Source organism: Rhinopithecus roxellana, chromosome 8, assembly GCF_007565055.1.
Source record: "Rhinopithecus roxellana isolate Shanxi Qingling chromosome 8, ASM756505v1, whole genome shotgun sequence".
Lineage (NCBI taxonomy): Eukaryota > Metazoa > Chordata > Mammalia > Primates > Cercopithecidae > Rhinopithecus > Rhinopithecus roxellana.
Genome location: NC_044556.1, coordinates 75,574,907 through 75,719,085, shown reverse-complemented (window position 1 = coordinate 75,719,085; position 144,179 = coordinate 75,574,907). Strand labels below are relative to the sequence as shown.

General features: G+C 37.9%; 1 protein-coding gene across 9 annotated transcripts; it reads left to right on the top strand.

Moving 5' to 3' along the window:
• Positions 1 to 81,867: 81,867 nt before the first annotated feature.
• Positions 81,868 to 127,550, top strand: CD55 (CD55 molecule (Cromer blood group)). 9 transcript variants are annotated; one of them, XM_030935940.1, is made up of 12 exons: positions 81,868 to 82,362; positions 82,882 to 83,067; positions 84,835 to 85,026; positions 85,906 to 86,005; positions 87,034 to 87,119; positions 91,510 to 91,698; positions 96,806 to 96,934; positions 97,581 to 97,661; positions 99,667 to 99,687; positions 100,652 to 100,769; positions 111,070 to 111,164; positions 118,528 to 119,478. In XM_030935940.1, the coding sequence occupies exons 1-12, from the start codon at positions 82,263 to 82,265 to the stop codon at positions 118,590 to 118,592; spliced, it is 1,362 nt and encodes a 453-aa protein (XP_030791800.1). In that variant the 5' UTR covers positions 81,868 to 82,262; the 3' UTR covers positions 118,593 to 119,478. The 9 variants fall into 9 exon arrangements, with proteins under 9 accessions (XP_030791800.1, XP_030791801.1, XP_030791802.1 ...); XM_030935941.1 differs by lacking the exons at positions 111,070 to 111,164; positions 118,528 to 119,478 and adding an exon at positions 127,526 to 127,550; XM_030935942.1 differs by lacking the exons at positions 100,652 to 100,769; positions 111,070 to 111,164 and adding an exon at positions 115,095 to 115,159.
• Positions 127,551 to 144,179: the final 16,629 nt, after the last annotated feature.

Genomic DNA, 144,179 nt, shown 5'->3' with positions numbered 1-144,179 from the left:
CCCTCTCCGTCACTTCCTCCCCTTCTCCCCTCTGCCCTCTGTCTCTCTCACTATCCAAGGTTGCAATTTGCTTCCCTGGATTACACACTGACACTATGAAAATATTAGTGAATTCCTCACTCAGCACTGTAGTGTGGTGTGAATGCAAGAAAGGATATGCTCTGACTGGAGCAGCTAAAATCTGCAGGTTTGCAGATTGTTCATCTCCAGCTTCTCAATGCAATGGGAATCCAAGCTCCCCAGCCAAAATAGTGCTGAGCAGCTAACCACTATAGAGTGGCTCAGAAGTGACTTTGAGGGAAGCGTTCCTCCCAGCCAGAGGCAGTTGCGATGGGTCAGTGCTTGAGTCTGAGTGAGGTGGGTCATGGTTCAATTTCAAATATCCAAGAAATAGCACCATTACTCCCCAGTTTATATGTAGCCCAAAACCTTTCATGAGATAGTTGACCTATGGGGTTGACCCCCACTGTTGGTCAAATGACTGTTATGACAGAATAAGTAAAATATTTCTTAAAAGGTCATTTACATTATTTTACTCAGAACAATTCCAGAAGCTAAGTCATCATCGCTGCTTTTATTTTACACAGGGGAAAACCGAGGCAAGAAGAGAAGTCCTGTTGTATAGAAAAACAGAGCTCAGAATCTGGAATTAGATGCCCTGGGTTCACACTTTGGCTCTGTGTCTTAAAAGGTGCTGTGTGATTCAGCTTCTCCATGCCTCAGTTTCCTTATCTCCACAGCAAATATGCCTATACAGGGTTGCTGAAGGCTTACATGAAATAATGCATGTAATGTGCTTGACATGTAGGCTGATATCTAGCAAGTGTTCGATAAATATCGGCTAGTAAATACCAACTACCACTCAACTAGTGGTAATGCTGGTTGACGTGATGGGGTGGTGGTAGCAGTGGTATCAAGAGTAGTTGAGAAAGAAAAGGTAGAATTCAGCAAGATTTCTTATCCCTTTTATTATTTATCAGTGTCCAAATGTGTTTTCTCTGAGATTCACAGGATGCTAAGGTAATGTGTTTTGACTACAGCTCTGTACCTAAAACCAGAAATATTAAATGCAAAGCTGTCTGTGGAGAAGAATCAGTATATCAGCCTTGAAATTGTCATCACCCAATATGACCCTGGCTATTGGATGTTTGGCTCCCAGAGTGTTTTTACTCAAAGAACAAATCTTGAAGTCTGGATATGTCCAAGTGCAAGAGGATGAATAATATGCATTCAATGAATTTTATATATGATACCTCAAAATAAATGATAGGAAAATAGGATGGTTCATAAAATGGGAAAAGTAGTAATATCTCCTAAAGGATGGTCTCAGTTATTGGGTTTAATTTATTAGGTGTTTACAGGTACTGGCTCTTTCTACCTTGAAGCATTGTGATAAATCTGTGGTGGTAGCAAAATTTATTGTGTTTGTTTTATAGGAGGTCAGCAGAGTCTTACTAACCAGTTGACCTGGCCCTGGGCCTCGGTATTTCTCTATTATCTGATGTGTTTTTCTGGTGAATAGTAGAACTGGATCCCCCTGCAGCTTAAGCTTCCTTTTTGCTTGTGCTGATACTGATTATTGCCTAAGAACAGATATGGATTCAGCTCTCAGGGAAATATTTTGCTAGGATCCAAAGTATTTTTCTGGAGTTTCCTGACCATCCATTCTGGGGTCATTCCTCACCTTCTAATCCTCCTGTCACACGCCTTCCTGAAAGGCTTTGATTTCTCCTTCTCCTTCCCTTTCTCTTCTCTTTCCCTTCCCTTTCCCTTCCTTTCCTTTCCTTTTCCTCTTTCAGAAAGTCTCTGAAGGCTGTGACATAGTCACGGCAGGCAAAACCCTCTTACATCATCTCCCAAGTCGCAGGGTCTCAACAGTGGCCCTAGAGTTACATAAACTGTCTCTACAGATTGAAAAGCTGAAGCAAGAGAGAGACAAGGAGAAAACCATTTAAATATACTGTACCTCTATTCCCAAGAAGATGGAGAAAAGATTTGCTTCTTTATACAATTCTTGAGAGAAAACCTCAGTTTATCAATTCCACTTAAATATCATTATTTATGGTAATAAATAACTTTGGCAAAACTTGCTAATATACATGTGGCCTTAGAATGTGAAATTATTAATTTATATCAGTATAATTCAGCTGAAGATTTTACTTTTCTGAATTTGGCAGGCTAACTGAAATAAATAATTTCCTAATAAAATCAGTTTGTCCTAATTTTCATATGAGTGTCTTTGTCATATAATGTCAGTGCTCTATACAAGTTCACTCCCTAAAGTTTTTCTTTTCCATTTTATTATATCTTAGTGGTTGTGAAGGGTGATGAGTTACATAACAGTGTTCGTGTGATTCTCTCTCTTTCTAGACATCAGTGCAGAGTTTAGTAAATCATATTCCTTAGTTCATAAGAGGTGATTATCCTTGGTCAAGGTAAAAGCCCTTCTCTGCTTTTTTCCCTTATCTCTTGACTGCCATTCCGCATTTTCCTCTCTCCACCCCCATACGTACCTACCCTAATGTGTGTGATACATGTCGTTTAGTGTGCACACAGATTGTTAATGTGTATATGCTTTTCACCTTGCTTGCTCCCAAGTACTACATAGTATTCTAATACATGAATCCTCCATATTTTGTTATCCATCCCCCTTGTGATGAACACCTAGGTTGTCTCCAGTTTCCCTTTACTATAAATGACTTTGTGATGAGTATCCCTGTATATGTCTCTTTATAAAACTGCTTGAGGTTTTCTGTTGTATATACACCCTAGAAAGTAGATGCAGTATCAATTTATTTTGCTGTGTAGAAGAGTTATTTTGTCTCCATTCTCACACATATAGGATTACTTACCTTACTAATTTTTAATATTCTGATTTCTTATCATCATTTTAATATCTGTAAAATCTGTAGTGATGCCACTTTTCTCCTTTTCTCATTCCTAAGATTAATAATTCACATTTCTCTCTTTTTTCTTCCTACTCTGTCTACAGGTTTTATAAATATTTTTTGATTTCTCAAAGAATTACTTTTTGTTTTATTGATTTGCTCTACCGTTTTTCTTTGCTATTTAATTGCTTTCTGCACGGATCTTTATTTCTTCTGATTACTTTGGGTTTAATTGGCTCTTGTTTCTAGTTTCTTAAGATGGAAACCAAGGTAATTGAATTAGGCCTTTGTTTCCTTTCCAATAAAGCACTTTACTGCCATAAATTTCTCTCTGAGAACTGCCATGTGGCATTCCACAAACTTTAATATGTTGTACTTTCAATTTCATTCACTTCAAAATACATTCCAAATTCCTTTTCAATAAAAAAATCGTTGTTTTATGTTATGGTATTTTGGGATTGTTTTGCAGCAATGCCAAACAAAACTTCCTTCTATTTTGCTTGCAATTTGACAGGCTAAGGTAGAGAAAGGACTGTAATGGTACCCAAATTATCAGCCCAGGGAGTCTTGCAGGGCTCATTATATGAGAAACAGGTTCAACTTACAAAGAACCGATCTAGACTTTGACATGTGAAATAGTTAACTTTTTGTTGTTTTGTTGAGGTGAAAGTAAGTGTGGCCTTTGTGGTAGAACGTAAGAAAAGTTGACAGAAATCTTCTAGGAAGAGATGAAGGCAGGATAGCCACCTAATACATCCTTTCTAGGGACTGGGAGTCAGACACATGGGCATAGACCCAAACTCAGAACTTGAGTGAGGATAGAAAGGAGTGTGAGATTCTGGATATTAGCCCTTTGTCAGATGAGTAGAATGCAAAAATTTTCTCCCATTCTGTAGGTTGCCTGTTCACTCTGATGGTAGTTTCTTTTGCTGTGCAGAAGCTCTTTAGTTTAATTAGATCCCATTTGTCAATTTTGGCTTTTGCTGCCGTTGCTTTTGGTGTTTTAGACATGAAGTCCTTGCCCATGCCTATGTCCTGAATGGTGCTACCTAGGTTTCCTTCTAGGGTTTTTATGGTATTAGGTTTAACATTTAAGTCTCTAATCCAACTTGAATTAATCTTCGTATAAGGAGTAAGGAAAGGATCCAGTTTCAGCTTTCTACTTATGGCTAGCCAATTTTCCCAGCACCATTTATTAAATAGGGAATCCTTTCTCCATTTCTTGTTTCTCTCAGGTTTGTCAAAGATCAGATGGCTGTAGATGTGTGGTATTATTTCTGAGGACTCTGTTCTGTTCCATTGGTCTATAGCTCTGTTTTGGTACCAGTACCATGCTGTTTTGGTTACTGTAGCCTTGTAGTATAGTTTGAAGTCAGGTAGCGTGACGCCTCCAGCTTTGTTCTTTTGACTTAGGCTTGTCTTGGCAATGCGGGCTCTTTTTTGGTTCCATATGAACTTTAAAGCAGTTTTTTCCAATTCTGTGAAGAAACTCATTGGTAGCTTGATGGGGATGGCATTGAATCTATAAATAACCTTGGGCAGTATGGCCATTTTCACGATATTGATTCTTCCTATCCATGAGCATGGTATGTTGTTCCATTTGTTTGTGTCCTCTTTGATTTCACTGAGCAGTGGTTTGTAGTTCTCCTTGAAGAGGTCCTTTACATCCCTTGTAAGTTGGATTCCTAGGTATTTGATTCTCTTTGAAGCAATTGTGAATGGAAGTTCATTCATGATTTGGCTCTCTGTTTGTCTGTTACTGGTGTATAAGAATGCTTGTGATTTTTGCACATTAATTTTGTATCCTGAGACTTTGCTGAAGTTGCTTATCAGCTTAAGGAGATTTGGGGCTGAGACAATGGGGTTTTCTAAATATACAATCATGTCATCTGCAAACAGGGACAATTTGACTTCTTCTTTTCCTAACTGAATACCCTTGATTTCTTTCTCTTGCCTGATTGCCCTAGCCAGAACTTCCAACACTATGTTGAATAGGAGTGGTGAGAGAGAGCATCCCTGTCTTGTGCCAGTTTTCAAAGGGAATTTTTCCAGTTTTTGCCCATTCAGTATGATATTAGCTAGAACTCAAACGAATATACAAGAAAAAAAAAACAACCCCATCAAAAAGTGGGCAAAGGATATGAACAGACATTTCTCAAAAGAAGACATTCATACAGCCAACAGACACATGAAAAAATGCTCATCATCACTCACCATCAGAGGAATGCAAATCAAAACCACAATGAGATACCACCTCACACCAGTTAGAATGGCAATCATTAAAAAGTCAGGAAACAACAGGTGTTGGAGAGGATGTGGAGAAATAGGAACAGTTTTACACTGTTGGTGGGATTGTAAACTAGTTCAACCATTATGGAAAAGAGTATGGCAATTCCTCAAGGATCTAGAACTAGATGTACCATATGACCCAGCCATCCCACTACTGGGTATATACGCAAAGGATTATAAATCATGCTGCTCTAAAGACACATGCACACGTATGTTTATTGCGGCACTATTCACAATAGCAAAGACTTGGAATCAACCCAAATGTCCATCTGTGACAGACTGGATTAAGAAAATGTGGCACATATACACCATGGAATATTATGCAGCCATAAAAAAGGATGAGTTTGCGTCCTTTGTAGGGACATGGATGCAGCTGGAAACCATCATTCTTAGCAAACTATCACAAGAACAGAAAACCAAACACCGCATTTTCTCACTCATAGGTGGGAACTGAACAATGACATCACTTGGACTCGGGAAGGGGAACATCACACACCGGGGCCTATCATGGGGAGGGGGGAGGGGGGAGGGATTGCATTGGGAGTTATACCTGATATAAATGATGAATTGATGGGTGCTGATGAGTTGATGGGTGCAGCACACCAACATGGCACAAGTATACATATGTAACAAACCTGCACGTTATGTACATGTACCCTAGAACTTAAAGCATAATAAAAAAAAAAAAAAAAAAAAAAAAGAAAGGAGTGTGAGAGAGGCTTGTTTTCCTAATGCTGCTACAGATCCTCTGATGTTAAGGAGCTTCTCTCTTATATGAGTCAGGAGGGGTTCCAAAGGTTAGAAGGAGGACTTACTCCACAGTTGTAATGAATCAGACAAAACAAGGAAGCAGAAAACAAGACAGGTATCTGGGACTTTGCATGCAATGCCCCAGAAAACTGGTTCACAGTGGGGGCAATATAGCAAATGAGGGTATTTTTCAAAAGAACTTTTATAGTTGCCTTATTCCAGTTTCTCTGAAAGCCATTTGTATAATAGATATGTTGGGGTAAAAAATCCTTTTTCAGAAGAAGGTAGCAATGGATAGAGAAATTTTTTCTCAGGAAAAGTCAATCACAGAAGATGTGGACAGCAAGGGTCGTACAAGGCTCATATACCTGCTGAGCCCTGGGGGAGGAAATGAATGAGGGACCTCACAGGATGCCTTCAGCAGCTGCACAGCACATGATACGGTCCTACCCTCTGTGTGCATTAGTTGGGAGGAACTAAGTTCGTTGTCATGGCAAACAATCCCCAAATCTCAGTGGCTTTAAAAATAAAGCTTTATTGGCCGGGCGCGGTGGCTCAGGCCTGTAATCCTAGCACTTTGGGAGGCCAAGGCAGGCAGATCACAAGGTCAAGAGATCGAGACCATCCTGGCTAACACGATGAAACCCCATCTCTACTAAAAATACAAAAAATTAGCTGGGTGTGGTGGCGGGCACCTGTAGTCCCAGCTGCTCGGTTGGCTGAGGTAGGAGAATGGCATGAGCCCCAGAGGTGGAGTTTGCAGTGAGCCGATATCGCGCTACTGCACTCCAGCCTGGGTGACAGAGCCAGACTCTGTCTCAAAAAATAAAAATAAAAAAATAAATTAAATAAAAATAAATAAATAAATAAAGCTTTATTTCCTGTTAACACTACATGTTATCTTGGGTTCCTGGGGAGCCGGGTTGAGATATGCCCTGGGACCCACAGAGCCTCTGCTTCATGGGGAAGGAGTATGACAATCCCATGGCTCTTCATAACTTTACATTTTACTGCCAAAAGCAAATCACTTTAAGGGAGCTATAAAGGGAAGAGGGAAGAGTAACCCTATCACATGCCTCAAAGGAGAAGAAACAGAATCATTGAGGAACCACACTAATGACTAACACACTGCAACTACAGAGATTTCCAGCAAAACCTACATAATCACATCTTCTCATTACTTTTGGATTTCTTGTGATTAGCAATCAAGGACAGTTTCTCAGCTAATCAGCACAGGGAGAAGAGCCTATTGTAACAGACAATAAAGGAACATATAAGACACAGATATAGGAACATAGACAGGGGGAGTCAAAAGGATGTTAGAACAGGGGATGCAGCTGAGAGGTCATGGCCAAGTTGATTTGTAATAGCAACAAACTTAAGACAACCCAAACATTTACCAATAGGGGACTGGTTTAAATACGATATGCTTGCAAACACTGGAATTTACTAATCCACCAAGTGTTCATAGAGAACCTACTCTGTGCCAGGCACTAAGCATAGTGCTGTGAACAATAAAAAGTCACTAAATGAAATGCAGTCAAAAAGAGTGAGGTATATTTGCATGTACTGATGTGGGAAGATATTTAAAATGTATAAAATGAAAAATGCTTGTTTCAGAACAGCATGTATCATATGATCCCATTTGTGTAAGAAATTCTTACATATCTAAGTATACTATTTACATAATCTCATAGTGATTATCTCTGGGGTATGTATTTGAAGAATGGTTAGGAAGGCCAAGAATTTATTTGTCACTTTATAATCTTGTGTTCTATTTGTAACCTGAGCATGTTTATACATATAACATAGATGATATATAATGTAATAATAGTAATTTTAATGTTTATCTTTGGAATAATAGAAAACAGTAGTATAATTTGAATAATTTTTTAAAAATAACAATGATACATTTGGCTGCTAAAGAAAGAAAGGACGGAGTATGCAGTAGCTAGAGCAGGACATCAGGTTAAGGGATAAGTTGACTACAATAGACAGGACAGGCGGGATGGGGAGACTGGGATGTGAGAGTAAGTAATGTATGTTTTTCCTGACAAAGCCATAGAGGATGAGATTTGGGGCTGAGTTGGGAGAAAATAACCTCAGATTGGATGATGAGTATCTCGATTTTACAGGAGGGGGAAAAAGGAAAGAATGGGTATAGGGGCTGTCTGGCTATATAACAGGCATCCTTTATAATGGCTTCTGTTTCCCACTGAGCTAGAAATAAAAGCACTTCCTCAGAGAGAGGAAAAAAGTAGGAAATGCTGCATTTCAAGAAAGGTAGACAAGGATTGAAAATGTAGTAAATACAAAAATAATCTTACTAAATAAATTTAAAATTTTCAGAGAGTCAGAGTTGAGGACCCTGATGAAGTTGGTAACCACAAATTTATAGTGGTACCAATCTGCTTAATTTTTTGGGTATTTTTCTAGAGTCCTGCTAATGTGAAACAGCAGATTCCTGATTCATTTAAGGCTGAGATTTTATTAGGTGAGTATAATGAAGAGTCATAAGGGGCAAAGAAGTTTAAAATATTGATAAATGGCTAAAATGGTGCCTCATTGCCCCTCAGTTGGGAAGGGAAGTAAAGAAATGAAAAGAAGAGAGGTTGGTGGATGGTGATGTTGAAGAAAAAGTGTTTGATGGCAGGGGACTGTCAAGAAGGAACAAACTTGAAAGACGAAAGGTGTGGTCACAGAGTGTGGTATATGAATATTATGTTCTTCAGCTGGAACAGCCCTGGGTAATGACAAAGTACAGGATGACCACTGGAGAGGTGCTAAGTGAGCAGGAGGATGTCATTGGAGATGCAGGGCTCAAGGAACTGAAAGGCCAGGCCCTGGCTGGGGTCATGTCCTGACCACATGTCTACCAGTTAGGAAGCCAGGTCAAGAAGCAGGAATGAAGACCCAGTGATGACAGGGAAGGGCAGGAATATTTGTCAAGGCATAATTCAGGTGTTTCTGAGTCCCCTGGCCATACTGTTATTTATTGCCATCCAAATCCCTGTGTAATATCTAATAATGAGATTTCTGGCCCTCTGGAATCAGAACTCATTGCCTTAGCTTCTGCCTCCTGGGATCTAAAATTCCATCACTGGCCTGAATGATCAGTGTTCCAGGTCCCCTAAAGGAGAGGGCTCAGAGAATTTGCTGTATATCTCTGTTTCCTTCGTCATGCCATTTGCTAGGTCTAGTTTATGGCCACTGTCTACCCACTGTCCCTGAAAAATATGGTCCCAAGAGAGGATCAAGCTTACTGCCTCCAGGAGGTAGCGGCCCTTGAAGGCTAATTTGCAGAGGTTCTGCAAGAGATATTTTCTCTCTCACACAGGCTCTGCTTTTCACAACCCTCCCAACCCTCTTTGTTGTCTTCTACCCCCCAGGACCGGCCCTATTCCAAACTGCAGAATTTGTATGAGAGTAATCTAAAGTAATTGTAACTCTTATTATGAAATTTCTATCATTTATGAGTAATATGAGTTCTTGAGATAATTGGAAGACATGGTATTTGTCCCGACCTGCAGGACAGTCGAACGGGCCCTGGAAGGGGGAGTGGGAATGGAGGAGACAAGAAAACACAAGAAATGGAGACAAGACAAACAGCCTGATCAAGTCTCGTTTATTGAGTGTAGGGTCATGCCTTATATAGGCTGGCAGGGGAAGAGGTTGGGCCAGGGCGGTGATGGGGGGCCGGGTCTTCTCAAATTACAATCGCGCATGCGCCGTGGGTTTGTACTTTTCCCGGGCGCGGGATCGCGCCTGCGCCCTGGGCTGCATATCTTCCTGGGCGGGAAAATGTTTGAGCGCGCGCGGGAAAGGTTGGCGCGCGCGGGAACAGTTTTGGCGCGCGCGGGAGAAACTTAGGCGCAGGCGGGAAAAGCTTTGGGCGTGCGCGGGAAGGGTTTGTAAATAAAGAACCCGGGAATGTGCCCTCTTGTCTCCACTTTGCGGAGATCAAGCAACAGAGGTCAGCTAATTCCGGGCCTCATGGCTCCGGACAGGTCCCCCTTTTTTATATATAATTATGGCTAGAAGATTGTCCCTCGGGAACTGCGCCTGTCTTAGGTTGGAGTAATGCATCTCATCACTGGTACCCGTCATGGGATTAGGCAGTAGCTTATGACAGCCCTCCTGTCTTAGGTTAGTGAGAGATGATACTCTCTTACCCGTCATTGGCTGTCCAGTTCAGCGCATAGGGAAGGTGGTCATAATGGGTTTGAGTATGAACCACCGCGATCTTCTTGTTCTAGGCGATGATAATGGACCTGTATAGGCTTCGCTTGGATAGCCTTGACTTGTTGCTTAATGAATGTCATGAGCTTATTGAAAACCAAAGGTCCTATAGAGAGTAAGAGCAACAGGCAAAGCAGGGGGCCCAGGAATGGCATAAGATAGGGAAGGAGTCCATGGAACCCAGTCCAAAACGGGTTATCGGTTATTTCTTTTCGTCGTTTTTCTAGGTCTTAGCTAGCTCTCCCTTACAATCCCTAGCGAAGTGTCCCATTTTTCTGCACTTGAAGCACCCCTTGCTATTTTTATTTTTACTAGCGAGGAAGTCTTTTACGGTTTGTCCACTAAAGGCAGCAGCCATAGCCAAACCCTGTTGATATGAGGGCCCTATGTCTGAACAGAGGCGGATGTAACCTGTTAAGTCTGTTTTCTTTCTATAAGGTCTGATTGCTGCCTGACAAGCCGGGTTAGCGTTTTCGTAAGCTAGCTGTTTTACATAATCCACCCCTGCCTCGGCATTTCCAAATATTCTGCTGGCCGTGGTTAAAAGTCTATGTACAAAGTCTGCAAAAGGCTCATCAGGTCCTTGTTTGACCCCCGTGAGCGAGGCTCCTGGATCCCCCTTAACAGGAAGTTTTCTCCAGGCTTTGGTAGCCGCTGCTTGGATTTGAGAAAACAGTCCAGGATCGTACTGCATCTGAGCATCGGTTTCTGTGTAATTACCCGAGCCAGTTAGCATATCAAAATCCCAACCATTTCCGGCTTGTTGGTTTCTCTTGGCCGTATCTCTACAATTTTCATAAAATTCTGACTTCCAAATCAGATGGTCGCCTCCGGAAAGAACTGCTCTAACTAAGGTATTCCAATCTATGGGAGTGAGCCAATTTTTGGCCACAGATTCAACTATGGCCAGGGTATACGGGGCAGTAGCTCCGTATTGCGAGACAGCAGTTTTTAGTTCTTTTATTACAGTAAATTCAAACCCATTGTGGTGTCTCCAGGCTCGACCCTGCGCATCTGTAGTTTCCGTTACTGGAAAAACATCTCGAGGAGAGGAATCCTCCCTATCCCTACTACCAAGCGACCTTCCTTTTGGGACATACTGTCCGGGTCTCTGAGGGTGAGAGGGTTTCTCTATTCCTTTAGGGTATTGAACGCTCTCATTTCCTGTCCTTAATTTCTGCAATCTAGTGATTAAAGACTGATGTAGTTCTTCGAGCTTTATTTGCTCTTCAAGTTGTGCAATCTTTTCTCTAAGCTCCTCTTTTGGGTCTATTACTGCCATAACTGCGGGGGCAGAAGCCTTATTATAGGGAGGGGGATAAGTAAGAGTTTGTGGCCAGTCAGAATTATAATATTTTGCTGCCCCTTCCTCCAAATTATCCCAGTTTACTTCTGAAGGGTTAAGGTTGTTTTTACTTTTGCTTTCATTAGTTGTAGGTAAAACTGGGTATTTTTTGAACTTTTCCTTATTTGATGTTTCTATATTTGTCATTGAGGGGACCCCAGCCTCTTCCTCGTCGCTTTGTAGTGATATAAGGTCTATTTCTTTATTAGGTATGGGTTTTTCGAGGTCGGTTTGGGAGCTGCCTCTTAATATTTCCTCAGTCTGAGTAACCACCGCCATTACCTCAGGATCTTTTTCTTTTTCCTTTTTATCTATTATATCTCTGATTAGATTCCAATAAGAAAAAGCTGTCACCGGAACCTTTTCTGGTCCAAAAGTACTATAGTAATCTTGAAAACAGTCTCCCACTCTACGCCACCTCTTTATGTCAATGGTCCCTTCTTGTGGAAACCAAGGGCAGGTTTCTTTTACAAAATCAAAAAACTTAAACAAATCATTACTTTTAACCTTTACTCCTCGTGTTTTTAAAGCCTCTTTTAATTGCCCTACATAAATTTGATGCTGGCTTAATTCTTGTCCCATAATCAGACACTATTACTCACCTCTGGTTCCAACGCGGCAGGCTCCCACGACGTCCGGAGGAATTTCTTTCCACTTTCACTTTCGGCCGACTTTAGTGCCTTCTTCCTCACTTTTTCCCCCGTGTCCAGGTCCCTGTTCGGGCGCCAGGTGTCCCGACCTGCAGGACAGTCGAACGGGCCCTGGAAGGGGGAGTGGGAATGGAGGAGACAAGAAAACACAAGAAATGGAGACAAGACAAACAGCCTGATCAAGTCTCGTTTATTGAGTGTAGGGTCATGCCTTATATAGGCTGGCAGGGGAAGAGGTTGGGCCAGGGCGGTGATGGGGGGCCGGGTCTTCTCAAATTACAATCGCGCATGCGCCGTGGGTTTGTACTTTTCCCGGGCGCGGGATCGCGCCTGCGCCCTGGGCTGCATATCTTCCTGGGCGGGAAAATGTTTGCGCGCGCGCGGGAAAGGTTGGCGCGCGCGCTTGGCGCGAGCGGGAGAAACTTAGGCGCAGGCGGGAAAAGCTTTGGGCGTGCGCGGGAAGGGTTTGTAAATAAAGAACCCGGGAATGTGCCCTCTTGTCTCCGCTTTGCGGAGATCAAGCAACAGAGGTCAGCTAATTCCGGGCCTCATGGCTCCGGACAGGTATTTCTATTATCCCACCTTCCATGGAAAGTGGAAGACATACATGGGCATCAGAAGGAAACCTAACATTCCACACCCAAACACAGGATGGTTCTGAACTCTACTGGGGGCATGTCTAACTTACACATCTTGGCTAAATCTATCCTTTTTTATTTCTACTAAAGTGGAGAGAATTTTGGTAGCCTGAGATCTGACTGCTTACCCAGAACTTGTCTAGAGATAATCCAAGCAGTTAGGGTACACTTCTAAGATGTTGAACAAGGCCTGTGAGTCTCTGGCAATGTGTCTATAACTGACATCCTTCAATTCACTTGTGACCCATGTACCTAGATCAGGAATGCATGCCCAACCTTGCTCATGTGTCCCAGGTAAACAAATCATTGTTATAAAGTCACTCTAGGTTTTATAGCAGAGCAACTCTCCTTCCAGCCCAATAATACCATTTTAAAGGTATAGATACCAAAAATGTACTAATAGCCATAGTTTGACCTAATTTGCTATTTAGCTTCATCATGTGGAAAGTCAAATAGCTGAATGCCACCTGCATTATTTCATTTAAATTTTTTTTTAATTTTTAATTTTTGTGGGTACGTAGTAGGTGTATGTATTTATGGGTTACATGGGATATTCTGATATAGGCATACAGCGAGTAATAATTGCGTCAGGGTAAATGGGATATTCATCACCACAAGCATTTATCCTTTGTGTTACAAACAATCCAATTACACTCTTTTAATTATTTTTAAAATGTATGATTAAATTATTTTTGACTATAGTCACCTTGTTGTGCTAGAAAATACTAGGTCTTATTCATTCTTTGTAACAATTTTTTTGTACCCATAAAGCATCCCCATTTCCCACTCCCACCCCCACTACCCTTCCCAGGCTCTGGTAACCATCCTTCTACTCTCTATCTCCATGAGTTCAATTGTTTTAATTTTTAGCTCCCAGAAATAAGTGAGAACATGAAACATTTATATTTCTGTGTCTGTCTTATTTCACTTAATATAGTGACCTTCAGTTCCATCCATGTTGCTGTGCAAATAACAGGATCTCATTCTTTGAAGAGACTGATTTCTTTTCTTTTGGGTATGTGCCCAGCAGGGTGTTGCTGGATGGTATGGTAGCTCTATTTTTAGATTTCTGAGGAACCTCCAAGCTGTTCTTCAAGTGGTTGTGCTAATTTACATTCTCATCAAGAGCGTACGAGGGTTTCCTTTTCTCCACATCCTAGCCAGCATTTGTTATTGGCTGATTTTCAGATAAAAGCCATTTTAGTTGGGATGAGATGATATTTCATTGTGGTTTTGATTTGCATTTCTCTGATAATGATATTAAGCACTTTTTCATATACTGTTTGCCATTTGTAGGTCTTCTTTCAAGAAATGTCTATTTAGATCTTTTGCCCTTAGGTCAGATTATTTCATTTTTTCCTATAGAGTTGTTTGAGCTCCTTATAGATTCTGCTTACTGATACCTTGTCAGATGGGTAATTTGCAAATATTTTCTCCCATTCTGTGGGTTGTCTCTTCACTTTGTTGATTGTCTCCTCTGCTGTACAAAAACTTTTTAATGTAATGTGATCCCATTTGTCCATTTTGCTTTGGTTGCCTGCACTTCTGGGGTATTACTCAAGAAATCTTTGCCCACTCCAATGTCCTGAAGTTTTTGGAGTGTTTTCTTCTAGTAGTTTAACAGTTTGAAGTCTTAGATTTAAGTTTTTAATCCATTTTGATTTGATTTTTTTAATATGGTGAGAGACAGGGGTCTAGTATTGTTCTTCTGCAAGTAGATATCGAGTTGCCCAGCACCATTTTTTAAGACTGGTTTTTCCCTAATGTATATTCTTGGCACCTTTATTAAAAGTGAGTTCACTGTAGATGTATAGATTTATTTCATAGTTCTTGATTCTATTCCATTGGTCCATGTGTCTACTTTTATGCCACCACCATGCATTTTTGGTTACTATAGCTCTGCAGTATAATTTGAAGTCAGGTAATGTGATGCCTGCTGTTTTGTTCTTTTTGCTCAAGATGGCTTTGACTCTTCTGGGTCTTTTGTGGTTCTATATAAACTTTATGATTTTTTTCTAATTCTGTTAAGAATGTCATTGGTATTTTGATAGAGATTGCATTGAATCTGTCAATTTCTTTGGGTAGTGTAGACATTTAAACAATATTGATTTTTCTAATCCATAAACATGGAATATCTTTCCAATTTTCGATGTCTTCTTCCATTTCTTTCATCAATGTTTTATAGTTTTCATTGTAGAGATCTTTTACTTCTTTGGTTCAGTTTATTTATTTTTTATTTTTTATTTTTTGAGACGGAGTCTCACTCTGCCACCCAGGCTGGAGTGCTGTGGCCGGATCTCAGCTCACTGCAAGCTCCGCCTCCTGGGTTTAAGCCATTCTCCTGCCTCAGCCTCCCGAGTTGCTGGGACTACAGGCGCCTGTCACCGCGCCCGGCTAGTTTTTTGTATTCTTTAGTAGAGACGGGGTTTCACCTGTGTTAGCCAGGATGGTCTCGATCTCCTGACCTCGTGATCCGCCCGTCTCGGCCTCCCAAAGTGCTGGGATTACAGGCTTGAGCCACCGCGCCCGGCCTGGTTCAGTTTAATTCCTAGGTATTTATTTGCAGCTATTGTAAATTAGATTACTTTCTTGATATCTTTTTCAGAATGTTTGCTGTTGGCATATAAAAATGCTACTGATTTTTGTATGTTGATTTTGTATCCTACAACTTTACTGACTTTGTTTATCAGTTCTAATGGTTTTTTTGGTGGAGGCTTTAGATTTTACCAAATATAAGATCATATCATCTGCAAACAACAATAAATTGACTCCTTCTTTTCCAATTTGAATCCCCTTTATTTATTTCTCTCGTCTGATTGCTCTGGCTGGGACTTCCAGTACTATGATGAATTACAGTGGTGAAAGTGGGCATCCTTCTCTTGTTCCAGATCTTAGAGGAAAGGCTTTCAGTTTTTCCCCTTTTAGTATGGTACTAGCTATGTGTCATATGTCAGCTTTCACTGCATTGGAGTATATTGTTTCTACACCCAGTTTTTTGAGGGTTTTTATCAAGAAGTGATGTTGAATTTTATCAGCATCAATTGAAATGTTCATATGGTTTTTATTCTTTATTCTGTTGATATGATTTATCACATTGATTGATTTCCATATGTTGAACCATTCTTGCATCCCTGAATAAATTTCAGTGGTCATGATGAATATATTTTTTAATGTGTTGTTGGACTCAGTTTGCTTATATTTTGTTGAGGATTTTTGCATCAATGTTCAGCAGAGATATTGGCCTGTAGTTTTCTTTTTTTGATGCATCCTTATCTGGTTTTGGAATCAGGGTAATACTGGGCTCAGAGAATAAGTGTAGAAGTATTGCCTTCTCCTCTATTTTTTGGAATGGTTTGAAAGTAGAATTAGTATTAGCTCTTTGTATTAGTCCATTCTCACGCTGTTAATAAAGACATATCTGAAACTGGGTAATTTATAAAGGAAAGAGGTTTAGTTGACTCACAGTTCAGAATAGCCAGGAAGGCCTCAAGAAACTTACAATTATGGCAGAAGGGGAAGCAAACATATCCTTCTTCACATGGTGGCAGGAAGGAGAAGTGCTGAGCAAAGGGCTAAAAGCCCCTTATAAAACTATCATATCTCTTAACAACTCACTCACTATCATGAGGACAGCATGGAGGAGCTGCCCCCGTGATTAAATTACCTCCCACTGGGTCCCTCCCACTACATGTGAGAATTATAGGAACTACAATTCAAGGGGGGATTTGGGTGGGTACACAGCCAAACCATATTATTCTGCCTCTGTCCCCTCCCAAGTCTCATGTCCTCACATTTCAAAACACAATCATGCTTTTCCAACAGTCCCCCAAAGTCTTAGCTCATTCCATCATTAACCCAAAAGTCCAAGTCCAAAGTCTCATCTGAGACAATGCAAGTCTCTTCCAACTATGAGCCTGTAAAATCGAAAGTAAGTTAGTTACTTCCTTGATACAATGGGGTACAGGCATTGGATAAATACATCCATTTCAAATAGAAAAAATTGGCCAAAACCAAGGGGTTGTAGGTCCCATGCAAGTCTGAAATCTAATAGGGCAGTCATTAAACCTTAAAGTTCCAAAATGACCTCCTTTAGCTCTATATCTCACATTCAGGTCGTGCTGATGCAAGAGATGTGCTCCCACGGCCTTGGGCAGCTCTGCCCCTGTGGCTTTGCAGGGTGCAGCCCCCCTCCTGGTTGCTTTCATGGGCTGGTGCTGAGTGTCTGTGGCTTTTCCAGGCACATGACACAATCTGTCAGTGGATCTACTGTTCTGGGGTCTGGAGAACAATGGCCCTCTTCTGACAGCTCTACTACGCAATGCCCCACTGGGGACTCTGTGTGGGGTTCCAACCACACATTTCCCTTCCACAGTGCTCTAGTAGAGGTTTTCCATGAGTGCTTTGCCCCGTAGCAAACTTCTGCCTGGACATCCAGGTAGGTGTTTCCATACCTCCTCTGAAATCTAGGTGAAGGTTCCCGAACCTCAATTCTTGACTTCTGTGCACCCACAGGCTCAATAACCATGTGGAATTTGCCAAGGCTTGGGGCTTGCCTACCCTCTGGAACAATGGCCCAAGCTATACATTGGCCCCTTTCAGCCACAGCTGGAGCTGAAGAAGTTTGGATGCAGTTCTCCACGTCCCAAGGCTGCACAGATCAGAGGGGCTCTGCGCCCAGCCCAGAAAACCATTTTTCCCTCTCTGTGAAGGTCTCTGACATGCCCTGGAGACATTTCTACCATTGTCTTGGTGGTTAACATTTGGATCCTCATTACTTAAGCAAATGTCTGCAGCTGGCTTGAATATCTCCCCAGAAAATGTTTTGTTTTTGCTTTTGTTTTTGTTGTCCTATTGCATTGTCAGGCTGCAAATTTTCCAAACTTTTATGCTCTACTTCCTCTTGAATGTCTTGCTGCTTAGAAATTTCTTCTGTCAGATATGCTAAATCATCACTCTCAAGTTCAAAGTTCCACAGATACTTAGGGCAGTGGCAAAATGCTGCCAGTCTGTTTGCTAACACATAACAAGAGACACCTTTGCTCTAGTTCCCAACAAGTTCCTCATCTCCATCTGAGACTACCTCAGCCTAGACTTCATTGTCCACATCATTATCAGCATTTTGGGCAAAGTCATTCAACAAGTCTCTAGGAAGTTCCAAACTTTCCCACATCTTCCTGTCTTCTTGGAAGCCTCTTGGAAGTTCCGAACTTTCCCACATTTTCCTGTCTTTTTTCTGAGCCTTCCAAATTGTACGAACATCTGCCTGTTACACAGTTCCAAAGTTGCTTCCACATTTTTGGGTATCTTCATAGGAGAAACCCACTATCTGTGGTACCAATTTACTGTATTAGTTCATTCTCACACTGTTAATAAAGACATATCCAAGAATGGGTAATTTATAAAGAAAAGAGTTTTAATTGACTCACAGGTTAGCATGGGTGGGGAGGCCTCAGGAAACTTACAATCATGGCAGAAGGGGATGCAAATATGCTCTTCTTTACGTGGCAGCAGGAAAGAGAACTGCTGAGCAAAGAGGGGAAATCCCCTTATAAAATCATCAGATCTTGTGAGAACTCACTATCAAGAGAACAGCGTGGGGGAACTGCCCCCATCATTAAATTACCTCTTGCTGTGTCCCTCCCATGACATGTGGGGATTATGGGAACTACTATTGAAGATGAGATTTGGGTGGGGGTGGGGACACTTATTGTTATAAACTTTCCTCTTAATACCACTTTTGCTGAATTCTATGTTTTTGTTTTGCAATCTATTTTGCCTGATATGAGTATAGCTACTCTTGCTCTTTTTTGGTTTCCATCAACATAGAACATCTTTTTCCATGCCCTTATTTTCAGTCTATATATGTCCTTTTAGGTGAAATGGGTTTCTTGTATGCAACAGATCGTTGAATCCTGTTTTTTTCATCCATTCTGTTACTCTATGTCTTTTTACTGGAGAGTTTAGTCCATTTACATTCAATGGTACTATTGATAAGTAAAGACTTACTTCTGCCTTTTAAAAACTTTATTTTCTGGTTGTTTTGTGGACTTCTCTTTCTTTTTTCCTTCTTTTCTGTCTTCCTTTTAGTGAAGGTGATTTTCTCTGGTGGTATGATTTAATTTCCTGCTTTTTTTGGTGCATACTTTGTATTTTTTTATTACAGGTTGCCATGAGGCTTGCAAATACTATCTTATATCCCATTATGTTAAGTTGATAACATCTTAACACTGTTTGCATAAATAAACAAGCACAAAGAAAACTAATAGAAACTCTATTTTTTAACTTTGTGCTCTGCTTTTTAACTTTGTATTGTTTCTATTTATATCTTATTGTACTATGTATAGAAAAGTTGTAGTTATTATTTTTGATTGGTTCATCTTTTAGTCTTTCTACTTAAGATAAAACTTGTTTACATACCACAGTTACAGTGTTATCATACTGTGTTTTTCTGTGTACTTACTACTACCAGTGAGTTTTGTGCTTTCAGATGATTTCTTACTATTCATAATGTCCCTTTCTTTCTGGATGAAGTGTTCCCTCTAGGATTTCTTAAAGGACAGGCCTGGTGTTGATAAAAATCCCTCAGCTTTTGTTTCTCTGGGAAAGTCTTTACATCTCTTCATGTTTGAAGGATATTTTTGCCAGATATACTATTCTAGGGTAAAAGTTGTTTTCCTTCAGCACTTTAAATATGTTATACCACTCTATTCTGGCCTGTAAGGTTTTCACTGAAAAGTCTGCTGCCAGACATATTGGAGCTCCATTGCATATCATTTGTTTCTTTTCTCTTGCAGCTTTTAGGTTGCTTTCTTTATCCTTGACCTTTGGGAGTTTAATTATTAAATGCCTTCAGATAGTCTTCTTGATGCCTTGAGATAGTCTTCTTTGAGTTAAATCTACTTGGTGTTCTATAACTTTCCTGTACTTTGATATTAATATGTTTCTCTAGGCTTGAAAACTTCTCTATTCTTATCCCTTTGAATAAATGTCCCACCCTTATCTCCTTCTACCTCTTAAAGCCAATAGCTCTCAGATTTGCCCTTTTGAAGCTATTTTCTAGATCTTGTAGGTGTGCTTTGTTTTCTTCTTTTTTTATTCTTCTCTGACTGTGTATTTTCAAGTAGGCTGTCCACAAGCTCACTAATTCTTTCTTCTGCTTGATCTATTCTTCCATTAAAAGATTCTGATGCATTCTTCATTGTCAATTGCATTTTTCAACTCCAGAATTTCTTCCTAATTCTTTTTAATTGTTTTAATATCTTGTTTAAATTTATCTAACAGAATTCTGAATTCCTTCTTTGTGTTATCTGTAATTTCTTTGGGATTCCTCAAAACAGGTATTTTGAAAACTTTTTCTGAAAGGTCACATATCTCTGTTTCTCCAGAATCAGTCCCCAGTGTCTTACTTAGTTCATTTTGTAAAACCTTGTTTTTCTGGATGGTCTGGATGCTTGTGGATGTTTGTCCATTTCTGGGAATTGAAGAGTTAGGCTTTTATTGAAGTCTTTGCATTCTGGACTTGTTTGTGCCTGTCCTTGAGAAGGCTTTCCAGATATTCAAAAGGACTTGGGTGGTGTAATCTAAGCCATGTCTGCATTAGGGGTGACCCCAAATCCATTAATGCTATAGTTATTGCAGACTCAAAGGTACCACCTTGGTGGTCTTGGATAAGATCTGGAAGAGTCTCTGCATCATCTCTTTTATTATTTTCTCCCAAACAAACAGGGCCTCTCTCTTTCCATGCTGAGCTGTCTGGAGCTGGGATTGGGGTGACACAAGCACCTCTGTGGCCACCATTGCTACTGTGCTGGGTCAGGCCTGAAGCCATCACAGCACTAGGTCTCGCCCAAAGCTCACTGTAATGACTACCTTTCTACTGCCTATGTTTGGTGAAGGCTCTAGGGCTCTACACTCAGCAGGTGATGAATCCAGTCAGGCTTGTGTCCTTCTCTTCAGGGAAGCAAGTTTTCCATGCCCTTAGTAGGTATAGAGATGGCGTCTAGGAGTCAGGGACTGGAGTTGAAAACGTTAGGAATCTACTTGGTATTCTATTGTCCTGCAGCTGAGCTGGCAGTCAAACCACAAGACACAGTCTTTCCCATTCTTCCCTCCCCTTTCCATAGGCAGAGGAGCTTCATTCCATGGCCACCACTACCACAGGCCCACAGTGAGTCCTGCCAGGCTACCACCAATGTTCACTTGTAGTGAATGCCGCCAGGCCTGGGACTCACTCAGTCAGGGAAGTGGGCTCCCCTCTGGTGCAGGGAATGTCCAGAAATGCCATCCAAGAGCCAAGGCCTGGAAATAGGGACCCCCAAGAGCCTGCTTGATGATTTAACCCCTGTGGTTGAGCTGGTAAGTAACGCACAAAACAAAGTCCCCTTTACTTTTCCTTCTGCTTTTCTCCAGCAGAAGGAGTCTCTCCTTAGCCACAACAGCTGGGAATGTGCTGGGTCTCTCTTGAAACCAGCATGTCTCAGAGTCTCACCCAAGGCCCTGAGTGTACTACCTGGGTCTCACTACTGGTTATTCAGGGCCCAAGACTCTTTAGTCAGCAGGTGAGAAATCCTGCTGGAACTGGGTCCTTCCCTTCAAGGCAGCAGTTTCCCTTCTGGCCCAGGGTATGTATGTTTAGAAATGTCATCCAGGAGCTAGAGCCTCTAGTGGGGGCTTCACAATTCTGACTGGTACCCTGTCTTACTGTGTCTGAGCTGGTATCCAAGATGCAAGACAAAGTCCTTATTACTCTTTCCCTTCTTCTCCTCAAGCGAAAGCAAGAGGTCTCTTTTGGGGCCACAAAAAAAGAGGTCTCTTTTTGGGGAGGGGTGGCACGAGCCCTGACTGCCCTGGCTAATGTCTCAGTAGGTCACATGCCCCCTAATTCCACTGGCTCTGAGCCCAGCTCAGAACTAGGACTTGCCTTGGAGTTGCAGTCCTTGTGGCCCAGACTGCATTTCAAGTTTATTTAGGCCTCAAAGCATTTTAGCCTGCGGTGGCAAAGCTTACTGGAACTCAAGTTCCAACTACTGGAATGGGCGATTCCCATCTGGTGAGGGCCCCTCAAACTGCTTCCTCTATAGGTGGGCATCTGCTGAGTTCAGCCTGATTTTGCTTTATGCTGTGACAGGGGAGCACTGAGGTCAATGCAAAGTCTCACAATTGCTGCATTCTCCCTCTCCCAAGCACACCGATTCTCTCTGCCCCATGTGGCTACTGCCAGGGGATAGGGGTGGTGGTGTCAGCAATTCAAGACTGTCTTTCCTATCCTCTTTGGTGCCTCTGTCAGCAATAGGAAGTTAAAACCAGGTACTGTGAGTGCTCACCTAGTTTTTGGTTCTCGCGAAGGTGCTTTTTTTGTGTAGATAATGTTAAATTTGGTGTTTCTGTAGGAGGACAATCAGTGGAGATGTCTATTCAACTGTCTTGCTCCTCCCCTCTTTCCAGATCTAATTTTTAATTTTTTATTGCTATACAGTAGTTGTACACATTTGGAGGTGCATGTAATATTTTGACGCCTGTATAAAATGTGTAATTATTCAATCATTGTAATTGGGATATCTATCACCTTAAACATTTATCTTTGTGTTGAAAACATTACAGTCCTCTTCTAGCTGTTTTGAAATATACTATAAATTATTGCTAACTATCAAATACCAGAAATTACTCCTTCTGTCAATTGTATTTCTGTATCGCTTAACCAACTTCTGTTCATCAATCTCCCCCTACTTCTCTTGTAGGGGGAGATGTAATTTCTGACATTCCTGACTGTCATATCTAATCACTTCTAATCAGAATAACAATGACATTAAAAATGTCATTTAGGCCAGGCACAGTGGCTCACGCCTGTAATCCCAGCCATTTTGGGAGGCTGAGGCGGGCGGATCACCTGTGATCAGGAGTTTAAGACCAGCCTGGACAACAGTGGTGAAACCCTGTCTCTACTAAAAGTACAAAAATTAGTTGGGCATAGTGGCGAGTGCCTGTAATCCCAGCTACTCAGGAGGCTGAGGCAGGAGAATTGCTTGAACCCAAGAGGTGGAAGGTTGCAATGAGCTGAGATCACTCCACTGCACTCCAGCCTGGGCAATAAGAGAGAGACTCCGTCAAAAAAAAAAAAAAAAACAGCCGTTCAGATTTAGAGTTACTAGTGAACCTTTTCAAAGAACATAAGTATATATTCTAGATGTGGCACAGAGTGAGAAGTCTCCTTATGTTCTTTATATTAAGATTCTGTCAGTTGATGAATAAATATACGATATTTGCATTACTATAAATATATCCTATATGTACACTACTATGATTAATGATGACTGTTAAAGCTATTTATTATATGTGCAAGAAACATTTTTTAATATTTAAATAAATAGGAAAATGGTTTCAGTTAATATATCAATAGTGCATTATTTAGAGAACATTATGAAAAAACCTAATTTTTCTGCCAGCAAACATCTAATAAAATTAAATAATTGTACATGTCAACATACAAATACCGGTAGCATTTCTATACAACAATATCAAACTAGCTGAAAAAGAAGTCAAGAAACCATTTACAATTGCAACAAAAAAATTAAATGTCAAACATTTACACCAAGATTCTTATATGTTTATATATTTAAGGGGTACAACATGGTGCTTGGATGTACATATACACAGTGAAATAACTACTACAGTTAAACAAATGTAAATATTCATCACTTTCCTTAGTTATCTATGTGTGCTAAGAGCACCTAAAATCTATTCTGTTAGCAAATTTTCAGTATACAATAAAATATTATTAACCATAGTCTTCATGCTGTATTTTAGACCTCTAGACTTATCATCCAATTTAACTGCAAATTTGTACCCTTTGACATACTTCTATCTCCTCCGCCTCCTTACCTCTGGTAATCACTGTTCTACACTCTGTTTTTATTTAAAACTCCTAGAAGAAAATATAGAAAGAGCTCTTTGATATTGGTCTTGAAAATGACTTTTGGCTATCACCGCAAAAGCACAGTGACAAAAGCAAAAATAAACGAGTAGGATTACATCAAACTAAAAAGCTTCTGCATAGCGAAAGAAATAACAAAATGAAAAGGCAGCCTGCAGACAGCGAGAAAATGTTTGCAAACCATATATCTGACAAAGGATTAATATCCAAACATATAAGGGACTCACACACCTCAATAGCAAAAAACCCTAAATAATTCAATTTAAAAATGAGCAAAGGAATGAAGTAGATAGTTTTCCAAAGAGGGAATATGAATGGCCAACAGGTATATGAAAAGGTACTTAGTATCACTAGTCTTCAGAGAACTGCAAGTCAAAACCACAATGAGATTATCACTTCACCCCTGTTAGGATGGCCATTATCAAAAAGTCAAGGAATAAGTGTTGGAGAGAATGTGGAGAAAAGAGAACTCTTAGACACTATTGGTGTGAATGTAAATTGGTAAAGACATTATAAAAAACAATATGGATTTTCCTCAAAAAATTGAAACTGGAACTACTATATGACCAGGCAATCCCTATGCTGGGTATATGTACCCAAAGGAAAGGAAATCAGCACTTTGTAGAAATATCAGTGCTTCCATGTTCACTGCAGCATTATTTATGATAGACAAGAAATGGAATCAACTTATGTGCCCATTAATGGATGAATGGATAAAGTAAATGTGATATATATACACAATGGATTATTATTCAGGCTTAAAAAAGAGGGAAGTCCTGCCATTTGTAACAACACGGAGAACCTGGTGGACATTATGCTAACTGAAATAAGGCAAGAAAAGAAAGACAAATACTGCATGATCTTACTTATATGTGGCATCTAAAAAAGTCAAGATTCCCATGTAAAAGTCCTCTTCAATGCTCTCCACATCTGCGTTGACTGAAAATGTATCAAGTTGATCCTGAAATAACTCCTTCACTGCTTCCCAATATGCAGGCAATAAAAATTAGGTATCAAGTCACCCACAGTGTTTTTTCTATATCATCTTTATCCTCTCACCCACAACACACCCATTTTATAAAGTACTGTCTTCATCCTTGATACCACACCAAACCAATGAACTAAACACTGCCAAAAACCTCAACTTCTTGTAAATATGTGATAGATCTTTCTAGAAGATCTTTGGAGTATTTTCTAAAAGGTCAAAGAATGGGATACGATGCATGTTCCTTCAGTCCTAAGACCCTGAAGAGAAGGGACCAAGTCAGAAAGCTCATGGGCTCACCTGCAGATACATGTGCATATGCAAAATGCCTAACTCTGGTGAGTCCAAAATAGTCTACTCAATGGCTTCTGTTCATGCAGCACCCTGAGCCACAGGCTAAAACCAGGGTGAGGCAAGTGAGGTACTCACCTTGAGCATAAAATGTTAGGGGGACATCAACAACTCGGTAACCAACATAAATAATATTTTAGTGTAATATTTTGAAAAATCAAAATTATTGACCCTCAAGGTCAATTGATGAAACTAATAAATAGAATTAGTTATAATAAACATGAATTAATAACAAATTAAGTAACCAATTTATGTGGATTAATGGATCTATATTGTAAATTGCAGGTTGTAGGATAGGAAAGGAGGATTGAAAGGAAACATACACACAAACACACACACACACACACACACACACACACACACACACACAAGGATTTCAAGCCTGCCTGAAAATGACATCATTATCAAGAGAATGGGCATCCAATTTGGGAGTAAATTGACAGTTTAGTTCTAGATCTATAAAGAAAAATAAAAGCAGCACTTAGAGAGTTTTATATCGAAAGGAAGAAGAAAAACAGGATGTAATATGAGGGGTCACCAAGTACTAGCAAAATTGATTTCAGGTTATAGAGTGTTTTAAAGTCAAGGGAAGGCAGTTAGTGATGATAGGTTATAATGGAGGGATGAAACACCCAAAGGAAGCCAAAGAGAAAGGAAGTAAGAGAGGTATTGTCACATAGTTATAGACATAGAAATAATGGGAGGAAGAAATATGGGTGGGGTTGCACTGAATGCATTCCACTTCTGTCAAGTAGGAGGGTAATCATCCAAGGGTGGATGCAGTGAGAAGGGCAGGGTCATAGCTTGAGTACAGCAAGAAATTATGACCCAGCCCTGTGGAATAAACAGGGGAATCATAAAAAATGCATAAGCTTTTTGGAATAAACAGAGGACTCCTGAAAAAATGCATAAGTCTTGGAAAGTAGATGAACTGCAAGAAAAAAAAGATGAAGAAAAAAACAGGGGATTTATATCACAATCCCACCACCACCAAATGGACAAATATGTTTTATTTTTGTGGTCTGGGCTCTATAAAAGTTGTTTTCCTTCTACTCCTTCTTTCTCCCCTCTTCCACTGTTTCCAATCCGTTTTTAGAAGGTACTGTATGATAGCAATCAGAACAGAGGACAGAATATGCCAAGCGTTTGTGGGTGACTTTCCCTGTTGCTGTTTTCTGTGGCCCTGCTTTCCTATTTTAGACATTGACCACCACCCGTCAGTGCTGATTTCCTTCTGGGTGGCCACTGCTGACCTGGTGCATTTTGTTACAATGCTGCTCTGGTTATGATTCCCACAGTTCCCATCTTGTTCTATGCAACTGCTTATCATAAGTCCTTCTCTGAGATCCCGAGTTCTCTCCACTCCGAATGAATAAACATTTATTTCCCCACGAAGTATCACATCTTTTATGTCCAATTTAGATAATCCAACCTCTAAGCAATCATATCTCTTTTGATCCATAAAAAGGAGCCTTACTTTTTAAAAAGATCTGGTCCCTTCTGTCTATGACCAAATTCCCCAAGACAGTGAAGTCTGAGTGAGGGATATTTGAATTAAACCACTCTGTCATACAACCTGAGCTTTCCTCATGCCTGTGAGCAATGTTAAGGGTAGCCTTCATCCTTTTATGTAGGTTATAAATGTAGGCATCCAGGTGCCTCATGAAGTCAAGACTCCCTCCTCTCTAGCTTGAATTCACATTCGACCATCCTTTGGCCAACTTATTCTCTCTCTCTCTTTTCTTTTCTTTTTAACTTTTATTTTAAGTTTAGGGGCACAAGTGCAGGTTTACTGTATAGGTAAACTTGTGTCATGGAGGTTTGTTGTACAGATTATTTTGTCACCCAGGTACTAAGCCTAGTACCAGTAGTTATTTTTTTCTGCTCCTCTCCCTCCTCCCAACTTCCACCCTGAAGTAAAACCCAGTGTCTGTTGTTCCCCTCTTTGTGTCAATGTGTTCTCACATTTCACTCCCAATTATAAGTGAGAACATGTAGGATTTCATTTCTGTTCCTGTGTTAGTTTGCTCACATAATGGCCTACAGCTCCACCCATGTTCCTGCAAAAGACATGATCTTGTTCTTTTCATGGCTGCATAGTATTTCATGGTACATATACCACATTTTCTTTTTCCAATCTGTCACTGATGGGCATTTAGGTTGATTCCATGTCTTTGCTACTGTGAATAGTGCTGCAATGAACATTCACATGCATGTGTCTTTATGGTATTGATAGTATGGTTTATATTCCTTTGGGCGTATACCCAGTAATGGGATTGCTGGGTCAAATAGTAGTTCTGTTTTTAGCTGTTTGAGGAATCACCATACTGCTTTCCACAATGGTTGAAATAATTTACATTTCCACCAACAGTGTATAAGCATTCCCTTTTCTCCACAATCTTGCCAGCATCTGTTATTTTTTGATGTTTTAATAATGACCATTCTGACTGGTGTGAGATGGTATCTCATTGTGGTTTTGATTTGCATTTCTCCAATAATCAGTGATATTGAGCTTTTTTTATATGCTTGGGCAAATTTATTCTGAGTTTCCATTGATCTCTATTGGCATTTACCTCAAGGGACTAAATGGTCTGTCTTGGTACCCCAAATTTCCTGCAAAATAGGTCAACCAGATCCCACTACAACTCCTGATGCAAAAAAATACTTTAAGCAACAACCAAAGTCTAATGGGAAAATGAATGTTAATTAGATATATTAAGGCATGCTAATTGCTATAACAAATAAGCCCTTAAATTTCAATAGTGTAATACAATAGAGGTTTCTTTCTTCCTGTTGGAAAGTCCAAAATCGTTGTTCTTGGTCAGATCTCCTCTAGATAGTGACTGGGGACTCAGACTCCTACTCTTTTGTCTCCACCATTTTTAGCATGTGCTAAAAGTCACCATATTTATCTATACCAAAGAAAAGGAAAGAGAGAGTATAAGTAGACCTCTTATTAACCACCTCTTTCTGGAAGTAACACACCTCAACTATGTTCACATTCCCTTGCCTTTAAAGCTGTTGGAGCAGCTGCTTCATGGCTAATTCCGCTTTCTAAGGAACAGAATTGCAAATCTTTGGTAGGCAGTTAGTCATCTCTGCCACACACCAAGTGAGTGGGATTTCCACGATTCTAGATCTTTCTTTGGGACTACTATTGCTGGGCCCAACTGTGGAGTAAGTAGACATAGATATGACATGAAGGGTGACGCTGAGTTAGAAAATGGGAGGGCAGGAATGGCAGAGGGTGGGTAGAATTGCCTCTTTGACATCTCCACTTGGGAACTCTCACAGGCATCTCCAATTTAACATGTTCCCAAAGGAGCCCTTTGCCTACTCTGTCTGCCATGCCTGGCCTGTAGCTACCAACTTTCTCTTCTCCCCATCATGACCTTGTTAGTAAATATCACTATCAGCTACCCAGGGCCTGGGTGGGAATCCCAGGGATCACCCTTTCTTTATTTCCCTCTTTTGGATTTTCGATTTAATCTATTCTCAAATTCTGTGGATTTTACTTCCTTCTACACTATATTTAAAATACATCTGGTTCTTCCTATCTCTTCTGTTATTGCTCTAGTCTAAGCTGCCATTATCTCTAATTCATAATATCTGCAACAGCTTCCTAATGGTTCTCCCTGCTTCTACTCTCGTGCCCTTTAATTCATTTTCTACAAAAGGAACCAAGAGATCTTTTTTAAATGTAAATTTAATCACATTAACCTGCTCCTTAATCTCTTAATAACTTTCCATTGCACCTAGAACAAATTTTAAATACCATAACATGGGCTACAAGATTTTTCTAGGATCAGAATCCTATCTGACCCTCCAACTTCATCCAGGACCACTTTTGGTTTTTGCGAGGTGGGGTAGTCGGTGTGGGTATTCATCCCCTCGAGCATTTATCATTTCTTTTTGTTACAAACATTCCAATTATAATTAGTTATTTAAAAACATACAATGAATTGTTATTGATTGTAGTCATCCTGTAGTGCTATCAAATACTAGATCTTATTCATTCTGTCTAACTATATTTTTGTACCCATTAACTGTCCCCACTTCCCTTCCCCTCCCCACTATCCTTCCCAGTCTCTGGTAACAAGCATTCTACCATCTATCTCCATGAGTTCAATTGCTTTAATTTTTAGCTCCTACAAATAAGTGAGTACATGTGAAGTTTGTCTTTCCGTGCCTGGCTTATTTGAGTTAACATAATGACCTCCAGTTCCATCCATGTTGTTACAAATAACAGGATCTCATTCTTTTTGTGGTTGAATACTACTCCATTGTGTATATGTACCACATTTTCTTTATCCATTTGTCTATTGATGGACACTTAAGTTGTTTGCAAATCTTCGTCATTGTGAATAGTGCTGCAATAGAAATAGAGGTGCAGATATCTCTTCAATATACCATTTCCTTTCTTTTGGGCATATACTTATCAATGGGATTGCTGGATCATATAGTAGTTCCAGTTTTAGTTTCTTAAGAAATCTCCAAACTGTTCTCCATAGTGCCTGTACTGATTTATTTTCCCACCAACAGTGTAGACAAGGGTTCCCTCTTCTCCACATCCTCACCAGCATTTGTTATTGCCTGTCTTTTGGATAAAATCCATTTTAACTCAAATGAGACCACACCTTATTGTAGTTTTGATTTGCATTTATCTGATGATCAATGATATTGAGCAACTTTTCATATAACTGTTTGCCACCAGCATGTCTTCTTTTGAGAAATGTTTAGTCAGATCCTTTACTCACTTCTTATTTTAATTTATTTTTTAAAATAATTTTTATTGTTAATTTTGGGTACATAGTAGGTACATAAACTTATGGGGTACATGAGATATTTTGATATGGGCATACGATGCATAATACTCACATAATGGAAAATGGGGTATCCATCTCCTCAAGCATGTATCCTTTCTATTACAAACAACCCAATTATTACTCTTTTAGATATGTTTACATGTACAGTTATTGACTACAGTTACTCTTTTGTGCTACAAATACTAGGTCTTATTCATTCATTCTTTTTTTGTTTTTTGTACTCATTAACCACTCCCCACCTCCCCCTCAACCTCTAGTCTCCAATGCCATTCTCAGCCTCTGGTAACCATCCTTCTACTCACTATCTCCATGGGTTCAATTTTGATTTTTAGTTTCCCAAATAAGTGAGAATATGTGATGTTTGTCTTTCTGTGCCTGGCTTATTTCACTTAACATAAAGACCTCCAGCTCTATCCATGTTGTTGCAAATGACTGAATCTCATTGTCTTTATGGCTGAATAGTACTCCATTGTGCAAAAGTACCACATTTTCTTTATCTATTCATCTGTTGAGGTTCCCTTATGTTGTTTCCAAATCTTGACTGTTGTGAACAGAGCTGCAGCAAATGTGGGAGTGCAGATATTTCTTTGACAGACTGATTTCCTTTCTTGTAGGTACATACCCAGGAGTAGGATTGTTGGATGGTATGGTGGTTCTATTTTTAGATTTTTGAGGAACCTCTAAACTGTTCTCCATAGTGGTTGTACCAATTTACATTCCCATCAACAGTGAATGAGGGTTCCCACTTCTCCACATCCTTGTCAGCATTTGTTATTGCTTGTTTTTTGAATAAAAACCATTTTATTAACTGGGATGAGATGACATCTCAATGTAGTTTTGATTTTCATTTCTCTGTTCAATGATGTAGAGCGCCTTTTCATATACCTGTTTGCCATTTGTATATCTTCTTTTAAGAGATGATTATTCAGATCTTTTGTTCATTTTTAATCAAATTATTAGATTTTTTTCTTCTAGAGTTGTTTGAGTTCCTTATATATTCTGTTTATTAATTCTTTGTCAGATGGGTAGTTTGCAAATATTTTCTCCCATTCTGTGGGCTATCTTTTCACTTTGTTGATTGTCTTCTTTGCTGTGCAAAAGCTTTTTAACCTAATGTGATCCCATTTGTCCATTTTGCTTTGGTTGCCTGTGCTTCTGGGGTATTACTCAAGAAATCTTTGCCCACTCCAATGTCCTGAAGAGTTTTTCCAACATTTTCTTCTAGTAGTTTCATAGTTTGAAGTTTTAGATTTAAATTTTTAATCGATTTTGATTTGATTTTTTAATATGGTGAGAGATAGGGGTCTAGCTTCATTCTTCTGCAAGTGGATATCCAGTTGCCCCACACCGTTTTTTAAGACTGTTCTCTAATGTATATTCTTGGCACTTTTATTGAAAGTGAGTTCACTGTAGGTGTATAGATTTATTTCCTAGTTCTTGATTCTATTCCATTGGTCTATGTGTCTGTTTTTATGCCACCACCATGCTGTTTTGGTTACTATAGCTCTGTAGCATAATTTGAAGTCAGGTAATGTGATGCCTGCTGTTTTGTTCTTTTTGCTCAGGGTGGCTTTGGCTCTTCTGGGTCTTTTACAGTTCCATATAAATTTTAGGATTATTTTTTCTATTTCTGTGGACAATGTTGTTGGTATTTTGATAGAGACTTCATTGAATCTGTCGATTTCTTTGGGTAGTATGGAAATTCTGAACAATATTGATTCTTTTAATCCATAAACTTGGAATATCTTCCCATTTTTTGGTGTGTTCTTCAATTTCTTGCATCAATGTTTTGTAGTTTTCATTGTAGAGATATTCTACTTCCTTGGTTCAGTATATTCCTAGGTATTTTATTTTATTTGTAGCTATTGTAAATGAGACTACTTTCTTGATTTCTTCTTCAGAATGTTCATTGTTGGCATATAAAAATGATTTTTTGTATGTTGAGTTTGTATCCTGAAACTTTACTGAATTTGTTTATCAGTTCTAATAGTTTTTTGGTGGAGTAGTTAGTATTTTCCAAAGATTAGATCACACCATCTGCAAACAATAATAATTTGACATCTTCCTTTCCAAGGAAAGAAAAGGCTTTTTATGGATTCCCTTTATTTCCTTCTGTTGTCTGATTGCTCTAGCTAGGATTTCCAGTACTATGTTGAATTACAGTGATGAAAGTGGGCATCCTTGCCTTGTTCAAGATCTTAGAGGAAAGGCTCTCAGTTTTTCCCCATTTAGTACGATACTAGCTGTGGATCTGTCGTATATGGCTTTTATTGTGTTGGAGTATGTTGCTTCTCTACCCAGTTTTATTTTTTAAGTTTTCGTCATGAAATGATGTTAATTTTATCAAATGCTTTTTCAGCATCAGTTGAAATGATTTTATGTTTCTTGTCCTTCATTCTGTTGATGTGATGTAACACACATTGATTTGCATATGTTGAACCATTCTTGCATCCCTGGGATAAATTCCACTTAGTCATGGTGAATGATCTTTTTAATTGTTGTTGAATTCAGTTTGGTCATATTTTGTTGAGGATTTTTGTATCAGTATTCTGATATCAGAGATATTGGCCTGCAGTTTTCTTGTTTTGGATGTGTCCTTGTCTGGTTTTGGTATCAGAGTAATAATATCGACTTCATAGAATGAGTTTGAAAGTATTCCCTCCTCTATTTTTCAGAATGGTTTCAATAGAATTGGTATTATTAGCTCTTCTTTAAATGTTTGGCAAAATTCGGCAGTGAAGTCGTTGTGTCCTGGGCTTTACTTTGCTGGGAGACTTTTTTATGGCTTTGATATTGTTACTTGTTATGGATCTATTCTGATTTTGAATTTCTTCATGGTTCAATCTTGGTAAGTTGTATGTATCTACAAATTTATCCATTTCTTCTAGGTTTTCTAATTTTTTGACATATAGTTGTTCATGTATCTAATAACCTTTGAATTTCTGTACTATGAGTTGTAATGTCTCCTTTTTCATCTCTGATATGTTTTTATTTGGGTCTTCTCTCTTTTCCTCTTAGTCTGACTAAAGGTTTGTTGAGTTTCCTTATCTTTTCAAATAACTAACTTCTCATTTCATTGATATTTTTTATTTCAATTTCATTTATTTCTGCTCTGATCTTTATTACTTATTTTCTTCTACTAACTTTGAGTTTGGTTTGTTCTTCCTTTTTTAGTTATTTAAGATGCATTATTAGGTTGTTTACTTGAAGTTTTCTTCTTTTTTATGTAGGTACTTATTGCTATAAACATTCCTCTTAATACTGCTTTTGCTGCAGCCCAGAGGTTTTGGTATGTTGTATTTCTATTTTCATTTGTTTCAAAAAATTTTTAAATTTCCTTCTTAATTTCTTCTTTGACTCACTGGTCATTTTGGAGCATACTGTTTAATTTCCAAATGTTGATATTGTTTTCAAAGTTCCTCTTGTTTTTTATTTCTAGTTTTATTCCATGTGGTCAGAGAAGATACTTGATATGATTTCAATTTTTTTGAATTTTTTAAGACTTGTTTTGTGGTCTAACATATAATCTATCCTTGAGAATATTCCATGTGCTGAGGAGAAGAATGTGTATTCTTTAGCCATTGGATGAAATATTCTGTAAATATCTATTAGGTTGATTTGATCTATAGTGAAGATTTGGTCTAGTATTTCTTTGTTGATTTCTATCTGAATGATCTGTCCAATGCTGAAAGTGGGGTGTTGAAGTCTCCAGCTATCATTGTATTGGAGTCTATTTCTCTCTATAGCTTTAATAATATTTGCTTTATGTATCTATGTGCTCCAGTGTTATATTCTCTTGCTGAATCGACTCCTCTATCAATATATAATGACCTTGTCTCTTTTCATGGCGTTTGCCATGAAACCTATTTTATCTGATATAACTATAGCTACTCCTGCTCTTTTTTAGTTTTCTTTTACACTGAATATCTTTTTCCATCCTTTTATTTTCAGTCTACTTGTCATCATAGCTGAAGTGTATTTCTTGTAGGCAGCAGGTGGTTGAGACTTGTTTTTTATTTCCATTCAGCCACTTTATGTCTTTTGCTTGCAGAGTTTAGTCCATTTACATTCAATGTTATTATGGATAAGTAATGACCTCTATTTAAGAAAAAATTTGTTTTTTCTGTGGTCTTCTTTTCCTTCCTTCCTGTCTTCCTTTTTGTGAAAGTGATCTCTGGTGGTAGGTTTTAATTTCTTGCTTTGTATTTTTTGTGCCCCTATTGTAGGTTTTTTGATTTGAGGTTACCAAAGGCTTTCAAATAACATCTTCTAACCAATTATTTTAAAGTAACAAGAACTTAACATTGACTGCAAAAAACTAATAAGTGAAGAGAAAACTAATAAAAATTCTACACTTTAACTTCATTTCCTTACCCCCACTTTTTAACTTTGTGCTGTTTCTATTTATATCTTACTATACCTACATCTCAAAAAGTTATTGTAGTTATTATTTTTGATAGATATATCTTTTAGTCTTCCTACTCAAGATATGAGTAGTTTATATACAACTGTAGTGTTATCATATTCTGTATTTGTCTGTTACTATTTCCAGTGGGTTTTGTACCTTCAGATTATTTCGTATTATTTGTTTACCTCCTTTTCTTTCAGATTGAAAAGTGTCCTTTAGCATTTCTTGCAGGACAGATTTGCTGGTGTTGAGGAAATCCTTCAACTTTTGTTTGTCTGGGAATGTATTTCTTCTTCAGGTTTGAAGTATATTTTCCCTGGATATACTATTCTAGCATAAAAGTTATTTTCCTTCAGCACTTTTGATGTGTCATGCCACTCTCTCCTGGCCTTTAAAGTTTCCACTGAAAAGTCTACTGCCAGACATACTGGGCTACTTTATATGTGATTGGTTTCTTTTCTTTTGCTACTTTTAGAATCCTTCATCCTTGACCTTTGGGAATTTGATTATTAAATGTCATGAGGTAGTGTTTTTTGCATTAAATCTGCTTGGTGTTCTGTAACTTCTTGAGTATTGATATGTTTCTCTAGATTTGGAAAGTTGTTATTATTTCTTTGAATATAAACTTTCTACCCTGATCTCTCTCTGTACCTTCGCTTTAAGTCCAGTTACTTTTAGATTTGCCCTTCTGAGGCTACTGCCTAGATCTTGTAGGCATGCTTCATTCTTTTTCTTTCTTTCTTTCTTTTTATTGTTTTTGACAGTCTTGCTTTGTCAACCAGGCTGGAGTGCAGTGGCGCGATCTTGGCTCACTGCAACCTCTGCCTCCCAGGTTCAAGAGATTCTCCTGCCTCAGCCTCCCAAGTAGCTGAGACTACAGGCATTTGCCACCACACCTGGCTAATTTTTTTTTTTTTTTTTGTATTTTCAGTAAAGATGGGGTTTTACCATCTTAGCCAGGGTGGTCTCAATCTCCTGACCTCGTGATTCACCTGCCTCAGCCTCCCAAAGTGCTGGGATTACAGGTGTGAGCCACCATGCCTAGCCACTCTTTTTTTTTTTTTTTTAATCTCCTCTGACAGTGTATTTTCAAATAGCTTATCTTCAAGCTCAGTAATTCTTTTTTTCTGTTTGATGAATTCTGCTGTTAAGAGACTGATGCATTCTTCAATATCTCAACTGAATTTTTCAGCTCCAGAATTTCTACTTATTAAAAAACTATTTCAGTCTGGGCATGGTGGCTAATGCCTGTAATACCAGCCCTTTGGGAGACCAAGGCGGTGGATCACTTGAGGTCGGGAGTTCGAGATCAGCCTGACCAATATGGTGAAACCCCATCTCTACTAAAAATACAAAATTAGCTAGGCATGATGGGGTGCACCTGTAATCCCAGCTACTCAGGAGGCTGAAACAAGAGAATTGCCTGAACCCAGGAGGCAGAGTTTGCAGTGAGCCAAGATCGTGCCATTGCACTCCAGCCTGGGCAACAAGAGCTAAACTCCATCTCGAAACAAACAAACAAACAAACAAAAAAACTATATTATTCTTTTCATTAAATGTATCCAATAAGATTCAGAATTCCTTCTCTGTTTTCTTGAATTTTATTGGGCATCCTTAAAATAGCTATGTAGAATTCTGTCTGAAAAGTCACATATCTCTTTGACTCTGAAATTGACCCCAGGTGCCTTATTTAGTTCCTTTGGTGAGGTTATGTTTGCCTCGATGGTATTGATGCTTGTGGATGTTTGTTGATGTCTGGGCATCCAATAGTTAGGTATTTATTCTAATCTTTGCAGTGTTGGCATGTTTGTACCCATCCGTCCCTCTTGACAAGGCTTTCCAAGCATTCAAAGAGATTTGAGTGTTGCAATTTAAGTCTTTAGTCACTGCAGCCATATCTGCATTATGGGGGACCCCAAACCCAGTAATGCTGCAACTCTTGCAGACTTCTAGAGTACTGCCTCAATCACCTTGGGTAAGATCCAGGATAATTACTTGAATTACCAGGTAGAGTCTCTTGTTCATTTCCCTCACTTTCCCCCAAACAAACAAAAGTTTCTTTCTCTTTGTGCTGAGCTGCCTGGAGTTAGGGGAGGGGCGATGCAAGCACCCCTGTAGCTACCAACACTGGGACTGTACTAGGTCAGACCTGAATTCAGCACACTACTGGGTCTTCCTCAAGGCCTGTGGTGACTATTGCCTGACTACCATTGATGTTTATTGAAGGCCCAAGGACCTTTAGTAAGCAGGTGGTGAATCCAGCCAGGCTTATATCATTCCCTTCAGAGTGGCAGGTTCCTTTCTGGCACAGAAAGGGTCTAGAAATGCTGTCTAGGACCTATAGGACCTGGAGTCAGGAGCTTTAGGAATTTACTTGGTGCTTTATTTTTGCTGTGACTGAGCTGTTACCCAAGTTACAAGGCAAAATCCTTTTTACTCTTCTCTCTCCTTTCCTCAAGCAGAAAGAGTCTCTGCCCATGGCCACCACAGCTGAGAAGGCACTGGGTCACATGGTACTGGGTCTTGCCCAAGGCTCTTAGTAAATACTGCTTGGCTATCCCTGATGTTAATTCAAGGGCTAGGGCTCTTTTGTCAGCAAGTGATGAATTCTGCAAAGACTGGGTCCTTCCCTTCAAGGAAGCAGGTTCCCTTCTGCCCCAGACTGTCTCTAGAAATGTCATCCAGGAGCTAGATCCTGGAATGGGGGCTTCAGGGCTCTGCCTGGTGCTTTATTTTACTGTAGCTGAGCTGGTATCCCAGGCATAAGACAGTCTTCTTTACTTTTCTGGAGCTGTGAGTTGCACTGCCTGAGGTTGGAGGTGGGTGACACAGCATTCCCTTGGCCACCCCAACTGGTGTCTCACTAGGTTACATATACCCTGGGTCCATTGGCTCCAAGCCCATTACAGCACCAGGACTTGACCAGGAATTGCAGTCTTTTTTGCCTAGACTGCCTTTCAAATTTATTTGGAGCCCATAGCCCTTTAGCTCACAGTGATGAGACTTGCCAGAACTCAAGGTCTGCCACTGGGATGGAAGAGTCCCCCTGGCTAGGGCTTGTCTAAATGCTCCCTCCATGAGCGCCAGGTGAATTTCACCCTGTGTTGCCTTCTGCTGTAACAGGGCAGCTCTGAGTTTTAATGCAAAATCCCACAGTTACTGTGCTCTCCCTCCTCCACACACCATGTGGCTGTTGCCTGAGGCAGAGGATGAAGGAGGAGTGGTGTAGACAACCTGAGAGTGTTTGTCCCATACACGTGGCCAACAAGCATATGAAAAAAATGTTCAGCATCACCAATCATTAGAGAAATGAAAATCGAAACCACAAGGAGATGTCATCTCACACAAATCAGAATGGCTATCATTAAAAAGTCAAAAAATAACAGATGCTGGTGAGATTGTGGAGAAAATGGAATACTTATACACTGATAGTGGGAATGTAAATTAGTTCAGCCACTGTGGAAAGCAGCTTGGCAATTTCTCAAAGAACTTAAACCATTCAAATCCAGGAATCCCATTATTGGGTATATATACAAAGGAATATAAATCAATCTACCATAAAGACATATGCACACGTATGTTCATCACAGCACTATTCACAATAGCAAAGACATGGAATCAGTCTCAATGTCCATCAGTGGTAGACTGGATAAAGAAAATGTTATATACCATTGAATACTATGTAGCTGCAAAGAAGAACAAGATCATGTCCTTTGCAGCAACATGGATGGCACTGGAGGGCATTGTCTTAAACAAACTAATACAGGAACAGAAAGCCAAATACCACATGTTGGTCATTTTCTGTGAGCTAAACACTGACTACACATAGACACAAAGAAGGGAACAATAAATCCTGGGGTCTACTTGAGGGTGGAGGGTGGGAAGAGAGCAAGGATTGACAAACTGTCTATTGGATACTATCCTTATTACCTGGATAGTGAAATAATCTGTACACTAAACCCCTGTGACATGCTATTTACTGATATAACAACCTGTACATGTACTCCTGAAACTAGAAGTTAAAAAACAAAAAACAAAAAACTGCCTTTCCTTCCTCTTCAATGCCCCTTTCCTTGATAGAATGTTAAAACTTGTTGCTGAGATTACTCATCTGATTTTTGGTTTTCATGAAGGTGCTTTCTTGTGTGGATAGTTGTTCATTTTGGTGTTCCTGTGGAGGGGGAAGATCATTGGAGGGTCCTATTCAGCTATCTTGCTGTGCTTCCTCTCAGAACCACTTTCTTGCTTGCTCCTGCCACACTGTCCTTTCCTGTTCTCAAAATTGCCCAGCACCTTCCTGTCTCAGGCACTGTGGACATGCGATTGCTCCTGTTTTGTACTCACTTTCTTCTCTCACCTGATTAATTCCTACCCATCCCTCACACCTTAGCTTCAATGGCACTTCCTCAGAGGGCACTTCCGTGATGCCCCTAATCAAATTTGGTTCGTCATTATTCTCTCTCAGTATTCTTCAGAGAGCTTCATTTGTAATTTATTTTGTAATTACATATTTATTTGTACATTTGCTTGTTTATGTGGCTCTTCTGTTAGATTGTGAATTTCATGAAGGCAGACATCCTGTCTGGTTTCTTTCTGAGCCATATCCCAGCACTTAGCACAATGCATAGTACTTGAAAGGAGTGCCTGAGACATATTTGTTCAAAGAATAAATGTATGTATGGATTATAGGAAACGATTGAAAAAAAAACCTGAACTCTGTTACATTGTGAATTGTGTAACTATAATGGATTGAGTGAAAAAATATTGACTGAGACATCAGAGATCCTGTTGACAGTCAAAAGTTGGTTCAGTGGTTATGGCAAAATGGTACCAGGTCAGTAAAGAAAGAAACAAGCGAGGGGATGGTTCAATAGGGAGATGTGGGGACAGAGTGTTGGGGCTCTGCGATGAGCAGGGTGAGGTGGACATGCTGGTGGGAAGTGCAGAGCAAATGAAGATTGGTGAGCTGAGAAACGGGAATTGGGACAAAAAGCTGTCAAAGAGGTCAACACAGTGGATACAAATAGTCTTGGCATTTTGAATGCTCTCCCATTCCATCCCGTGGATTCTACTTTGAATCCATGTTTATGAAGTCTGTGGAGTCAGTAAGTCATAAGACCATATCCTGCTTTTCTCAGGCTTCAGAGACCAAACATGAAAAATAACACCTTTCTTTTCAGCCCAGTTGTCACTATTTTTAAAAGAGGAGGAAGTTCTTACCATAATTCAACAGTTTCTTTTTCCTACTCATTAGTTTTCTAATATTCGTCATGCAGTTAGAATGACTGAATTTATAATGACAAATATGCCTGCCCTCAATAAAAGTCATGAGGATCACAAATTTACATTCTGGAAATAAGTAAATGTAGGGATCAAGGGTTAGAAATATTTTGAATAAAAATAGATTGATGGGTGGAAAGGTACAGCAATATAAATTTCTCTTCCACTGTAAAACATGTGGGTGTGGAAGGTGGAGATTTCGCAGGAAAGACAGTGACGCAAGAAGCATCAAGATAGCTGGGTTTCTGTTTTGTCTGTAAGATAAGAGCAAAGGCAAACCTGTCCAACGAGGCCAGGTGTAGGCATGGACAGGGTAGGCTTAGAGTCACTCAGATTATTTTGAAGAGAAAACAAGCGTGATGGTTTTGATTGGTCTGTTTCCAGTTTTGTTTTTTCAGGTAGTAGGAGTAGATAGCAGACATGAAGGAAACTGAAGGCTTAAGGAGCAGGCTGGGAACAAAATTCAGCAGGAAGGCAGGGAAGAAGCAGCTAGGGCAATTCCTGTAACTTAAGGGAGTTTGCCCTGAGCAGCATGGAAATGAAGAGTTGATTCATGTAGCCTTGGTTTATTGCAATTAGACACTCCCAAGTTTTAATAGATATTCAACAGCTAGGCAATAAATGCATTCTAGAACTGTTTCCTTTTCCAATGAAGAGAAACTACTTTGAATCCACGTTTATGAAGTCTGTGGAGTCCATAGGTCATAAGACCACATCCTGCTTTTCTCAGGCTTTAGAGACCAAACATGAGAAATAATACCTTTCTTTTCAGCCCACTTATTACAATTTTTAAAAGAAGGGAAATTCTTACCACAATTCAACAGGTTCTTTTCCTTCTCATTAGCTTTCCAATATTCATCATGCAGTTACAATGAATGAAGTTAGAATGACAAATATGCGTGCTCTCAATCATGACCAAAATATCAAATGCTCTATTTTGGTAATTTGAGCTTGTGCATTGCAAGCCCAGTTTCTCCTGACTCCACAGGTCTTCTCCTTGCGAAGACTCATCCAACCTTAACAGATAAACCCAGGGTTCTGTGTAGCCTTGGGCAAGTTGATCTTATAAGAATAGGGACTTTAGTGGCTGAAATCTTATACAAATAAGTCAGTAATAGTCATTTTATATAAAAATTATAGTGATAAAAATGGTCATCAAGCCTCTTTGCTTCAATAAGCACTCCAATGACGTAAACCCACTGATGAGCTCCTGGGAAAGGAAAAACTATGTAGTTCTCAGTGTTAATTTGGGGGAGAGGATGGCTCATCCTGATTTTTGCAGGGCAAGGTACAAGTCTTGAACAGCCCCCATCTCCTCACTCACTCTCACTATATGGACACAGGAATGTTATGTTTATTAATCATTTATGGTATTTTATATTATTGAACCTCTACAGGATGAAGGCATCTTCTGGTGTGTGGGATTGAGGAAATTTCACCTAAAGATTGGGGCCATTTATGGCATCAGTCATTTGGCTAAAATATGTATTTATATGCCAGAACACTGAAGGAAGCTCTGCTCCTGCTGATTGGGGAGAAGAAGAGGAAGGCCCTGATGGTTGTGGAAACGAGCCTCTCTTGATCTTCACGACAATGTAGCCAAGACGTCTAGAAGGAGGTTTTTTTTTTTTTTTTTTTTTTTTTTTTATTATACTTTAAGTTCTAGGGTACATGTACATAACGTGCAGGTTTGTTACATATGTATACTTGTGCCATGTTGGTGTGCTGCACCCATCAACTCGTCAGCACCCATCAATTCATCATTTATATCATGTATAACTCCCAATGCAATCCCTCCCCCCTCCCCCCTCCCCATGATAGGCCCCAGTGTGTGATGTTCCCCTTCCCGAGTCCAAGTGATCTCATTGTTCAGTTCTCACCAATGAGTGAGAACATGCGGTGTTTGGTTTTCTGTTCTTTTGGTAGTTTGCTAAGAATGATGGTTTCCAGCTGCATCCATGTCCCTACAAAGGACGCAAACTCATCCTTTTTTATGGCTGCATAGTATTCCATGGTGTATATGTGCCACATTTTCTTAATCCAGTCTGTCACAGATGGACATTTGGGTTGATTCCAAGTCTTTGCTATTGTGAATAGTGCCGCAATAAACATACATGTGCATGTGTCTTTGTAGTAGAATAATTTATAATCCTTTGGGTATATACCCAGTAGTGGGATGGCTGGGTCATATGGTACATCTAGTTCTAGATCCTTGAGGAATTGCCATACTCTTTTCCATAATGGTTGAACTAGTTTACAATCCCACCAACAGTGTAAAACTGTTCCTATTTCTCCACATCCTCTCCAACACCTGTTGTTTCCTGACTTTTTAATGATTGCCGTTCTAACTGGTGTGAGGTGGTATCTCATTGTGGTTTTGATTTGCATTTCTCTGATGGCGAGTGATGATGAGCATTCTTTCATGGGTCTGTTGGCTGTATGGATGTCTTCTTTTGAGAAATGTCTGTTCATATCCTTTACCCACTTTTTGATGGGGTTGTTTTTTTTGTTTTTTTGTTTTTTTTCTTCTTGTATATTTGTTTGAGTTTTTTGTAGATTCTGGATATTAGCCCTTTGTCAGATGAGTAGATTGCAAAAATTTTCTCCCATTCTGTAGGTTGCCTGTTCACTCTGATGGTAGTTTCTTTTGCTGTGCAGAAGCTCTTTAGTTTAATTAGATCCCATTTGTCAATTTTGGCTTTTGCTGCCGTTGCTTTTGGTGTTTTAGACATGAAGTCCTTGCCCATGCCTATGTCCTGAATGGTGCTACCTAGGTTTCCTTCTAGGGTTTTTATGGTATTAGGTTTAACATTTAAGTCTCTAATCCAACTTGAATTAATCTTCGTATAAGGAGTAAGGAAAGGATCCAGTTTCAGCTTTCTACTTATGGCTAGCCAATTTTCCCAGCACCATTTATTAAATAGGGAATCCTTTCTCCATTTCTTGTTTCTCTCAGGTTTGTCAAAGATCAGATGGCTGTAGATGTGTGGTATTATTTCTGAGGACTCTGTTCTGTTCCATTGGTCTATAGCTCTGTTTTGGTACCAGTACCATGCTGTTTTGGTTACTGTAGCCTTGTAGTATAGTTTGAAGTCAGGTAGCGTGACGCCTCCAGCTTTGTTCTTTTGACTTAGGATTGTCTTGGCAATGTGGGCTCTTTTTTGGTTCCATATGAACTTTAAAGCAGTTTTTTCCAATTCTGTGAAGAAACTCATTGGTAGCTTGATGGGGATGGCATTGAATCTATAAATAACCTTGGGCAGTATGGCTATTTTCAGGATATTGATTCTTCCTATCCATGAGCATGGTATGTTCTTCCATTTGTTTGTGTCCTCTTTGATTTCACTGAGCAGTGGTTTGTAGTTCTCCTTGAAGAGGTCCTTTACATCCCTTGTAAGTTGGATTCCTAGGTATTTGATTCTCTTTGAAGCAATTGTGAATGGAAGTTCATTCATGATTTGGCTCTCTGTTTGTCTGTTACTGGTGTATAAGAATGCTTGTGATTTTTGCACATTAATTTTGTATCCTGAGACTTTGCTGAAGTTGCTTATCAGCTTAAGGAGATTTTGGGCTGAGACAATGGGGTTTTCTAAATATACAATCATGTCATCTGCAAACAGGGACAATTTGACTTCTTCTTTTCCTAACTGAATACCCTTTATTTCTTTCTCTTGCCTGATTGCCCTAGCCAGAACTTCCAACACTATGTTGAATAGGAGTGGTGAGAGAGAGCATCCTTGTCTTGTGCCAGTTTTCAGAGGGAATTTTTCCAGTTTTTGCCCATTCAGTATGATATTAGCTGTGGGTTTGTCATAAATAGCTCTTATTATTTTGAGGTACGTTCCATCAATACCGAATTTATTGAGCGTTTTTAGCATGAAGGGCTGTTGAATTTTGTCAAAAGCCTTTTCTGCATCTATTGAGATAATCATGTGGTTCTTGTCTTTGGTTCTGTTTATATGCTGGATTACGTTTATTGATTTGTGAATGTTGAACCAGCCTTGCATCCCAGGAATGAAGCCCACTTGATCATGGTGGATAAGCTTTTTGATGTGCTGCTGAATCCGGTTTGCCAGTATTTTATTGAGAATTTTTGCATCGATGTTCATCAGGGATATTGGTCTAAAATTCTCTTTTTTTGTTGTGTCTCTGCCAGACTTTGGTATCAGGATGATGTTGGCCTCATAAAATGAGTTAGGGAGGATTCCCTCTTTTTCTATTGATTGGAATAGTTTCCGAAGGAATGGTACCAGCTCCTCCTTGTACCTCTGGTAGAATTCAGCTGTGAATCCATCTGGTCCTGGACTTTTTTTGGTGGGTAGGCTATTAATTATTGCCTCAATTTCAGAGCCTGCTATTGGTCTATTCAGGGATTCAACTTCTTCCTGGTTTAGTCTTGGGAGAGTGTAAGTGTCCAGGAAATTATCCATTTCTTCTAGATTTTCTAGTTGATTTGCGTAGAGGTGTTTATAGTATTCTCTGATGGTAGTTTGTATTTCTGTGGGGTCGGTGGTGATATCCCCTTTATCATTTTTTATTGCGTCTATTTGATTCCTCTCTCTTTTCTTCTTTATTAGTCTTGCTAGCGGTCTGTCAATTTTGTTGATCTTTTCAAAAAACCAACTCCTGGATTCATTGATTTTTTGGAGGGTTTTTTGTGTCTCTATCTCCTTCAGTTCTGCTCTGATCTTAGTTATTTCTTGCCTTCTGCTAGCTTTTGAATGTGTTTGCTCTTGCCTCTCTAGTTCTTTTAATTGTGATGTTAGAGTGTCAATTTTAGATCTTTCCTGCTTTCTCTTGTGGGCATTTAGTGCTATAAATTTCCCTCTACACACTGCTTTAAATGTGTCCCAGAGATTCTGGTATGTTGTATCTTTGTTCTCATTGGTTTCAAAGAACATCTTTATTTCTGCCTTCATTTCGTTATGTACCCAGTAGTCATTCAGGAGCAGGTTGTTCAGTTTCCATGTAGTTGAGCAGTTTTGATTGAGTTTCTTAGTCCTGAGTTCTAGTTTGATTGCACTGTGGTCTGAGAGACAGTTTGTTATAATTTCTGTTCTTGTACATTTGCTGAGGAGTGCTTTACTTCCAATTATGTGGTCAATTTTGGAATAAGTGCGATGTGGTGCTGAGAAGAATGTATATTCTGTTGATTTGGGGTGGAGAGTTCTATAGATGTCTATTAGGTCTGCTTGGTGCAGAGATGAGTTCAATTCCTGGATATCCTTGTTAACTTTCTGTCTCGTTGATCTGTCTAATGTTGACAGTGGAGTGTTGAAGTCTCCCATTATTATTGTATGGGAGTCTAAGTCTCTTTGTAAGTCTCTAAGGACTTGCTTTATGAATCTGGGTGCTCCTGTATTGGGTGCATATATATTTAGGAGAGTTAGCTCTTCCTGTTGAATTGATCCCTTTACCATTATGTAATGGCCTTCTTTGTCTCTTTTGATCTTTGATGGTTTAAAGTCTGTTTTATCAGAGACTAGTATTGCAACCCCTGCTTTTTTTTTGTTCTCCATTTGCTTGGTAGATCTTCCTCCATCCCTCTATTTTGAGCCTATGTATGTCTCTGCATGTGAGATGGGTCTCCTGAATAGAGCAGACTGATGGGTCTTGACTCTTTATCCAGTTTGCCAGTCTGTGTCTTTTAATTGGAGCATTTAGTCCATTTACATTTAAGCTTAATATTGTTATGTGTGAACTTGATCCTGCCATTATGATATTAACTGGTTATTTCGCTCATTAGTTGATGCAGTTTCTTCCTAGCCTTGATGGTCTTTACATTTTGGCATGTTTTTGCAATGGCTGGTACCGGTTGTTCCTTTCCATGTTTAGGGCTTCCTTCAGGGTCTTTTGTAAGGCAGGCCTGGTGGTGACAAAATCTCTAAGCATTTGCTTATCTGTAAAGGATTTTATTTCTCCTTCACTTATGAAACTTAGTTTGGCTGGATATGAAATTCTGCGTTTAAAATTCTTTTCTGTAAGAACGTTGAATATTGGTCCCCACTCTCTTCTGGCTTGTAGAGTTTCTGCCAAGAGATCTGCTGTTAGTCTGATGGGCTTCCCTTTGTGGGTAACCCGACCTTTCTCTCTGGCTGCCCTTAAGATTTTTTCCTTCATTTCAACTTTGGTGAATCTGGCAATTATGTGTCTTGGAGTTGCTCTTCTCGAGGAGTATCTTTGTGCCGTTCTCTGTATTTCCTGAATTTGAATGTTGGCCTGCTGTACTAGGTTGGGGAAGTTCTCCTGGATGATATCCTGAAAAGTGTTTTCCAACTTGGTTCCATTTTCCCCCTCACTTTCAGGCACCCCAATCAGACGTAGATTTGGTCTTTTTACATACTTCTTGCAGGCTTTGTTCATTTCTTTTTCTTCTTTTTTCTTTTGGTTTCTCTTCTCACTTCATTTCATTCATTTGATCCTCAATCACTGATACTCTTTCTTCCAGTTGATCGAGTCGGTTACTGAAGCTTGTGCATTTGTCACGGTATTTCTCGTGTCATGGTTTTTATCTCTGTCATTTCGTTTATGACCTTCTCTGCATTAATTAGTCTAGCTGTCAATTCTTCCACTCTTTTTTCAAGATTTTTAGTTTCTTTGCGCTGGGTACATAATTCCTCCTTTAGCTCTGATAAGTTTGATGGACTGAAGCCTTTTTCTCTCATCTCGTCAAAGTCATTCTCTGACCAGCTTTGATCCGTTGCTGGCAATGGGCTGCACTCCTTTGCAAGGGGAGATGCACTCTTATTTCTTGAATTTCCAGCTTTTCTGCCCTGCTTTTTCCCCATCTTTGTGGTATTATCTGTCTCTGGTCTTTGATGATGGTGACGTACTGATGGGGTTTTGGTATAGGTGTACTTCCTGTTTGATAGTTTTCCTTCTGACAGGACCCTCAGCTGTAGGTCTGTTGGAGTTTGCTTGAGGTTCACTCCAGACCCTGTTTGCCTGGGTATCAGCAGCAGAGGTTGCAGAAGATAGAATATTGCTGAACAGCGAGTGTACCTGTCTGATTCTTACTTTGGAAGCTTCCTCTCAGGGGTGTACTCCACCCTGTGAGGTGTGGGGTGTCAGACTGCCCCTAGTGGGGGATGTCTCCCAGTTAGGCTACTCAGGGGTCAGGGACCCACTTGAGCAGGCAGTCTGTCCCTTCTCAGATCTCAACCTTCGTGTTGGGAGATCCACTGCTCTCTTCAAAGCTGTCAGACAGAGTCGTTTGCGTCTGCAGAGGTTCTGCTGCTTTTTTGTTGTTGTTTTTTAGCTGTACCCTGTCCCCAGAGGTGGAGTCTACAGAGACAGGCAGGTTTCCTTGAGCTGCTCTGAGCTCCACCCAGTTCGAGCTTCCCAGCGGCTTTGTTTACCTACTTAAGCCTCAGCAATGGCGGGAGCCCCTCCCCCAGCCTCCCTGCTGCCTTGCGGTTAGATCACAGACTGCTGTGTTAGCAATGAGGGAGGTTCCGTGGGCGTGGGACCCTCCCGGCCAGGTGTGGGATATATTCTCCTGGTGTGCCCGTTTGCCCAAAGCGCAGTATTGGGGTGGGAGTTACCCGATTTTCCAGGTGTTGTGTGTCTCAGTTCCCCTGGCTAGGAAAAGGGATTCCCTTCCCCCTTGCACTTCCCAGGTGAGGCGATGCCTTGCCCTGCTTCAGCTCTCGCTGTTCGGGCTGCAGCAGCTGACCAGCACTGATTGTCCGGCACTCCCTAGTGAGATGACCCCAGTACCTCAGTTGAAAATGAAGAAATCACCGGTCTTCTGTGTCGCTTGCGCTGGGAGTTGGAGACTGGAGCTGTTCCTATTCGGCCATCTTGCTCCGCCCTCTAGAAGGAGTTTTAGGATGTTCCGATAGTCCCCTCTGTAGGAAGCTCAGCCAGAACTTCGGAAGTAAGAACACAGGTACAAGGCTGTAAATTTGTCCCAGCCATTTAGGGTTAAGTAAAACCACTCAGATAGAGCATAAAATAGGACAAGGTCTATGAGCCCTGGGTGCACACCACCGTATACAAAATCAGAAAACAAGAGTTTATATGCCAGGGAGTTTTCATATATTTATATATTTTGTGTTCCTTTTTTTTATTTGTTGGTTTGTTTTACTTGGTATAAAAAAAAGAAAGAAAACCTTTGTGAAAGTTCTTAATTGTGCTAAGGGGGAAACAAAGAAATGACTTTGTTTTCACACTTTGGCCAAAATTGAAGGCAACAGTGTTCAACTAGGGGTAAATGAGTGACAGAAACAATTGAAATGTGAGAGCCTTAAGCAGAATGTGGATCTGGGAGGCTAGCTGTTGGGTTCCATTTGAAGATTCTCTTACAAAATAGAAGCACAGTCGTGCCGCGTTTCCTTTTACTGACGAATTTGGTTTTCACTTTGCAGGTAAACCTAGACCTTTAAAGTGAAAGCATCATCACAGTCTCAGGACTAAGATTCAGTGCTGACCTTTAGCTGCTTTCGTTGCAGGATATTAGCTCACCAGACAGCTGGGTGAGATGACCTCTCTTTTAAAATAAAGCAACCCTAAGGGATTGGAGCAGCAATAATTACCCTCTTATTTCTGCAAGAAACATTTATTACATTTGGAGCTAGCCTCATGATAGTCAGTATTTGTGTGTAAAACAGATGTGTTAGTTCCATCTGGACTGGGCTAATGCTTGAATCTTGTCATTAACAATGTATTTGTGTTCATCATTCCTCATTTTCTGCGTATTTTTAAAGACTTTTTCCTAATAAAGAAAAAGTTATCAAGCTGTATTTGCTTGTAGCAGATTTTTTTTAAGAGTCAAGAATAATAAAAAAGAACTGAACAATTTATGTTGGAGAAAGCAATGGAATTGTTAGTGGGAATAGAAGAGTGACTATGTGAGTACATTTAGGACAAACATTTGCTATATCCAATATGTCTAGAATTGGCCATAATTGGTTTTTGTGACCAAATTTCTTTTCATTTTGCAAATGGGAATGGCCTTTAAGGTTGAAATCAGAATGACACAGGAATATTATTTAACAAGCTTTTAACCCCAACTTTTAGCAAAATTTACATAACTAGCACATCATGTGTTTTACTTAGCTTTCAATGTCACTGCAGTTGGAAAATAAGTTTCACCATCTTTCTTCCGTGGCCTGCTTTTCCCCAAACAATGCCTGTTTGATTTTTACTGAGTCAGTCTTGTGAAGATTAATAGCCAGAATCCCAAAAACAGTTTGCTAGTTGGGCTGTAGAGTCTACAATGTTGAGGGAATCAATTTTGTCTGATGGGACTACCAGAAGAGAAGAGAGGAAGAATTTTTCATTAATTAAGCAAGTATTTAATGACAGTGTAATATGGGCTTATTGAAGCAGATTTCACTAGAACATAAAGGGAAGGCTAAAACAAGGCCTCCACCCTCTCACAATTCATATCCACTTGAGGAGATGAGATATCAATATCAGAATAACTAAGTGGAAGCAGAGAGTATTTTGTTTGAATGTCAGTGCAATGTATAGGAATTTGGGGTCAAGAAAGACCATGAATTTCCTTCCATGGCTAGAAGGATTTGTAGAGGAGGTAAGACTTTACCCTTAAACTTTACACTTAATAATTTCTTCTTTCCCTTGAGTTTGCCTAAGAACTTTGAATAATTTTTCAAGACCCCTATTAGTCCAGCTAAGGATAGAAAAAAATCAACATGGCAGGCCTGTGGGTCAATGAGATTACTGAAAAAAGGTTAGCTGTCACTGACATGATTATTTTACATTTGCTGAACCCTGTTGATACTCAGACCTCAGGTGAAAAGATTGTTGTCTTCTGTAGGGGATCCAGAACAAAGCAAAAGTCTACCTTTGTGACTCTGGGAGTATCATTATATACAGCTGAAGCTTTTCCATTTCAGTTTCATCCAGTTACGCTAAGAGCCCAGCCAAAGGCATTTTAGGATACCCAGCAGTCTCTTTCCATAGTAGGGAATTAAGATCAGGTACTTCTCTTCATTCTTCACAGGAGCCTGTTTCCATGTGAAACTGGGCAGAGTTGAGCCTGCCAAAAGGCATGCTCTCTGGATGTTGGAGAGAAATTTGCAGAAAAAGGAACGCATCGACTCCAAGAGATTTCAAAATATGGTGGGCACAGGGAATGGAAATTCTAAGGATGTAGAGAATGAAATAAAAATGAAAAAAGCAAAACAAGGACTTGTCCTGCAGAGGGAATGCCCATGAATTATCTCGTACTCATAGAACAATGAGTGCTATGGGGTAGGTAACGGTCTCAGTGGTATCTTAGTTCTTAGCTGCGCACCTGCCTTTCATCTTCCTGTGTGGCTTTCTCTCTAGTTCCAGTATGGAAGCTTTCTAGAGGTTTGAGTTGTTCAGATGTGTGTAATACACATCCTGCATGGTACACTTTATAAGCACTTTTCCTGAAGCAGCAGATAGCTCTTGTGTCCCTCTTTCCCCCTTCACTAGCAAATCCTATTTCTTTCCTGCAACATTGTTGGCAAGCCCCAGAGAGAGGAGTTTGTCAGGAACTCATCAGGTTTAGCATTGATGAAGCCACCATGAGATCCCTATGGCCAGAATATGCCCTCTCCAGAGCTTCCCACTTTAAGTATTTGCAGTAAGGGATTTCTCAGGCAGTCAGTAAGTTGTTTCCTGTTATGAGAAAATATTAACTGCATCAGTGAAATGAAAAGATGTGGCATTTGGTCAGCAATTTCTTTGTGGCTTAGAATCAATAGTCATCACATTCTCAGCTTTCCACTTCTGGCAGTAAGAATGCAAAGTCTAAAACATAGCTCTGTAAAGTATTTGCATAGACATAACATTGGCGTGTGTCTCTCTTCAGATTCCCTCCTACAGAGTGCTCATTTCTCCTTACTTATCCTCTTTTGAATTTTAGTGTATCTGTTTTAAAGGATTGCAAATGAAAACCAACCCCTCCCCATGAAGTCACCATAAAAGTCACAGACTTTTGTTTAATGGAAAAGATGTTTTTCCTGCAGATTTTCATCTGGTTCACACATTTAAAAAGACTTGCTCAGCATAATTGTCTTTGGGTGGGCTGGTCACACTCAGGGATTCTACAAATGAAAGGAGGATGCTATTTCTGTTCTGAAATAATTTATATTTCAATGTTGCATCAGCTATGCTTAAATTAATGAGAAAATGAACGTTTTAGTGCCATTGGTGTGTATAGCTTCCTTCCTGCTCTAAACTAATAATGCTTCTAGACTTTGTAACAAAATTTATCTGCAAAGCAGATGCTTTGTTGTAGAATGGGGAGAGATTCCAAAGTCATTTAGTGCTGATAGCAAAGAAAAATGGCGGCTGCCTGGCATTTGCAAATTGCATTAATCCCCTTGATGTGGACTAGATGGATTTGGGCATTTAGAGATGATACCATCTGGGGTCAAGAAAGACCATGAATTTCCTTCCATGGCTAGAAGGATTTGTAGAGGAGGTAAGACTTTACCCTTAAACTATATTATGCCATTCTGTATTTCTAGATCAACAGATAATTTAACAATGTTCTTTCTCCTTAAAGCCCTCTTCTCTCAAGAAAAAATAAGTTCACTAATGAATTTCCCATTTTTTCCAGGAATATTTTGGGGAAATATTCTATAAAAAAACAAACAGTTTGTGGGCCTTGAAGTATCCTAAAGATTTTTAGAAGCTGCTAGTTAACACCAGCATGATACCTTTCAGTGATCTGTATCAGAGATTATTAATGAAATGTGATCATGCTAATGAGTCAAAGAAAGCTCAACGTTGTGATGTGGGCAGTTGCATTTGAAATCGATACACCAATCTTCCCTGGACACTCACACACACATATGGTGCATCTGAGCCAGTGGTAAGAGTTTAAATCCATGCATTAGCCTCGGGTTAATCAAAGACAAAAACTGCTCCTCTTGCCCTTAAATCTTCCCCTCAGGCTGCTGCTGAGCAACGTCTGAGGATCCCAAGGACTGAGGCAGCCAGCTGGAGTAGGGAATCCATTTAGCATATGTACCACGGGGTACGCACTTCTGCAAAGAAGTGCAGCTTGTAATTCCCAAAGTGAGGGTCCAAGAGAGAAAAGGGAAATAAATAGGTCTCACTCGAAGCACAGTCTAACTGGTCATAGATCCCTTTGGAAGAAGCCAGCTCAAAATGTCCCTGGGAGTTACTGGAGTTAAGAGTCCAGTGATTACCCCCATGAGAGTACAGCAAACATAAAGGTAAGGTAAAATTTGGGTGACATGCTCTTCCCATGGCCAAGGTCATTGCCCAAATAGGCAATTGAATGGAGACAATTTTTACACGTGTGGTCTATGTGTAAATGGGAGATTTAAAGTTTAACCTTTAAAAAAATTGTTCCCAGTGGTGACCATCTCAGGAGCCAGACTGAGAGTTGCCAAGCAACAAGATAAACAAAGGCAAGTTCCAAGAGGTTCATTAAAATCCGCAACTGCAGAGCTTTACTCTAATGTTCTCCACCCTAGTGGAAAAGACAACCCAGTCAAAATTGATACCTCCTGTCTGTTTCCACCCTCCACCCTTCCTCCTTTGAGCTCCAAAAGCACACTGGTTACACTGTCAACTTTAGCAGAAAATATATTTTGTCTTATACCATAGATTTTTGTACATCTATATATTTCCCAGTTAGATCACTGACTGTTCTAAGGCAGGAACCATGTCTTGTCTTCTTACTACTAACTTAGTGCCTAAAACAATTCCTATACATAGTAGGTTGACAATAAATTGAATGTTAACTGCATAGTAGCAATCTCTGCCTATTGAAGTTCTAGCTTTTCTTTAAGGCTGATTTCAAATGCTCCATCTCTTCAGAAGCCTTTTCTTATCTCTGATGTGCTGTCATTTATCCTTAAATTCCTACAGCATCTTTTGTACCTCTTCGATGAAACTTACTTTGTCTTGTATTACAGACATTCTAGTTTGGCCTTACTTTGTGTGCTCTGTCAGGATAAGAATCAGGCTTTACTTGGCTCCATATTCTTGGATACAAAGGCTTGCACACAGGCTTGCTTATTCATTTATTAATAAAACTGAGCATCAACTATGTGGATTCTGTAGAACTGGGCATATAAAGCGAATTAAGTAGACATGGCTTTTATTCTCACCGAACTTAAACTCTTGTGAAGAATTTGGACAAGTAAATAGGAAACCAAAGCTCAGTGCTTTGATGAGAAGGTATAAACATCATGGGGTCACTTGACCTAATTCAGGGGATCAGAGAAGACACCCATGAAGAACTGATGATACTCATACTAAGTCCTGAAGAATGAAAAACAATGCATATGCAAAGGCCAGGAACTGGTACATTTAAGGAGCTGAAAATTCACAAGTTCTAATGAGCTCAAGTGAAGAATGCTTTAAATGTATATCACACCTTTCCCTCTAGAAAATTGAAGTGTAGAAGGACAAGACATAAAAAGGGGAAATCCAAGTTCACATGATGGCTAAACTAGCAAGAAGCTCACATATTTTGTCTTCCAGATCAGTTCTTTTTCCACTAAATATTTGTTTCTGTGTTTCTTTCAAGGTCAACACCCTCTTTCCTCATTAAGTCATGAAAACCTGTTAATGCAGGAAATACATACATGCAAGCATTTGATGTAGTTTATTTCTCCCTAAGTCATTCGTATATTTCTATGCTGTAGTAAAACAGTGTTGCCTCTGATAGTTCATCCTTAGGAAAGAGAAAAACAGAAGTCCAAGTATGTTGGCTGGAACTCTGCTACAGTAAGTTGGCTCGCTACATGTGGGGAACAATTTCACAGTCTGTGACCACATACCCCTGAATGTGAGTTAGGCAAAGCTGGTTATTAGATGGAAATCATCATTTAGAAGGCTTTTGTTTTGCTTATCTACATAGCTTCAACGAGGAAGGAGGAAATTAGACCATAAGTACTGTGACCATATAATTTATTATCCATCTAGAACACTTTGAGAATGAAAAAGAGGACTCTTAATAATTATGCAAAGAAAACTGGTGCAAACTGGGACCACCCAGGTAAATTGGGACATATGATTATGCTGTCTATAACTAAAACACCTTCACAGATTTACACATTGATGTTCAAGATTTCCCTTTTCTTTGCCTTTATTCTAGATCATTTTTTATAGAAGATGTTCTGTAAATAGTTGATGTTCAAAGAGTATACCCTAGAAAGCAGGAGAGCCACTTCACTTCTCTCATCCCTAGAAAATTGGGTCTTAACATATAATTACAACATTCCTAAATCCTGGTCAACTGCACAATCAATTTTCTTGAGCCTATGTAACTATCTCACAATTTTCTTGAGCTTATGTAATCCCTGACACTGGACCAGCACTGTCCGGTAGAACTCTGCAATGATGGAATGACATATATGTGCTCTGTCCTACATAGTAGTCACTAACCACATGAGTCATTGAGAAACTGAAACATGGCCAGAGCAACTGAGAAACTATATTTTAAATTTTGTTTAATTTTTCTTAATTTTAAAATAAGTTTAAATAGCTACATGTGGTTAGCAACTAACATAGTTAACATCTCTAGATCACTGGAAGTAAAAAGAGGCACTAGTTGATATGGCTTGGCTGTGTCCTCACCCAAATCTCATCTTGAATTCCCATGTTTTGTGGGAGGGACCCAGTAGGAGGTAATTGAATTATGGGGCAGGTCTTTACCATGCTGTTCTCAGGATAGTGAACAAGTCTCATGAGATCTCATGGTTTTAAAAAGGGGAGTTTCCTTGCACAGGCTTTCTTCTCTTGTCTGCTGCTATGTGAGATGTTCCTTTCACCTGCTGCCATGATTGTGAGGCCTCCCCAGCCACAAGGAACTGTAAGTCCATTAAACCTCTTTCTCTTGTAAATTGCCCAGTCTTGGGTATGTCTTTATCAGCAGTGTGAAAACAGACTAATACAGTAAATTGGTACTGGTAGAGTGGGGTGCTGCTGTAGATACTCAAAAATGTGGAAGCAATTTTGGAACTGGGTAATAGGCAGAGGTTGGAATAGTTTGGAGGGCTTAGAAGAAGACAGAAAAATGTGGGAAAGTTTGGAACTTCCTAGAGACTTGTTGAATGATTTTGCCTGCTTCAAATGCTGATAGTGATACGGACAATAAAGTCCAGGCTAAGGTGGTCTCAGACAGAAATAAGGAACTTGTTGGGAACTGGAGCAAAGGTGACTCTTGTTATGTTTTAGCAAAGAGACTGGTGGCGTTTTGCCTCGGCACTAGAGATTTGTGGAACTTTGAACTTGAGAGAGATGATTTAAGTGTATCTAAGCACACCTACATTAAAACATGTTTTGTTTTTCTTTTCTTTTTTTTTTCTTGAGACAGAGTCTCACTCTGTCGCCCAGGCTGGAGTGCAGTGGCGCAATCTCGGCTCACTGCAAGCTCCGCCTCCCGGGTTCACGCCATTCTCCTGCCTCAACCTACCGAGTAGCTGGTACTACAGGCGTTCGCCACCACGCCCGGCTAATTTTTTGTATTTTTAGTAGAGACGGGGTTTCACCGTGTTAGCCAGAATGGGGTCTCGATCTGCTGACCTCATGATCCGGCTGCCTCGGTCTCCCAAAGTGCTGGGATTACAGGCGTGAGCCAGCGCACCCGACTGTTTTTCTTTTTGGTAAGGGGCATGGGAAGTAGCTGGCTTGCCACATGCCGATCCAACATCCTGATTTTCATCAAAGGCTGAATAGTCAAGATTTTTGTGGCTGGATAAATGAGAATTGGTCAGGGATGAGTTCCAAACAAAATTATTAAAAATATTCACACAAAAATGTATCTTAATGTTTATACGATTAATTTTTAAATTGATTTTGTAAAAGCATAAATATTAGCTCTCTTAGGAAAACTATAGTCAATGCAATAGGATTTAATTATAGCCTATAAATATGGCTATATTTATATCATTATGTGAAAAATACTCCAGCATAAGTCATATATCTTCAGACCTCTCTATGACAAAACTTTGATTGCTTTTCTGTCCAACAGATTTAAAAAGTGGTCAGTATTTGTGTAGGACATAGATGAAAAGAAAAAGAAAGTAGCGAGTGGAGAAAGGGAAGTTTGGGAAAGTCCAGATATAGGTGATGTTGTAGTTCTCTGACAGTCTATTTGGGAATCGGAATTGGTGTGAGTGCCAAGTTCACTACGCATAGCTTTGCACATAGTAGACAACTGATAAGTATTAAATGAATCAAAAGCATAGGGGGTTCATAGTTCACCTATTCAGAATATATTCTGTAGAGTTTTTGTTCAGATGGATTCTACCTTTTCTAAAAGGGGCAATTGAAAGAGTAACCACTAAAAAGGAGCTAAATATTGTAGAAAAAGCTGAGAAAGGTATAAACACAGTCTTTTCCTGGAGGATTTGCCATTTAAAACCACAACTGTTTTTAATGCCAAGTATCCTGGGTGGCCAGTGCCTAGTGAAAGTGTAGAAACTACAGAGAGCAGGATTTGAGTGCTCCCTGAGGGCATGGCTTGTAGCTTTCCACTCATTATGGAATCAAGCCTGGAGGGCCAGTCTCCTGTTGGAGCTCGTTGGTACTGCTCGCCAGAGAGGGACAGAAGAGGTAAGAGGATTTGAAGAATATAAAATGGAAGATACATGAATGGTGATAAAATTTAAGGGATTTAGTAATTTACAAATCCATGCCTTATTTGGATATGAAGAAAAAGGCTAGAGAACATAATTTAGGCCAGTAACAAGGCTAAAGAAAGGAGTAGAAGATAAGGTTGAATGAAATTTCCTGTGCAGTACCCTGGGACTATGAGATATAGGGTAGTTTTCCAGTTCTCTCACAGTTGGTTTTAATAATATCAAAAGGCTCTCTCTTTCTTTGCTTTCTCCTGATTTTTCCTGCGCTCATCTCCTAGGTCCCTCGGGGAAATGCAATAGTTGTAATAGTTATGTCTAACATTTCAAAATCATTTTAACTTAAACAAGCATGTTTGCACGGAAAAGTAAAGGCTTTGGTGCCAGAGAAATATGAGTCTGGTCCCTACTCCACTGCTTCCCAATTGTGTGTTCTTGGGCAGCTCCTCAACCTCTCTGGCCCTCAGCTTCCTTAGGTGGATCAATGCTATCAACTTCTAAGGATTGTTATACACAATAGCCTAGTACTTGGTGTGTAGTAACCATATAGTCAAGTTCAGTTGTTACCAAATGCTCTACAGATGTATGTTTTGTGCTTTTTATTTTCAACTTAGTATAGGTCCTTGCCTTCAAAATCAAGGTGAGACCAAAAGGTATGCAAATGCAGTGTAACAAACAAGCCTAGACAATTAAAAAACAAAACAAAAAACCTGAAACAATAGGACTAACATTGAATAGCAAAGCAATTTAGTGAAGAAAGAGGTTATGAGAGTGAGACACTCTCAAACTTCCTCTTTCTTTTTATGTTAAGTTCTGGGATACATGTGCAGGATATGCAGGTTTGTTACATAGGTAAACGTGTGCCATGGTGGTTTGTTGCACCTATCAACCCATCCCCTAGGTATTATGCCCAGCATGCATTAGCTCTTTTTCCTGATGCTCTCTCCCCATTGCCGCTCTTGCCCCCAAGCACCAGTGTGTGTTATTCCCCTCCCTGTGTCCATGTATTCTCATTGTTCAGCTCCCACTTATAAGTGAGAACATGCAGTCAAACTTCCTGTTTCATTTGGACCTCACTACAATTCTGTAATAGAGGCAGGGGAAGTAATCAAGGCATTCAACGAACTGGAAAAAGCAAAGCACAGATGGGTTTCAGCTCCATTACAGCTGCTATAAAATGAAATGACAGGATTAAGAAAATGTTAAAGTTTCTTTTAAGGCTGCAATTCTATTATTCTTTGGCTTTCCTAAAGTAAGCCTACTAGTTAATGTGAGATCTGATACCAGAACTCACGTTTCTTGATTCTCAGCTCAGGACTTTGTGCTAGACTGGGAAGTGTTGGGACATAAGAGAACCTCAAAATGAAAATCCCAGCTGGACAGAAATGCCCTCCTTCCTTTTCTACTGGCAGCGTTTTAATACAAGCTTCAAATGTTAATAGAACAGCTTTGGCAATGTTTGCTCAAACATGCTCAGGCCTTAATAATGATTTCCGTCTTCACAAGTAAGTACTTTCATTGTTGAAACTGCACCCAGTTCCTGCATAATTACTGCTGCTTGATCGGTTGAAACTCTTCCATACTTAAGCCTTTCCTCATGCCAGAAAAACCACAGCTTTCCACCTCTTAGACTTACTTCATTTCTTTTGAGTTGTTTCCTCCATTATTACAAAAAGCCAAACATGCTTTCCAAGATAAATATTTACTCTCAGAGTTCCACTCTTCTTTCAAAAGACAAAATAGACACCTTAGCAGAAGAGCAAATGACACATGTAGAATACTAAACATGGAAGCCACATATTTCTATTTGTGGGCACATAAGTGCATATATGCCTCTGGTGTGCTTCACGGTTGACTTCTTTAGACTCCAATTTGATCTGAAGTCCAAAGTGGCCTCTGCTCCCTGAAGACACTGGGGCCTTATTTTGTTCCAAGAGACAATGCCATGGCAATGTGGTGTTTACCTGGTTACAAGGACTTCCACAGAGGCCACATATTCCTGGCAAAATGTTAGCAGGTGCTGAATTTGAAATAACTATAGCATCTCTACAATTTGATTCTGCATGCTTTTATTCTATGAATCTGGTTATATATAGTAAATCCCTATTATGTGAATAAGAGAGAACTATACTTGACTGTTTAGAATGTTAGATAAATTACATTTGCACTAACAGGTTGCTTTTATATGTGCCCAATCATCTTTTTAACTCATTTCCTGTTTAGAAAAAAAACACTGCATCTTGCTGCTGTGCTCATTTAATTTCACATAAACATGCTCTTTGAGGCTGAAGCAAATCTGACTGATTTTCAATATGAAAATAAAACATAAAAACTGTTCTTGAAGTTATTTCTAAATAGAACTTGTCTCTAATCCTAACGCAACAGAAATGTATATGACATAAGGATTAGAGACGAGTACTCTCAGGGCAAATGGGAAATGGGTTAAAAATCTACAACTTCATCATATTTATTAGATTATAAGAACCTTGATGTGTGGAACTTGATCTTATTGCTCTCATCTGGCACCTAGACTAGAAATTGGTACAGAAGAGCTACTACATTGATATGTGATTCACATAGGTGTTGAGAGTACTATGACAAACAATAGCAGATTCTGTGCCATAGAAATACTAGAGGCCTCCAAGGTAGTGTTCGGGATTCAGGTTCCTTTACTTACAAACTTTGCAACCTGACCAAGTCATTAATTTCCTCCTCTCTAAAGCTGTGATATAATAACATCCTCAAAGTGTTACTGTGAAGAATTATTGTGAGGTTAAATGAAATTATGCATAGATGTGTCTAGCATAGTACTTGACGCATAATAGGGGCTCAATTTGTTAAATCTGAACTTGTTGAATTAAAAAGAACATACTGAAGAATGGGCATGGGAAGTTTCATGAGGATGAAAGTGCAATTGAAAGAAGTAAAGGAGAATGTGATTTTGTAGTCTGCATGAAGGTGACTGGCAATATCTTGGAGGTAAATGAAGACTGAAAGAAAAAGAAAAGAAGAGGGCAACCTTGAGTCCCAGCGAGGGGTTGCAGGAATTTTAAGAAGTCTAGGAATTTTCATGCTTGGTTAAACAAATTTCTGTAGGACAAATTAATAGACTAATACTTATGAAAGTATATGAATGCTATTTTGATTAATAAGCAGAATACATTTAGAAGTACTGTATTTCTGAATCTGTGTTAGCTTTTTGTCATTGTATATTTTTTAATCAAAGGGCGCTAAAAAGCAAAACTACTATTTTACAAGGATCCAGGTTTTGATGTTCAAAATGAGTTGTAATACTGGGTTGGAAACCACTAGTTTAGACTGATAACAATTGAGGGACTGACTATAAAACCCAGTATAAGACCTGTCATGCTGGCCCAGGAAAATCCTTGGATCAAGTTATGAGAGTCAGTGTGCTTCCCAATAAATCCAATAATAATTTTATAATAGCATGCACAAATTCTATGTTAACTTTACATATTTATATAGGAAATTTAAAAATTCTCCCATACCAACAATGTGAAAACGGTGTCATATCAATTATTATAACACATAGCAAACACACACAGAACCACATGTGGAACTGAGACCAAAAATAGTTTTTAAGACAGAGAAAAAGTGGAAACTTCAGGCAAACTGTGGTCTAAGAGCCAAATAATTAGAAAATGGAGATATTGAAAATAATTAGAAAATGGAGGATTCTGAAAAAAAAAATCTCTCTTCAAAGCAGATGATTCTCTGTGTCTCTGTCTTACACAGACATAGCTCAGCTAGTTCCTCTGAGCTAAAACGTTGTTTGTTTATTTTGCACAGGTTCTAGTAGGTCACAGTGGGAGTTTCTGGTCTTATAGTTAGAGCAGACATTTGGGAGTCAAAAGCTATGGGCTCTATTATCATGTATAATGCTGTTACTGACACCCTTTTCTCCATTCCCTTAGTTTATCCATTAGTTAGATATGGAAAAGAATTGCTGCCTCTCAAAATGTTAAGCTTCTTTAATGATGTATTTGTATGCTACCAGGGAGGGAGTAGTACTCATAAATTATAGGGGAATGTAAACATTAATTTGTTTCCTGTTGCTCAGCTATATATTAATTTACTATTAAGTGTAGGGTTGGGAGTAAATGTCAGGAATATAGCGCTCTGCAAGGATGATTGATAGATAGCAGAGTCCACAATTATTCTGCTAGTCATAGGTGGTCCAAGAACTTCAGGGCCAAGAATAAATGGACATTTGTAGGAGGGTCACTTGAACTCCAAAGGAACTAGATGGGAGGCTAAGGAAAAGGAGATGAAGTCAAGGAGATGAAGTCAAGGACTGGCTGCATTTGCCATAAGAAAATACAAAACATACCCAATACGTAACTTAGGCAAAGTCAGCATTGAGACTGTCTTCATTATGTCTTCCTTCTTCGTTGCCTCAAATGCTTATTGAAATCTTACTATCTCTCAAGCTTTGTGCTGGGTTTTAGATTACGAGACTGAATAAGATAGACATGACCTCCTTCCTCCGGGACCTGACAGTTGTTCCTTCAAATCACTCCCACACATTCATTGCCTGGGGACTGGAGACTGGATCCCATGGCCAGACCAAACCCCAAAGGTGGGTACTGGAGCGTCCTTAACTTGGGACAGATATTCACACTGCAAAGGTTTGAAGAAGCAGGAGCTCTCCAAAGGTAGGACTGATCTGTAGCTCTGTAAGACAAGGGACCAATGCTTTTAAATGGGATTTGCTCATGAGGGTACCTCTTGAGAATAAGTTGACTTTTTTCTTATCTTCTCTTGGACTATGGTTACCAGTATATTTAACCAAGTGTTTTTGTTATTGTTTTTATTTTATTTTCATTTTTAATTTCCCTCATACAATAGAGTATCTACCACCAACTCTTCAGAAAAATCTAATGCATCAGGATAGCTTTACCTGTTACCATTGCAAGGAATAAATGTATGAAATTTTTTAAAAAAGTATATGGCCTGCCTCACATTCACTCCTCTGCTGAAACCCATGTAGGACTTTGAGGAGGCGGTACCCAGGTATTCTAGGAGGCAGCCAGCAGTAAGGGAGGCTTTTCCTTGATGGAGTTTGGAAAGAAGAGGAGACACAGGCAGTGCATGAAAAACAACTTCCAGAAGCCTGAGAGGCAAAACTTTCCTTCTCCTAAAAGTCTAGGGAAATTAGCCTTTAAGAGCATGTTTGTAGGGAAATTAGCCTTTAAGAGCATGTTTGTAGGAAGGCAGATGCTCGCCTTACATCTGCTAATTAGAAGGGGAAATCTATGGAGGCTCAGTGAAAGGTGTATTGAGAGGAAGGGTGGAAACTTGAGAAAAGCAAAAAAAAGTGTGAAATAGATGAGGGGGAGGATGGGACAGAGGGTTGATGAAGAAACATATACTGTGTTCCAAGTTCAGTTAAGATGGTTTAGTGTCCATATGGTTGTCTTATTTTCTCCAGCAGATTATCTGAAGATTTAGAAATGGGCAACAGTAAGGTTCATCTAGCTCTGGTATTTTGCCAGGCAGGTACAACAGAAAAGCAAGATAGGAAAGACAAGGGCATTGGAAAGAAGGAGGAAGGGATGGGCCATAGAATGTCAATCAGGAGAGGAAGAAATGAAGACAGTCAGGAACTGAGAGGAAGATACAAAGTAAAGAATCTTTGAATTGGAAGATCTCAATGAGGAAAAAGAGTGATAGGTTGAAAGTTATTTGATTAAAAGTTATGCTGAGAGAGTCTGACGTTTGAAAAAATGTTTTTGGAGCTGGAGCATTTCCAGACAATGACATGTTCCAGGGTGTGTCTATGGGAATGACTGGCTGATGTGGAGGAGGTCCATGGAAGTTAGTAAGTCAAGGCAGTAAGTGACGAGAGTATCAAATAAGGATATGATGTCATCCTGAAAATGGGTGGATGTTGGACAGACAGGAAGACTCTGAGGGTGTCAAAAGCAGGGTTGAAGAGAGGTCAGTACCCAACAGCAAGCAGAAGGTGTTGAACGGCAGTATTGCTCAGTGGAACGATTTCCACAGAAGCTGGGAGACTTTATACGAGAGGGAAGATGAGAAATAATCTGAAACTGACAGAGTGGAAAAAGCATAGAGTTTTCATTTACTAATAGAAACCACAGAACTGGTAAGGCTGGATTGGTATTTTTTAGCCATTTCTTTTATTTTAAATGGAATTTAAATGGAATTTAAATTTTAAATGGAAAATCAACTGTAATCTGGTAAATGGCATGCAGTTTGTTACCTTGCTTGCATATTTTGTCTTATTTTCTGTCCCTTGAGTTTGTGTTAGTCTTAGGCTCTATGTCATTCTTCTCTGTGCCTGGTAGAATGGTTTGTTTGTACCGCCCTGCAATATATTTCATATTATGATGGCACATATTATGTACCATGCCCAGATCCTATGACTCACAATAGGAAAGATTAAGAGACATGAATCATTCATTTATAGCTAAGTGACATGTTATTTTATTGTTTTATTTATTTTATTATAAGCCCATAAGATGATAGCTGTTATGTACATAATCCCTAGGCCAAGACTGCTAATCAAAGGAAAGGGAACTAAACTAAATCTCTGTTCTTGGCAGCGTCACTCATTGTCCATTCATTCATAGGTGTATTGACTCTATCTTATATGTCATGCACTGTATTAGTTGGTAGAGAGGTAATATGACTGTTCCTAATCTTTGTCCTTGAGAAGCCATGGTCTAGTGGCAAAAACAAATAATTATAGATCTTTGTTAAATGTTAGAATATTGTTCAAGGTGTGTGGGAAGGTTATGGAAGACTTGCTGAAGCTGATAACAGTTAATGTGCATCCTGAAGTAAAATGAGTTAGGCGGGTATGTAAAGAAATCGCATCTTAGGTAAAGGGCAAAGCAGCTGAGGTGGAAGGGCTGGAGCCTAGACAATCAACGCACGTCATGTTCTGGAAGCAGCATGCAGACTGCCAGTTTGCACCCTCCACACACCATATCTGCTTATCCTGAAATTACACTGGACTTTGTGGATCCTTCGCATCAGAAAAGACTTCACTAAGAAATACTGAAACATATTCGGATTTCAGCTGCTAAATTAAAACTACTGACATTTCTCAAAGAATCTGATTTGTCCATTAAGTACAAGCTGATATCACCACAGAAATTTTTTATCTTGGGAGCACCTTTTGGAAACTGAGATTCCAGTTACATATTTGAAATGGTGAAAACCTTCTTTGTCAAACAGCACTTCAATTAGAAGCAAAACCATTAGTGCTTTGTGCGCACATTGGGCACCTGTGATCCTTCAGGATTGGCTGCTCTTGAGAAAGAAAACTCCCTACGGGCTACCACACCCTACTACTTAATCCATGGGGAAGCAGCAGTATCAAACAGCCAATGGTCCTAGTTCCTGGCACAAAGTAGAAGCATGATAAACATTAGTGATTAAACATATTAAACATAGAAAACATATAAAATTCGTGATTAAAAATTAGTCTAAATCTATGTCCTACCAGGTGAATTGTTATCTCCAGAAAACACTGGGCCTTGAATTCACTTTTTGTCAAGGAATTTTGTTAAGAAACGTGAGTCAAATCTGAATATTTTTTAAAATATAAATTACAAGTTAATTGGCTTTGCAAAAGACAAATGTTGATGTACTTTGTTGCATTTTAGGTAGCATTTTGGTTAAGAAGAGCCCCCTCTTTAAGCCATTTAAGAGGAAAAAGAAGGTTCACAGTTTGCCTTATTTGCTAGGTATTTCTATCCCAGGCGCAAAGAAGATTTTTCAACATATACCTCTGTTCTCTGTTTTGACATATCCAGTTTTTTCAAAGTTCCTAGCCAGATGCTAAATTCATACTGGCTGATAAAGGAGTCTCTGTTCTTAAGATGATAATAGAGAGCATTTCATGAAATGGTTAAGCAGTAACACAGATACATAGTATATGTGTATATATGTATATATATATAGTGACTTCTATTGAAAAAATGATGTGACTATTCATATTTATTTCCACTCTTTCTCAAAATGCCACTAAAATGACAGTGTCATTTTAACTAAAATTAAAAATAATTTTTTAAAGGCATAAACACACAAAAAAACAAATGGCAGAGGAGATGCAGAAAGGTGTTTGAATTATTACTGATTTAGTAGAACATAGAAAGCTAAAACCTTCCTGCCTGTAGCCAGTCTGTTTATGCTGCAGAACCCCAGAAAGGCTCAGAAATTGGAGGCACAAAGAACCTCTGGAGATGAGGAATTAAACTGAAAATAGGAGGATCAGTTGAAAGTCTATATGAAGTCGACAGACCTGAAGGACCCTTCTCATATGCAGAGCATTTAGGAGACTATTATCATGCTTTTACTTTGTTCCAGGAACTAGGACCATTGGCCATTTGATACCACTGCTTCCCTTATGGATAAAGTAGTGGCGTGGGGTGTGGTGACCCATAGGGAGTTTTCTTTCTCGAGAGCAGCCAGTCCTGAAGGATCACAGCTGCTCAATGTGTGTGCACAAAGCACTAATGGTTTTGCTTCTAATTAAAGTGCTGTCTGACAAAGAAGGTTTTTGCCGCCATTTCTCCTACCCAGAGAGGAGGCAGGGGGCATTAAATGGAAAAATCAAAACCAGAGTAGTTCTCAACTCTAGGAAAACTGACAGTGAAAGAAGAAGGGTAGGAAAGGCAAACATTGAATGGTGAGACCTGTAACTCCCTGGTGAGACTAAGATCCCAAAATGTTGGTAGCCAGGCTTAGACCTCTCTGTTCCACTCCAGGTGAGACTCCAGAGGATTTCTTTTTAGGGAAATGAATGAGTCTAAGAGAAAATACTTTCAGATGCTAACATATGGGGTTGTTTCCCACACTGTCAAGTTCCCAACCCAATAACCTTACACTGAACCCAACCAGGAAACACACAGTTTACAAGTAGCTTTTTAAAACCTCATTGGTAAATATTGAAGGAAACGTCATTGGTCGTAAGATGCTTGAGAGGCCTCCAACATGAAATAAAGAGAACAAAACTAACAAACACAGACAAGAAGAAACTCGGAAGACAGACAATGCAAACAGAAGAAGAAAACAAACCACCATTAAAACAAAGTAAAATCCTGTATATTTAATATCATCACATATAAAAGAAGATACTATATATGTTAAATGAGTAAATAATTCTGGTTAAATATTCAGAGAATAAGTAAGAACTCATGGAAATTACAAATATTATAGGTGGCTCAAGCCTGTAATCCCAGCACTTTGGGAGGGCAAGACGGGCGGATCACGAGGTCAGGAAATCCAGACCATCCTGGCTAACACGGTGAAACCCCGTCTCTACTAAAAAAATACAAAAACTAGCCAGGCGAGGTGGCGGCGCCTGTGGTCCCAGCTACTCGGGAGGCTGAGGCAGGAGAATGGCGTAAACCCGGGAGGCGGAGCTTGTAGTGAGCTGAGATCCCGCCACCGCACTCCAGCCTGGGCGGCAGAGCGAGACTCCGTCTCAAAAAAAAAAAAAAAAAAAAAAAAAAAAAAAAAAAAGTTCAACAGAAGCACTGGATAAAAGTTGAGAAATTTTAAGAAAATATAACAAGATGAGAAACAAAAATAGAAAAGATACAAGGTTTAGATAACTAATAGGAGCTCTGGGATTAACAGTCTGACTAATAAGAGTTCTAAAAAGAGAATACTGAAAAAAAATTATCAAAAGAATAATATAAGAATAGTTTCCAAAATTGGAAGACACAAATTTCTAGACTGAATGGTCCAGCACAGTGAATGGAAACAGACTAACGCAAGGCACATTGTGATTAAAATTTCAGAGTTCAAAGTTTACAGAGACAAAACCATAACTTTCAATAGAATAAAAGTGGATCAGTCATAAAGAATTAAGAATCAGAATGACATTAATATTCTGAAAGTAATTCTGAAATTAGATGTCAATGGAGAAATGCCTTCAAAATCCTAAGGAAAATTGTTTCAACTTAGATTTTAAGACCTAGACAAACTATCAATCAAGTTTATGGGCAGAATAAAGCCTTTTCAACATTTAAAAAATCTAAAATAGAAAATTACCTTCCATGCCCCCCCCTTTTTTTTTTTTTTTGCAGGAAGCTATTGGAGAATACACACATTCAAAATGAGGAGAAATACAAGAAAAGGAAGACAAGAATTCAAGAAGCTGGGCATCCAACAATAATAACTAAAGAGGCAGGGTAGTTCTCAGGATGATGTAACAGAAAGTCCAGATTGGTGAAAGACAATGAAGAACTACAAGAGGTTTGTACTCCGAAAAGAAGAAGGAAAAAAGTGGGATTCACAGTTTGTCTAAAGTTTTTGAATATGTTTCAAGGAAGTGTATGGTTCTGTGCAAAGTTAGCAAAAGGTACATTAAAAAAAATGAGACAAAAACAAAAGGAGGCAATTACCAACTAAAAGAAGTATAAGGAATTTGGTACAAAAAAGGAAATTAATAATGCACTACATGCTAACTTGTTAACAATTTTTACATAGTACCAATACGATAAATACAATGTTAATTTCAAACCGCAATTAATTATGCTGGAAGGATGTGGGAAGTGGGAGTATTAAGAGAGTTAAATTATAATCTTCATAACAGGAAGTCAACAGATAATACTTACTGAATATTTCTACTTTCTGGAGGGATGTTGGGTTGGGGAGCTACTGTTTCATTTCCTTAAAATACTATTTGGCTTTTTAAATTGCCTGTGCACATGCATATACATACATAATCTAAAGTTAAATTTTTAAAACCACATATAAAAAGCCATGTGGGAAAAGAATTATTGTGAATGCTTAGTAAAAGAATGAATGCACACTTTAAAGCAGTGTGTAGAGGCAAATGTATAGCACTAAATGCCCATAAGAGAAAGCTGGAAAGATCTCAAATTGACACTCTAACATCACAATTAAAAGAACTAGAGAGGCAAGAGCAAACACATTCAAAAGCTAGCAGAAGGCAAGAAATAACTAAGATCAGAGCAGAACTGAAGGAGAGAGAGACACAAAAAACCCTCCAAAAAATCAATGAATCCAGGAGTTGGTTTTTTGAAAAGATCAACAAAATTGACAGACCGCTAGCAAGACTAATAAAGAAGAAAAGAGAGAAGAATCAAATAGACGCAATAAAAAATGATAAAGCGGATATCACCACTGACCCCACAGAAATACAGACTACCATCAGAGAATACTATAAACACCTCTACGCAAATCAACTAGAAAATCTAGAAGAAATGGATAATTTCCTGGACACTTACACTCTTCCAAGACTAAACCAGGAAGAAGTTGAATCCCTGAATAGACCAATAGCAGGCTCTGAAATTGAGGCAATAATTAATAGCCTACCCACCAAAAAAAGTCCAGGACCAGATGGATTCACAGCTGAATTCTACCAGAGGTACAAGGAGGAGCTGGTACCATTCCTTCGGAAACTATTCCAATCAATAGAAAAAGAGGGAATCCTCCCTAACTCATTTTATGAGGCCAACATCATCCTGATACCAAAGCCTGGCAGAGACACAACAAAAAAAGAGAATTTTAGACCAATATCCCTGATGAACATCGATGCAAAAATCCTCAATAAAATACTGGCAAACCGGATTCAGCAGCACATCAAAAAGCTTATCCACCATGATCAAGTGGGCTTCATTCCTGGGATGCAAGGCTGGTTCAACATTCACAAATCAATAAACGTAATCCAGCATATAAACAGAACCAAAGACAAGAACCACATGATTATCTCAATAGATGCAGAAAAGGCTTTTGACAAAATTCAACAGCCCTTCATGCTAAAAACGCTCAATAAATTCGGTATTGATGGAACGTACCTCAAAATAATAAGAGCTATTTATGACAAACCCACAGCCAATATTATACTGAATGGGCAAAAACTGGAAAAATTCCCTTTGAAAACTGGCACAAGACAGGGATGCCCTCTCTCACCACTCCTATTCAACATAGTGTTGGAAGTTCTGGCTAGGGCAATCAGGCAAGAGAAAGAAATAAAGGCTATTCAGTTAGGAAAAGAAGAAGTCAAATTGTCCCTGTTTGCAGATGACATGATTGTATATTTAGAAAACCCCATTGTCTCAGCCCAAAATCTCCTTAAGCTGATAAGCAACTTCAGCAAAGTCTCAGGATACAAAATTAATGTGCAAAAATCACAAGCATTCTTATACACCAGTAACAGACAAACAGAGAGCCAAATCATGAATGAACTTCCATTCACAATTGCTTCAAAGAGAATCAAATACCTAGGAATCCAACTTACAAGGGATGTAAAGGACCTCTTCAAGGAGAACTACAAACCACTGCTCAGTGAAATCAAAGAGGACACAAACAAATGGAAGAACATACCATGCTCATGGATAGGAAGAATCAATATTGTGAAAATGGCCATACTGCCCAAGGTTATTTATAGATTCAATGCCATCCCCATCAAGCTACCAATGAGTTTCTTCACAGAATTGGAAAAAACTGCTTTAAAGTTCATATGGAACCAAAAAAGAGCCCACATTGCCAAGACAATCCTAAGTCAAAAGAACAAAGCTGGAGGCATCACGCTACCTGACTTCAAACTATACTACAAGGCTACAGTAACCAAAACAGCATGGTACTGGTACCAAAACAGACATATAGACCAATGGAACAGAACAGAATCCTCAGAAATAATACCACACAGCTACAGCCATCTGATCTTTGACAAACCTGAGAGAAACAAGAAATGGGGAAAGGATTCCCTATTTAATAAATGGTGCTGGGAAAATTGGCTAGCCATAAGTAGAAAGCTGAAACTGGATCCTTTCCTTACTCCTTATACGAAAATTAATTCACGATGGATTAGGGACTTAAATGTTAGACCTAATACCATAAAAACCCTAGAAGAAAACCAAGGTAGTACCATTCAGGACATAGGCATGGGCAAGGACTTCATGTCTAAAACACCAAAAGCAACGGCAACAAAAGCCAAAATTAACAAATGGGATCTAATTAAACTAAAGAGCTTCTGCACAGCAAAAGAAACTACCATCAGAGTGAACAGGCAGCCTACAGAATGGGAGAAAATTTTTGCAATCTACTCATCTGACAAAGGGCTGATATCCAGAACCTACAAAGAACTCAAACAAATTTACAAGAAAAAAACAAACAACCCCATCAAAAAGTGGGTAAAGGATATGAACAGACATTTCTCAAAAGAAGACATTCATACAGCCAACAGACACATGAAAAAATGCTCATCATCACTGGCCATCAGAGAAATTCAAATCAAAACCACAATGAGATACCATCTCACACCAGTTAGAATGGCAATCATTAAAAAGTCAGGAAACAACAGCTGCTGGAGAGGATGTGAAGAAATAGGAACACTTTTACACTGTTGGCAGGAATGTAAACTAGTTCAACCATTATGGAAAAGAGTATGGCAATTCCTCAAGGATCTAGAACTAGATGTACCATATGACCCAGCCATCCCACTACTGGGTATATACCCAAAGGATTATAAATCATGCTGCTCTAAAGACACATGCACACATATGTTTATTGCGGCACTATTCACAATAGCAAAGACTTGGAATCAACCCAAATGTCCATCAGTGACAGACTGGATTAAGAAAATGTGGCACATATACACCATGGAATACTATGCAGCCATAAAAAAGGATGAGTTTGCATCCTTTGTAGGGACATGGATGCAGCTGGAAACCATCATTCTTAGCAAACTATCACAAGAACAGAAAACCAAACACCACATGTTCTCACTCATAGGTGGGAACTGAACAATGAGATCACTTGGACTCGGGAAGGGGAACATCACACACCGGGGCCTATCGTGGGGAGTGGGGAGGGGGGAGGGATTGCATTGGGAGTTATACCTGATATAAATGACGAATTGATGGGTGCTGACGAGTTGATGGGTGCAGCACACCAACATGGCACAAGTATACATATGTAACAAACCTGCACGTTATGCACATGTGCCCTAGAACTTAAAGTATAATAAAAATAAAAAATAAAATAAAAAAAAGAATGAATGCACAGCACATAATACCATGTTGATACACCATAGAGTATTAATAAAGTCCCCAAGATTTGCCCGCTTGGGATAGTCTTAGTAACAAAAGTTAATCTTGTTAATAAAACAGTCAACAAATATATAAATCCTTACTCATCAGTCCCTAGTAAAATTTTCCAAGTGTTGTGGAAGATATAAAGAAATATGAAACATAATCCTTACATTAAAATACTGTTAACAACAGTTATGGCAGTTCATATTTAATTGGTGTTAAATGTACAGGAGGTACTGTCCCAAGTTCTTTACATATTATCTCTTTTAATTCTATGATAGACACTATTATCTCCATTTTATCATATAAATGAGGAAACTGAGGCACACTAAAATAAAGTAACTTGTCCAGGTCATAGAGCTCATATAGAGAGGGAGGTAGGATTCCAATCCAAGCAGAAGGCTTGGGAGTCTCAAATTGCTTTATAATCTAATTGAGGGGGAGAAGAAACAGAGCTAAACAACCTTATATGATTTAAGGAGCAGTTCAACATAATCCTGGAAGAGATATCACAAACAAACGCAAGCATACTTTAGGGGAAATCGCTGTATTACACTAGGAGCTCAGAAGAGAGTGCAAACCCTTCAGACTGATAGCCAAGGAAACATTTAATTGGACCAGCTGGGTGGGGAGGGCATTCCTTGTAAGTGAATCAACATGCAGAGGTGGTAACCATAGCATGCCAGGGATGGGCGAGGATAGCACATTTTGTTCATCCAGAAATAAAACCTGTGAGAGCAAAGCAGGAAAGGCCTAATATCAAATTATACATAGCCTTGAGAGTAGACTAAGAAGCTTGGACTTTATTTTGTGAAAACGGGAAGTGATTGCTGAGCACGTGAAGTTAATCTGGACATTGAACATATAATCAACTGACAGGAAGAGAACAAGTAATGGCTTATTGTGGCAGTCTGGATAAGATTTATCAAAATATCAAACTAGCCTGGGGTGAGAGTGGAATTGGCTGGATCCTGGATGAGAAGTCCCACAAGGACTTACAGAAACAATTTGCATTTTATCTTTCTACCAAGGAGAAAAGTTTTTCAAACTACAAAGGCTAGATATAATTAAAAGGAAATCAAATTTCAAAAAGTTCGAGTAAGAGTATCTGCTTTGAAAAAATGAGTTTCCAAGTTTCAACAAGTTACAAAACAGCATAATCAAATACTTAACTATTATGATTATGAATCGGCTGGCAGGATTTCTTTTAAAATGAAAGTAAAGCTTTCTAGATGTAACAATAAAACATGCTCAATGTGGAGAAAATATATAAAGAAAAAAATCAGTAAACTTATTCCAATACTCTTAGTTTTGTTATTTTTTCAATCTTTTGTATGAATAACTTTGTTTCCATGTTAATACAGTTACAATTGATCATCATAATATATATAGAAGATATAATTTTCTTCTTAAACATTTTAAAAAAACCTTTTTTCAGTCTTTTCTTTGAATAACTTTGTTTCCATGTTAATACAAAGTTACAATTGAATTTTCTTCTGGCTTAAACTTTTTTTTTTTTTTTTGAGACGGGGTCTCGCTCTGTCACCCAGGCTGGACTGCAGTGGTGTGATCTTGGCTCACTGCAAACTCCGCCTCCCAGGTTCACGCCATTCTCCTGCCTCAGCCTCCCCAGTAGCTGGGACTACAGGCGCCCACCACAACGCCCGGCTAATTTTTCTGTATTTTTAGCAGAGACAGGGTTTCATCGTATTAGCCAGGATGGTCTCTATCTCCTGACCTCGTGATCCGCCCACCTCAGCCTCCCAAAGTGCTGGGATTACAGGCGTGAGCCACCGCGCCCGGCCTTGCTTAAACACTTTAATAAAGCATTTCATATTCCATTACAAATTTATATTTATACATAACTAATAATTGCATAATATTTAAATAATGTGTGTATATGTACTAAAGGGTTTTTAACCATTCCTGTATAGTTGGATATTTAAGCACATTCTAAATTCTCTGTTTACATAAGCCTAGTATCTCTTTGCTCAAAATCAATTTTCTGTATTGTGGATTACCTCCTCAGGCCAGTTTTCTAGCTAGAAATCCTAAGAAAAACAATGGAGAATGAAAGAAGTAAACAGTTTAAACATAACTTCTATTTAAGAGGGCATAAAATGGTTAAATCGCAAAACCTTAGTGAGTCACCAGAGTGATTATTTTTAACCACACTGTCCCTGAAGGACAGCTGATAATGATATATGGGAAGTAACTATAGTGTAGAAAATATCTAAGCAGGCATAACTAGTGTTTAGTAATTAACATCAGAATGACATTATAGTTTTTATTATTTTTTTTATTTTTTGAGACAGAGTCTCACTCTGTCACCCAGACTGGAGCACACTGGTGCAATCTTGACTCACTGAAACCTCTGCCTCCCAGGTTAAAGTAATTCTCCTGCCTCAGCCACCTGAGTAGCTGGGACTACAGGCGCCCACTACCATGCCCAGCTAATTTTTGTCTTTTTAGTAGAGACGGGGTTTCACCATATTGGCCAGGCTGGTCTCAAACTTCTGACCTTGTAATCTGCCCACCTTGGCCTCCCAAAGTGCTGGGATTACAGGCATGAGCCACTGTGCCCAGCCATAGAATGACATTATAGTTACATCTACACTTGAATGTATTTTATGTTGCATTTAAATTTATTTACATGTATTTTAACTAGTAAAATAGACTTAACTGGTAAAATTCTGAAGCATGGGTATAATTATTCTCTTAATGTACCTTATTCTTTTAAATTTCTGAATTAATGGAATCTGTAGAATTATTACAAAGATATATCTGAGCCAGTTATATTACTGAAATCACCTTTGCAAAAATTGTAACAGTGAGAAAAATATGACATAGGAAAATTATGACAGTGAAGGAAATCTGACCTAACCAACTCTATCTTGGTTCTAACCTCCAAGCTGTCCTTGTTCATTGCTGGGTACCGGCTGAACTAACTTGGAGAGGAATTTAGCTTATGGTTTAACTTCGAAACAAAGATGATAACAGCCTTCCCCAAAACAAACCCCCTTGTTTGGGGGCCAGATTGCCTTTGTAAAACTAACAAAATTAGCCACAAGATTAGGAATTATGGAGTCATGTAACCAGAGATCACAAGATTCCTAACCTCCTCAATTGCTCTGATGGATAACATTACTATTGTAAAACCTAAGATTGGTGTTCGAAGCATTTTTCAGACCCTGTATTCTGATAGACCAGCTGGTGCCACCCAGACTGGTAAATTGGCTCATCTGGTTTTGTGGGCCCCACCCAGGAACTGACTTAATGCAAGAGGACAGCTTGGACTCCCTGTGATTCCATCCCTGACCCAACTTATCACCATTCCCCATTCCCTAGCCCCCTGCCCGCCAAACTGTCTTTTAAAAACCCTAGCCTCTGAACTTTTGGGGAGGCTGATTTGACTAACAATAAAACTCCAATCTCCCATTTAGCCAACTCTGCATGTATTAAACTTTGTCTACTGTAATTCCCATCTGGATAAATCAGCTCCATCTGGACAGTGGCCAAGAAGAATCTGTTGGGCAGTTACATTACCCACTGACAAAGTAAAAATCTGGTGCTTGGAGTGAGCAGATCAAATATATAACACCCTTAAAAATACGGTGCTTGCAGGGATCTGCTTTTTAGAGTGGATCTGAGGATTAAGTGAGATATTAGTGAAAAACACCCCAGAGATGATAAGTCCTACATTCATCTAAATTGTTGCTGTCATTATTTCTGTCTGCCATATTATCCTGGCACAAGATTTAGTGAGGATTCATTGAGCAGGTGAGAGGTGATGTGGAAAAGATCCATAAAATTACCCCATTAGCTCTGAGAACCTATCACTAGCTCTTCAGATGGAGCAGTGAGAACAGGCTGGGATCAAACAGTATGGAGAACAGAATCTCCTTGATTCTCCTTTCATGGGAAATTCTATCAGAAGTTCCTGTGGATGGCTTGGTAATTGGCGAGCATTCTGATTCAACACTGTGCCTCTCAGAATATAGTAAACAACCAAAGTTATACTATCCACAAAAAATGGTTAATGCAATATGCTTACAATTGTTTTGTGATTTTGCCAATTTTCTCATATATATAACAACTCAGTGTTTTGCAAGTCAGCAAAGCCCATCAATGTTGTTCTTTATGGGCTCAAATTATTTCACATCCATAGTTAACACTATTTCAAACTGACTGACAAAATTAGGGGGCAAAACGAGAAAAGGTGTATTTGGTTGTGCTATTCTTGACACATAACCCAGTTGATTCACTGTTGCCAAAGCCCACCAACTCCACATCTGAAACCTTTGATTCTACTTTATGATTTTTAATCAACTTCATCGAGGTTTAATTTACATAAAACAAATGGAAACATTCAAATTATCCAGTTTCATGAGTCTTCACAAATGTACACACCATGTAACCACTACACCAATAAATACATAGAACATTTTCCCCCAAATGTTCCCTTTTGCCATTTTGCAGTAAATTCTCCTACCCTCTTGCACTCCCCACTCCAGACAGTCATTACTTTGATTTCTATCATCATAAGTTGATTTTGCTTGTTCTGAAACTTCATATAAATGATATCATATAATATCCACTCTACGTGCCTAGTTTCCTCTGCTCAGCAAGTTTTTGAAATTCATCCCTCTTGTGTGTATCATTAATTTGTTCCTTTCTAATGTGAAGTAGTTTTCATTGTATGGAAGTGCCACAATTTATTTAACCATTCAGCTATTTATGAATTGTTTCCAGCTTGTAGCTGTTGAAATAAAGCTGCTATAAACATTTATGTACAAATCTTTGTAGACATTTTTATTTTCCCTGGGTCCATATTTGGAAATATAAAGGTCATACGGTAAGTGTCTGTTATGTAAGAAGTTACTGAAGTATTTTCCAAATTGGTTCTTTTCCATGCAAACCCTGACACACACAAAAAAACCCTGACATAATTATTATAGACCTTTGGGCTGAATGGACTAAGTGACATCAAAATGAGGCCACGTGCTTTGGAAACATAAGGGGGAAAGTATGTCACAGAAGTAGTAGAGGAGGTGGTATCAGATGGGGGCATTGAGAAAACAGAAGTGTTTTCAATAAAACCTGCAATTATTGTTTTTCTGAAGTCAATTACCTTCTTCATAGCAGAACATGTGGCTATGTGAAAAAGTAAAATTTATCCAAGAGAAATGATTGTCATTTAGGTAAATGGATTTTTGACATCTGAAAGACATCTGAAAGAACAGTGCTAGGAAAATACTCACCGATGAACACTTTAAGATTGATGAACCCTTTAGTCTTCATTACGCACCAACAAATAAAAGGTAACATGTAGAGTGGATGGAACATAATTTTAAATCTCCCCAGACCTGGTTCAAATTTTGTTTGGCTTTGCCATCTGTATTGTTTTATCCAATCATTTTCCCCTCTGAACCTGTCCCAACGTGTGCAACTGGAAGCAATAATAGTTTACTCATGGCATTGCTGGATGGTTAACCAAGGTTAAGTCTCAAAGTGAGAGTATCAGTGGAAGGTGGTCCCTTCAATGTGAATTTCTTTTTTCTTCCCTCCTTACCCTTGTGCAATTCTAATACGCTTAAATTGCAAATCTGCTTCTTAACTTGCAAGCTGATAAATCAAGGGAAACAAACTGCAGATGGGACTACATTGGAGGTAAAGAATCCAATGTTTAAACAATTCTGAATCTTGGTAAATGACCTAATCTTTGCTACAGGAAAAATACTACTGGGTGGGGAAAGAATAAGGAAAACAACTCAATGATCTCCACATTGCTAATATATGAGAATTTTCTATTGCTTTTACAGAATTTTAAAACTGTATGTCATGACATGACTATTTTTATGGATTTCATGAAAAGTGGCCAAGTCTTATTATAGGAAACATTCATTCATGTCACCCATGATCATTCATTATTGCTAATATTTATTGAGTACTGTGTGCCAAGCAATGGACCAAATGCTTTACATACACTATTTCCTGTATTCCTCACAAAACCCCGATGAGGTAATATCATTACACCTGTTTTATAAGTGAGAAATTTGTGTTTCAGAGCAGTTGGGTGCTGGACCACACTCTCACATGTACACACACTCTCACATGCTCACACACATTCATACATGCACACACACTCTCACATGCTCACACATTCTTACACACACATGCTCACACACATTCACACATGCACACACATGCTTACACACTCATATATGTACACTCACATGCAAACACACTCTCACATTCTTGCACACACACACTACAATGAACAAACTAGCCACAAGATTAAAAATTGTGGCTCAGGAGTCATGCAGCTAAAGGCCACAAGATTCCTAACCTTCCCAATTGCTCCTATAAATAATGTTACTATTGCAAAACCTAAGATTTGTGTTTGAAGTTCACACACGAACACATAGTCTCACATGTGTGTGCACACACACATTTCCTTGTTCCTGCCACTACCTCCAAAGTGGAGGTAGCAAAAATTCACTGTTGTCTCAGGAAGTTAGGTCTTGGCAAATAAATATTTGCTCACATAAGTCAAGCATTGCTTTTCCCCCTGGCTGCTGAGCCTGTTCTCACACACACAGGGAAGTCAGCTGTAGGGCAGGATGCCATTACATAGGTGAACATGTCACATGGAATTAGACCACGTTTTCCTAGGTCCTGCTGAACCTGCACCTAGTGAAAAGGAAAACGACTATGTCTGCTGCAATACACTGATACCTTGATTAGTGAATTCCTGGAGAAAAGAACTCATGTATAAGAAACAGGAGAGTCTACTCATTTGTTTTCATTTATTAAAAAATACCCTTATTCTGTGAAGCAGAATTACCTGTATTTGCAGCTGCATGACAAAAATGCCTCAATATAAAGTTCCCTCCAACCCCACCCTGCCCCGGCCCATTGGCTATTTTAAGTTAAGTTGGGAATGTACTTAGGCTGAGTTAGAATGTAAATATGAAATAGACTGGTTCCTTAGATGTGAGGCACAGATAGGCACATTACATACTTTGGTAGCATAGAGGAAGGTACCACGCATGATGTCATGGCAAGGGAGATTTCCTGGAAGAATGATGCCTGGCCAGTCTAACAGAGCCGTTAAGATCCTAAGCACTAGTTCTACCGCCAACAAGCCATGTGGTTTGGGGCTAGTTTCTTAACTTCCCTAAACACCAGCTGGTTCACTTGCAATGAGGGTGATAATATTAGCTCACAGTTTTGTATCCCTTGGCTTTCAGGAAATTGCATGATTCTCTTTCCTTTCTACTACCTTCTCCTTTCCCTTTCTCTGTCATTTGTACCTTCTAACGTGGGGCTCCTCAAGTCTCACACCTTGGGCTTCTCTGTTTGTATTTCCATATCCTCCCTTGCCTGCAGTCACGTCTCCACCCACTCCATCTCCATCTTGCCTCCATTTCAATCGCATGCTGGACGTTTCCATGTAGACACTCTGCCAAGGCATTTAAAATTCAACAAGTGTAAAGCTGAATTTGTTGTTCTTTCCCTATATTACCTCCTGGCTCTGGAATGGATAGTTCTTTTAAATAGGGCTGCTAATCTCACAAACTCCAAACTTCCGAGTCATCTGTAACATCTTTTTCCCCACTGCTCCTTATTGAGTCAGTTGCCAAATTCTGTGGGTTATTACTTTGAAACTTGTTTGGTCAGAGCAGGAATGGAAATTCAAAAGTCTATAATTGTGTCAGGAGTTTTATAGAGCAACAGGACTGGGACTCCTTAATATAGATGTATTATTTTAAAACTAAAAGACATTTTTGTTCTCTAATCCTAAACACCTGAACTGTTGTAGTTAGCTAAACTGGATCTTAGCTTACACAGTCATTCTCATTCCAGCATCTTAGATGCAAATTCCAAATTACCCAGGTGCTTCCTCCTTACAGCTGTCAACAGTTCTTTAATGCTTCTGAATGGTGTAAAAGGCACAGGCCTTGCCTTTAAGGCTCCCTCAAATCTCTTTCCAGCCTCTCTCACCCTCTTCTTCCATTGCCTCAATTAAGTTCTCCATACTCTCCGTAAACTAAACTCCTTACTACTCTTGGAATCAACAGGCCTTTTCCTGACCCCAAACATTTGTTCATATCTCTTTTCCTATTTTTGCCCTATTGCATTGACACTTGTCATATTTAGTTGAATCACTGGGCCTTTAACCTCCCCACCCCAATCACCACACTCCCTTCTCTCCTTTCTGAAGCCCCATACCACTTTGGTTGTGATATTTGTAAAGCATTTATCATGGAAAACCTCCCTACTAGATTATAGATTCTCAAACACAAGTATTGACACTTAGTGGGCTTCTGTGTGCTAGGGAAGTTTATTAAACAGTCTTTGATTTAGTCATTGTATGGTTCCTGGAACAAGAGTAAGAGCCATGGTCCCTTGCTCTGTCAAAATCATAAACCTATTTTCTTTGTATTTTGGCCTAATTACATAAGCTTGTTTTGGATTGGAAGCTCTATAGAGACTATTTTAGTGCCAAACGCTTTTTAATCAATGCGGAAATAAGCCCTTGAGACGTGCAGTGACTCAGCCGAGGACACATAGCTAGTTTCTGGTAGATAAGTATGAAGCCTCGGAACTACTGCTCCTATCATGAGCCCCTGGGTTCCCAAATCACCTTCCCAAGAACCTGATTCATTGTCCTCTGTACACAAGAAACTTTTGCTGATTCCAGTAAAAAGAATGCAGTATGGTAGGACAGATGTATAGGTTTTGAAATCAAACTAGGTTTAGATTCTGACCTAGTCGCTAGTTACTGCATGGACTTTGGTAAACAGCCTCTCAGCCTGTTTCCTTGTCTGCAAAATATGGATAGTTATCTTCACTTCATTAAGTTGTGCTGATGAAATGGTATAATGTGTATAAAGCAACTGGAACACAACAAATGAGGCCATTTATTTAAAATAATCTTTAGTAAGTTATAAATTCACATATTTGCTTTTTCTGAGGAATGCTTAGATTTTATCATAGATCTCTTTTCTAAGTTGAGTAAATACATAGTGGATTTCTTTGTTTCCTTCCCCCCAGAATGTTGACATTTGGGTGGTTGTTAACTATTACTTAGGACTCCATCCAGTAATTGTTCATAAAATTTCCTTTTTTTTTTTTTTTTGAGACGGAGTTTTGCTCTCGTTCCCCAGGCTGGAGTGCAATGGCGCAATCTTGACTCATTGCAACCTCCGCCCCCCAGGTTCAAGTAATTCTCCCGCCTCAGCCTCCTGAGCAGCTGGGATTACAGGCGCATGCCACCATGCCCAGCCAATTTTTGTATTTTTAGTAGAGACGGGGTTTCACCATGTTGGCCAGGCTAGTCTCGAACTCCTGACCTCAGGTGATTCTCCACCTTGGCCTTCCAAAGTGCTGAGATTCCAGGCGTGAGCCACCACGCCTGGCCAAAATTTCCTTTTAAAAACAGTTATTGCCAATAACTAAGTATTCTGGAAGGTGAATGCTTAGGACATTTAGTGTCACTAAGTTGTGTGATAGATAATATTTTTGACACTTTGCAGAGCTCATTGTTTTCTCTGCATATAAAGCTATGACATTCACATAATAAACACGTAGAGAGCTTTAATAGACTTCAATGTTAAGTCTTCTGGCAGCTGCATAACTGGTCTTGCTTGCACCTGTCTTTTTCACAATGCTACCTTGCCTTTCACACCAATTCTGTGAGCCCAAGCAGGAATGAAGATTACCTATGTATAATGGCACGACAGAAGGGAGTGGCAGTTAAGGTTATTGGAGGTTATTAGGGGGAATAAATGAAGACCTGGTGCCACTTCTAAACACTGCCAGGCCCTGACATACCTTGTGTTTTTATATCCAATATGGGAGTAAAAGTAAGGTATTTTAACATCAAATATGAGGATAACACTAGATGGTTTTAAAAGCCCCCCACCCTAACTTCTAAACTCCACAATGTTTGAGTATTGTTAGGTTTCAATGAAATCCAACAGTAGTCCCTTGCTTGGGATCACTGTAGAATTGGTTCCAGCAATGGGCAACAAAGGGTTTGGTTCTATACAGTAAGTATGGGTCAAAGAAAATGCTATGATTGAAAATTGTTTTCCTCCTTATAAAGCTCATACCAACCAGTAAAGAGCTATCAGAAAACCTTCAGGAAAGAATATCAAGATAGGATATAACAAATACCCCCACAGCTGGTCCATGGACCAAAGTATAATTCCAAGTAGGGAATTTCACTTAACCAGGCAAGGCTTTTAAGGGAAAAGGAATCTAGCCTAGGACTCTGCTAGCCAGACCCAGACAAATTATTAAAGGGAAGCATGTTGTTGAGGCTATTCTCTATGAAGAAGGGCAATCCACCTTGCCATCTATATCCTTTCTGTTTTTGACAGGGGTGGTCCTAGGCTGGATAGATCTTTACTCTGACCAGTACCATATAGGTCTGTGGTTCTCAAACCTGGCTGCACAGTGAGGCACTTTTAAGTAATCCTGATACCCAGTGCCATCCCCAAAGATGCTGATTTAATTTGTCTAAGCTGTAGTTTGGGCCTCTGGATTGGAACCAACCCATATGCCCATCAATGATAAACTGGATAAAGAAAATGTGGCACATATACACCATAGAATACTATGCAGCCATAAAAAAGGATGAGTTCATGTCCTGTGTAGGGACATGGATGAAGTTGGAAACCATCAATCTCAGCAAACTAACACAGGAACAGAAAACCAAACACCGCATGTTCTCACTCGTAAGTGGGAGTTCAACAATGAGAATACACGGACACAGGGAGGGGAACATCACATACAGGGGCCTGTTGGGGGGTGGGGATCAGGGGAGGCATTAGGAGAAATACCTAATGTAGATGACGGGTTAATGGGTGCAGCAAACCACCATGGCACGTGTATACCTATGTAACAAACCTGCATGTTCTGCACATGTATCCCAGAACTTAAAGCACATATATTATATATGTATAAATATATATGAATATATACAAATATATGAATATATATGTGTGTGTGTGTGTGTGTGTGTGTGTGTGTAAGCTCCCCACATGATTCTAATGTGTGGCCAGTCTTGCAAACCTCAGGCTACTTATTCTTAAAGGTTTGTAACAAGCCTTCCTCTTAAAATCCACCCCACCACCATTCGGTTTTTTGGGGTTTGTTTGTTTTTGTTGTTATCCCCCCCCTCCCCCCCCCCCCGAGGCAGACACACACACACTGATGAATTTCTCTCTACAGTCAGGCTGGAGTAATCCCAAAGTGGTGTCTTTGGTAAACAAGGAGAACCCGGGTGAAGCAAGCGACTCCCACCAGAACAAGGCATGAACAATGTTCACTCCCTACTGTGTTACTCAACCTGTTTCCCTAGATCTCTGTTGTCACATTAGAGAGTGTTCTAGGAGATAACGGCCTCGCTCCCTAGTTACTTCCCCACCCTCGTGCTGGCCTTTGACAGACCTCGCAGTAGAGGCCCACAACACGGGGAGGGCACCGCGTCTCAATCCCCGAGTCTCAGTCCCCGAACTCCACCGCACGTGCAGCTGGGCTTGGCAGCACTCAAGCGCGGGGATGCTCGGCTTAGACGAACTTACGTTCCGGCAGCAAGGTCTGCGATACTTGAGCACCCCTCCCCCTCTCCCGTTTCCACCCTGTTTGTGTTTACGTAGCGAGGAGACATTCAGGTTTCCAGAAGTCAGGTCACCGCAGGCCCCACCCAGCAGTGGAGAGAGTGAGTCCCAGAGGGGGTTGCCAGCGAGTTCCTCCTCCTTCCCCTTCCCGCTGTCCGCGAGCCTTGGGCTCCCAGAGGCGTATGACGCCAGCGCCCTCTGACCCTACCTCTGACCACAACAAATCCCTACTCCACCCGTCTTTTTTGTCCCACCCTTGGTGACACAGAGCCCCAGCCCAGGCCCCGCCCAAAGCACTCATTTAACTGTTATTGCGGAGTCGCGAGGCGCTGCTTCTGCTCGCTGCACTCGCTCAGGCAGCTGGGCGTAGCTGCGACCAGGCGGAGTCCCGGCGGCGCGTACTTACTCTGACCTCGCGCGCCATGACTGTCGCGCGGCCGAGCGTGCCCGCGGCGCTGCCCCTCCCCGGGGAGCTGCCCCGGCTGCTGCTGCTGCTGCTGCTGTGCCTGCCGGCCGTGTGGGGTGAGTGGGGGTCCGGGGGCCCGGCAGCCAGGGAAGCCCCTGGGCTGGGTGGGAGGTCCAAGTCGGTTTCCGAGACACGCACAGGGACCGGGGACTTGGCAGGTGGGGAGCGTGGCCCGCGGTCTTGGTTCCCGCCGTCCTGTACCTTTAAGGCTGTCGCCGCTCACCAGCATTTGGGGCTCCTGCTGTGTCGGCCCCCAGCTGACTTGGCTTTAGGGGTTGTCGTGAAGGTTTAAAGAGGCCCCGGCTGGGTTTGCGGAGCGGCCAAGCCTGGGAAAATCGAAAGGGAGGGCTCAAAGAGAGCCTTAACCCCCAAAAAGCTGGTCTAAAAGGGTGGGAGGCCAGACCGCTGACCGCTGCCCACTCTCGACAGAGTCCAGCCGTGTAGAGCACACCATGCTGCAAACTTGCATGTCATCTCTTTAAGGTGTGGCATTTCAAGGGGGCGTGTGTCTTAAAAACAGCAACTGTGAGGACCCTTGATAGTCATTTCCTTCAGTTCTGCTTTTGTCTCCCTAGCTGACTGTGGCCCTCCCCCAGCTGTACCTAATGCCCAGCCATCTTTGGAAGGCCGTACAAGTTTTCCCGAGGACACCATAGTAACGTACAAATGTGATGAAAGCTTTATGAAAATTCCTGGCAAGCGGGACTCAGTGATCTGCCTTCAGAACAGTCAGTGGTCAGATATTGAAGAGTTCTGCAATCGTAAGTTCCTCATTTTTTTCGAAAAGTTATGGGAATGGAATGTATCTAAAATTTATTTTTATATATCTTTGAAGTGACTAGTAATTGGTAGTTTTCTAGTGTTACTAAACCCCAGGGTATACCTTGTTGGCACTTCACACTCCAGCTAACTGAAGACATTTACCTCCCTGAGTAGGTCCTGCTGCTTCATTAAGAGTTTTTCTTCCTAACACTGTACCCCTTGAACGAACTAGTAGAGAAATTAAACAATATGTATTGTTTAGGGAGTAAATATATAAAATATATTTGGCAATTGCCTTGAGAGACATAGCGTAAGTGATCTGTTTTCTTAAATATTTTGTAAAGTAGGGCTTATCAAATACAACTCTGGTGGCATTTTTAAAAGCTCTCAATATTTACTTCAAAATCTGTTGTACGTATTTATAGGTATTTATAGATCATACAATGTGTCATGATCAATCAGTGTAATTGGGATAGCCTGTACCTCAAACACTTGGCGTTTGTGTGGAGAATATTCCAAATCTTCTCTTCTTGCTACTTTGAAAAAATATATGTATATATATAAATTGGGATATATATAGGGACATATATGTATGTATATATGAAGATATATATAGAGAGAGAGATATGTAAATTGGGATATAGATAGACAGGTAGATAGATTGATTGTTAAAAATGAATAAGAGGCCCAGTGAAGAGTTGTTTTGGGGCTAACACAGTAACCATGTTTGATATTGATATCTAGTAGAATTAAAAGAAATGAAGATTTCTTGTTTTAGGTGAATATACATACAGTCATCCACACCTCATGTGCACTTTGGTTTCATAAAATATATATCGGCATTATCTTGGAGGAAAAAAATCTGTTATTTACATAGTCCTGTATTAGCTTTGAGATATGTGAGTAAAGATAAAAGAGACCCCATAACCTGACTTTGAACAACTTAAATCAATAGAAGCTACAGTAACTACAGAAATTGGCACAAATACTTTTAGAAGCCATGCTTGAAATAGGCTTTAACTTTTTATTTTTATCCACGATAGAGGCAGTAGGATGAAGTACATAGTCTTTGCACACATATCATGTTTTAACTCTTCCCCATGTTGTTACTTTATCCAATTGTGGAGGAGACAGGCCCCAGTAGTTAAATAACTTCCTCAAGAGCAGCAGCTTTTATGCCAAAACCAAGGTGTAAACTTGGGTCTTCTGACTACAAATCCAGAGACCCTTCCACTTGACCATGCCTCTCTAGATTCACATTTGCCCAGCTGTTTACAGATATAAATACTTTATGTATACAATTGACTCATCCTTGCCCCCAGGGCTTGTGGGAATTAAATGAGTTTATATGTAAATAAGTGTTAGCTGCTATTATTGTTGTGCAGGACATTAGTCCAGGGGTCTGGAAATACCCTATTCCTGTACTGTATGGTGCTGTGTAGTTCTTTAGGGTAGGGTAAGGAAACCAACATTTACTGAATGCCAGAACTGTGCCAGGCAACTTAAATTTTTTTTTTTTTTAAGTGGGGATAGTGATATCTGTGTACCAACTCTACTTCCTAAGCCTCTAGTAACTGGGAAATAAAGTATACATGTGAATACATTTGCTACATTGCAAATGCCATGGTGATATTAATATAGTTAAGTACCAAATGTGTGCAAAGCAGTAAAGAAAGGGGGTTATTAGGGTCCAGATAATTAAATATAGATTATAAAACAAACATTGATACTACTTTTTTTGTTGCTGCTTTTGTTAATACATTTAGGTAGCTGCGATGCGCCAACCAGGCTAAATTTTGCATCCCTCAAACAGCTTTATATCACTCAGAATTATTTTCCAGTCGGTACTGTTGTGGAATATGAGTGTCGTCCAGGTTACAGAAGAGACCCTTCTCTATTAGCAAAACTAACTTGCCTTCAGAATTTAAAATGGTCCACAGCAGCTGAATTTTGTAAAAGTGAGTAAAATTTTTTAAAGTATTTTCAACCATCTGGTGTTTGGGGAAAATAGTATCCCTTCCTTCATTCATGCTAGAATTCTATGTGTATATATTATTATTTAGGATGTTTCTTGATATGACCATGAGTGTCAATTTATTTTGAATTAGACAAACTAAATATTTGTGTGGTAGGAATACTTATTCACTCAAAAATTTCACATTTAATTAGTTTGAGGTTACCTAAAATGAAACAAGTATATATTCTAAATACGTTGCTTTTTCAAAACTTACTATAAAGAGAAATTAGAATTAAAGAAGTCTAAGGGTCAGGCATGGTGGATCATGCCTATAATCCCAGCACTTTGGGAGACAGAGGCAGGTGGACCACTTGAGGTAAGGAGATTGAGACTATCCTGGCCAACATGATAAAACCCCAACTCTACTGAAAATACAAAAACTAGCTGGGCGTGGTGGTTCATGCCTGTAATCCCAGCTTCTTGGAAGGCTGAGGCAGGAGAATCCCTTGAACCTGGGAGGCAGAGGTTGCAGTGAGCTGAGATTACGTCACCACACTCCAGCCTGGGTAACAGAGCGAAACTCCATCTCAAAAAAAAAAAAAAAAAAAAAAATCTAAGGATAAGAACTATCAATGGTTCAGATGATGAATTTACATATATGTGCTTGATAATTTTTTCAAAATTTTTTCCCATGCTTCATTGAGGTATAATCAACAAATATTATTTAAGGTGTACAACATGATGTTTTAATATATGTGCACATTGTGGAATGATAAACACAGTCAAGCTAATTAACATATCCACCACCTCACATAGTTACCTTCTTTGCGTGTATGCCTGATAATTTAATTTAAAAAAATCGATTTGTTTTCTATTCTAGAGAAATCATGCCCTAATCCTGGAGAAATACCAAATGGTCAGATCAATGTACCAGATGGCATATTATTTGGTGCAACCATCTCCTTCTCATGTAACACAGGGTAAGTTTGGGCATACTAAAACCCTGTATTTAGGAAATGAGAAAACAAATTAGGACTTGAGATTGTTAGTTTCATGACTGGTATTCACAGCTACTAGCAACTAAAACAATCCTCCTCAAAGACCCTTCATCATGAGCTCATCACAGTTAAATTTACTAAAATGGGGCAAGAAAGGAAGATTTCTTATACCACCAAAATTCTCTAAATTCTGATTTCAGTAAATATGTGATTCAATATAAAATTTTAAATGTGATTAATAAAAAAATTTGAGATGATGATATTTGCAGAAATAATTCTTCAAATGTTAAATACTAAACCAATCTTTAGTTGACCTAAATAATGAATTTGCATGAGTTTTTCTCTATGCAAACAAGCTGTTACAAAACAGCATGAGTTAAAGACATTCCTAGTGTGAAAATATTCTAACCTAAGTTCTTTGATAAGTTCTCTATATAGGAAAAAGGAACTCATTCATTGAGTACCATCAATGTCTCAGACACTGTTGAAAACTTTACATTTATTTTCTCATTTCATATCTGTAAATTAAATAATTCTATTTTACTGTGTGTGTGTCCCTATTCTTTATAAAGTAAAAATATCAGTATCACTTGTTTCCTTTACGAAATAGATGTTGGTTAGCTCACAAACACAAAATCTGGGAAGTACATTGAACCCTTTAAATACAAGTACATTCTATTATTCTATGAAGCCTATATTTAGAACTCAGAAATATAAAATGTTCAATCATCTATGTCATTTAAAAATGTGTAAAACACTTTTATGCTTTCTAAAATATTCCCCATGCAAATAAAAAATGTGCATGTCTTACCCGTTTTTACTCTTTGGATGTCACCTTTTTAAACTTAATTTTTCTTTTCCTTTAAACTACTGTGTGGACTTTTGTCAACTACTGTTTTATTTTCACCTGCTGCTGTAGTAAATATTTCAAGATAGTAACCTGGAGAATTTGAGGAAAGTCAAATATGTGTGAATGTAACAAACTCTTTTTTCTCCCCCTATTGCTTTAGGTACAAATTATTTGGCCCGACTACTAGTTTATGTCTTACTTTAGACAGTGGAATCCAGTGGAGTGACCCGTTGCCAGAGTGCAGAGGTAAGAGTTAAAAATCTAAGCACTCAGGTTGTGAGGCTGAGTACTCAATGATAAATTAATTTCTGCCCCTTAAGAATTAGCACAGTGTGTATTTGTAGCAAACCCAGCTTTCAATATATGAGTGCTTTGCTAATTTTAATACCTTTTCTAGTGATGCTTCTTAATTTATTAGCTGTGGAGATAAACCGTCAGGTTTTCTGAGTCTTAATTCCCAAACAATAGAATGAGGATTAAAAACAAACTTAGATTTGTATTGCACTTGGTCATTTATTGTCTAACCATTACTTCTAAAGTCAAGTATGATAGGTAAAAGATTTCCACCCCACAATTTTAATGTAAGAAAATACTGTCTATCAGAGGGTCTATAAGACTTGACCCCATATCCTAAAACAAGTGGCAATGGAAGGCCTTTAACCCAGGTCTCTTATTTCAGACCCAGCATTTTTCTAAAACCCAGTGTTGCCTACATGCTGCTTCTTAGGATTAAAATAATTAAGAGATAATTATCTAGAAGGGTTCTAAGGTGTGATATATTCTTATCATTAGAGAGGTAAGCTTATACCATAAAGGAGAAATACTGTTTCTGTATTTGAGAATCTTCTGAAAGAAAGATATGGTACAGCAATAATATTACAAATGGATATATATCCTGTCAAATTTATGTCAGTTAGAGAAATGTGTCTCTTGGAAATTGAGAGGAATAAAATACAGCAATATTTTAAAATGTAGGCTTGCTTACTTTCCATCCTTCTCTTTCTTTACACACAATGTGCCCTCCTGCAAATGACTTCTGAAGGCCCTATTGTCAAAATTATTGATAAGTTAAAGTGTTTGTGTGTTACTAGGGGAAGAAAACTAGAGTAGATTTAGTGTAATTTATCAAACATTTATCGATTGACACTCTGGTAGGCAACGTGTAGGGTCAACTGGTATGAAGACAAATAAAACGAAGCCATGCCATCAAGGAGCCTGCCCCTGCCACACCCACCATGTGCCCTTCTTTTTGAGATGTCATACTACTACCACCAGTTTTTTCTCATTGTAGTTGTTTTTAAATTTTTCATCATTGCTACCCAGTAGCACCTTTCCCACTTTCCTTGTCCAGTAAGAGACATTGTAAATGATAGTAAATTAAAGATAGAAAACAAGGAAAAACTGGGCCGTATCTTTTGTTTGACCCAGGCAGCATGTCACAAAGTTCAGACAAACAGTCTCCCATCTGAAGCCAGTATTTGCACAAGCACCTGCTGTGTCATGAATTTGACAGCAATGCAAACCCACTTTATCTTCCTGCTTGCGCCATCTAGGTCTCAGCCTTGCTTCCCTATTTGGTGTCTTGAACTCCATGCTAAATATTCTGATGTTCATGTTTTCCTCCTTGACTCTTCTATCCTCTCTGACTCAGCAACCACTGACATCTGCATCCTGTAGGAAAGAGCCCCTGTTCTTAAGCAATCCCAGTGCCTTCAAATATCCCCATAAGGCCTTACTTCTTTTAGGATCATTTTGATTTTCCACATAACTTGTTTTGACCATACCAAAAAGATTGAATGGAAAGTAAATTCTTAAACAATGTAATGCTTCACCTCGAGTATGTAGCCCTAGCCTATAAACACATGAGGTTGCTTCAATGTCCATGTGTGAATATGGATATGAAGAAGGAAAGAACAATGGATACATCCACTAATTGTCTGTAGTTATACAGAAAACAGAGGTGATGCTAGTTTACCTGTGAATGGAGCCTCACTGTCAGAGGACTTGTTTGCTTATCTCTCTGCCAATGTTTTCTTTTTCAAAATTTTAGTTGACTGATGGTATCTGCTAACCTAGAATCAATCCCTGCTATATAATGACTATCATCCCAGACCCTTCTGTTTATCTTAACTCCTCACATCTCATCCCTGAATCATTGTGCTTTACTTCCTCAATCTGTTTTTCAAACTTGTGTTTTGCCTTCCATCTGTATACTTACGGCATAGTTTATTATTCCTTCTGTGGACTATTGCAGTCAGGGCCACCTCTAACATTTTCAGGGCCCAAGCAAGAATATAAATGGAGGTCACTGGCCTAAGACCCACTTTCTTTCAAATAGGCCTTCCTCTTCCCACACTGTATGGGTTTTCTGGTGCAAATAAGTGGACAACTCAGCCTAAATACCCAAGTCACATCCACCACGTCCACCATAACTTGTATCCACCCTCCATTGTCTATTGGGTTAGAGGTGAAGTATATCAGCGGGATAGACCACCCCCAAGAACGTGGACCAGTGGGAGGGACCCTCTCAGGCCCTGGAAAGGGTGTTGGCACAGGGAATTCTGCGTGCTAGTTCCTGGAGCATGTTCTGGAATAGAGGAGAAGTCGTAGGACAGGTTGTCATTGAGTGTATGCTCTCAGCCTACAGATATCCTACCAACAGGGGAGAGACGCATCCAGAGGAGGGCCAGAGCACAGCCTTTTAAAATATGGGGTCTGAGGCAGCAGTCTTAGTTGCCTGAGTTCAAGAGTGACACTGATAGCAATGGCTTCCTGCCTCCATTCTTTCACTCTATTAATGTTTCATCCATATTTTACCCAGAGCGATCTGAAACACAGATGTGACTTAGATGTCTGTTTCCTCCTTAGAGCTTATTCATTCATATCTCCTATCACTTACAAAGCCCAAATTCCTTAGTATAGTGTACAAGACAGTCATGGTCTACCTACTGCTTGACACTCAGGTCTTGCCCTCATGTTTTATATGCCTTATACATGCAAACTGCTGTGGTTTCCATGTACCTCTTTTTTTTTTCTTTTCTTTTTTTTATTTAAATTGAGACAGGGTCTCATTCTGTTACCCAGGCTGAAGTGCAGTGGTGTGATCACAGCTTACTGCAGCCTCAATCTCCTTGGCCCAAGTGATCCTCCCACCTCAGCCTCCCTTGTATCTGGGACTATAGGTGCACACCACCATGCCCAGCTAATTTGTGTATTTGTTGCATAGACAGGGCTTCCTCATGTTGCCCAGGCTGGTCTCGAACTCCTGGGCTCAAGCAGTCTGCCCACCTCAGCCTCCCAAAGTGCTGGGATTACAGGCGTGAACCACCATGCCCCGCTGCCCCTTCTTTACTTAGCTATATTTTCCTAAGAGTTAGTTCTCTAGCCCATCAGGAAGATTCCCAGGCTGGCTACTTCTGTGATGACCCTTGCAATTTTTATTGAAATCATTTCTGAATCTTTTTTCCCCGCTAGCTTTTAAGACATACGAACTATATCTTGTTCAGCTTTGCACTTCCAGTTATAGAAAAATGCCTGGCATGTGTTAGGCACTTAGAAAATGTTTGAACTGAACCAATGGTATGTGTGTCTCTGCATACTCCAAGTTAGTGTAAATCAGAACAGCTTGTTCTTGCTGCTTGTTTTGATCCAAGACTGAAGAGTGATGGATAAATGTGCTAAGTATTTTCTGTGTTCTTAAGTATGCTTGGTGTAACATAATTTGACATACGCACATATTAAATTGCCTTCCATTCTTTTTTTTTTTTTTTAATTATACTTTAAGTTCTAGGGTACATGTGCATAACGTGCAGGTTTGTTACATATGTATACTTATGCCATGTTGGTGTGCTGCCTTCCATTCGTAGAAAAAAAAAGACAACAACATCATGCCTTTGGAGTATGTGGAACCATTGAATTTTTTCTCAGGGCAATTGCCAGAGAGTGGTCCCTTTTTACATTATAACTAAAAAAACCTCTGCTTGTATTTATTTTATAAGTTCAACTGCTCAGTAAGATTGTTTTGAATGAAGTCTCTGTGAGTCAATATGTACTAAAATGTTTACTCTAGAAGTCAAAATGTAATCCTGACATTTAAGATCTCTGCTCTATCTGAAATGATCTGTACTTAGTTCTTAAACATGCTGCTTGAATTTTCAACTCCTTGCATTTGCCATCATTTCCTTCTTAGAGTGAAGAGTAATGCTCTCTCCTCTGTTCTCTCTCGAAAGCATGGTACATATTACGTTTAAACTGAAGTTCTATTTCCCTGCCCAAGTCTTCTCTGACTATACTGCTTTCATCCCTAAACTCCTGCAGCATTCACTTTTCCTAGCACCATTTTGATATGCATAAATCTTATTATAATTTTTCCTTTACATACATGTTCTGAATCTTATTGTTTTTATGAATTAGTTTCAAGGTTAGCATTTGTCTTCTACACCATTTGCATTCAGAGCTCTAGTATACTACCAATTACTTAATAGGCATTTATAAGCACCTCTTGTTGATAATGCTGAATTTAGAAAAATGATATTTTGATTTCTTTAAAATATAATCTTTAACATGTTTTGGTCTTATTTGTAAAAATGTTTTACTAGTTTTATTTATTTAAAAGATGTTGGAATTGTTTTTTAAGAAATTTATTGTCCAGCACCACCACAAATTGACAATGGAATAATTCAAGGGGAACGTGAACATTATGGATATAGACAGTCTATAACGTATTTATGTAATAGAGGATTCACCATGATTGGAGAGCACTCTATTTATTGTACTGTGAATGACGATGAAGGAGAGTGGAGTGGCCCACCACCTGAATGTAGAGGTAATCACTTTGGATAGTTATATTTTTGCTTTATTCTTACCCTTAGGTCTACATGTGAGTTGCAGACATTCTATGAATCCCCTAAGAAAAAAATGTAAAATGTTTACATAAACATATTTGTATTTTTCTGTGGGACACAATTTTTCTAAAGCTTCTCAGAAAGGTCTATGGCTTGTATACACACACACACACACATACATACACACACATTATGATGTGTATATATAAAATAGGCCTCATATTTTTGGTGAATTTGCTTAAATTTGCTGTTTTATACCATGTTGCTTTCAGTAAGTTAATACAGGTACTTTGTTTATACAAAGAGGATATAAAGTGGTTTATTGGAGGGAGAATCTTAGATTGAAGGCTCTAGATAGTGACCATACATGTTGCAACAACTGAGAAACTCTTGCCATCTGTTGACTTCCCTGAATTAACATTCAATTCTTTTCTGCCTCCAGAATTTCTGTTATTATCCATTCTCCTTCATCCTTCTAGACTTTTTCTTTCAATGTCTTTTTATACCCAGAAGGTACTCTCAGAATCCTTAAAATTGCTCTTTAAATATATTTTAAAAGAAATATTTAGAAGATCAGTGAAGCTGGACTAAACATTGCCTAGTATCAATAGATGGCATTTAAGTAGTGGTGAATACCAACATGACTCAACCATTTGAGTATTTACTTTTATAATTAAAATTGAAATTTTATTAGTATGAATTTTAAAAATTCCTTGTTAAAAATATTTTTATTATAAGTATTATACATAGACATAATGACATAATATTAAAGCCATGGAGATGAGTACAAAATGGGAAGTGAAAGCCTCTTCTCTATCACTAGTCCTACTCTGAGAGGTAACCATTTTTACAAATTCTTTTGTTTCATTCTAGAATATAAATAAACATACAAACATTTTTTATTTATTATACCAATGGTGTGGGTATTCATTTATCTAAGCAGTCCTTTATTGATGGCAATTTAGGTTTCTTGTTCTAGTTTGTTTTTTAATGAACTATTATTACAAATGATGCTATAATAAATATTCTTGTACATCTGTCACTGCACATGTATGCAAGTACATTTGTACAATAAATTCCTTGCAGTATAATTATTTGTAACAAAGGTATGTGAATTACATTTTTCATACCCATTAGTAACGTTGCTTTTTAAAAGACTGTACCAATTTAATCTCCCACTAATATTACATCATTGCGGTGTTTGCACCTTTAATGATAATGATTGTTAGGGAGATTTGACAATGTAAATGGTAAAAATTTTTATTATTTGAATTCATTTAGTTATGAAGTAAATTTAGTGTGTGTGCTTTTTTAATTTGGCCATTTGATCCAGTTCATATTAATTTTTCCAATTTTATTAAATGATCAGTTATTTAGAGCTTAAAAACCATATGGAAGTACCCAAGTAGGTCATGGCAGGCTAATACTTCCATTAAAACAACTATAAAATCTGAATAGATTACCAAAAATTTATATTTTTTAAGGCATAAGATGTAGCTGTGGAAGTAACAAGGTCTGAATGAACTAAAATTCCTGGGGGCGGGTGGTGAAGGCAACCCATTCTGACGTAAGCCAGTTGTCCCTAGGGACATTTGCTGAGTCTGCACCTGGACTAAGGATTCACCTTGACCCAGACAAAAGACCACTTCCAGGAAAGAGAAATCAGCAAAGCTTTAATGGTTATGGAGGGATAGGGTAATACACTGGAAATTGAGGCCCTCAAATGCAGAACCAGTTTTTCCTAAAGGCCATTTGCTAATTTTGGGGCTGCATGTGAGAGGCTGGGAAGCTTGACCCAGAGCTTCTAAAGTACAAAATGAAATCTTTCAGAACCTGATAGTATTTGGATGGCATATACCCACCAGAGGAATAGGCTTTTATCTAGCATACCATAGGTCTCCCCCTTAGCACATCTGTGCTCATTTTGAAACTGTGTAGGGAAGGACATTAGATGGCTGGGAGAACTCTGAAAGATAGACCTGGATCTCCTGCCATCTTCCAAAGGTGAAACAACAAAAATCTGCCAGGCTTTCAGTCAGAAGCCCAAAAGGGCCCCTCCCAAGGAACAGAGGCAAGAGCAGAAATAGATGGAGTCTTACCGAAACTGAAACCCAGCTCAATTCCTAATAGGTTGAAGATATGATTACCTCAATGCAGTCTGCTTATCAGAAAGGCATATCGTATCATCCAGATGTTTTATATACAATGTTTGGCATACAACAAAAGACTGTTAGATATGGAAGGAAGCAAGAAAATATGACCAAATCAAGAGAAAACAAAACCAAATAAAGAATATCCAGATAATTGAGTTAGCAAATGAAGAACTTAAAATAACTGATGAACAAGTTTAAGATGATAAAAGAGAACTTCAACTGGAATCTGTAAAAATGGAGTAAAATGAATATTCTACAACTGGAAAATATCTGAAATTAAGAACACAATAGATAGGTTTAGCTATTCAGACAGAGCAGGAAACAGTATTAGGAACTGAAAGATCAGTTAAAAATACCCAAACTGATGCACAAAGAGAAAAAGCAAAAACAAACAAACAAAAAACTTCAAAGAACCAGCAGTAAAACTGATCACCGCTCAGCAAAAAAATGATGCAGGCCAAAGGATAATAAGAAGAAATCTTTAAAATACTGTAAGAAAATTACTGTTCACCTAGAATTCTATACCCAACTAATACAACATTCAAAACCTAATGCAAAATAGAGATGTATTCAGACAAAAACCAAGAAAACTTTGCACTAGCAGACCAAACATGGACAGAATGAGAAACTAAAGGAAATTCTTCAAGTAGAATGAAAATAATCCCAGGTAAAACATGAAAATACAAGAGGAAATGAACACTGACAAGGATAAATGAATACTGAGTTTATAAACAGTGAATGTAATGTCCTGTGGGGTCTGAATTATACATAGAATACAAATGCACAATAACAATGCAAAAGGCAGAAAGAGGTAAATTCACGTGAAGGTTACACAGTTCTAGCAGTACTGAAAGGTGGTAAAAGTGATAGTTCGCATAACTGACTTATAGTCTAATAAATATTGTGATCTCTAGGGTTGCTACAAATGAATGACAGAAGAATACATAAATCACAAGCTAATAAAAGAATAATAATGGATATTTAATCCAAAAGAGAATGAGAGAGAGAAGCAGAAAGGAACACAGAATAGATGGGAGAAATAGAAAACTAATAAGGTCGTTGATATAGACCCAAGTATGTCAGTAATTACATTAAGTGCAATTTGACCAAGATCGTCAGACTTAAAAAAGATTTTTAAAAAACCTAGTTCTTTACTATTTACAAGAGACACAGTTTAATCAAAAGAACACAGAATAGTTGGAAGGATGGAAAAATATACCATGCAAACATTAACCCTTCAAAATAAGCTGACACAGTTATATTAATATCAATGTCTATTTTAAGATGAAACAGTTCATAATGATAAGGAGGCCAACTCAACAGTAATATATCACAATCTGGAATCTATATGTGCTTGATAAAATAGCTTCAATATATATGTAGCAAAAATGGACAGAAAAAATAGACAAATACACACTCATAGTTGGAAAATTCCATACCTATCTTAATAGCTAATAGGACAAGCAACCAAAAATCAGTGAGACTAAAGAGCTGAGCAACAATTAAACATATATACATATGAGATATTAAACATATACATATGAGATACATAGGACCAATGACAAGTATTTTTTTTCAAGTGCACATGGGATATTTACCAAAATTGACCCTATGCTAGGCTCTAAACTACAATACATTGCAAAAGATTGAAGTTATTCAGAGCATACTTTCTAGCCACAGTGGAATTAAACTAGATGTCAGTAACAAAAAGATAATAACTAAAAAATTAACTTCTAGGAAATTTAAACTCTAAGGTAGTGTATACATTCTCTGGATCAAAACTGAGAACTAACTTGATAGAACAAAGAATAATTTAGAATAATTTTTATATAGGAGGGTCTTAGAAGAAAAGTTCATTAAAAAACTTTACTTATCTTAATAATGATTATCATTGAGTGCCTGCTAAATGCTGTGTTACTTGCTAGGCGTTTTACTCAATTTATCCCGTATAGCAGCCTGTGAGATAGGTTAGGAGGCAGAAAAAAAGACCGATACCATCTGAGTTCCTAGGGCATCCCGTGTGTGATGGGGCTGACAGCAGTCATCCTGGATGATGTAATCTTTTGCTTCAGGGACAGACACTGTGAAATAACTTACTCAATTATTTCCCTTAATCCTTATTCAATAATAATTACTCAATCTGTTCTGCTTTTATCCTCATTTTACAGATGAGGAAACTATAGCTTAGAAGGGTTAGGGACTTGCTAGAGGTCACTAGTACGTGGTAAAATCAGGCTTCGGCACTACCCAATGCCGAACAGGAACTTTGTATAAGTGACCCAATGGCAGATGGGCTCTGAAGACCCAAAAAGTTGCTCTGTTGTTAGATTTATGCCTCTCAGAATATGTTCTTACAAAAGTTTCATGTGACTTGTTACCTAGTCTGAAATCTAAAGAGGAACTAGTGTATGGAAAGTTGGTAACCAGCACAAGAGAATTAAAAGGAGTTATTTTTACTCAGACTCAAGTATCACTTTAATTAAGAAGTGAAACAAAACAAGTTCTCAAGCTCGTTAAGATTAAGTGATAGAAAAGACTGTGATTGTCTCTGTTGGCTTAGTTGTTCTAGAACAACATCGTGTTGTTCTTTAGTATTAGCACAGAAGATAATTTGGGAGAGAAAATAGAGATGTGCCACAGAATAAGATCACTAGTGACTCTAACTTTGATTTATTTCACAAAAAGCAGCTTAAGCACTTCAGTATACTTTGGTATATGTCTTCTTTAGTCACCCGTAGGTATGATTTATATCAAAGCAAGAGCGACTTAGAACTTCAGCTCCTTGAGAAATACACAATAAGACTTGGTTTCCTGAAAGTCATACCTAGGTGTTTGTGGGAGAGAGAGAGGATAGCCACAGAGCAAGCAATGACTAAGAATCTTAACATGGCCAGCAATATTCAGCTAACTTGTTTCTTAACCTTTTCTTTCATAGCAAACTCTGTAGCTTCCAAGGCCCCACCAACAGTTCAGAAACCTACCACAGTAAATGTTCGAACTACAGAAGTCTCACCAACTTCTCAGAAAACCACCACGACACAAACCACCACCCCAAATGCTCCAGGTACAGAAACTCCATCAATTCTTCAAAAACACACCACAGAAAATGTTTCAGCTACAAGAACCCCACCAACTCCTCAGAAACCCACCACAGTAAATGTCCCAGCTACAATAGTCACACCAACACCTCAGAAACCCACCACAATAAATGTTCCAACTGCAGGAGTTTCATCAATACTTCAAAAATACACCTCAGTAAATGTTGCAGCTGCAGGAGTCTCATCAACACCTCAAAGACATACCACAGTAAATGTTTCAGCTACAGGAGTCCCATCAACACCTCAAAAAAACACCACTGTAAATGTTTCACCAACTCCTCAGAAACCTACCACAGTAAATGTTTCAGCTACATTAACCCCACCAACTCTTCAGAAACCCATCAGAGCAAATGATTCAGCCACCAAAGCCCCAGCAGCAGCTCAGACATCTTTCATATCAAAAACCCTATCTACAAAGACCCCTCCTGCAGCTCAGAATCCCACAATGACAAATTCTTCTGCTACACAGGCCACACTAACAGCCCAAAGATTCACCACAGTAAAAGTTGCATTTACGCAGTCTTCTAGCAACACGAAAGTCCACCAATGTACATTCCCCAATGACTAGTGGTCTCAAGAGTACACAAAGATTCCCTTCTGCTCATATTACAGCAACACGGAGTACACCTGCTTCCAGGACAACCAAGCATTTTCATGAAACAACCCCAGATAAAGGAAGTGGAACCAGTTCAGGTCAGTTGACACTGTTCAGGTTTACTGAGTGTGGATGTAATGTGCTATGGTAGAAATAGGAACTTGACCAAGATTGCAGGATTAAATGGTCTCTAATTTATTGTAGCCAGGGTTTTTTCATACTAATACTTTTTGCTTTATTTGGAAGCAGACTTGGATTATACTAGAGCAAATCTTTAAAAAAAGAAACGTTTACAATAATAGAGAAAAAGACTGTGGCCCCATAAAAAAAAATGCTAAATTAAAATTGGTAAAAAAAGAAATTCTGTTTTCTGTAGTAGTTTTAGGGAGTCAACGAATTCGTCAAGACCCCTTCAAAGAACCAAATAAATACTGTCTTTAAGGTTGAGTCCTGGGTCTGGCTCATTGATAGAGACCCATCCCTCAAAGCTTGCTAAGGAATCTTTCCGGATTCCCTAGAGTTGCAGATGTGGTAAAGCATCTCAATAGTGTCGTCTAAGTAATTGAAAATACAGAGATCCTTTCAAATAATTCGTATTACTACAAGCTCTATAAACGATAGGTTCTCAGTGACACCAAGTAATTGTGTTTTATCTGTATAGTTTTACCCATTATGACCATATTTTCAGAATGATTTTATGTATTTCATAATTGTTACCTTAAAGCCTATTTTGCCAGCACCTGGATATTTTTAAGAATTTAAACGTTACAGATGTTATTGTTAAAGTTCCCTTAATACATTTCGCCAGCCCATTTTTCTCCCTCTAAGGCAATTACTGCCCTGAAACTGATGTGCTTACTTCCTGTCTGTTTTCATTCTTATGCTCCATGTATCTTTCCATAAGTAGTACATAATAATATTTCATATTTTTAAAATAATTTACAGAAACTGTATATGTTTCATTGCCTTTTAGCACTCAGCATTGGTTTTGTGGCTTACATTGATTAATTTAGATTTGCTTCACTAATTTTAATTCTTTATGAGGTTTTTTACTTCTTTACAATTTTATGACATCTCTTGGTCTAAAATTTCTAGGTTGAGTATGTCCAGTTTTTAATAGGGCAAGGCAAAGAGAAATAAGCGTCACTTATAAATTTGTTATACAACTTTATTGACATATTTTCTTCTGTAAAAAGTATAAGATAATTTAACAAATTTAAACTGAACCTAATGAGTCAATAATAATATCAATATTTGGGATCAAATTTTACTCTTAGGTACAATTAATTTACTCTTTCAGGACCCAATATAAAATGCCATATTTAACTCTTTTTAATTGAAAAAAAATTATAGCCACCACTTACTGAGTATATACTGTAGGGGTATGTTCCATTCACCTTCTATTTGATGCCACTTGTCGGTACTACAACCTTGCAAAGTATCTTTAGATTGATTTTATCGATGAGGAATTAGAGGCTTAGAGATTAATTCATACAGTTCATATACAGTGCACAGTTTAATCCTGCACTTTTTCTGCTGAGTAATGTTGCTTGTTCTAAATGGCACTCTGAGTCAATGTGTTCACCTCACTTAGGAGAGCAGCTTATTTATTGTTATAATTTTGCTTATCTGAAAGTAAATTTATTTTTGCAGTGTCTCATCCATAATCATTGAAAAATGTAAACAATAAGGTGATATGGTAGTTTTGAGTTTTGATATAGTCTGTTGATAGGGACTTAGTCTTCTTATAGTTTCTTGATAGTAGGATTGGATCAGCAATTATTTGCTGTTTACGTTTTCAAACATGTTTCTTGCCCTCAAGTCTTATAACCAAATTTAAATGGCGTTTGTTTTGGTGGTCAATAATTCTTTATCATAATTTGTATTTATAGTGTTGATTCTGTTGAACAGATATAAACAGTAATGTTTACATTCTACTTGATTAAGTTAATGTGTAATTGTTTTTATAAATTTTTAATTATGGAAATTTGAATTGCTTTTGAGTTTTGTAGTGTAGTTTATTGATAGTATATGAAATTGCTAGCAAATCAATGACTTTAACAAATTTTTGTTTTTAATCCTTTTTTTTCCCTTCATCTATAGGTACTACCCATCTTCTATCTGGTAAGTTTGGCTCTCAGGCAGTTAAAAGAAATTGTTTTCACTGTGGGATATACAATCCATATTCCTGGGAGATAATATTGTCTTCTTGTTTTTTAAAAAAATTATCCTACAGTTTATTTTAAAACTTTTTAGTATGGAAAACTTTAAACATCACTCAAATAGGGAAAATAGTACAGTGAATCCTCATATACTCTCTTGGATTCAGCAATTTTCGACTCATGGATACCCACGTTCCCCACATCCCCTAGATTATTTGGAAAATAATATCAGACATCGTATCATTTCCTTCATAAACATTTCACTAAGTAACCTTTATAAAAACATAACCACGTAGCATACCTAAAAAAATCCGGTAATTCCTTAATATCAGCAAATATTTAGTCAGTATCCAAACTTCCCTGATTATGTTACAATTTTTTAATTGAAACATAATGTTTTATATATTTATGAGGTAAATGTGATATTTTGTTACATGCATGGACTGTGTGATTCTCAATTTGGTATTTGGGGTATTCATCACCTTGAGTATTATTTTTGTGTGTTGGAAACATTTTAGGTCCTTTCTTCTAGTGACTATTAAAAATATATTACACATTACTGCTAACTATGCTTACCCTACTCTGCTATTGAATATTAGAACGTAAACTTTCTATCTAATTGTATGCTTATACCCATCGGCCAAAGTCTCTTCATCCTCCCTCCTACTCACACACTTTTCCCAGCCTCTGGTATCTAACATTCTATTCTTTGCCTCCATGAGAACTTTTTTAGGTCTCACATGTGAGTAAGAGCATGTGATATTTGTCTTTTTTGCTTGGCTCATTTCATTTAATATATGGCCTCTAGTTCCATTCATGTTGCTGCAAATGACATGATTTTATTCTTTTTATGGCTGAATGTATTTCATTCTATATATACTAGATTTGTATTTATTTATTTATTTAATTTATTTATTTTGAGACAGGGTCTCATCCTGTCACCCAGGCTGGTAAGCGGTGGTGTGATCATAGCTCACTGCAGTCTCGAACTCCTGGGCTCAAGCGATCCTTCCACTTCAGCCACCCAAGTAGCTGGTACTACAGGTGTGTGCCACGACACCTGGCTAAGTTTTTGAAATTTATTTTTTGTAGAGACAGGATTTCCCTATGTTGCCCAGGCTGGTTTCGAACTCCTGGCCGTAAGCGATTCTTCCGGCCTCCCAAAGCATTGCGATTATAAGTGTGAGCCACTGCACCTGGCCCCACGTTTTCTTTATCCATTTGTACATTGATGGACACTTAAGATGATTCCATATCTTTGCTGTTGTGGATAGTGCTTCAATAAATATGTGAATGCACTTATCTTTTTGATACGTTGGTTTATTTTTCTTTGGATAAATAGTAGTATAATTGCTAGATCATAAGATAGTTCTATTTTTTATGTTTTCAGGAACCTCTATATTGTATTCCACAGTGGCTGTACAAATTTACATTCTCACCAACAGTATATAAGATTTCCTTTTCTTCACATCCTCACCAGCATCTGTTATTTTTTGTCTAAAAATGGTCATTCTAACTGAGGGTAAGAACTGATATCTCTTATGGTCTTGATTTGCATTTCCATGATGATTAGTGATGAGCAGTTTTTCATATACCTGCTGGCCATTTGTATGTTGTCTTTTGAGAAATGTCTGTTCATGTCTTTTGCCTACTTTTTAGTGTGATTATTTGTTTTTTTGCTAGTAAGTTGAATTCCTTGTATATTCTGGATATAGTACCTTTACAGATGAATAGTTTATAGATATTTTCTTCCATTCAACAGGTTGTCTCTTCACTCTGTTGATTGTTTCCTTTGCTGTACACAAGCTTTTTAGTTTAATATAGTCCTATTTATGTTTTTGTTTTTATTGTCTATGCTTTTGAGGTCTTAGCCATTAAACCTTCGCCTAATGTCCTTTAGAGTCTTCCTGATGTTTTCTTCTAGTAATTTTATAGTTGTGGATCTTATGTTTAAGTTTTTAATACATTTTGATTTGATTTTTGAACATGGTAAAGAGCAGAGGTCCAGTTTCATTCTTCTGCATTTGGATATTCAATTTTCCCAGCACTATTTATTGAAGAAGGTATCCTTTTCCCAATGTATGTTCTTGGCACCTTTGTAAAAAATCAGTTAGCTATAAATATGTGGATTTATTTCTGGGTTCTCTGTTCTGTTCCATTATTCTGTGTGCCTGTTTTTATACCAATACCATGCTGTTTTTGGTTACTATAACCTTATATTTTGAAGTCAGGTAGTGTGATGCTGCCAGCTTTGTTTTTGCTCGGGTTTTGTTAGCTCTTTGGACTCTTTTTTGGTTCCACAATCATTTTAGGACTTTTTTTTTTTTTCTATTTCTGTGAAAAATGGCATTGGTATCTTGATAGGGTTGTATTAAATCTTTAGATTGCTTTGGGTGGTATAGTCATTTTAACATTTCCTCTAGGTTTTCCAGTTTGTCAATGTATACTTGTTTATAATAGTCTCTGATATTTTGTATTTCTGTGGTATCAGTTGTAATGTCTCTTTTTGATTTCTGATTTTATTTGGGGCTTCTCTCTTTTTTTTCTTGGTTAGTCCAGCAAGTAGTTTATCAGTGTTGTTTATCTTCTCAAAAAAACAAGTTTTCACTGTATTGTTTTTTAGTCTCTATTTTGTTTAGCTCTGCTCTGATTTTTCTTATTTCTTTCCTTCTGCTAATTTTGAGGTTGGTTTGTTCTTCCTTCTTTAGTTCCTTAAGATGCATTGTTAGATTGTTTATTTGAAATCTTTCTACTTTTTTGATGTAATCATTTGTTGCTGTAAACGTCCCTGTTAGCACTCCTTTTGCTGTGTCTGATAGGTTTTGCTACACTGTTTCCATTACTATTTTTTCAAGAAATTTTTTTTATTTCATCCTTACTTTCTCCCTTGACCTAATGGTCATTCAGAAGCCTGTTTAATTTCCATTTATTTGTATGGTTTCCAAAGTTCCTGTTGTTATTTTCTAGTTTAATTCCATTATGGTTTGAGAAGATACTTGATACGATTTTGACTTTTTCAAATTTATTGAGACTTGTTTGGTATCCTAACATATGTTCTATTCTGGAGATTGTTTCATGTGCCATTGAAAAAATTCTGTGGCTATTGGGTGAACTCTTCTGTTAGTGTCTGTTAGGTCCATTTGGTCTAATGTGCAATTTAAATTCAATGTTTCTTTGTTAATTATTTGTCCAGATGAGCTAATGCTGATGGTGGGATGTTGAAGTTCTTCACAATTATTTTATTGGAGTCTATCCCTTTAGATCGGACGATATTTGCTTTATATGTTTGGGTGCTCCAGGATTGGGTGCATACATGTTTAGAACTGTTATATCCTCTTGTTGAATTGATCTCTTTGTCAATTATGTAATGACCTTCTTTGTCTGTTTTTACTGTTTTTTTTTTTTCCTAAAGTCTGTTTTATCTGATATAAGTACAGCTACTCCTGTTTGTTTTTGGTTTGTGTTAGCATGGAGTATCTTTTTCCATCTCTTTACTTTCAGTCACAATGTGTTTTCACAGATGAGATGAATTTCTTGAAAGAAAGGTAGTTGGGTTGTGTTTTGCATCCATTCAACCAGTATACATTTTTTAAGATGAAAGTTTAATCTGTTTACATTCAGGGTTATTGATATGTGAGGGATTATTCCCATCATCTTATGAATTGATTTGTGGTTGTTTTGTTCTTTTTGTTCTCTCTTATTATTGTAATATAGAGTTTTTCTTTCGTAACATTTTAGTCTTTTCTTTGTGTTTTTGTTCTACAGGGGTTTTTAAAATTTCTGTGTGTTTTCATGATTGTAGATATCATTCTTTCTCTTCTGGGTATAGCACTCCCTTAAGCATTTCTTGTAAGCCATCTCATGGTGATGGATTCCATCAGCTTTCTTTTGTCTGGGAAAGACATTGTTGCTCCTTTATTTATGAAGGATAACTTTCCTAATCCTTGGCTGGTAGTCTTTTTCTTTCAGCTCTTTGAGTATATCATCCTGTTCTCTCCTGGCCTGTAAGGTTTCTGCTGAGAAATCCATTGTTAGTCTGATGGGGTTCCTGTATAGGTGACTAGATGCTTTTCCCTTGCTGTTTTTAGAACTCTTTGTCTTTGACTTTTGACAGTTTGACTATAATTTGCCATGGAGAAAATCTTTTTTTTTCTTTCTTTCTTTTTTTTTCTTTTGAGACAGAGTCTCATTCTGTCACTCAGCCTGGAGTACAGTGGCGCAATCTCAGCTCACTGCAACCTCTGCCTCCCAAGTTCAAGCGATTCTCCCACCTCAGCCTCCCGAGTAGTAGCTGGGATTAGAGGTGTGTGTTACCATGCCTGGCTAATTTTTGTATTTTTAATAGAGACAGGGTTTCACCATGTTAGCCAGTCTGGTCTCGAACTCCTGACCTCAGGTGATCCGCCTGCCTCAGCCTCCAAAGTGCTGGGATTACAGGCGTGAGCCACCGTGCTGGGCCAGAGAAGACCTTTTTAAATTGTATCTACTTGTTGATCTCTGAGCCTCCTGTGTCAGGATGTCTAAATTTCTTGTTAGACTTGAGAAATTTTCCTCTGTCGTTTTAGTAATAGATTTTCTAATCCTTTCATTTTCTCTTCACCTTCTGAGACTCCTAAAATTTGAATAGTTGGGCACTTTAGGGTGTCCCATATGTCATGTAAACTTTGCACATTTTAAAATTATTTTTTCCTTATTCTTATCTGACTGTGTTATTTCAAAAGACCTGTCTTCAAGTTCTGAGATTCTTTCTTCTGCTTGATCTAGCCTATTATTGATGCTTTCAAGTATATTATGTATTTAATATTTCATGAAGTATATTATGTATTTCTTCTTATTATGTATGTCAATTCTTTATTTCCGGAAGTTGTTTGGTTCTTTTATATGTATATTTTTTGGTAAACATCTCATTAATATCCTGAATTGTTTTTCTGATTTCTTTGTATTTTTTTAAAACAAATTTTAAAATTTGTATCTCACCTCTCTGAGCTTTTTTAGTATCACAACTTTGAATTCTTTTCCCAGAATTTTGTAAATTTACTCTTGATTGGGATCTGTTGCTGGAGAATTATTGTGTTCCTTTGGTGGTATCATATTTTCTTGGTTTTTCACGTTTCCTGCCTCCTGAAGTTAATATATGTGCATCTGATGTGATACTTGTGGTTTCTAATTTTTTGAATTTGCTTTTGTAGGGGAGGACTTTTCCTGAAGATGTATTTATGGTGTCTGTTAGGTGGGGCACTTTGGCTTTGATTCTGGGTGCATGCAGTAGTGTAGTTTCTGTAAGACCTTCAGCTGTAAATAGCATCAGTGGTATCTGTCATTTCCTCAGTGCCTTAGGATGCAGTTACTAGTGGAGATTTGCTAGGGAATAGGATGCCATGTGGGCCAGTCTTCAGACCCAAGTGTTGGCAGTGGTGGGCTGAGTTTGCCTGTCCTTGGGCCCAGGATGATATTGCTGGCACCAGTGTTAGCAAGCCCAATCAGGCCAGGTATTGGTGGGTCTCTAGGTGGGTTTCCAGGTGGCTCACTTGGGTGCCAGAAATGATAGGCGACCTGGTTCTCAGGCTACTTGGCAGCAAGTGGGGGCATGGGTGATGGCAGTAGTAGTGGTGGGACAACCCTGTGGGACACAAGCAGTCTGTGCCGGTGTTGGCTGTGGCTGTGGTGATTGGGCAGGTCAGTTTCCAGGTCTGCAGGTGGCTTGGCAGCTGTGATGTTAGTGGCAGGTTGAGTGGGCCTGACTTCAGACCCCAGGATGAGTGCTCAGCTGCCAATGGTGGTATACTGGCTGAGCATCTAGGCACCTAGATGGCAGGCTTGGGTACTGAGAGAGTGAGGCTGGGCCAGGGGGACTTGTCCTCAGGCCTCCCTGTGGTGCATGTGAGTGCTGGCTGTGGTAGGACGGGATAGAGTATTCCTCGGCCACTGGTGGAATGCTTAGGTGAGGACAGTGTGGCTGTGCTGTGGACCAGCAACTTGGGAGAGCAGAATTGTTTTCATTTGGGAGCAGCCACAGAGAGGTGGCTGGGGCACATGCAGTTTGCTCATGCCTCAGCCCAAAGCAGCCAGCAGCAGCCATAGCTTCATGCATTGGAATTTGTCCTCAAGGAACCAAAAAATGCCTGGCTGCTCCTCTATTGGGGGTGCCAGGTTGCTGCCAGTGGCTCCTACTTTGGCTCAGGCAACAGTGGCCCCAAAGCAAGATGCAGTCTGGGAGGGACTGGGCTCTCAAAATAGTGTTGTGCTGTGGCTGTTTAGGACTCAGGGGTTTGTAGTACTCAGTGTGAACTTACTCTCTGGAGTAAGGCCATCCCACTGTCTCCAGGCAGCTTCCTATGTTATATCTAGGGCCTATGAGAATCAAGGGACTCCTGTAGGGAGTCCCATTTTACCCATTTTACCCATTGTGGGAGTCTTCAGAGGGAATGTGGACTGGTGGGGTTCTCTCATGTACTCTTTTCCTGCATTAGGGAGTCTCTCCAGGCTCCCAGACAATCTCAGCCAAACAGGCTGCCTTGCTTCTGTCTCCTTCCTTGCTTTGGTGCATCCTGTCACTTGTTTGTTAAATTCTAGTGTTCTGTCTTTGATGATCTCTTCAAAATGTGATTATGTAGTCACTACTTAGGTTTCTTTCCATGGAAGAGGAGAGGACCAGAGGCATCTAGTCAGACATCTTGAAGCCACTCCCCCAATATTGTCTTAGGAAAACAATCAACATGTAGTGTGCGTGGATACCAAAGGGAAAATGGGTAAACACATTTTTTTCTTCCACCTTTTATTTTAGGTTTGGGAGGTACAGGTGAAGGTTTGTTACGTGGGTAAATTGCGTGTCATTGGGGTTGAGTGTACATACAATTTCATCACCCAGGTAGTGAGCTTAGTGCCCAACAGGTAGTTTGGTGATTCTCACCCTCCTCCCACCTTCCATTCTCAAATAAGCCCCGGTGGCCGTTGTTCCCTTCTTTGCATCCATGTGTACTCAGTGTTTAGTTCCCACTTATAGGTCAGAAGATGTAGTATTTGGTTTTCTGTTCCTGCATTAATTCACTTAGGATAATGGTTTCCAGCTGCATCCACATTACTGCAAAGGACATGATTTCATTCCTTTCTATGGTTGTGTAATATTCTATGGTGTATATATACCACATTTTCTTTATCCAGTCCATCACTGATTTGCATCTAGGTTGATTCTATGTTATTGTGAAAAGTGCTGATGAACATACGCATGAATGTGTCTTTATGGTAGAATGATTTATGTTGATTTAGGTATATACCCAATAATGAGATTGCTAGGTCACATGGTAGTTCTGAGTTCTTTGAGAAATCTCCAAACTGCTTTCCACAGAGGCTGAAACTAATTTACGTTCCCACCAGCAATGTGTACATGTTCTCTTTTTTCCACAACCTTACCAACATTTGTTATTTTTTCACTTTTTAATAATAGGCATTCTGTCTGCTATGAGATGGTATCTCATTGTAGTTTTGATTGCATTTCTCTAATGATTAGTGATGTTGAGGATTTTTTCCATATGCTTGTTGGCCTTACATATGTCTTCTTTTGAGAAGTGTCTGTTTCTGTCCTTGGCCCATTTTTTAATGGGTTGGTTTGATTTATGTTTATTTGTTTAAGTTCCTTAGAGATTTTGAATATTAGAACTTTGTTAGATGCATAGTTTGCAAATGTTTTCTCCTTTTCTGTAGGTTTTCTGTTTTCTCTGTTGACGTATTTTTTTTTTTTTTTTTTTTTTTGCCATGCAGAAGCACTTTAGTTTAATTATGTCCCACTTGTCAATTTTTGTTTTTGTTGCAATTACTTTTGGAGACCTCATCATGAAGTATTTACTAACACCTATATCAGAATGGTATTTCCTAGGTTTTCTCCTAGAGTTTTTATACTTTTACATTTTAGGTTTAAGTCTTTAATCCATATTGAGTTGATTTTTGTATATGGTGAAAGGTAGGGGTCCATTTTCAATCTTCTGCATGTGGCCAGCCAGTTATAGCATTTATTGAATAGGGAATCCATTCCCCATTGCTTGTTATTGTCAACTTTGTCAAAGATCAGATGGTTGTAGGGGTATGGCTTTATATCTGGGTTTTCTAACCTCTTCCTTTGGTCTATGTGTCTATTTTTGTACCAGTACCATGCTCTTTTGGTTACTGTAGCCTTATAATATAGTTTGAAATCAGGTAGTGTGATGCTTCCAGCTTTGTTCTGTTTACTTAGGATTGCTTTGGCTATTTGGGTTCTTTTTAAATTCCATATGAATTTTAAAATATATATTTTTTAGTTCTCTGAAAGATATCATTGGTAGTTTGACAGGAATAGCATTGGATCTATAAATTGCTTTGGGCAGTGTGGCCCCTTTTAAAATTTTTTTATTATTATTATAATTTTTTTGAGACAGAGTCTCACTCTCACTCTGTCACTCAGGCTGGAGTGCAGTGGCATGATCTTGGCTCACTGCAACCTCCATCTCCTGGGTTCAAGCGATTCTCTTGCGTCAGCCTCCCAAGTAGCTACGATTACAGGTGCACACCACCACACCCAGCTAATTTTCGTATTTTTAGTAGAAATGAGGTTTCACTATGTTGACCAAGCTGGTCTCAAACTCCTGACCTCAAGTGATCCACTTGCCTCAACCTTGCAAAGTGCTGGGATTACAGGCATGAACCTCCATGCCCAGCAGTATGGCCCTTTTAAAAATATTGTTTCTTCCTATGCATGAGCATGGAATATTTTTCCATTTGTTTATGTTGTCTCTGTCTTCTTTGTTTTCTATTTCTTATACAGATCGTTCACCTCCCTGGTTAGCTGTATTCATAGGTATTTTATCCTTTTGTAGTTATTGTGAATAGGTTTGCATTCTTGATTTGGCTGTCAGCTTGACATTGTTGGTGTATAGAAATGCTTCTGATTTTTGTACCCCGAAGCTTTACTGATGTTGTTTAACAGTTCTAAAAGCTTTTAGGTAGAGACTCTGGGGTATTCTAGGTTTAGAATCATATCATCTGTGAAGAGAGATAGTTTACTTCCTATCTTCCTATATGGATGCCTTTTCTTTCCCTTGCCTGATTGCTATGGCTAGGATTTCCAGTACCATGTTGAATAGGAATGATAATAATGGACATCCTTGTCTTGTTCTGGTTTTCAAGGTGAATGCTTCCAGCTTTTGCTCATTCAGTATGACATTGGCTGTGGGTTTTTCATAGATGGCTCTTATTATTTTGTGGTATGTTCCTTTGATGCCTAGTTTGTTGATGACTTTTAACATGAAGGGATGTTGAATTTTGTCAAAAGTGTTTTTGGCAACAATTGAGATGATCACGTGGTTTTTTGTTTGTAGTTCTGTTTATGTGATGAATCACATATATTGATTTGCATGTGTTGAGCCAACCTTGCATCCCAGGAATAAAGCCTACTTGATTGTGGTACGTTAGGTATTTGATGTGCTGCTGGATTCTTTTTGCTAGTATTTTGTTGAGAATTTTTGCATTTACTTTCATCAGGGATTTTGGCCTGAAGTTTTCTTTTTTGTTATGTCTCTTTGCCAGATTTTGGTATCAGAGTGATGCTGGCCTTATAAAATGAGGAGTCCCTCTTCCTTGATTTTTGGCATAGTTTCAGTATGATTGGTACTGGCTCTTGTTTGTATGTCTGGTGGAATTTGGTTGTGAATCCATCTGGTACAGGGCTCTTTCTGGTTGGTAGGTTTTTAAAATTACTGATTCAAATTAAGAACTTGTTATTGGTCTGTTCAGGTATTTAATTTCTTCCTGGTTCAATCTTAAGAGGTTGTATTTTTCCAAGAATTTACGATTTATTTTACATTTTCTAGTTTGTGTACATAGAGGTGTTCAAAATAGTCTCTGAGAGTGTTTTGTATTTCTGTAGCATTGGCAGTAATATCCCCTTTGTCATTTGAGATTGTGTTTATTTGGATTTTCTCCCTCTTTATTAGTCTAGCTAGCTATCAATCTTATTTATTCTTTCAGAAAACCAGCTTTTGGTTTTGTTGATCTTTTGTATTCATTTTTGCATCTCAGTTTTATTCAGTTCAGCTCTGATTTTGGTTATTTTTTTTTTCTTCTGCTAGCTTTTGGGTTGGTTTCCTCTTGTTATTTCTAGATCCTCTAGAGGTGCTGTTACTTTGTTAATTTGAGATTTTTCTAACATTTTGATGTAGGTGTTTAACGCTACAAACTTTCCTCTTAACATTGTTCTGGCTGTGTCCCAGAGACTCTGGCATGTTGTATCTTTGTTTTCAGTAGTTTCAAAGAATTTCTTGATTTCTGCCTTAATTTTCAGAATACCAGAAGTCATTCAGGAGTAGGTTGTTTAATTTCCATGTAATTGTATAGTTTTAAGAGATCTTCTTGGTATTGATTTATATTTTTATCATGCTGTGGACTAAGAGTATGGTTAGTATGATTTTGGTTTTTTTAATTTGTTTAAAATTGCTTTATGGCTGAGTATGTGGTCAATCTTAGAGTATGTGCTATATGCAGATGAGAAGAATGTATATCCTGTTGTTGTTGAGTGTAATGTTTTGTAGATGTCTGTTAAGTCCATTTGGTCAAGTGTCAAGTTTAGGTCATGAATATCTTTGTTAGTTTTTTGCCTTGATTATGTGTCTAACATTGTCAGTGGGGTGTTGAAGTCTCCCACTATATTGTGTGGTTATTTCCATCTCTTTATCGGTCTTTAAGAACTTATTTATCAATCTGGATGATCCAGTGTTGGATCTGAAAAGAGTAATAAAAACATTATCATTACTACCATTATTATTTATTGTGGTTATTTTATATTTTGAATGAACTTCTAAGCTAAAAGATTTATCTTGAAAGATTCCAACTGTTGGAATTCACTTTGTTTTAAATAGAAATAAAAGTGTTTCAAATGAAAGTCTGATGATTTAATGATCCCAAAAGTGATGAGTTTAACACATGAGTTTTTTCTCACCTGCTCAATGGCACTCAATGAAGGTTTGAAATGCCTTTTTTTTTCTGAAATTCTTTAAGTATTATACCCTTTGATTTTCTAGAAAACTTTCCTTAGTGTTAGTTGGAATTCCAGCTTCTGTTAAAAAATAAAGAGGATGTCCTTCCTTCTTAAATTGGACATATGGCAACATTTTTGTGTGTGTGATTTCATATTTGTAGGACATAAACCTGAAAATTATATTCATTAAATTTATTCCGTGCATGAGGTTACTCTTCTTTAAAGATAAATTAACTCTACTGCAAGAAAATTGTTTCATCGATTGCACTGTAATATAAGTAAAATGATACAGATGATCTTTGAATTTTGAAGTATTTGATTTTTTTTTCCTGTTCTGCTAAGGAAGAAAGACCAACTGATGTTACAGAACTTTCCAATTTGCCTTGTAAATGAAGCGTGTGTTGTGAATTTTAAATCTGTTCTTCCATTGGCTCTGTGTAAGTGTTTCCCAATTTTTTTGTGTGTCAGAGGGGCGTTAATTCTTGCTCTCTTCTCACCAAAGACCTTTTTAGACATTTTTTTCTTGATCATCGTCCACACACATATACTGTAAATCAGTTTATGTATCACATATATATCTGCACTCTATACTTAAAAAAGGAATTTTTTTTTTTACTTTCATCAGGTATCACCCCCATTGAGAATGCTTGCTTTCTGTTGGTTTTGTTTTTATTTTTTTAAAAGACAAAATCATACAGAAGAAATAACTTAACCTCTGGAGTCAAACCAGTCGGACGTCGGTTTGAATCCTGTTTTTTTCACTTAGTAATTATTCAACCCAAGTGATTAACTTAATCTCTCTGAGGCTGAATTTCCTCATTTAAGAGATAGAGATTGTGTTTCCTATGTGAAGTATTTGAAGCTTAATGTGATTAGTGGATATGAAAACTCCAAGCACAATCCTAAAAGTTGAATAAATACTAGCTTGAGGAAGTCACTGCGTGCAATCACTATTATTTTCCTAAGCTGGATTTCTGATAATTTTATCACTCCCTCTGGCCACACCAAAAAGTAAAACAGTCTTTTATTCAGGTAATATTTACATGTTTTCTCTGTGGCAAGTACTGTACTGATATTTTTTTAATGTATTATTTCATATTATTCTCACAACAATCTTATAGTGTAGCATTTATATCCCATTTTCAGCTAAGAGAACTGTGGTTTTGCAAGATTTGTAACTTGCCCTTCACAGAGCTAGTAGGCAGTAAATAGAGGCAGATGACTAGTTTCTCTTATTACCAGGTTTGTTTGTTTGTTTGTTTATTTATTTATTTATTTATTTATTTTGAGGGGGGACAGGGTCTCACTCTGTCACCCAGGCTGGCGTGCAGTGGTGCAATCTCAGCTCACTGCAACCTCTGTTTCTCAGGTTCAGATGATCTTCCCAGGTACTTTAAAAGATAGAAAGGTGCTCATCCTAGTGACAGACCAAGAGACTATACAACGCAAATTGGACAGTTAAGGTGCCCTGATTCCCTACAGTATTGCTTTATTCCCCTCTGTTGCCAAAGTCCTATACTGAGACATTCATAAGTCCTTCATGGGGACTAACAGATCAATTTAAAGAATAATAAATAAGAAGTCAGGAAATACTCAATGAAATATAGAAAATATTTTTTCTGTATCCCCTAACAATTGTGTACTTATTTATCCTTTAAACTTGAATATGGCTTATATTACAGACTAGCCCAAATCTAAATGTACTTTCAAGAGTCTTGACACTTAAGTAGGTATTTGAAATTAATAAGATGTGGTTACAGGGGTCTTTATGTCTTATTACATGCCCCTATACATGACAAACTTAAGTCCCATTATAAAGTAACATCAGTTATCTGTCTGTTATGCAGGTTTAAGTCAGATAATATAATCATATAATCTTTCTGTGATATGTTTAGCCTGGAAAAGGAAGTGTGTGAATTTCCCTTATTAAAAAAATTGAAGAAATACAGAGGTACAGAAAATCCAGCAATGATGGCAAAACATTTAAAGGGTCCTGTGGATGTCTCTCTGAGGAAGCAGAATTGAAACTGCGTTTACAAAATGGAAAATTTAAGATTACTCAAGCATACTGTTTTTCAAATCATTTACGAAAATCTCTTCCCAGGGTGACTTCACTTGTCGATAGACCCTGTATTCTGTTACGTTAAGTATGATATAAGCAAGAACAAAATCTTTCCACAACTTTGCTTTTTCATAGCACATGGATTGCATTTCCACTTTGTTAGCTCTGCAAGTTAGACCTTTTGAAGTGTCTAGGTCATCCCACATTTCTTCAAAAAAGATGATGTGCATCCTCTAGGTAACTGCAGTTCTTGTAGGTAGGTAGGTGGAATTCTAACTTGAGTTTTTTGGCAGTGAAGATGATACCCTATATATTAATGTAGTATCTGTCTAATGTAAATTTTGTTTGATGAATATCAGGTATTTTATGGAAAATGTTTCAAACAGTTAAAATTAGGGCCTGAATCTGGGGCTAGAAGTAAGTTTTTCTCCGGCAGTAAACTGATTTATTCTTTCTTGGTCTGTTTTCTTATCTGGAAACAAGATATTCAGTGCAATTTAATACATATTTGTTAAACACTTTCTACTGTACTACTGTTTGCCATGCACTGTGTTAATAAGGAGAGGTGATCAAATGAGATAATAGGTGGCAAACTGCTTTGCAATGTTTTCAACACTACAGAGATACAGTTCTACATGATGGAGAACCTTACTAAAATACTCCTTTTGTAGGGGAGAAAACCTTTTTCTAACATCATGTTATTTTCCTACCTAAGAGCTCTTCAGTTTAATCTTAGGAACATTGGAATCATAATTATTATTTCATTCATTATTTCATACTTTCATTTATACCAAGTTGCATAAATCTTAATGTTGATTCACCTTTGGTTTTCTGTAGATACCAAGTGAATTTTGAGATCATAAACAGTTGCCTTTGAGCCTGGAAGTTTTGTTTCTAATTTGGGAGATCATATGCTCATTAATTTACTAAGAAGATAACGTAGAATTTTGTTTTTCATACTTCTGTGTTTTGCCCTGGTTTTCTGTTAAAGTATCAGCTTCTACAGTTTCTTCTAGAACTATGTATATGTGTTGATCATTGTTCTGGGAATAGCCTTTTCCTTCTGTCATCCGGATGTTCTAGATCACTCTGAATCTTCTATCTTGATTTAGCATTCAAATAAAAAATGAGATATTGAAAATGATGGAATTAGTGGGAACTGGTGACAGGAAGGGGGAAACCCAAAATTTTTTAGAAGCTGTGATTTATTTCATGGATAGTCTTTCTAAGTTAATGATACAATCCTAGGGGATCAGTTAAATAAACTGATAAAGTGAAATACTGTAAAAACTTACCTGTGGTAGAAATAGGTGTTTTTTAAATCACAATTTCCATATGGCAGTGCAATTGTACAGTGTCTCTATTTTGCTGATTTGGAGCCAAACACACTCATTAGCCACGTTAGATTCAGTTACTATTCTAGTGTCATCTGTCATTTCCTTTGTAGTACAGACCAACAGAGTTGAGTCCAAGGACACTGGACAGGGTTGATGGTGGTGGGGGTAGGGGGGTGTTGGTGAGAAAAGGGAGAACAAGGATGGTGAGAGAAAAGGGCAAATGGGTACATTTGAGAAGACAGATTGTGTAAGCTATGAAAGTGATTTGATATTGACCAACTTACTTGACCAATTATTTGCTGTTGTTCAGCTCAAAATAGTGCTTTGGATCTTAAAAGTGAATATAAATTTTTGAAATGAAATTTAATCTACAATAGGCTGAACACTAAAAAGCATATTCTGTAGGCAAAGTAAATATAGTCTGCCCTCTAATCTCAGATGATAATAGTACAGGCATATTTCCTGTGATGGAGAAATGTCTACATATCTGTTATATCTACTATAAACTAGGTAAATGTCCTTCCCGTTAACCACTTATGTTAATGTTCCTTCTTTCTGAGACTCAGTTTACTTGTCTAAAAAATGAAAGTGAGCTCTAAGATACTTTCTAGCTCTAAAATAACAAAATTCTGTCATCATATTTGAATGCTCAACGATCAAAACATTTAAAATCGAGCATGATTGGGTTGAAACACTTTAGAAGCCTCTCAAATCTGTCAAAAAATTTTATTTGAGCATTGTGATACTCTAAATACATTTCTTCCTTTTTCTTTCAAAGAAAACAGGACAAATAAAACATGCATTTGTCAAAAACGTGTGACATAAGGAAGTCATATACAAAATGCAATTAATATCTCCTATTTTTTAACTCACTTCATAACCAGTATGTTTGTCATTGTAAAACTATAATGTAATTTTACTTGCTCATGTTTCTATTAACTGTGTTACCATATCTTTTCCCCTTCAAGGATTTCTTGCTGGTACTATATTAACTGGTACCCTAATTCTAGTCATTGGAATATGGAAAATCAGGGTGAGCAGAAATTCTGATGATTTTTTAAAATTTATTCTTAGTTTATTTCCAGTAAAATTTGGTACTGTATCAGTAGATGACTCTCTTAGCTTTATTTAAATTTTGGCATGTCTCCGTATTCATTTTTGTCTGTAATTACTATCCTGGATTAACAGACTTCATGTCTGTTTTTCCTCAATATATTCAAAGGCACATTTCAAAGCAAAGTGACTTGAAGTCTCATTTTGTGATCTATCGATCCACTGATTTTTTTTTCCACTCAGTATAATTTATGGTAGTATCTAAGAAGCAAAGAAGTCTAGGAAAAATCAAACTCTAACATACTGTGAAATTGCCCGTGATTAGGGCTTTTTCTCAGTTATATTAATAGATGCCAGTCCAGCTCAAAACAGCGCAGTGGTTAAGAGAGCAGACTCTGGAGCCTGACGGCCCAGTTTGAATCCTGGATCTGCCATCTGGGAGTTATTTGACTGTGAACAATTTAACCTCTCTGTGCCTCAGTTTACTTATTTGTAAAATGGTGGAAATATAGTACCTACCTCATGTGACTATAGTAAGGATCAAATGAGTTGCCACCTGTCAAGTGCTTAGAACATTGCTTGGCACATAGTAAGCACTCAGATATTAAAACAACAACACACACACACACATCAGTATTATTTAAAATATCTAATCTGCATTGAATATACATAATGTATAATGTATAATGTATAAATGTCACCATTGGCTCTGATGTGTCCTGTAGCAAAGAATGATTTAAATTGACCCTCTTCTGTTTTGTAGTTTTAACTGTTCAGAAAACTACTTGTGGAATTTATACAAACTTGAGTTATTTCTAAGCTGCCCTAATGCCTGTCCATTTTTCCCATTAATAAGAGAACTATAATTTAATGCTGTTATTGAATTGTCTGTTTTAATTCTTTGGATGATGTGACCTATCTCCTTTTTACCCTCTACAATTTTTCTACTTAAATCAACAATATTACTTAAGCCTATTATAAGTTAAAGTATGTAAATATTTTTTGACTCACTAAATGAGTCAGTCTTTTGGAAAAATATTTGACCATTAGGTCCAGGGGAGTGATTAATAATTTTTACAGGCATTTGTTTAATATCAACAAAATATTCTAGCTGTCATGATAGCAAATATAGTAAGACATGACTTTTTCTCCAGATATATCAGTAATGTTTTAGGAATGTGATTTAGAACCTAACAAAAACTCAGTTAGTTCTAAGTCATCTAAAGTGAGTTGGTATGGAAGCATCAGCAAAGCTACTCTGAAAAAAAATTAAACCACCAATCCTATGTACTTTCTTGTATTTGTTCCAACTCTCCTTTTGAAATACTGTTATCAATTTATCAAGTTATAAAGTATCAATGTATAGAGTATTATCAATTTACCAAAGCTACTGCTTTGAGGCTCTCTGGATCAGTGGGAGTGGAGACTGGGTGGGGCAGGACAGCAGGATGTGGTAAGTTTACCAGGTGCTTTCTCTTGGCTTTCATCAGTTTCTTTACATACTTTGGTAAGGTGATTGGCTGTGATACTTGTATGTCCTATTAAGGAACATAGAAGGAAGGAATACAGTAACTTCTGCTTATCCTTGGTTGGGGGCAGGGTGTTTCAAGACCCCCCAGTGAATGCCTGAAACCACAGATAGTGCCTAACTCTATATGTGCTGTGTTTTTTTCTCGTATGTACATACCTATGAGATAAAGTTTAATTTATAAATGAGGCACAGTAAGAGATTAACACTAACTAATAATCAATTAGAACAATTTATTGTAGCAAAAATTATGTGAATGGGGTCTCTCTCTCAGAATATCTTATTGTATTATACTCACCTATTTTCAGATTGCAGTTGACTGTGGGTAACTGAAACCACAGATAAGGAGACTAGTGTATTTGTTTTGAATTGTATTTTGGGGTTTTGCGGTGAACTTAGTTGCTTATTTTCTGAATTAGAGGGAAACTCTTGCAAACTCCTAAGAAAAATTTGTCTTTTTTATGTGCACATAAAAAGTATTCCATTTGCCTTATTTTGGAAGCATAAGCTGTTGAGGGTAAGAGCTAGCTTTACATATGTTTGGCTAGCCTCCTGATTTCATACTGATTTAATTAAATATTTGATCTTAATCAAGACAGGATATGGTTAATGTGCAAGTGATAATGTGGTTTCATTGAAGATTCTTCATGTTTGCCTGTCAGAGGATTGATTTATTTCTTTTAGAAGAGTTAGGTCTATATGATAAATTTTAGTTTAGGGATGGAAGTGTAAGCAGATGCCTGACTTTGTTTTTTGTTGGAAATGACAGTTATATAATTCAATTCAATAGTTTTTTTATTCTCTACTATTCAGCTCTTACAATGCACATGAGAGCAACAAAGTACTCAATGTTGTGTTTGACCATTTAAGTGTGACTGATGGTCCCTCAGAAATAAGACTTTCTGGTAAATTATAAAAGGTATATATGATTTAATAACATCACATTTCTGTATCTTGTAAAATATCCATTAATACCCTTGGCTAGGGGGTTCTTCATGACTTTTAAAGGACAATAGAGGCTTGAGTCAATACTGGCGTTAGAGTTGTTTTTTTCTTTGTTGAATGAATGACTAGCGCATCGAATCATTACTGTGACACGTTGTCAGTTCTGGACTTGGTAGCACTATGCTTATTATCTCATCCTACGTTTTGAAGTCAGTTTATTGTAATGATTAGATGTATAATGCCACAAATATTTGGGGGGAAAGGGATGATATATTAGGACTTAAAGAGAATGCCTTCATTATGATAATTTGCATCATGAGATGGTTGACCTACCTTGTATTTCTCCTTTTGCTTGGTGGCTTTTAGAGTTTTCATTATTTAAGAAAAAATATAATATGTGCTAAGATATCCTTTTATAGGTCATGTTTGTAGATCTTAAAAGACATCTCATATCTTTATACAAAATTGTCACACAAAAATAACTTTGTGTAAATGTATCTGTAAAACTGAGTGTCTTCATCTCTCAATCTTCTCTTCCACATGTAGTAGTATTCAGGGGGTTTTATTTATTTTTATTTTTTTTAACATCTCCCACACTTAGGAATTCATTGACTTTTAATTTGAGGGTACCCTAATTCATTCTAGCTTAGCCACTCTTCATCTCGAGAAACTAAAAACTCCATGTCATATTTTAGTTTTTGCTGTAGCTGATAAACCCCACCTGTAAAATCTTGTCCATATTCTATTACCATTTTTTTTTGTTTTGCACCCCAAATTAACTGATTGTTTTTGGCGATTTATCACATAGTAACTAAAAATTAATGTTTATCACTAGTAAATAAAATCATTTTGATTTTAACTTTTTACATTTTCAGGGTACACGTGTTTCACGTTGACAGGTTTGCTTGGGACGCTAGTAACCATGGGCTGGCTGACTTAGCCAAAGAAGAGTTAAGAAGAAAATACACACAAGTATACAGACTGTTTCTAGTTTCTTAGACTTATCTGCATATTGGATACAATAAATGCAATTGTGCTTTTCATTTAGGATGCTTTCATTGTCTTTAAGGTGTGTTAGGAATGTCAACAAAGGAGAAAAAAGGCAGTCCCAGAATCACATTCTCAGCACACCTCTACCTCTTGAAAATAGAACAACTTGCAGAATTGAGAGTGATTCCTTTCCTAAAAGTGTAAGAAAGCATAGAGATTTGTTCATATTTAGAATGGGAACACGAGGAAAAGAGAAGAAAAGTGATTTTTTTCCCACAAGATCTGTAATGTTATTTCTACTTATAAAGGAAATAAAAAATGAAAAACATTTGGATATCAAAAGCAAATGAAAACCCAATTCAGTCTCTTTTAAGCAAAATTGCTAAAGAGAGATGAACCACATTATAAAGTAATGTTTGACTGTAAGGCATTTTCATTTTTCCTTCAGGTTGGCAAAATATTTTAAAGGTAAAACATGCTAGTGAGCCAGGGGTGTTGATGGTGACAAGGGAGGAATATAGAATGAAAGACTGAGTCTTCCTTTGTTGCACAAATACAGTTTGGAAAAAGCCTGTGAAAGATGTCTTCTTTGACCTAATGTCTTTAAAAGTATCCAGAGATACTACAGTATTCACATAAGAAAAGATTATATGTTATTTCTAAAGTGAGATGTCCATAGTCAAATTTGTAAATCTTATTCTTTTGTAATATTTATTTATATTTATTTATGACAGTGAACATACTGATTTTACATGTAAAACAAGAAAAGCTGAAGATATGTGAAGAAAAATTTATTTTCCCTAAATAGAAATAAATGACTGATCCCATTTTTTGGTCTCATGTAGTATTTGAAATTTATTCTTAAACATGACTACTTTATTTCTGAATAAGAAATTCCCTACCTGCCTCCTACAAGCAGTCCAGAATGCTGTCTCTTGGTTGTCCTAGTGTGAATAATTTTCAGTTACTTTAAAATTATATTGTACTTTCTCAAGCATGTCGTATCCTTTCCTGTCAGAGTACCTATATTACTTGTTCCTGATTTACCTGAAGACAATCTGATTAATTTCTAGGTTTTTACCATATTCTTGTCATCTTGCCAATTACATTATAGGTATTAGGCTAGACTAAGATGTACTAGTTATATGGAATGTAACTAGATTTATTATGGCAATGTTTATTTTGTCATTTTGCTTCATCTGTTTTGTTGTTGAAGTACTTTAAATTTCCTATGTTCATGGAATTTCACTGTAAAGACTTTAATGTGTATTTCTCAAAATAAAACTTTTTTTTCTCCTTAACCACAGTTATCACAACTAGCAGTACTATCAATAATTTCCTAATAGTTTCTAATATTAGGAAATTCTTTGAACTTTCCTAGAAGTTCTAAGAGTAGGCACATATCCACCTATCCATTCATTCATTTGTTAAATGTGAGGGCCTGCTCTGACTATTCTGTAATAACCCAGTGCTTCCAGGGATAGCAGTAACACTGGCTCAGCTATTCAGAAAAAAAGCTGAGTCCCTACTATGTGCAAGCTGCCGTATGCTAAATGTGAGCTTACCAAGATAAATACAAATGTCTGCCCTCAAGTTGCTTATAGTTTGCCACAGGAAGACCAAAATATATACTTATTGAGAGAAAGAAGATAAAGTTATAAGGGTTACAGCCCCAAATATGATGGGTGCTTAAGCTGTTTGTTAACATTCAAGGCAGGAAGCTGATTGAGAAAGCAATAATAGATGAGATTATAATGGCAGGATGGTTGAAGTAGGAAAGGCTTAGAGCAAGGGCTAGACTATGTCATGTGTTCTGTGTAGATGTGAAAATTATAAGCTCTAGACTTTTTATTCTGCTCAATCAAATTAGAATCAATGAGCATAAAATAGGTTTATAATAGCAAGAACTTGCTGTCTTTGGATAAGGGTAAAAGCGGAAATGCTATTTAACAGTCATTTACCTGGAAGAAAATATAAACAATAGGCTTGCTAAGGGTAAAGCTATTTTCTTGTAGGATTTCTGTTTACGGTGTATCCTGTAGTTATGAGGTTGAGCGGTTTTATTTTTGCTCAGGATAACGTCTCCTATGAGATTTTACTTTGCAAAGGTTGTATTGCTTTTCCTCTCGAGACTGATGTATTTGTTACAGCAAGTTATACCTGCTCACCGTAGAAATTTGAGTTTTATAATATTTAGCCCAATATCACTGTCACTTTTCTGGGAACACTTGAAAACATGAATAGTTTTTGTCTTGTCACACCCTAACCCTGTTTGCTTTGGTTAATGTCCAATGTGCATATGCCTCATTTTCCTCCCACCCGTCCTGAGTGTTTTCTTCCTCCTTCCTGAAACTAAAAACAGCCCATTCCCTGAAGGTACTGCTTCCTTTGCAGCCTATTCCAGTGGTGGCTGGTTTATTTTCATGCATATGACTCATTGTTAAGAGGTGGTGGAGGTGTTTTCCTTGTTCCTCACTGTCATGTCTTCCATCTCAACCCCCACCCACAACTCTTTAAAAAGAGTAGCTGTCCATTCACTCTGTAGGGTAATTTACTAAAATGTCAAATGTTTTCCTTATAATTCTCCTTGGTGAAAAGCATGGATTCTGGAGACAAATCGGAGCCCTGGCATTTATCAGCTGCAGGACTCAAGGGATATTCCTTGTCAGTGTACCTTAGTTATCTATGTGTAAAGTGGGCCTACAATCAGTACCAGCCTCATAGGATTTGCAATGAGAATTAAGTTAATACACATAGAGCTTAAAATGGTGCCAGTCATGTAGGAAGTGCTCAGTAAGTTTTAGCTCTTTTTGGTGCACAGGTGGAGAGATTGCCTTAGGTGGAAGCATGCAGGGCTTCTGTAGATACCAGGAAGGAACTGTTTGCAGGTGGATTGGAGATGCCCATGGTGGCAGCTTTTGGAAATTGATTTCACATTTCTTCTGTTTTCTCAGGGACATATACATCAAGGTCATCATGAAAATGATGACACGTGAGGAGGTGTTATGTTTGAAGACAGGCAGAGAAGGAAAGGACTAGAGACATTTAGTCAATTAACAGGCCATGCTAAAGACCCAGTTGAGGTGAGTGCTCATGAATTTAGAGAGCAATCATCAAGCTTGGTTCTGAGTTTTTCTGCAGTCATATTTAGCTTTCTAGAGATGGTCTCAGAAAAAACCAGTTGCTTGGATTTAATCATGATTGGGTGTTCCCAGGTGAATTTGATGACGTGAGTTGAGCATGTGCACAAGGGAGTGATTAAAATGATGGACCATAGAATTTAAGCTATGTGAGAAGGGAAGTGAAGACATATGAGTGGTAAGAAACAAAGAGTAACAGGATCAATATTTTGTAGGCCTTAATGGGGTCATGTCATTGTTAGACTTGGGGTACTATTTAGGGTGAACTAGAATGGTAATATGTAGTAGTGAGAAATAAGAATGCCTCAATTGAAGGTAAAACAGAATTGGCAACCAGAGGACAAAGCTGTCTACAAATATACTTCCCCTTCATTTTGGGCACAAAGTTAGACACATTTCCTGGCACCCTTGCAGTTAAGTGTAGAAGGACTGAGTTCTGGCCAAAGCAACATGATCACAGATGTGTAGCATTTCTAGGTCTGGCCCTAAAACATTGCATATGCGATCCTCCTTGCCTCTTTCCCTACACTGAGTTGATGAAAGTGACTCTAGTAACCTAGTAAGTCACATGCTAAAGATGACAGAACCACAGAAAGGAAGGAGCTTGAGTCATTGCCATGAGTAGAGCTGTCTGCTGATCGGCAACACCCACTTTAGATTTCACGTGAAGAAGAAATAAACTTCTGTCATGTTTTGAGTTCCAACATTTTGGGGATTGGTGTGTTACATTATTGTGGTCGACATTATCTAAACTAACACTGAAGCCTTCTAGATTTTGGTGATGCAAGAGTTTAGACAGAACTGTGGTTGTGAGAAGTTGAAATAAAATGGTGGACAAAAGTATTGGTGCAGAGGAGGCCATGGAACGTCTTAATTGATACTGAAATCACCAAAAAGCATGGGGATTCATGTTAGAGAGTCATACTGAGTCAGGGGCTAAAATCTTCAAGAAATGAGGAGTGGCTTGTACATCTGAAGATGATTGCAAACAAGAAGACAGCAGGTGCTATATTCTGATGACATGCAACTCAAAAAGAAAGGGTTTTATGGAAAGGAAGGAGGATTGGTCTGCAAATAGCAATGATGAATAAAATAGTGCACCAACTTCACCTCTATGCCTGGTACTATCTGGAACAAAAGTGCAATGAGATATTTTTGCCTACTGGAGATTTGTCTGCACATTCAAACCCACTGTTTGATCCTCTTCCACTCCTTGTTATTGCAATCCCTTTACTTTCTGGTCACTCACCCCTGTCGGTTGAGGGATTTGGAACCTGGCTCACTGTCTCCCAGCCATCCTACAATCTGGTATTATCCATAATTATTTCACATTGACAAGGATGACTCCTTATAACATCCATGCCTCTGGTTTTATTGACCCTTTGATTTCTAATGATGTCTTTCACTGTACCGGAGTCACTCATCTCCATGGAGCCTTCTTAAATCACTAATTCAGGCATATTTTCTTGCTCATTATAATCTATTCAGCTTTCTAGTTTAGTTACCCCAGTATGTTAATCAACTCTCCACTTTCTTCCTATTTATAAGTCTCCTACTGTGATGGATGTTTTCTGTTTGTTCATCCAGAACCACTCTGTAGCACACTCCAACTTGCTGTGACCTCAGAGGCTGACCTATAATGGAAGCTGTGGAGGGGGGAGAGAGCTGCATTCTTTCTAATTTTTGTTTTGTATCAAAACACTCCACAACTTCTTATTTTATTTCATTTTTTTCCTACCATTCTATCACCAAAGGATGGCTCCCCTTCCTTTTTGCCCTTTTCCTCTTTTAGAAACTACATCTTTCAAAAGCTATCAACTCAGATCACGTTATGTTTATGCCCCTTTCCTGAAGGTGTGCTTGTAGTTAGTGCTCTGGTCTACAAGGACACCTTTTCGGTATTTTCATTTTTATGGCAGACTCTTACTTTCTGGCAGTGGTCTTGGAGCAATTTGAGGACTCTGCTAGCTCAGCTTTTTTCTCTTTCATGAAGTCTTTCTACAGACTACCCTTGCTCACCACAGAGGCTTCTAGGAGCAGTGTGAAGGACTCCTAGGTTGTTTTTGTTTTGTTTGTTTTCTTACGGGCAATTTGAAGGTGGTGCTTTGTCTTCTAGTTATGTTGAGAGTGTGGTTTTTGTATGACCACACTTCCTATTGGTGTAGCTGTGGAAAATCAGATGCTTTTATATATTATTGGTGGGAATGCAAACTGATATGGCCATTTTATATGGGAATTTTTCAATATCTAAAACAAATGCATACACATTTACCCTTTGATCCACCAATCTCATGTCTAAAAATGAACTCTGAAGCTATACCTCCAAAAATACAAAAATACACAGGTACAAGATTATTCACCAGAACATTGTTTGTCATTGCAAAAGACTGGAAACCATCTAAATGACTTGCTGAATAAACTATGCTATATCCAAACAGTGGAATACTATGCAGCTGTGAAAAAGAACAAGGAATATCTCTGAACTATTATGAAGTATTTCTAGGATATTATTAACTGAAAAAAGTAAATACAAAAGACTTTGGTATGCTACTTCTCATGTGAAAAAGAAGAAATAAAAAATGCATGTCCTTGTTTGTACAAAAAGAAACATAGGAAGGATAAACTAGAAACAATGAGATAGTTATATACAAGGCATGGGTGGAAACAATGGGAAAGATGGGAATTCCTTCTAATTTTTGTTTTGTCTCACAAATTTTAGAATCCTTGTCTCACATATTAAAAAGCCAAGTAAATATAAGCAATGAAAACAGAGAAAAAAATTCAACACAATACAAACACAACAAATGAACCTTATATATAATATATATTTATGTATACATATATTTATATATTTCATATATATTTATATATATTTTATATATATATATATATACTTTTTTTTTTTTTTGAGATGGAGTTTCACTCTGTCATCCAGGCTGGAGTGCAGTGGTGCAACCCCCATCTCGGTTCACTGCAGCCTTCACCTCCCGGGCTCAAGTGATTCTCCTGCCTTAGCCTCCCAAGTAGCTGGGATTACAGGCGTGTGCCACCATGCCCAGCTAATCTTAGTAATTTTAGTAGAGATGGGGTTTTGCCATGTTGGCCAGGCTGGTCTCGAATTCCTGACCTCAAGTGTTCCACCTCAAGTGTCCTGACCTCAAGTGTTCGGCCTCCCAAAATGTTGGGTTTACAGGCGTGAGCCGCCACACCCTGCCCCTTACTGTATTTCAAGTGAATAACTTAACCACAGTTAAGAGGGAGCTGTGAGGTAGAATTGAATTAACCTCGGAACACAGTATTTTGATTATACAAACAAAGGGCTAAAGACAAGAATATGAACAAATGTTGGATTTTGTCTAGTGGGTTTGTTCTTCATAGTAGTATGGGTTAGCAATTTCAACACTATGTGCATTCTTAGATGGGGTAGATAAGCAAATATATTGCAAATAATGAGTTAGGTTTCTCACTGTTGAAGGGAATTACAAATAAGGGAACACTAGCATGGAGACTGTGGTATTTGTAATTTGAGTTATCAGTATAAATTCATGATTTTGAACGTAACTGATACACAGAGAAACATGTATACACACACACACATGAGTGTGCATATCTGTATTAGGTTCTCCAGAGAAACAGAACCAATAAGAGATATATAGATATATGAAGAGATTCATGGGAATTGGCTCATGCAATTATGGAGACCTAGAAGTCCCATAATATGCCATCTTCAAGCTGGAATCCCAGGAAGGCAGGTGGTGTAATTCTGAGATTGAAGTCTTGAGAACCGGGGGAGTCAATGATGTAACTCCCAATCTAGGGCTTAAGGCCCAAGGACCAGGGGCTGCTGGTGTGCAGATGCAAGTCCTGGAGTTCAAAGGATTGAGAGCCAGGAGCTCCGATGTCTGAGGGCAGTAGAAGATGGATGTTCCAGCTCAAGAAGAGAAAGTAGGAATCCGTCCTTCCTCCACTTTTTTGTTCTATTCAGATGAGCCCTCAATGGACTGAACGATGCTCACCCACACTGTGAGGTCTGGTCTTCTTTACTCAATCCACTGACTTAAGTGCTCATCTCTTCTGGAAACACCTTCACACCCAGAAATAATGTTCTACCAGCCATGGGCCTGTCACCTAGCCCAGTCAAGTTGATACATAAAACTAGCTATCACAACATCTGTGTGTGTATATACATATGTATTTGCATGTGTGCGTATATATGTGTGTGTATATATATAAATTGTGTATGTTGTGACTGTGTGGGTGTATACACATATATATAAATTATATTTAAAATATTTCACTATATTAATATATAGTATATATGTTATATATAATGTTATATATTATATATTAATGTAATATATATTTACATCTTATAAAAAGACATTTTTATAATCTGTTATACATTATATAAATATATGTAATATATAAATTATATACTTATAAGTACATTATAAGTTATGTATATATGCTATATGTATTTATTATATATGTTATGTTATATATAATTTATTGCATATATTTATAATATATAAAACATACATAATCTGTCTTCTTGGAAAAGCTTACAAACAGTGAGACTCCAGATCCAGAATTCTTTTTTTTTGAGACAGTCTTACTCTGTCACCCAGGCAGGAGTGTGGTGCTGTGATCTTGGCTCACTGCAACCTCCGCCTCCTAAATTCAAGCAATTCTCCTGCCTCAGCCTTTGGAGTAGCTGAGATTACAGGCACGCACCACTCCACTTGGCTAATTTTTGTATTCGGATATTCAGATCCAGATTTCTAAATATCTTTCTCCAGTTAAAAAAAAAAAAAAATACGGCTCCTGGGAGAAATGGCTGATCTCCAGGCTAGGATAGGGAAAGTAAAAGATGAACCTGGAACATCTTGTGGGTATCACAAATTAAGCGTTCTGAAATAAGTGCTGAAAAAATTATAGTGACATGTCAAATGGATTCAGAAGCCAACGTGAACAAGCTCATACTGACCAAATCTGAAACAATGACAGCAAATAAATAAATAATGATGACAATGGATCATAGCACACAGAATAAAATAAGAATTTGAGGCCGGGCGCGGTGGCTCACGCCTGTAATCCCAGCACTTTGGAAGGCCGAGGCGGGCGTATCACGAGGTCAGGAGATCGAGACCATCCTGGCTAACATGGTGAAACCCCGTCTCTACTAAAAATACAAAAAATTAGCCGGGTGTGGTGGCGGGCGCCTATAGTCCCAGCTACTCAGAGGCTGAGGCAGGAAATGGCGTGAACCCGGGAGGCGGAGCTTGCAGTGAGCCCAGATCGCGCCACTGCCCTCCAGCCTGGGCAACAAAGCGAGACTCTGTCTCAAAAAAAAAAAAAACAAAAAAACAAAAAAAAAAAAAAACAAAAAAAAAAACAAAGAATTTGAGTCCATACTAGTATAATTGAATAAATAAAGACAAGAAAGTCACCTTCTTTATAGCAAGATTCCAATTATCTACATGTAGAAAAAATGATGCAATTAGAAAGTCAGCATTTGGCAACCATCACAGTAATAATTATTTCAGGCAAGAATCAATGAATGCTAAATCAGTAAAAGTCTGATGAGAAATAATTATATAGTCTTCAATTTTTTTCTCCACAAAATACTTAATTGCAAATAATAACTTGGCAGAAGAAAAACCTGACACACACTATTTTAGACAAGTGATCAAAATTAACATCACTGATAATGGGACAAATAACACCTGGTTCCTCCTGATAGGATACATTGAAAAGAACTCTGTCATTTCTGCGGTATTGTTGCCAAAAATCATCATCTGAATCAAAATATGAGGAAGTATCAGAAAAAAGACAACTCAACCATCATCCTACAAAATACCTCTTCCAGAGTGGAAAAGTAATGAAAATCAAGTAGAAGAAGGGAAATAAAAATTAATTTTAAAAATTAAGAAATGAAATAATAAAGGTAAGTGTAAAAATTAAAATAGAAAACAAAAATAATAGTGAAAATCAGTGAAATCTAAAGCTGGGTCTTCAAAAAAATAAAATTGGTAAACTTCCATTTAGATTGATAAATATTAAAGAGATAAGACAGAAATTGCCACCTATGAACTTTTAATAATGCAACAGAATACGTCACTCACTGCAGAGAATAATCATTGAAAGAAGAATATGAGAATATGGCAAGCAACTTTATGCCAATAAATTCAATAAACTGAATGAAATGAACAATTCATTGAAAGACACACATTACCAAGACTAACCCAATACGCAATATAAAACTTGAATTGCCCTATTAATTCAAAAAATTGCATTTTTAATTAAAAATCTTTCCAAAAAGAAAAGTTCATGCCTAAATGGCTTCACTTGTAAACTCTAACATTTGAGGAAGAAATAAAACCAATTATACACAAACTCTGAGGAAATAGAGAATACTTCCAAACTCATTTCATGAGGCCAAAGATGTAATAAAACTACAGACAAATATCCCTTATGAATATAGACAAAAATATACTTAAAATTTTAACAAGGCAAATTAGTACATGTAAAAGAATATTATACATCATGATGGAATGAGGTTTATCTGGGGAGTGAAAGGTTGGTTTGACAATTTATTGAAAAGAACTCTGTCATTTCTGTGGTATTGTTGCCAAAAATCATAATCTGAATCAAAATATGAGGAAGTATTAATCAATATAATTCACCATATTAGAATAAAGAAGAAAAACCATATAATCATTTCAATAAATGAAGGAGAAGCTTTCTATAAAGTTCAACACTAATTTGTGATTTTAAAAAATCTATTGGCAAACGAAGAATAAAAGAAAAATTTCTCTTAATCTAAGTAAAGGCATCTTCAAAAACCTACATCTTTCACTATACTCAATAATGAAAGCCTCAAAGCTCAAAGATAAGGAACAAGGCAGGGATATTCTATTCTGCCACTTCTATTCAACGTTATACTGGAAGTTTTTGCCGGTGCAGTAAGGCAAGAAAAATAAATGACGGTCAATAAATTGGAATTGTAGAAGTAAAGTTGTTTTTATTGGTAGATGACATGATCATGTATTAATACATAGAAAGCTTAAAGAGTCTATAATAAGTGGATTTATTGAGCTCAGAATACAATGTTAATGTACAAAAATTGTAATTTTGTATATTAGCAATGAACAAATCAAAATGAATTTAGAAAACAACTCCATTTCCAACAGCACCCAAAAACATGTTAGAGATAAATTTTACAAAACATGGAAGATACTTCTTTTCCTGTGCAGAAGTTAATTAGATCCCATTTGTCATAAAAAAGAATGAGATCACGTCCTTTGCGGGACATGGATGAAGCTGGAAGCCAACATTCTCAGCAAACTAACATAGGAACATAAAATCAAACACTGCATGTTCTCATAAGTGGGAGTTGAACAATGAGAACACATGGACACAGGGAAGGGAACACCACACACCAGGGCCTGCCAGGGAGTGGGGGGCAAGGGGAAGGAGAGCATATGGACAAATACCTAATATATGCAGGGCTTAAAACCTAGAGGATGGGTTGATGGGTGCAGCAAATCACCATGGCACATGTATACCTATGTAACAAACCTGCACGTTCTGCAGATGTATCCCAGAACTTAAAGTAAAATTTTTTAAAAATGGAAGAATTCTATTTTTTAAAAAAACTATAAAATTTTGCTGAGAGAAATTACAGACAAGTAAATGTTATTAATATATCATTTTCATGGGTTGGAAGCCTCAATAGTGTTAAGATAGTAATTCTCCACATATCAATATATAACTCCAATAGCGATTTTAAGGAAGTGATTCTAAATTTATGTTAAAATGAATTGCCTCTCCTAAACCTCCCTTGTAATTTTTTAAAAAAGATTTCAGAAAACAAAAGACTATATTACTCAGACTCCATTGGAGCTAGGAGTCTAGGAGAAAATTTGATCTACAATGTAACAAGCAGTTATGTGATATTTGGAGGTCAGAATTGAGATATAGGCCAACTTCCCACTGCTCCTTCTATTTCCGGCAAGATAAGATCAGACATAGGTGATTGTTTGTGGTGGTCTTTTTCTACTTTCATTTACCTAGTCATCAACTTTATGGGAATAAAAATCTGTGGTAGGAAAGCGATTGTAGCAGCAGCAGATTCCTGAACTCCATGACCTCGATGGTGTGATCCTGAAGCCAGTAGTTCAAAAAGGCAGTTCTCTAACTTCTAATATTCCCAGCTCTTTCTTTCAAAGAAACTAAGAGGGATTTTTGTTTTCTTCACTGAAATGTGGCTAATCAAATATTCCACAGCTCTTAACTATTTTTATTTCAACCAGTTTCCTTCCCCTTAGCTAATCAATTAAGTTAAACTACTAAGTTCATCAGTGCCTTCCAGTCCACTGATTCTCTCTCAACATTCACTTTTGAAAGGGTCATGGAGGAAAATGAACCAGTAAGATCCTCCCTGGGGCAGAGCTACCACACTAGAGGCACACAGTATTGAGTACAATGAGACTTGCAGAGAAGAATATAGCAATCCGGGGAAAGCAGACCACACGTACTGAAAGTAGCATGACAGAAGTAATGCTCATTTCTAAGATTTCAAATTACTTTATATCTAACAGGTTGTACTTCAGACCTGCCTATTTTTGTTTTACTGGTCCTATTTAGTTACTAATGGATATTAATCCTTTATTTCCCAGATTTGTTTTGATATCTTTATCACATTTTTCTATTAAAAGAAATTTCACTTAGAGTCAGTTCCTTTCCAAAGTTGATTTTGTTGGCTCTCTCTCATGGCATTACATTTCTTCACATTTTACAGTTATGATTTACAATTTTTTTTAAGCAGACTTTTTGGTTTGTTCCATTCTTTGGTAGATTGTATTAATGTTTCCAATTCTTTACTCCTTCCCTTTTACAGAATTATACCTGGACATCTTTTGCCAGGTGACTTTTCAGTGCCTTCCACTATAGTAGATGGAATATACTTCCGCACTCGATAGAGCCCACTTTTTGTTGACTCACCTATAGTATTAAGATTGTAATTTTTAAAATCCAGTTAACTTGGTTGCTTTTTATAGAGCGATGAGGCCCAATAACTTAGACCACCATTGTTTAAAAATGGAATTCCTAACCACAATGTGTTCACCGCATCATAGGAAGGAACACAAATGGGGGAGTAGGAGAAAACGGAAATGAATAGGTGACAGTATTTCAGCTTTATGTGTAATATTTTATTTCTTATATTACAAAGTAAAGGACATGAAGCATTTGACTAAAAATGTTAATTTATATAATTTGAATGATGGGTGCATGGGCAGTTGTTATATTTATATATACTTTTATGTATTCTAAATTTTTTTCTCAAAATAAAAAAGAGAAACAGTCAAGGGTTAGTATTGTGTCATCAAACTCATTACAGACCTCAATTCATTTTGTTTTATTTTTTTCTGAACAACATAATTTGAGGAAGTACAGCATACTTTAAGGAAATCTGTAGAAGGGCAAAGTAAAAGCATTTTAAAAAGTCTCATCACCTGAAAAGGGCAGAGAAAAAAAGAATAAAAGAAGTGCTCTAGCGATCTCATCTAGTTTGTATAGGAAAGGAAGTTGAGGTAATACAGCTGTGTGGGAAAAGGGATAGATTCATATACACTTGATCTTGAGAGCAGACATGTTGTTAACAATGAATGAAATGGAAACACACAACTAATCTTTGAAAGAATGGGATGAACCTGAAAAAAAGCAACAAAAATAAGAAAAAAAGGAAATAATGATTTAAAATAGATAATGAAGAAACTAAGATACAGACATTAAATAAAATGTAAATGGATTATTTTATTTCACTAAAGCTTAAAGACAGAGTTTGGTTTAGAAAACAAAAGCTGTGTATGAGGGACATGGTGAAATAGTAAAGGGTGGAAAATAAAAGATAAGCAAAGATAAAATATAAGGTCACACCAATTATAAAAGGCAAAAATTTATGAAAAAGGTAACATTTATAAATGTGTATGTATCAACCTACATGCAACTAGCTAAATACATAAAGCAAAATCATTAGGAATTTGATAAGGCTAATAAAACATAATTATGAATGAAGATTTCAATACATCTCTGCCAGAATCAAACAGATTTGGTAGAAAGAAAGAAATCTGGGACAGGGAAAAACAACCTTATATTATCTAAAGACAATATGTTGGCTTTCCTCTACACTAAGATGCTTTGATACCGGTGCTTTCTTGATTTCTTGATCTTACCAGAATATGTCAAGTGAAGGTTTTACACAAGCGCAACGCCACTACTATGGGCTAACAGCTCTAGAGAGATGCACCCCAATTCTAGAAATGTTAACATGTGAGAAAAATGTTTCTTAGAATCAAAGATATGAGGGGTTATTGCATATATCAATGAAACATTTGCTCAAAAACATGATATACTTGGCCATAAAGTATATTCACTTTTTTAAAAGGCCATGTTGATAAATATGAAAAAGAAAAAAGGTGATCAACAAAATCTTAACCACTTAAAAATTAAGATGCTCCTAGATCACCCTTGTATCAAAGATAAAATGTTAAAAATTAAAAACTATTTAGGAAAGAGTGAAAGGAAGTTCACAATAAGTTATTTGGAACACAGAGAACTTTTCAGTGGAAGTTGCAAGCTTTAAATGCCTTCATTATTAAGGAAAAGAATGAAAATAAAGGAACTGGAACTCATCTGTGGAAACTAAAGGGCAACAAACCAAATCAAAAGTTTTAACATAATGTATTAGTCAAGATACATGTATAAACATAGAATATCAAAACCTAAGACCTCAATCTAAGGTCTGTAAAAAACTTTAAAACAAAGATTAGAATCCTAAGAGTTACATAATGAAATATAGACATTTTTGACAATGCAAAAATTTAAATATAATGAATGACTAGAAAAATGGAAATAAATTGCTAAAACACAAAAGGGAGATTAATGGTTTGTGTCTATAATGGACAAAAAGCTCTTACATTGATAGGTAAATGACATAAAACCCAATACAACATGGACAGGTACACCAATAGGAAATTTTTAGCGAGGTAAATCAGATTGATCAAGAACATATGAAAAGATGTTGACATTCACTAGGAGTCAGAGTAAAGAAAATCAAAATAATTTTCAGATGCATGAGGCATTAGAATGAACACACAATAATGGCATTTCAGGGCTAAGGCTGGACATGGCCCCTCTTAGTTGTCATGGGAACTGAGTAAACCTGGTCTTAACCATGTATTGGAGAAGGAATTGATCCACAAACCAGGGAGGTGTATGGGTGCGGGTTGGGACTGGGCTGACCAAAGGCCGCCAGAGGGGAGGAGACCTCGGGATCATGAAAGTCTTGAGGATGGCACTGCTTGGGGTAGGGGAAGAGGCCACTTGGCAAGGGGCGGGTAGGGGACCAAGCCTGGTTGGACCCCTGCACCCTGGGTCTGTACAATACGGTTTGCCATAAAACTCAAAATCTTCTAGCCGAGGTAAGAAAAAAAAAATTACAAATTCAACAAATAACTACCTAGACAATCCAATTAAACTCTAACAAAATACTTGGGATTAAACAATGGACCTAATATTAGGTAAATAGTGACAATAATAAATTGGATATGCCAATGCAAAACTAACCCCATTTATGAGTGGTAATCATTTTAAAATATCGAAGAACTTAGGTACCCAGAAAGAGTCTTCAAATATGTGAAGCAACTATTCACATTTCTTTTAAAATTATAAAAACAGTTCTGAAAATTTAAGGTAAATCATTTTCTTGTTGAAAAATGTGAAAATAACTAGTCATCACAAATTTTAAAATAAAATCAGTGCAATTCCAAACAAATTCCAATGAAGTTTTTGTTGAAGTGAGCTGGACAAAAGATAATCAAGGTTTGTATGTGTTAAAGAAATAATTCAATTGTATTATTGATTATATAAGGAAAATTCATTATTTCCAGAAAATTATAATTGACTTTAATCATTAGCTTTTTAATCATAAGTGTTACTACTATATGAACAAAAACAGGTGAGGTCGTTATTCATAACCCCAAGAAATGACATTGAATTTTGTTAGTTCTCAAAAAAAGTAACTTTTAGGAATGAAGTTCATGCAGTGTTCTAATTTATAAAACAAACATTAGTTTTCAATCAACCATTGGCATATGACATGGTGCCCAGATATTCTAATTGTAGTAATTTGTTAGTGCTACATAATATGTAATATACTCTAAGACTGATGAGAAATAATTTAGAATGACACTGCTTATGTAAATTGTTAATCATTTTAGTTGACCATATATATTAAATTTACATAAATTCAAATAGTATTATAGATAACATCAAATATTTATGTTTCATTTAATTTATGCTTTTTTGATGAAAAAAAGGTCTTGGCACATACTAAAATCAAAACCAGATACATAATTTGTAGAGCCCAGTTCAAAATGAAAATGCAGAATCTCTTGTTCCAAAATCATTAAGAATTTCAAGATGGTGACTACAGGGCACTAAACCAAGGGCTCTTGTGAGCATGAGTCCCATTGTGACTATATGAGTTGCATGCCCATGAAGCCAGCCCTGACTAACACACCATGCATTGATTTTTACACTGAAACATCTAAGAGAATACCTAGGGCTTTTTTTCATATTCCAAATACATAAAATATAATTTATCCAAGGGTTTACCTTAAGGATATGATGAACTTGGATTATAAATGTAATTTTGTTTATTTAGCATGTAAGAGTAAAGCTTTGTAATTCCTGATTTAAAATACTTATTTCAGAAGTTTTCAGTCTTTAAATATACAAATTTAGGTTTAAAATTTATTTACCTTTTTACAGAAATAATGGATGAGAACTTAAATTTCCATTTTTCTTGTTTAAATACTTTCTGAAGGACAGAAAGAGTTTAAGTTTGGGAAAATAAATTTTCAATTAATCATTTAGATGTTTTTATGCATAGACTTATGAGTATTTTTCTTTTTTCTTGTCAAAAATGTAACATCTATTTTTAACTCAATATCATTAACTAAAGGGCTTAAAACTCAATTGAATAATGTCCTTTTAAAATGAATTTGGCAGGAGCTGTTTCCAAGGAGAAAAGACTTTTGAGATACAGTTCTCCAATAAATTAATTAGTCTATTTTATATATAAAAGCTACATTGACCTGGTGACTGTAGAGCCTTTACTTTTTCCCCAGCAGATGTGTTTTCTTATACCATGACCAAATATGAAGAATTAGAAAGTTTTGCTTTGTTTCTTAATTTTTGCAATTTTTTATAGTTTGGACAGCTATTAAGTGATTTTTAATGCCAGTTAAAACAGGGATTCCATTATTTAAGGGACTTATCAGAATTATCTAAAAACACACAAACTAGTCTAGATTTTAAAAATCCTCCGATCACAACCTGTGCCTACCCTGGAATTATTTCATTTCTGGAGAACTCTGCAGTCATAGGTGCCTCATCATCAAATGGGAAATCTGTTTCTGGAGTTCTGGGAATTCCCCATTCTTCAGGGAGGATTCCAATTTTGTTGGAGCTAACAATTATACAAATGTTGAAGGCAGGGATACTTTTTAAGAAAATAAATACAAAACCATGAATTCAAATTTAGTTTCTACTGCCTTGGAATGAACTATACAAGGAAAGCCCCCTGAAGCATTACCGTCAAAGGTAAACCTTCCTCTGGCCACATCCCACCCCTCAATTCAGGTTGGCATTCATAAAGGGTAGGGGGTAATTACCCTTAATCAGTGTCTACAATACTTTTCTTCCACGGAAAAGAAAGAACTGTACATATTCTGAATAAGTTTAGGTAACCTGATAGAAGTTGTCTTTCTGCCTGCCTGCTTAACACAAGGTTCAAGTGGGAAGCACATACTCAGAAGAAAAAAAAAAAAATCCTTCCATTCAGCTACCCTGAGCTTCCACTTCCGCTCAACCAGACCTTCATCTGCCCTATTCTCCAGATGGTGGCAGTTCCTTGCAATGAGGAACAGCCATCGTTTACTAAGGAGAGGACTCTGTTTTTTACTGAAATGTCACATTGAGGCGGGAGAATAGAGTCTGGGGACAGGGAGCCTAAGGCCAACCCACTGCTGACTTCTTGGAATTGGACCAAAAGGGAAACCCCACCTCTTCATGCCCAAGCGATAAGGGGCCAGAAGCCCCCTTACTTTACAAAACCCCCTTTCCCCTTTGTCACTAATAACAAATGCCTCTAATTAGTCCCAGGCCAAACCTTCACTTCATCCTCTGATTAGTCGGGGGCCAATCCTTCATTTGCATAGGGTGTAACCAGTTGGAGGCCTCTAAAGGGTATCTAGTGGTGTTACCAAATTCTTTTCGTTTAATAAAAACCCTAAAGAACCCTTGAGCTGCTTGTTTGAGCCTGCTCCCGCTCTGTGAAGTGTACTTTCTTTTCAATAAATCTGTGCTTTCATTGCTTCCTTCTTTCATTACTTTGTTTGTGGGTTTTGTTTATTTGTTCAACACGCCAAGAACCCATCTTGGAGTAAGGCTTTCCATCCAGTAACAATATTTTGTTAGCTGACTTACTTATGTTAAATGTTGCTCACCTTCAATCCGTGAGTTTTATTTGACGACATTTTAAGATTCACCAATTTGGCAAATTTTGTAATTCTATTTTTTATTTTTGTTATCAACAAATGTATTTTCACAAAATTAATTTGATTGTTTTTCTCCTAAAATTGATTATTTAATTCTGTTCTAGAGTATATCACATGTATTTCTGTCAATAATAGCTTTTACTTCTCATAATTTTGTTTTATATGTGTATTTTTATTGAATTAATCTTTCATCTTGATAACTATATTCTTAACAATAAAGGACTTCTGGACATTGCTTTTAGTGTATCACGTGTTAAAGCTAAATTTCTTATGTATTATACTTATAAGTTCTAGGGTCCATGTGCACAACGTGCAGGTTTGTTACATATGCCAACATGTGCCATGTTGGTATGCTGCACCCATTAACTCGTCATTTACATTAGGTATTTCTCCTAATGCTATCCCTCCCCCCTCCCCCCACCCCACAACAGTGATGTTCCCCACCCTGTGTCCAAGTGTTCTCATTGTTCAATTCCCACCTATGAGTGAGAACATGGGGTGTTAGAATTTGTTTTTTAGATGTTTACTGCTCCCATTGCAAATTAGTATGGACGTGAATTCACAGAGCTTGAAAGACTTCCAAGCTGCATTTTCAGCTCTCGCTCCTCAGCCTGCTCACCAACATCCAAATAATCCTTTAATTTTCATTATTTAGATATCTGCCTCTTTCTTTTGTCATTATTTTATATAATGCTTATTGGATTGTGAAAATGAATAAATAATTGTTGAGAAATGATTTGTGGTGCTTTGTTTGATTTCAATTTCCTATTGAATCATTCAGAAACAATTAAATATATTGGCTTTTAGTGCCAAAGTAAAATATCTGAAATTTTTCTAGAATTTTGGCCGAAGTTCCAGACATTTCTCCTAGCATGACACTGATGACACTAGTTATTTCTATATAGAATTCAGTGACATTTTCTAATAAATATTTCTAATTGACACCACTTTTTGTTTTAAGAATATTTGTGTGTGTGTGTGTGTGTGTGTGTGTGTGTGTGTGTGTTTTAAGAGACAGAGTATCACTCTGCTGTTGGAGTGCAGTGGTGCAATCATGCTCACTGCAGCCTTGAACACCTAGGCTTAAGCAATCCTCCCACCTCAGCCTCCTGAGTAGCAAGGACTATAGGTATGAGCCACCATGACTCGCTAATTTTTTTATTTTTATTTTTGTAGAGACAGGGTCTTGCTGTGTTGGACAGGCTGGTCTTGAACTCCTGGCCTCAAGCGATCCTCCCACCTCATCCTCCTGAAGTGCTCAAATTACAGGCATAGCCACCATGCACAGCTCAAAACTATTTTTATCAATAAATAAGTATGAATTTTGCTTTAATTCAGATGTTACATTAATTGCGTTAATTTTAGCACTACCAAATCATTAAATTACAAGGAATTTTACATTTAAAGTAAATAAAATATATATTTATGTCAAATAAAATTTAGGAATAGATTCAGTTCTATAAGAGATTTTAATATATGATGAAGAAAAATAGATTATGGTATGGTTTGTTAAATTAATAGTGCTGCCATAATTGATAATTGATTAAAACAATAATCCCTTGCTTTGTAAGTTTTCATAAAAGTTATTTTCTAATTTTAATAGACCATACATTATGGCAAGTGGTCCACAACCTAGATAACAATGAAAAACCCATATCACTATTATTTTTTGAAATGATATTAAGTATTTTACTCTGAAATTGCTTTAGTCAAAAATACTAAAACACTAAAATTTAATTAAAAATAAAATTTAGTTAAAAATGCTAAGATACTAAAAACACTATAATCGTAGTGTTTAAATTATGATGGTTTATTCTAAGTTTTAAAATTCTTTTCATCAATACATTGATGAAAGATTGTTTCAGAAATTTTATTTAAAATATTTTAAGGTAGAACTTATTTAATATGTGCTTTTAATTATGTCTCTTGATGATTATAACTATTCTTTATTTGAGCATGAGTTTTACAAAATTTTAGTCCTGTTTTGGTGAATCTATGAATGTTTCCACTTCTAAAGATATGACATTTAAGTGCCATTTGCATCTATTTTCTTTTTTAGTATTTTTTTCCTCAATATGAAAGGATACTTAAGAGTTTTCTGGCATTTCCTGATGTTTCTGATTTAAGACTTTTACTGCACTTTATTTTTTATTTTTTATTGTATTTTATTTTTTTGAGATGGAGTCTCACTCTGTCGCCCAGGCTGAAGTGCAGCGGCATGATCTCAGCTCACTGCAACCTCCACCTCCTGGGTTCAAGCGATTCTCCTGCCTCAGCCTCCCAAGCAGCTGGGACTACAGGAGCATGCCACCAAGCCTGGCTAATTTTTTTTTTTTTTTTTTTTTTTTGTATTTTTAATAGAGACATGGTTTCACCATATTGGGCAGGCTCGTCTTAAACTCCTGACCTTGTGATCTGCCCGCTTCAGCCTCCCAAAGTGCTGGGATTACAGGCATGAGCCACTGCGCCTGGCAACCTTTTCTACTGTATCAGGTGATGTTCCAGGCTGTAGTACATCAATATAATCTTATTTTCTCAGAGATTCAGAAGATTCATATTAATAACAGTAAAAAGAGGAACATTAAGAAACATATTCAGAATTTGTTGGATGTTTATTTTCAATATTAATACATATTATTCACTAAGCATCAAAGTACTACATATTTACTAGTCACATAAAAATCTCACTCTAAGAGCCATAATATCAAATCGAACTAGTTAGAAACTGAAGACATGACATAAGCCAAGAATAGTGGGATAAGGATGCACTAACCACAGAGTCTGAAAAGAGCAAGCAGCTCCATCACTCCCTGCCTGCTGGGCCAAGCCCCTGAAGCACCCCACATCCTATAACCATTAGCTTAACAAATGAGATTGTAAGAGAATTTATATATATATAATATATATTATATATATATATATAATATATATAACCTCTTATTGCAGGTCCAATTAGATGGTATTGTGTTCTTTCCCACTGACACTGAACTATTTACGTGTCTTATTGCTGCTATGGCTATGCTGTTGTAAACTGGTTCTCTGTAGTCATTCTCTTTTTTTTTTTTTTTTTTTGAGAAGGAGTCTCGCTCTGTCACCCAGGCTGGAGTGCAGTGGCCAGATCTCAGCTCACTGCAAACTCCGCCTCCCGGGTTTACGCCATTCTCCTGCCTTAGCCTCCCGAGTAGCTGGGACTACAGGCGTCCGCCACCTCGCCCGGCTAGTTTTTTGTATTTTTTTAGTAGAGACGGGGTTTCACCGTGTTAGCCAGGATGGTCTCGATCTCCTGACCTCGTGATCCGCCCGCCTCGGCCTCCCAAAGTGCTGGGATTACAGGCTTGAGCCACCGCGCCCGGCCCTCTGTAGTCATTCTCTTTAGTCTGACTCCTGATCAAATTCACAACAACGTATATATTGGGTTGGTGCAAAAGTAATTGCGTTGTTTGCCATTACTTCTAATGCTGTTAACATTAATTATATTAACACATTCATTGACTCCTCTTTAGGGAAATTTTAAAATACCAGTGCATTCCTTTACCTTATAAGAAAGAGACTCAGATTCTTTTTTAGGGGAAAAATGATAATGGACCCCTCTATATCTACTGAATCAGGAATTTTTTGTGTCTGGTCCAAAAATCTGGTTTAACAAGCTCTCAGGGTGCCTTTGATGAAAGCTAAAGTTTGAGAAGTATCAAGTTTAGTAAAGATTAAAATTGTATGCAGTAAATGTAACTCAAATGATACAATGTCAGGAGATAGTCACAATACATATGAGAGATAACAGATTAATATATCTAAAATTACTGATAAGTCATGGGCAATTTGTTATGCAAAAGGCATAATTTTTAGTTAAGTGATATAGAACTTCCGAGGGAAATATAAAAGCAAATGACTGATAACTATCTTCAGCAGTAAGAGCAGGGTCATATTAGTGAAGAATCTGAAGCTGGATGGTTGACTGCCCTAAATCAACTATGGGAGCATTTTCTGTTATTATGGCAAATTTTTATTTTCTCCTACTTGATGTACTCTCTCCTTTGCCTTCTTCATTTTGCACAGTAGTTGCATAAGGCAGATTTATCTATGGCAAGCACTTTTTGTCAAATATTATATAGATAAAACGAGACATTCGTTTTTCTTTCAGGAAGTTAAATTTTGTAATTAGATTTTCTTAATACCTCTATTTCTTAATAGATTCTCAAGAGACTTGTCTTTGTAAATGAACATATTGATTTATAAATTTACCTTCAGGTCCCAGACATATTTTAACTTACTTTTCTTTTTCTTTCTCCATTTGGGTTAGCCAGTATGTATTTGGAACAGTCTTGCAAATAAGTTGATTTAAGGAACTAGAGACCATGCAAATTTTTTATATTCAAAACTAATGGAAGACACCTAGAACTGCTGCATGGCTCAGGTATGAGCAACAGAAGTGTTATGATTTAAATTATCATTAAAAAGACAGTAAGTATGCATATTGGATAAATATCAACATTAGAACAATTTTAAGAGTGAGGCAAATTGAGTTTTAAAATTTTAACAAGCCATTATTTTATGACACAGGAATCTTATTCCTGCACCAAGGAGAAAGGAAGGTCAATTAACTCATTTGGAAATTTTCTTCCTTAAGTTCATGTGACATTATTTCAATTATATCATTAATTTAAAAGAGGACATCTCAAAATATTACTCATAGTTAACAAATTCCAGGTCATTGGCATTATTATATGCCTCTATGTTCAATACAGGTTATTCTATAGATTTAATTTGCTTAAGTGTTTTCACTCATTCAAAATAATGACAAATTGAAATTAAATATATCTTATTTGAAGAGAATTGACATATTTCCACTAAGGATTCTTCTTTTCCAAGAACAGGAATAAGGACAGCTTGACACTTTGATCTTCTTTAGCAATAACTGGTCTGTTAAAAGTACCTTGGGTACTATACTTACTACATGGGTGACAAAATAACCTGCACAACAAACCCCCATGACATGAATTTACCTATATGACAAACCTGCACATGTACTCTGAACCTAAGATAAAAGTTAAAAAACAAATAAATACTTTCGAAGGCTGAGGCAGGCAGATTGCCTGAGCTCCGGGGTTCGAGACCAACCTGGGCAAAACGGTGAAACCCCATCTCTACTAAAATACAAAAAATTAGCCAGGCATGGTGGCATGCGCCTGTAGTCGCAGCTACTCAGGAGGCTGAGGCAGGAGAATTGCTTGAACCCGGGAGATGGGGGTTGCAGTGAGCCGAGATCATGCCACTGCACTGTAGCTCTGGGTGACAGAGCAAGACTCCATCTCTAAAAATAAATAAATAAATAAATAAATAAATAAATAAATAAAAATAATTGGTCTGTTTACACATTTTTTCGCTTCTTACATAAGGTTTGGTAACTTATTTTTCTTAGAAAAATTGCTTCTGAATCCCAGTTTTTTCATTTATAAGAATAATTTGTGCCTGTAATCCCAGTACTTTGGGAGGCTGAGGCAGGCAGATCACTTGAGGTCAGGAGTTCAAGACCAGCCTGGCCAATATGGTGAAACCCTGTCTCTACTAAAAATACACAAACTAGACAGGCATGATGGTGCATGCCTGTAATCCCCGCTACTTGGCAGGCTGAGGCATGAGAATTGCTTGAACTTGGGAGGCGGAGGTTGCAGTGAGCCAAGATTACACTACTGCATTCCAGCTTGGGTGACAGAAAGAGCCTCAGAAAAGAAAAAAACAAAAAAGAAGAATTTGTTACTTTATAATTATTTCAATTTCCTCCATTTTTTTGCTCATTTGTTTTTCAATGAAAATCTATTGAGGGCATAGCAAGTTTCTAGGTACTGTTCCAATATTTAGTATATATCGGTGAATAAAATGCATGAGGTTTCTTCTATTATGGGGCTTCAATGTTAGTGAGGAAAGACATGGGAAAAAGCAGTAAAATGATTTCAGGTAGAGTAAGTGCCATAAAGGTAATATAGCAGTGTAATAGGAGAAAGAATAAATGGGAGAAGGAATTGTTTTTGGAGTGGTCAGAAAAGGATACTTTGAAAAAGTGACATTTAAGCTGAGACCTGAAAGATGAGGAGGAACCAGCAACACAGATATGGGAAGATCTAGTAAAATAATATCTCCAGAGGAAAGAAAATACCAAAAGCTCTAAAAAGAAAATGAGGTTAAATTATATTTATTTCTATATTTTCTTTGCTAATTCACTATATTTGTGGTTTGCCTCTTTTTTCTCATTGCTTGTAGTTTAATTTTTATTCCTAAGTCAGAGAGTTAGCATTGAATTTATTTCTGAGTTCTACTACTTGTTTTCTTTTTATTTTAAGGCGTTATTAAAATGTGATTGACAAATTGCATTTATTTAAAATGTACAATCAGACACATTTTTACCTATTTATACCCCCATGAAATCATCATCTTCTGTTACTATGAAGATACCCTTTGTGCTCTTTTCCTAAGCAGTCCCTCCACTTGGTGCAATCAATGCCATCCACTCTTGCCTGCTCCAGGAATGTGTTCTTGCAATCATTCCTCCTCTTTCTCCTCTGGAATCAATTTCTTGTTTCTATATTCTCCTCCACTTGCAGCCCCAGACTTTCCAAAGAAGTTCTCTATTGTCATCATCTCTGATTTCTCACCTGCCTTTCTCTCTTGAATCCAATCTAATTAGGCTCCCTTTCCCATCACCTCACCAAAATGGCTCTTGTCAAAATTACTGATGACTTCCATGTTACCAGACTGGATGGCCAATTCTTGAGATTCAACTCTCAGCAGCCTTTATTATATATGAATTCATTTATTTGTTAGTTGTTACAGCCCATAGAATATAAGGTCTTTGTTTTGTTCACTGCTATATTCCTAAAATCTGTTATAAAATCTATCGTAGTTCGTAGTACATAGTAAGGGCAAGTTACCTATTTGCTGAATGAATTGAATCTCCTTCATGTGTGGTTTTCTAGTGTATAATCTTCTCTATAATATTTTATGTTCCCTTTCTCCACTGGGAAGGGGGTGCATGTCAATATCATTTCATAGGTCACATGAGGTTTTTTTCCTAGTTACTAAATTCTTAAAAAGATATGATCTTTAGGGCATATACTGAGTGGGGTGAGTCAAGGAGAGTGCTTCAATATTGTTTGTTGACTCTAATCATCTCAGGAATTTTTTGTTTGTTTGTTTGTTTGAGACAGAGTCTTACTCTGTCACCCAGGCTGGAGTGCAGTGGTGCTATCTCTGCTTACTGCAACCCCTGCCTCCTGGTTCAAGTGATTCTCTTGCCTCATCCTCCCAAGTAGCTGGGATTACAGTAGAGATGGGGTTTCACCATTTTGGCTAGGCTGATCTCGAACTCCGGGACTCAAGCATTCTACCCACCTCAGCCTCCCAAAGTGCTGGAATTAAAAGCTTGAGTCACTGTGCCTACCCTAATCATCTCAGTAACTGGACTCTAGGCTAACAGGAAGTCTTTCTAGGTCATAAAGTATTGTTGTACGGTATGTTTCCTCATGGAAATTTATATAACAGTTATTTCAAAGCTGTCTGCTCTTCACTTTTTCTCCTTCACTCTAATGTACTCAAGCCTGATTTTTGCAAAGAAGGCATGACATTGCTCTTAGTTACTTTTGTTACCGCTAAGTCCTTCTTCCCTTGATATTCCAAAGTCTTAAACAGGCTATCGATACTCCCTACTCCCAATCTATTCTATTTATTTACCTGAAATATTATGGTTTTTGTTTACTTGCTATTTTATGTATCCCC

Bases quoted from the DNA above. Each gene is read 5' to 3' on its own strand.
- CD55 (XM_030935940.1), top strand. From the start codon at position 82,263: ATGACTGTCGCGCGGCCGAGCGTGCCCGCGGCGCTGCCCCTCCCCGGG. The intron at 82,363-82,881 runs GTGAGTGGGGGT...TTGTCTCCCTAG, and splicing joins GTGCCTGCCGGCCGTGTGGG to CTGACTGTGGCCCTCCCCCA. The intron at 96,935-97,580 runs GTACAGAAACTC...CTCATATTACAG, and splicing joins CACCACCCCAAATGCTCCAG to CAACACGGAGTACACCTGCT.